A 120125-nucleotide genomic window follows, 5' to 3' on the forward strand; every position below is an offset into this window, starting at 1 on the left:
TGTGTTCTGCTCAGGCTGCCTCAGGTCTAAGAAGACTTCAAAGTCTAAGCAGGCATCAGCATACCTAGGCTGGCTCTGTAGCAAGACAGACAGAGCATGCTCTGGGGGACCTTTGTCTGGCCCAAGCATCCTTAGGCCTCAGATCTGAAGCTTTGAACCAAACAGGTTAAAGCAGGCCTCAGGCCTGACTGGGACCCAGCAGGCCTACACAAGCCTCCTGCCTGCTCAGAAGCCTCTACTGTAGGTGGATGGAAGCTGGGCAGCACCCTCCCTCCCTGGGCTCTCTGGCTCAGGGGGCTCCTGTGGAACACTGCAGCTGCCACATCCTGGCCTGTTCCCTGGAAAGCCAGGGGGAAGGGAGTCCTCAAAACCCCTCATGACAGGTACAGATGGGGTGGGAAACCACAGGGGTGAGGGGTGGGAGGCAGGAAGTGGTAGCCTGCCCTGATAGACTCAGAGGTGCTTGACCTCCCTAGGCCTCAGTATCCCCAGCTGTACCAGGACAAGATGTTCCAGGCCCAGGCCCTGTGATGCCTGAAAGCTCTTAGGGAGGCTCTATTCCTCCCTCTCCCACCCCCTCCCACAATGGCCCAGCCCAGCCCAGCCCAGCTTGATAGCCTGCCAGGAACAGACGCTATTGTTTGACTGGAAAAGCTGCTTCCTCAGCAGAAGGGAGGGCCTTTCCCAGGGACACCCTGTCCTTACCCTCACCAGTCATCAGGTCGTGACCATAGTGCCTGCCTGGGCCCTCAATGGCATTGCCAGGTCACCAGGCACGCTGCTCAGGAGAGGTAACTGAGGGACTCTAGGTGCAAATCAATCAGCTTCATCTTTCCCACTCAGGTCCCCTGTTTGCTCATCTGTAAAATGGGGATAATAAGAGAGCCTACCTGATCAGCAGGTGATATAACCAGCCCAGCCTGGCACATGCTGAGCACCAGGAAATGACAGGCAGCCTTTTATCAAAGACCCAAACTTCTCCCCTCACCCCTCTACCTAAAGTGGAGGTCTGGACTTAGCATGTAAGGGCATTCATGGTCCCCCACCCCTGGCTCCAGCACTCAACCTAAATGAACACTCAGACCCTTACTGGGATCTGAAGTGGTATCCAGGTCAGGCCTTGGTGGAGGAAGGCCCTGAAAAGACCTTCTTAAGGAGCCCCTCCCCCTCAGAGGTGGGTAGATATCAAGGCCTGGGAAGTAGGCCCCTGCTCTGCTCCAGCACTGGACTCTAGCTCCGGTGACCCTCATCTATGGCAGCTGGTGGACATGGGGAAGAGTGGATAGGGTGAGAGAAAGTGGGGGCCAGCAACAGGACTGGCCTTGGACTTGGCATCCCCTATGGCAAAATCATTTCTAGAGAGGCCCTGGTGCTGGGCTGGGGCAAGGATGGGGGGCTCTATAGGGCACAGAGGAGATGCTGAGCACAGAGGTAGCTCTCCTTCCCAGTCCCTAGTTGCACAGCAACTCTCTACACAAGCCTGTTTATTTCTGTACAAAATCATTTTTCTATTTTACACAAAGAGCACCCCACCCTTTACCCCACCCTCTCTCCTCACAACAGCACCCTAGCCCTGGGGAGCATCCCCCCAGGAGGAGGGGGCTGAGTGAGGCACCACCCATGGGTCCTCACTTCTGCCTGTCCCAGCTGGGCTGGCCCAAGCTCCACTCTGGAGAAAATAAATAAGGAGGCTCAGGCAGAATCTGTGCTGGGCCAGCCAGACTCTCTGCCACCCAGTGGCCAGGCAGCTGGGCCCTCAGTACGTGGGCTGGCCCTTGAATGTCAGTTCATGAACCGTGTAGGTATGTGGAGACCCCACGCCACAGGCCTGAGCTGCCAGGGTTACAAGTAGGTGTCCTCACTCTCCTGGGACGTCAGGCTCTCCTGGGAATGGTGGTGGGCTGAATCCTGGGAGTGGTGGTGGGCTGAATCCTGGGGAGCTGAGTCCTGCGGGGCTGAGTCCTGGTGGGCTGGATCCTTTGGGGGTACATCCTGTGGGGGACATGCATCTCCTGCAGCAGCTGCCACCTTGGCTTGACTTGGGACTGGGGGCTTGTCCAGCTGCCCACTTGCCTTTGCCTGCTTCCACTGCTCCTTCTCCTTCTGGCTCTGTTTGGGTGGCTTGGGCTTGCCTTTGGAGCCAGGGAGGGGGGCATCCGGGGGCAGGCGGATGGATGGTGAGGGTTGCAGTGTGGGCCGGGGGCCTGGCTCCGCCTCCAGGATGGCCTTGGCACCATGCAGCCTGGGCGGGGAGCAGCACTGCAGCTCACCCCGGGTCTCTTGCCAGCGCCGCAGCTGAATGAGGTGCTCACGTTCAATCTGGCGCTCTGTCACTGGCAACTCTACCACCTGTGTGGGTGGTGACAGGCAGATAAGACCAGGAAGAAACTTCCCCTCTGTCTCCCAGCCTGGTGTCTGTTCTCTCTCAGTGTCCTCCAGTCTTGGTCACTAATGGTTGACCTTAGGAATAATGGGGGTCTGGTTCCTGTGGTGATCACAAGTCCCAGAGCTGAGTGCCAGGTGAGCCAGGCACTTAAGGCCCACTGCCTCAATGGAGAAAGCTGCCCACAACTCATGAGTCCACTTGCTCAACTATACGTCACCAAAGTATAGCCCCTGAGAGACAAAATTGCACAAAAGAAAGAAAAAAGGGAAAATAAAGCCAAGGCCATGGATGTGGTACCAGGGAAAAAGAGAGGTGATGAGTTGCAGCTTCTCTCATTCCAAAGTGGTTCAGAACTTGGGAGGCCCTGCAAACCTAGGCCTCTCTGTGACCCTGTCTTCTCATTGAGACAAGAGGATAAGGTCTACCCATACTATCCTAAGCTGCTGAGCACCAGGCCTGACACCAGTGACTCACCTTCAAGGGCAGAGCTACAAGGCCCCTTCCAAAGGACCCCCATATCTCCTGCTCCCACCCAGGGGTAAGGGAAGGGTGTGGGTCATACCTCCTGGACCAGGAAGGCCTCCTGCATGATTTTGGGGCTAAGGCTCCGCAGCTGCTCAATAGTCTCATACTGGCCCTGGCAGGCTTTGAGCTTTTCAGGGGAGCCCAATGCATGTTTCAGCAGCACCAGTCCCACACGGAAGATGATCTTGACTCCTGCATGAGGGGGTGGTAAGGGGGCCTGTAAGGAATTTCTCTGGAAATAGAGGCCCCCTTGGGCTGGGTTAGAAGCAGGGGTGCTCCCCTGAGCCCAACCCAGTACCTTCGCAAAAGAACATATCCCAGACGCGCAACACAGAGCTCCAGGGCAGGGTGCGGGCAAAGGCACACATGAACCACTCTGTCATGTACAGCAGTGGGTCGATCTTCTGCCTGCTGAGGTGCTTGTGGGCCACGGGTGACACCTTCTGCAGCAGTGAGAAGAGGATCTCCCCATCCAGTTGGATCGCCTCCTGGGGACACAGCAAGGCCATGGGACCAGGAATGTAGGCTCACAGCAGGCAGGACAGAGACTATGCCCTGGCTCCCAGTACCAGGCAGGCATTCATTCATCTCTCAGGCAGCTACTGCCTGTAGGCAGCCAACCTTGTGTTGGGTGCTGGGATACAATGAAGAGCAAACAAGACATAGCTGGTCCCCCTCATGGAGCATGTAGTAAAAAGGGGCAGACAGATGAATTATAGGAGCAAAGAGACTAGGAGCAGGGCATAGGGGGTGGCTAAGTGCCCAGAATATGGCAGGACCAGGAATGCCATATGCCAGATTAGCATGTGCCAGAGATCCCACCTGTCAGGGTCACAGAAAGCTCCCTAAGGGCTGAAAACTGAAGGAAAGCAGGGGTTATTAAAAGAAGGAAGGGGGTAGAGATTTAAGCCTATGCCAAGGCTGAGGCAGGGAAGAACTTGGTGCACTGGTGGAACTGAGATCCTGACAACAGCCAGACGGCTTGAAGCAGGGATGGATGGCAGGGTGGAACCGATGAGTCTGGAGCCTAGAAGACCTGATCGTGTCAGGCCTTGGGTCTTCAGCCTGAAAGCAACAGAAGTCTGGGAAGGTTTTAAGCTGGGGCAAGAGTGGCTGCGGAGAGAAAGGCCTGGAGAGGCTACAAACAGCAGGTCCCAGGCCAGGTCTCCAACCACAAACACTCACCAGTTTCTCACTGTAGTAGCCAGGCAGGTACTTCTCACAGATCTGCACCAGGCACCAGAAGGCTTGCTGAGGGCAAGAGAGACATGAGGTCTTGCTGCTGGGTATTCCCTGCCCACCTACTCACCCGCCCAGGGCCTGGTGGTACCTCAGCAGGCATGTGCATGAGCAGAACAGCAGCAATGGGCGCCTGGGCCTGGCAGTATCCCTCCTCAGGTCGGTATAGGGTGTAGGCCTTCAGCACACGGAATAGGTCCTGCTGGCTGTGGAAGGGCCAAGTGGGGCAGGGAAGATAGGTGTGACTCTGCCATCCGCTGTCCTTACCTATGCCCTACCAGACCAGACCTGTCTTAGAATTTGCTCTTCTCTGGTGACCTGACTATGGTCAGCAAGGGGTCACACAGACTCTCACAATACCAGAGAAAGGAGGCAGGAGGGCACCCCCTCCCCCAGTTTGAAAGGTGAGGGCAGAGGCTCAAAGAGAAAGCAGAGGCAGAGCCAGGCAGGATACCAGATACAAGGTAAGGGTGTGTCAGGGCTGGAAGTCTGGGGCTCTTACTCAGCAGTTGTGTCCCCTTGGCCAAGTCAGCTTTGTCCTAGGTGTCTGTCTTGGTCCCTTGGCCTGGCCTGCCTATCCTTCCCTTCGTACATACCCTCTGTGCACCCAATTATCTCTAAACTCTTTCTTACCACCAAAACTTATTTCTAGAAGAGGACCAGGCAAGCTCTAGCACTCTGGGGAGTAAATGAAAGTTGCCCCAGAGGTAAGAGGAGAAGCTAAGAAGACCCATCAGATTCAAACCAAAGGGAAACTCTAACAGTGGAGTTTGGGGCTGCCAGCTTCTGGACCCCTGAGATAAATCCAAACTCATTTTATCCCCTCTGCACTCTGAGGGACAGGGCTCAGAGCCACCTCCAGTGTGCAAGGCCCAGCCTACTCACCCATGGCCTCCCCGGGACACAAACATCTCATGGAAAGGGAACTGCCGGTGCAGGTCACGCTCAATCACATCTAGCCACTTGGGGTCCCCAGGGGACATGTCCAGCTCCTAGAAACAAGGTCAAGAGCATGTATTAGGAGTTAGGAATAGCTGCTGGAATATACAATTGTCCTGGGTACTGGAGGAGCCCCCTGCCAGGAGTAATGCCCACCCAATCCTATCATGAACTGGGCCCTCTTGAAGACAAGTCAGGAAGCTCAGGTAAGGAAGCCTGGGCAGAGGCAAAAAGGCAAGGAGGGAGGGCCCTAGAAACTCTGAGGGGTGATCCAGGAAGACCCATGTGGTCAAGTGTCTGTCATAGCTGTGGCTAGAAATAACCCCTAGACACTTTATTCAGGACTCACTCAAATACCTTATGTCACATCCTTAAGATGGAAGGCTACTATCAAAGCAATAGCTACCACCTGTTGCCACTGCTCTGAGCCACCCATGGGCGTCACTGACTCTTTTCCTTAATCCCAAAAGTCCTACCATTATACTGTTCAACAGATAAGGAAACTGAAGGTCAAAGAAAAGTCACTTGCCCAAATCCTCATGGTTAGAAAAATGGTAGAGCTGGGCCTGGAAGCCAGGTTGACTCAGAGCCGTTGATCCCAACTCCTCTGCTCTCTGTCTCCCTGTGCAAGTGGTGTCACCTATTCAGGGAAGGGTGTTTGTGTGTGGGTGTGGGTGTGAGAAAGAGACAGTGAGAGAGGGAAAGAGAGGGAGAGATCTGCATAGAGTGTTACGTGGAAGGATATGACATTTGTCAAACCATTAAACTCAGCCAAATTTGGGTGCTGGGGTTTCAACTAAGTTTTACTGTTTTCTTTGAACTTCTGTGAACGTTTTGTCATGAGTACCATTTTAAAAAACAAAGTATTACACAAACAAAAATCATTTCCTCATCATTTGAAATGTCCTATATTGTGATTTGCTAGTTAGTTACATGGATATGTATTATTTGTCAAAACTCACTGAACTGCACACTTAAGATCTGTGCATTTTACCCTCTGTAAATTCATGCCCCAACTTTAAAAAAAGAAAGAATATATCAATAAAAAGGAAACCCAGAGGGCTGAGCAGGGAAACAGATTAAGTACATGTTGCCTGCGGGGCTCGTGCAGCATTAGGGAAGGCCCCTGGGATGAGGGCCAGGTTCTCAGCAAACACACCAGTGGGCACAGACCCAGGCTTTGGCCTTGACTGGCAGGTGTCTTCCTACAAGCTCCTTTCTCTCTTGTGCCCTCTCAGTGGAGGTGTCCCAATATTAAGCTAAAAACCCTAGGGTGCCAGGTAACTTGACATGAGAGAGTGAGTCTGAGAGAAAAAACTGATGGAATGTTCAAGGCTGGAAGGTGGAAGGAAGGGCGAGGTGCCTCCACAGAGGGCCCTTGAGCAGGCACAGAGTGAAGAAGTGGGTATACAACCTCTAGAGTCCCACATATTCTAAAGATGGGGGTCTGTGCATGTCCTATGAACTTCCCAAGTCAAGCCCAGGGCTGGATACTGTCTGAGCACAATGCAGGATTGCTTTTGTCAGAAAGTGGAGGAGGATCCTACAAATTCTCCCGAGGGCTCTGGTAAGGTAGGGACCCGAGACTCCAAAAAGTCAGTTCCTAGGATGTACTTGCCTGACACCTCAGCAGCCCAAAGCACTTGACCACACATGGGTGGGTGAGAAAGAAAAAGGTATAGCTGAAGGACCTATGGGGAGAAAGGGCTCTGGGAATCAAAGGCAGGTGTGAGCCACTGGCAACTCATGCCACTATTGCAGCCTCCAAGAGAGCCTGAAGGCACTGGCACCATCATGAGGTGAAGCCAGAGAAGAAAACCGGGTAAGAAAAGGACTTGCCTGCCCAATGAAGGAGGAAGAAGAGCAAGTGTGGGAGAAGACAGAACCACAAGAAGCTGCAGAACCTTCCCTGACAGCTGAGGTTGGGGTCAACTACCTGGATCTTCAGGGGAACACAGGAATAGGTGCTGTTATGTGCTGCCACCAATAGCCTGTCACTGTACCCTTGCCTTTGGCTGTCTTGTCCACAGCAGCCAGAGGGAGCTTCTCAACCTTGCTCACTTCCTCCATGTCATCCACAGGCAAAGTCCTTCTAGGTGTGCTCGAAAACTACTGTTCCAGCCCCCAGGACTGCCTTGGGGACCCACTACTCAGCTTCAGAGTATCTAGAAGGCCTTCCTGGGAAAAATCTACCTTTTCCCACAAGCAACTCTCAAGACTCCACAGAGGTGGCTGATTCCTCTCCAGACACACTATTCCCCACACACAAAATGCACACACATGCTCCATACTCTGCTATTCACACAACACGTGCTCACATTTGCTAACTATGGAACCAGGAGTCTGGCCAGGCCAACTAAGCTCTTGGCTCCTATGCCTGTGCTCTGGCAGCCAGAGGTAACCTTGGGGTGAGGTTCCCACCACTGAGTTTTTCCCTCCATCCAGGATGCAGCCTCCTGAAATGTAAGGGATGGGAGGAAGACACTGGGAGGTAGACTCTGGAGTCAAGAGGCTGCTCTAGTAGGACCTGGTATTGATGTTTGGTAGGACAGTCCAATCTGATTCAGAGCTGCCCTCAGCCAGACACTCCACCAAATCCCCCAGCCCCAGGGCCAAGTACTGTTAGTAAAAGGCTCTAACCCTCTTCAGGTCAACAGCAGAAACTCTAGGCTCCCCTGCCCCACCTACTCTTCTTAGGGAACAGGTTTGGCAAAACAGGAGTGTTTGCTGAAGCATGAAGTATGTCAACAAAAAGCTGGTAGCTGGCAGCTCTTTCTCACTGCCTGTCACCAGTCCCAAGAGGTTGGAAGAAACCCTGATGCCTACAGCCAGGTCTAGGAGGTAAGCAGGGGCAACCCCAGGGGAGCCAACTCCTGGAGAAGCTGCCCAGCCCAGGTAGGCCCTAAGAAGCCCATGAAAGAAGGAGTGTTCTTACTCTGGCAGTGATGGGGTAGGGAGCAGCAGGTGGGGAGGGGAAGGCATGCCTGCAGAGGACACCCTCTCTCGCCACTGACTGGTTTCTAACCCTTAAGGATACTGGTTTGGCTATGCCACCCCTAAGGCTGACAACTAGCAGCACAGGTGAACTGTGTCTGGCCAGCTTGGATGAGGCAGGAGAAAAGAGTTGAGGATGGGAGGCTAAGATTACTGAAGGTCCTGTGGTCCTGAGGGCAGGCCTCCAAAAGCCCAGAGCACGGAGCCCAAGGAAGTCAGGGAAGTGGTCTGAGTATCCCCTCCTGACAACCAAGAGCTGGGAGGTGGCCTGCTAACCCCAAGAAAACAAAACTGGGTGGTTGACAAAATAAAGAGCTGGAATGGAGGATGCAAAATCTGTCCATCCCACTGAAGCCTGCACAGTTGGAGCTTCAGATGGACAGACCCCCAGGAGTCACAGGTTGAATAGGCCTGGCCAATGGGGCATTTTATGGGTGGTCCTATTAACCAGCTCATATTGCTGAGGTCCAAGTGAGTACATGGAGGACTGCTGCCATGGGTAGGGCATCAAGAGACATGGAAGGGAGGGTAGGGTGAAGGAAGGGCCACTCACGTCAAACTTTCCAGGGTTCTGCTGTAGCTTCACCTTGCCTCCTGACAAGTACTGCCAAGCACGGCCCCGCAGAGAAGGTGGGATACCCTTCTGGCACCGCAGACGGATCTGAAAGTCAAAAGGACTGTGCTTATACATCCACCCAGGCAGCTCCTCCAGAGGCTGTGTGCCAGCCCAGCTCCTCTATTGGTGTTTGGCGGGCTTTTAGTTAGCACACTGGACAAGCCGTAAAGTGGAGAAAATAGGACTCCCCTCCTGCTGCTACTGTTGCTACAATGCATAGCCTAGGATGCTGGTGGGGGCAGGGGGGGTGGTGACAAGTAATGACTGTAATTAGATATGCTGCCACCAGGTGATGGCAGTCTCCATGTCCCCTGGTCCAGTGATAAAACAGGTTATTTCTGAGATCTACCACATAATTCTGAATCCCCATGACCATTTTCTGGACCAAAAATGGAACCATTCAAGTTGGAGGAGCCCCATGGGATATCACTAGGGAGGAATCTGCATGGTGCGGGGCACAGCTGCAGCTCAGGAAAGGGTAGCTTATGAGATGACCCAGACTGTGCCCAGAGACATGGCCTGGGCACTTTCACAGGGGTGTTTGTTTAAGTAGCCATGTGGCCACCTAGAGTGGAAAGTCAGCAGAACTCAAGGGAGATGGGAACTGAGCAGAATGCCTCCATACTTGTTTTAGTCATGAATCCTCTCTCTTCTGCGCTCCTTGACCCTAAGCTCCCACAATTACCAGCCCAGCCCAAGTCAGAGGCAGCTTTCCTGGCTGCGAATCCTGATTCCAACCCTTGCTACAATGGCATGGGTCTTTCCTACTCATAGGAAAAGTCCCATAGACTGGGAGAGGTGAGGGAGAAAGTATCTGGGATAACTCATGACCCAGAGCTATGCTCAATTCTTATGCTTGCTGTCTTTAAAAGAAAAAGACTTCTGTGTCAAAATCCAGTTTGAAAAATCATCTTTTACGAATGGGAAAACTGAAGACAGAGTGGGAAAATATTAAGGTCACACCATGAGGAACCCACTACTTCCTATACCACACAGGCTAGGGGGATCCAGCCCCATAAGCTTTCCACTTCACTGGCCTCACAGAACTAGTTGGGAGATGAGCTCCACCTGGACTTTGGGACAGAATGAGACTGAGGGCAGCTGCTCTGATCATCCTCTTTGACCTCAAGGCCAATGGTCAAGGATGGTAAGACCAAAAGCAGAGGTACCAATCCTATAGAATGGAGGTGGGGGTACTGACCAATGACACTCCCCTCAACCCCTGCACTAAGCAGCCTGGCCTGGGACGGAGATGGGAGCTCAGGGCACTGGGAAGAGCAACTGGATATGAGTTTGAATCCAGCGCTGGATTCAACCAATCAAGTCTCATCAATAGTTAAAAACAGAATGGTAATACCCAGGATTCTATTAGAAGGTTGGGAAAATGCCTAGAATGGGGCTTGACACACAGTCTGTGTTTAATAAATGCCTTCCTTTCCACCCCTCCATCCCAGGAAGATGCCTGACATGGAAATCCCAGGGGCTCCTGCTCACACCTAACTTTCCCTTACCTGGAAACCCCCTCAAATAGTCCCGTTGGAATCTCTCAGAGAAGCACAGAAGGCCTAGCCTTCCTGATGATGAGCACAAACAAGAGAAAACTTTCCAAGGGTCAGAGAGTATCAAGAACCAGGAAGGAGACAGGCAGACAGGCAGGAGGCAATGGGGGAAGAACAGAGTAGCTGGTCATGAGAGCTAAGCTGGAGCTTCTGGAACTGCTTGCAAAGGGGGGCAAGGAAGGGAGTGGAAGGGAACTGCCCCAGACTCTTGGAATAATAGTTTCCTGCTGTGTGGGACGAGAGTCTCCTTAAGGAGTCCGCTTGGTCTGAGAAGGTTTTGGCAAAGGGATATAGTATGGCCTAGAGCCACAGGTCCTTTGGGCTCTCCCCAGGGCCAAGCTTAGCTGACCTAAGCCAGCTCCCACATCATCACAGCCCCCTGTCATAGTTGGCCTGCCACAGGGGAGCCCAGGAATACCTTCAGTTCATTAAGGCTCTCAAAAAGGCCCTGCCCTCATTCAGGCCAGAGCTGGGGAGGTGGGGATGGAGAACCAAGAGTATAGCCATCTTTTCCCACCCTGGCCTCTGGAATCCTCCTCAGCACAGAGGTGTTAGAGATGGCAATTTCTACCTGCCAGCCTTAGAGAGGAGGCAATGGTGGGGATCAGAAAAGAAAAAGCAAGAGAAAATGCTCAGCAAACAGAAAGCACAAGGGTTATTATTCTCTGACGACAGCTGAGTGAGGCCACACCCTGCCTGCTGAACTCTGGGAGAGCTAGGCCACAGTTTGAGCAGAGCCCGACAGGGGAAGACAGCATTCCAGCCACAGCCTTGCCTCCCTACAGGGCCTGGACCCCCTCCTGGGGACTCAGATTCTAAGTCCAGGAGAGGTGTTGGGTCTGGACCCACTTCCTGAAGCAGGTATTGTCCTTCCTGTGCCATGACTTCCTGACCAAGGGGAGAGCCCAAGCCTGTGCAGCCAGACAGGATGAGATCCTAGGGCCAGTGTGACCACAGCTGAGGTGGCAGGAGCAGAGAGCAGTGGGCTAGGGCTTCTGGGTAGGATAGGGTATAGCCTCTTGTGGTGGCCCCTGCTGGACAAGGGGAGCTCTTGGCTTCCTAACCACAGTGCCAGGGAAGCAAAGGGAAAGAGGAAGTGGTACTGCCTGCTCTGCTGAAAGGATCTCCCCAAGGCTCCCTTCTGGAATCCCCCATTTGCAAGGGATACTGGGGCAAGAAGGATCCACCATCCCTGCTAGTCACTAATCACGAGATTGGAGAGGGATCTGAAGCTCAGGGTAAGAGCCTGAGGGGTAAGGAGGGAGGAAAATAGACTCCAGAGTCATGCGTCACAGTTGAGAAGAGCTGTCTTTAAAAAAAAATTTTTTTAAGAGAAATGTTAATAAGCAAAAAATGAATGCTCCAAAGCCTACAAAGAATAGCAAGAAAGAGCCTGGGCTAGGTGTGCCTCTTCTCCATAGGCACAAGGCTTTGCAGTCACCAACTGATGGGAGCCTCCCAACATGACTGTCATTTCCATTCAACCAGGGAAACTAAGGGTGAAGTGGCTCACACAAAGTTGCACAGCTAGCCACAGGCATGAAGAGGGGAAGGTAGTGGGGCTGGGCCCAAGCCCATATATGACTTTCAGGCCTGAGATTTCTGCTTGACCCTGCAGCCAGCTATGCCAGCCTAGACCAGACCAGCATGTCAGGTGATAAGAGCAGGACAGCAGGTTCACTCTGTGCAGTGGGAACTTATGCAGAGACACCCTGGCTATGAAGTTCTGGACAGGTCTCCACTAGGCCAAGGAGTAACTAGATCCTGCCCAGGTATCCAAGGGCACCAACACACACATTGTGCTAGGCTACGATGTTCCTATGGGGCAATAGAGCTAGTGTCTAAAGAAAGACCAATTAGAAGAGGGCCAGAGGGTACTTTCATTTTAATAAGACCATTAAACTGCGAGGTTACTTTTCTTTGGCCAGGAGGCAAGAGGGAACTCATCAAATTCATCTAGAGGGTGGTGATGAAGAATGAAGGTACTAAATGTAGATTGCCTGGGTGCAAATTTTGATTTTGTGTGTCATCCATAAAGTAGGGGTACTACTGCTACCAACCTCACTGAAGTGTTATAAGGACTACTCAAGTCAAGCGTCCAGCACACTGCAAATGTTCAACACATGTTAGCTATTATTAGTATTATAAAGTCCTCCCTGATAGGTAGTAAACGGCAGTAAGAACTTCTCCCAAAAGAGGGCTGGAGGAAAGCCACCTATAAGGGCTTTTGGCTAAGCCCTTTGAAGTGGCTTTGAAGTTTGACTCCAGGACAAAGTTCTAGGTGAGTCTGAAGCCATCTTGGAAGATCAAGTAAAGACTGGTCCCTGCCCTCCAGCCAGCTTCTGTTTCCTTTTCAGAGCTGGCAGACAGAGACACTTAAGGCTACTGGCAGATGGAGAAGGCTACTGGCAGTTGGCTACTGCTCCTCTAAGCTGATACAGTTCCTCCTTCTTCCTTTTCTTCTCCAGGCTGCCAACTCCCAGCCCAAGGCCCAAGGCCAGGCCCCTCACCTTTTTGTGCTTCTTGGCCATCCATTTGTCCCAGTTGTTGAGCATGTCCAGCCACTTGGACTCCCTCTGCCTCAGCACCTCCAGGGGGACTTCCTCTAGTCTGTGGAGCAAAGGGTAGGACCTGTCAGAAGTGCCAAAGGAAGCAAAGGCCCTGGCTTAAGCCCCAGCCACCAGCCTTGTCAGGCCTTCATTCCTACCCATCTTCCATCCCTGCTATTCCCTTCAGGGCTGCTAACTCTTGAACACACTTACACAGATGAGAGGGAACGCTGCCTCCTCCCTAGAAGGCACAGACCAGAGAGACACCAGGTTAAGTGCCCACTCCCCCAATGTGTCAAGGGGCCAGGGGTCACTGTGCCTCTCTGGGGATAGAGGTCTGAGTGCGTGCATCTGTGCACCAAAGCAAAGCATTCCTGTCCTGGGTCTGTCTAGATAAATAAGCCTCTTAGGGGGCCTGCATGCAAGGTGTAGAGCTGGATCAAAACAAAACAAAACAGTCAAACAAGTACATAAATAACATGCTCACCTCTTCATTCTAGCAAAACTAGTTATTCATAGTTTCCACAATTATGCCCTGGCCCTTTCCCACCTCTCAACCTTGCTCATGCCAGTGCCTTTGCTGGAAGGGACTCCAAGTTGTCTCTACCTATCAAAATCCTACACATGCTTCAAATCCTCATCAAATATCACTTGTATTTGTACATCTACTAACTGAGCAGCTATCACAGCTGTGCTAGCATTGTTCTAGGGCCAGGGCTTCTGGGCAGGCTGTGAGGAAACACTCCTTTGACTAGAACAAAGTCCTGGCCTTCATGGCATTGACATTCTACTGGACTCTGAATGCCCACTAGAGTCAGTGGCAGAAACACTGGGCATGGAGACCCACCCCAGGCAAGAAGATCAGCACCGGAGCAGCTGAGGCAGGTTGGGGCAGAATCCCTGGCTTAGCCAGAGGGTGCTTCACGTGAGTAGGCTTCCTCTAAAAAGTGACTTCCTGAGAATTCCTGAGTTCAAATAACTGAGGGGCAAAGAGGAGTGATTTACAGAGTGATTATTCTACATATGCTTTCTTATTTAGACTACAGAGCAATATTGATAAGAAAAAAATGAAAAAATGTATGTGTACACCTCTGTACACACACATACATGCTCTCTTCTTTTTTTATTTTATTCTTTAAGTTTACTTATTTTGAGAGAGAGGGGCATGATGGGGGAGGGGCAGAGAGCAGGAGAGACAGAATCCCAAGCAGGCTCCCCACCATCAGTACAGAGCCTGATGCGGGGCTTGAACTCACAAACACGGACATCATGACCTGAGCCAAGATCAAGAGTTGGACGCTTGACTGACTATGCCACCCAGGTGCCCTTACATACATGCTGTCTTTTTTTTTTTTTTTTTAAGTTTATTTATTTCTGACAGAGAGAGAGGGAGACACAGAATCTGAAGCAGGCTCCAGACTCTGAGCTGTTAGCACAGAGCCCGATGCGGGGCTCAAACTCATGAACTGTGAGATCATGACCTGAGCCGAAGTCGGAGGCTTAACCGACTGAACCACTCAGGTGTCCCAAGCTCTCTTCTTAAAATCATTTTTAAAGTGGTAGATTTTGACTTTCTTATTTTTAACATTTTTTTTTCAATTAAAAAAAGTGCTTGATGTTATTTAGAGGTAAGATACCCAGGGAGGGTATCTTGCTCAGAATCAAACAGCAAATCAGTGGAAAATCCCAGAATCCAAGTTAGATCCTAGCCAAGAGCCTGCACTCAGTCCTGCCTGACCTCCCAGAAAAGAGTGCAGGGTCAGAAGCACTCAGGCAGCTGGGAGGAGGCCCTTAGGAACAGGACATAATGGGGTTAGGGCTTGGCCCAGGCCTTGATTCTCTAACGGAAGGAAATGCGCTGCTGTGACTTTTACTGGTTGGAAGAGCAGAGGGAGGGGCCTTGGCAGAGCAGAGGCCTCCCAGACACAAAAGGGCAGGTCTTCTTTATGCACTTTATTCTGGGGAACTGCACAGGCCTGAGAGCAGCTTTGGGGCTGAAGAGCTGAGGAGGAATGGCAGTCTAGGGCAAACTTAGCCCCCTCAACACACTGACAAAAGTCATTCTCCTCTTGAACTGCTGACTCTCTCCTCACCACCCAGAGGCAGAACCAGGGTGTGAGGACACTTCTTTCCTTTCCTTCCTCATGGGAGAAAACCAGAGACCACACCTTTAGATCAAATAAACTGACAGATGCATGTCTCCAGGCAACCCCTATACACCCAGGAAACGGAAACCAAAGGCCCAGACACCACAGGGCATGCTGCCTCCCACCACCTACAAAGCACTAGCTTATACAAGTCAGGGGACGAGGCTTCTGGTTAGCTAAATGAAAGGGGATGCCCACACTGTGTTAACAGGAAGTTTTGGCAGTTGTGGATGTGGATAATATTTGATCCAACCCCTCCACTGAGCAGATGAGAAAACTGAGGCTCAAAGAGGGCAAGGCTTTTGCCTGAGACTATGTTTCCAGTGAATTCCCATGTGATTAAATACATGCCCATTTGATACTTCAACCCTCCAGGTCTTTGTTGATAAGATCTGATTGCAGGGCCTCAGAGATACCCATTCTCCCAATTGCAGATACACAGGGGAACACATTCAAGTTCAGTGTTCCTTTAAATGATGTCAGATAACAGCTTTGGCAGTTTCAAAGCCCCAACATCAAACCTCAAACCGGAATTTCAATTGGTTACAAAACAAACGACCATATTTCCTGGATTCTACGATGCTACTGACTTTAAGCTATACCATTGATTTGGCAAGATCTTCTCAGAAACAAAAAACCCACCACTACTTGAAATGTACATGTCAACTGAAAGATCTGCTTTGACTTTTAAAACCTTAAACTGGGAAAACTTTGAGGAAATAGGGTCATTTGAGTAGCTTCTCCTCCAATAGTAGAGGAGTTTAAGCCACCTGGAGATGGTGAAAAGGAAGACCACTAGAGGTCTGGTTGTACCCAGAACTCACTACACCACATGCTCTCTAACTGCAGGTAGATTTCTCTCTATGCACAGGATGTGCTCCTGAAAAGTTGCAGGCTATCCTTTTTTTAAAACCAGAAAGTTCACATATCCTTTGGTCTAGTCAGTCAGGATCTTAAAAGGTATATGATCAAGACTGCTGTCTGGTATAGGAATCCCTTCTACAACAGGTAAGCTGCTTGCCCTCTTCAGACCTCAATTTCCCTACATGATTAGAATGATCTGCATTGTGAATTGATCCTCAAAGGAAGCCCAGAAATGAGCCATGAGATGAAGATAGAGTCAGGTGTGTCCCTGCAAATGGCATGATGGTGTAGAGGCTATCTGAGGTGGTTTCCTCCTGACAGTGGAGGGAGAGCATGAGCCAGTTTCTAGTGACAAGGAAGTTGACCAAATGGCCAGTTTAAGGGATCAAACGGCCCACTGGGGATGTTTCAGGTCTCAGAGCTTCACTCTCCCTTCAGAAAACCCCTCTTTCTTTCAGGTGGCTTGAGGGACTCTCTGCAATCAAAAGAGCCTAATGAGGAACAGTCTCTAGTGGCCCAATCTATGCTGGAATTCTGCCAGGGATGGGTCTCATTATCACCAGGTGAAGCCACCCTATTGTTGAAATTTCTAGTGCTAAAACTTTCCTCCCCCGTAATGCCAAAACTTTCCTGGCACCATCTATCTATAATCTCAACACCCCCTTTTAAGGCTACACACATCTCAGCCAGATCAGTCTCATACCAGGCACACACATACTTATCCCTTGTCACCGACCCATCCTTACCTAGAATGCCCCTTCTTCTCCCCTCTCCAAGTCACAGCAACCCTTTCAGGGCCCAATATAACAATAAAAATCACAACTGCAACAATACCAGCAGCAATAGTAGTTACCATTTATACATCATTTTCTACTTACCGATTTCTTCCTAAAAGTGTTATATACATTTTTATCATGTACCTTTCATAATAACCCTACCATAATATCATTCTTTTAATTTTCCAGAAGTAGAATCCAAGACTTAGTAAAGTTAAGTGACTTACTTAAGGCCAAATAGCTGGAAGAGACAAAGCTGGGACTCAAATCCAGGCCTGCCTGACTCCATAGTCCATGCTCTTGACCCTTGTACTATAGCCCTCTGCTCCTATAGGTCAAGCCCTCAGCCTCCATCCACATGGCCTCCACACTTGCTCAGATCTCATTAACTGTCCTCCAATCTGAAGACTTTTATCTTGACTTAGAATACCATTTCTCACAAGTTTTAAAACTGAGACCCACAATAAGAAACACATTATATATTGAGATTTTATACACACACACACACACACACACACACACACAGCTGAAATACATTTTATGAAATAATTTACTTTTTTTAAGTTTATTTTTTTTATTTTGAGAGAGAGTGTGTGCATGTGCACACACATGTGGGAGAGGTGCAGAGAGAGTGAAAAAGAGAATCAATCCTAAGCAGTCTCTTTGCTCCCTCATTGGGCTTGGCACTCAGTCTCTAGAACCGTGAGATCAAGACCTGAGCCAAAAACAAGAGTTGGATGCTTAACTGACTGAGCCATCCAGGCATCCCATAATAATTTATTCTTACATGCACTCCAAAATTTTCAGTTTAGTTTTATATTATTCTATTTCTTCCTTTTTTTTTTTTTTCTTTTTTGAGAGAGAGAGAGGGCACAAGTGAGCAAGAGCAGAGTGAGAGAATCCCACAAGGGGCAGAGAGAGAGAGAAGTAGGGCTCACCTGAAGTGGGGCTTGTGTTCACCTGAAGTGGGGCTCGAGCTCACCCAATGTGGGGCTCAAGCTCACGAACCGTGACGTGAGATCATGACTTGAGCCTAAGTCAGATGCTTAATGACTGAGCCACCTAGGCGATACCCCCCCTATTTTTCTTTTAATGCTGTCCCAATCCCCTAAAATTAATTTCAGCAGTAATTCACTAATAAATCAAGACATGAAATTAACACTTCATTACACCTTGCTCATATTGCTTAGCACTGTCCCTCCCCAACTAGACTGGGTCTTGAACTTCTGTAACCCCCACCAAGCACCTCACAGGTATTCAACAGTGCCTGCCTGCTTTTCTCCATGACATCATTACTTTCATATGAATTGCCTTCAGGTCTACAAGCCACTGCTGCCTACAGCAATTTTATTTGTGCCCCTAATAGCTCAGTGAGGTGGAGCCCTCCTTAATTAATAGATGATTTACTATTTCCACTTGGTCCATGAGAGATTTGACCCAATCAGAGACGTTACATGACTTGGGCAACGTCACAAAGGTAATAAGTTAAGTGGCAGAACTAGGGCTTCCCCTCTGCCACAGTGACTCGTGTGCTGTTTTGGACTCCCCTGGGAAGACTATGAGGAAATCAGGCTATTCTCCAGATGCCACTGTGGGGATCTATCTCTAGTCCCCAAGCCCCTGAAGCCAGTCTATCCCCGTCAGTGTTCTGACTGCCCCAGTGAGCATCCTGCCCACTCCTAGTAATGCTCAGGGAAGCCAATATGCTGGATGGGCACAGATTCCAAGCACAACCTTAGTTGGAGATGGCAAGCCTGGGCAATGTACAGTTTGCCAGCCACCCCTCCTGAGGGAGAGAGGCACAGAGGAGACAAAAGTGGGCAGCCAGGGGGGTGACTGAGCCCAGATTCTGTTGGGCTCTCAGGCTGAGCTAGGCTTAGCAGTGTTATGCCAGGCCATGGACCAAGGCAGTAGTAACACTCTGCTGACCCTGTGCTCTGAAGGCTCCCAGTTACCTACTCTTTTCTCCAAACTCAGAACTGGAAGTTTCCAAGAACTCAGAGGAACAAGACCAGTTCCCAAGGCTATCAAGACCAAAGACTGGGGCTCTCTTTGCACTTGTCCTTCTAGCCGTCTGCCTTCTGCCCAAGCACACCTCAGCCCTTCTGGCTGGCAGTCAGCCAGGTATGGTGCCCATGCCCATGCCCCCTTTATCCGATGGTGGAAGATAAATCTTGGTCCCAAAGACCCAGTGCAACCTCCTCCTTCAAGCTTCACTCTTCAAAGAAGCCCAAATGAAGAGAAACACAGCCTAAGCAGAAAGCCCAAGGCCACAGATCACAGGATTGTTCCTCATCTTAAGCACTGGAGGCCAGCTAGGTTATGGAGCGAGTGAACAGAGTGGAGATCTTGAGGCCAATCAACTTCCAGCTCCTCCACCTGGGAAACCATGGACAAAATACTTGTCCTCCCTAAGTCTTGACTTCTTCATCTTTAAGTGGGACTATAATACACACCTCAGATTTTACAGGGCTGAAACAAGCCTGATGAGTGGACAGAAAATGGTAGCTATTAGGTGACTGATATTTGCAGCTAACCTAGCACTTTCATATCCCGTTTGTCATCTGACTGGTCCACATATACAGCCACATACACATGCAGCAGGGCAGGATTATGCCCATTTAACCATGAAGCAATTAAGGTCCAGAGAGATTAAGTAATTTACTTAATGACACAAAGACTGTAACTCCTGGTTTCTGATCCCAGCTCTATCATTTTATAGCTGCCTGAAACAGGGCAGGCTGCTCCACTCCAAGCAGGTTCCCCACCTGTAATATGGGGGCACTGCCACCTCCTTAGAGGGCAGCGGTAAAGATCACACGAGGCAATAAGAGCTGACACATTTCCAGCACTGGCCATGTAGTAGCTCTGCCAAGTACTACATATGCACACAATTCCCCAAGGAAGTAGCTTTTATTATCTCCATTTAATAGACAAGAAAACTAAAGCTCAGTATGGTTGAGTAATATGCCCAAGGTTACACAGCTTGGAAGTGGAGGCTGCCACTTAAGCACTAAATTATCCAATAAATATGAAATGTCTCACCACCTGGCCTCAATACAATCTAAAGCCCTCAGTGCCTGTCACATTCTCTTTCCTCTTCTTTACTACCAATAGAGAACAACTACCCTCTGTGCTGAGAACGGCAGAAGTGAGCAACAAGGAAGTGTGGAAAATTGGGAAGTAGATGTCCAGAAAGAACATAGCCAATGACAGATCCAGTGACAACGGGGGGGGTTCCCTTCTCCCAGAGCTGGAAAAAGTGAGGATAAACAAAAGGCTGACCTACTTTGCACACTGGGTAACAACCTCTGGAGTTCATTAACCTAAGAGTTGGTAAGGACTGCAAGTATAAATAGCTTTTATGCCAGCTCCATAATAACTGATGATAAGAAACTGGAATACAAGAGAGGGTGGGTTGGGAGGGTACAAATGGCTGACAGTCCAGGCTGGAAGGCCTGTGAAATCACCCAGGGGGTCTACTCCTCCTCAGAGAGCCAGCAAGGCCTATAGCCCAAAGGGTAAGTGATTTGCCCAAGGCCATGCTGTGAGTCAGTGTGGAAAAGCAAGACGGTCTGCAGAAGCCTGGCACTCCCTCCTGCAGCCTGGCAGCCACTGGTTTAAGGGTAGGGCAATGTCCAGGCTCTCTGTCTGGGTGAGAGTCTGGCTTGCTTCACTCTCCCCAATTCCCAGTGCAAGCTAGCTCTGGGTCTGCTTTCCTTTCCCATAAGGAATTCCCTGGCTTTGCTCCTTCTAGCCCTGGGTCAGTGCACAATGGTAAACAGGTTCTCTCCACCCTTCACTGGCCTTGGGCCTCTGCCCAGCTCTCCACTCTGTTCAGCTCCACCCCTCTTGATGTCAGATGGAAGAAATGGTTCCTTTAGGCACCAACCTTGCTGGTTCCAAAAAGCAAGGAATCCCCACTCCCTCACCCAGCTAGGGAAAGGCACAGACCACAGCAGAAACCTCCAGGGCAGCTCTGACAACTGCAGAAAGGTATGGAGACTATTCTCAATAGAAGACTTCCCTTCCCCAAGCCTTCACCCTTAGCAGGCTGAGTAGTGCTTGAAATTTCCCACTGGCAACTGGGTTTTCAGATCACAATCTCACTGTGGGCACCCAGGGGCCATCCTGACTCATGTATGGGCTCCTTAGCCATCCTTACCAAATTGCTAGATCTTACTGATAGATTTTACCAAATTAGTTTTGACTCACTGTTTATATAAGGACTTTCCTCTGCTCACATTCCTTCAAGGCTCCCTACTGCCCTCCTTGTCCAACAGAAACTTCAGGTCCTCCTATTTCCTCTAAACATCCCTCTTCTTTCCCCAGCCCTATCTCTAGGTGGCCCTCTCTCTGAACTGGCCTCCCTCACCCCTACCCCCACTCTAGTTCAGTCCCACTCATCTTCCAAGGCCTCATTCAGAACTCCCTCTCATGTCTACAAAGCCTTTCCTAACTACTCCAGGGACAAAACACAATCAGCCCCTCATTATATTCCATACACATTTCTCTAGAGCTTGTGTTCCAGGCCCTGAATCTACAAAGATGAATAAAATGCAGTCCTTGCCCTTGAAGAGGTCAATCTGGCAGAGGAGACAGATGGGTGAGTAGAAAACTAGCACACATAGAAGTGCTATCACAGAAGCATGTAGAAGGTGCTAAGAAACTGCAAGAAGCCCCCAGGGTGGTGCTAGTGGTTGGTGGGGGGTGGGGGTGGTGTTCAGAGAAAGCTTTTAAGAGGGGGCTGATTTTTGAGATGGTCTTTGAAGGGTGACAGGAAGTAGCCAGGGTGAGAAAGGGGAAAGGGCACACCAGCCAGAAGACCCAGTATGAGCAAGCACAAGTTAACAGAAAAGACCACGGCTTGTTTGGGGAATGTGAGCAGTCTAGTGGAGCAGGTACAGCTTCTCCACCCGAATATCCTATCTGCTCTGCTGAGGCAGCATTCCGTGAGAAGGTACACTCCTGGAGGGCTCTGCCCGTCTCATTCTCCACAGTGTGTTCTGGGCCTAGAACAGAGCTTGGTTTTGTTGGTGCCCAATAAATGTGTGTTGACAGAATCATTAGCTTTGTGACCTCGGGAACTCTGTGTTTCAGTTTTCTCCACATTGAGATGGGAATACTGTCCTCAACCTTGAGATCAGGTGGGTAAAACACAGAAAGTGCTTCATAAAGAACATTCCCTCTCTGGCCTGATACCAGCTCTGGATCTTCCTTGAAGCCCAGCACAGGGCTGAACAGATGTGCTTAAGCAGCCTTTTACAACATTATAATTCGAATATTCAATTAATGCAACTGAATGTCTGTTAGAGCACTTACCAGGCACTTGCTATGCAACAGACATGGTGCTCAGCACTTAACTTACATTCTTTCTTTTTTTTTTTTTTAATTTTTTTTTTTTAATTTTTTTTTCAACGTTTTTTATTTATTTTTGGGACAGAGAGAGATAGAGCATGAACGGGGGAGGGGCAGAGAGAGGGAGACACAGAATCGGAAACAGGCTCCAGGCTCCAAGCCATCAGCCCAGAGCCCGACGCGGGGCTCGAACTCACGGACCGCGAGATCGTGACCTGGCTGAAGTTGGACGCTTAACCGACTGCGCCACCCAGGCGCCCCTTAACTTACATTATTTCATTTAATCTTGACAACAGGCCCATGAAATAGGTCCTCTAATTATCACCACCTCCCCTTCCACAGATGAAGAAACAGGTTTTCAGTAAGCCAGTAACTATCTAAGGTCTAGGGTGAGCAGAAGACAGCCCTGGGAGATGAATCCAGACCCTGTTCTTCTGCTCTGTCACTCAACTCCAGCACAGAGTGCTAACCACTAGGCAGGGTTCATACCAGCCTTGATCCCAGGGAACTTGGAGCTTTGTGGACTCAGAGCCATAAAATGTGTGGTGTTTGGCAAGTCACTTTACCTCTCTGAAATTTGGTATCTGCTTCTGTGAAATGGAGATTATGATGAACTGTATCTCACAGAATTAAATGGGGGCAGTGTCAGTAAAAGCCTGGTCCACCATTCAGGCTCCTCTGTGAACCAGCATTACCATGTGACTATGCTGGGAGGGTGGAGGAGGTCACCCTGAAGCAGGACAGGAAGCTCAGGATCAAAGTCTACAAGAAGCACAGAAGGAGGGTGGTAGTAATTATGAAGCAAATTCTGATTTCTTCCCCAAGTAACTGCCACTACCCAGGAAGGCTGAGGTCCCAGGCAGCACTATGGTTACATGCTTTGAGGTGAATCTTTCAGGAGACCCACCTTTACTCTCACTTCTGCTTGATCTTCACAGTCCAAAGAGAAGGAAAATGAGGCCCTCTGAGTCAGGGTCACCTGAGGACTCTGTTCCAAATGACTCAAAGAGGAACTGATGGGGGGATTCCCAGTCTGCCCTTGCATGCCAGAATGCTCCAGACCACAAGCTGAGTGGGACTGGCTCCTCTGCCCACCACTCCCAAGAGTGGTGGGCAGAGCACATAAAGAAATCTGGATCTTCACACCCATATTGCCTTGCTGTCTCACCATTATGCCAAAGGCTTGAAGTAAACCTCAGAGGATAATTCACACTCGAATTATAAGAGCCACCCTGTACCTTTATTTTGTGACAGACACTGTGCTGGGTGTTTTACCAACATTAGCTCTCTTAATCCTCATAACACCCCTCTCTCCCAGTGTCAACACGGCCTATTTACCTTAGAGAGGTCACATGACCAGAAAGTGACAAGAGCCAGGACTTGAAGTCAGGTCTGCCTGTGTCTTAAACCCATGGGTCAAATTTAGGTTCTCCCTTTTTGTGAAACCAATACAGAGAGGTAAGGGAAAAGAAGCAGCATCCTCCAAAAGTGGATGGTTGGAAAGGATCGTTTCTGGACATACAGAGTCTAGGGCCCAGAGTGCACTCAGAAGGAACAAGAGCTCTCCACACTATGTTTCTGGACCCCCTCACTAGCCAGCTGTTCCTGCCTTGTCTTGGGGTACATATGAGGGGCTGTGTGTGGAGATCTGGGACAAGAAGTGCTCCATTCATCACAACAATTCAAACAACTTGAGAGGGCTACTAGGAGAAGCACAAACACTTGGGGCTGAACTGAAGTTCTAAAGCTGAGACAGGGAGGGGCCAGAGAGGCCACACAGTGGCCACCAGCTTTGGTAAGATAGAAAACTGGAAAAAAGCAGTCCTGAGTCCCAGACCCAATTCCATTACTTGCTCAGTTTTGGTTTCCTTGGCTGTAAACGGGAAAATAAAACTTAGCCTACCGATTTCCCATTGCTCCTATAAGGACTACTGTAAGGCAATGGGAATGAAAGCACTTTGCAGACTAAAGAGCTAAACAAATCAAAGCATCCTTTGATTTGATTATACTCCCTAAGACATGAGGGCCACTGGTCCTACACACAAAGAGAGGTCCTCCCACAAGAAGAACAGAGCATGCTGAAAGAACTGGCTTCTGTGGGCTGTGCCATAACGACCCCTTGCACTTGCGTGATACCTCATAAAAAACTTCTCAAAGCACTTTTCATATACTCCAAGGTCAGTCTCAGAATATTAGAAGTGAAAGAGCTTTTCAATATCATCCCATTAAAACTGCCTTAGTTTAGGGGTACCTGGGGGGGCTCAGCTAGTTAAACGTCCGACTTCAGCTCAGGCCACGGTCTCACGGTTTCGTGACTTCAAGCCCAGCATCAGGCTCTCTGCTGTCATCCCACACCCACTTCAGATCCTCTGTCTCCCTCTCTTTCTGCCCCTCCCCAGCTAATGTGCGTGCATGCATGTGCTCTCTCTCAAAAATAAACATTAAAAAAAAAAAACTACCTTAGTTTATATGTAGGGAAAACTGAGGCTTAGAAAGATTAAGCAAATTTCTCAAGGTCACACAGCTAGTTAGGGATCCACGAGGCCCAGGACTCAGGTCTCCTGACCCCTGTACAGTAGTCTTTGTTTATACTATGCTCATAATCCACTTATCTCATTTGATCCTCACAATCCTTTTGTACACAGGCCATGCCTTTAACTACCTACTGAACGTCTCACTTCCCTGCTAGGCTGTAAGCCCCGGGAGGGCAGGACCAGATCTGCATCCCCTGAGCCTAGCACGCAGCTGTACACATAGTAAGTGCTGGGTGAGAAACAGGGAGCATCAGTCCCATGATCAAGTGAGGGGATGTGCCTAAGTCATATACCATAACGGTCTGAGATAGAGCCAGCATTAGTGCCTTGACTCCTGTGCCTCATTCAGAGCCTTTTCCGCCTACTAGCCTAAACCTATATTTCCAGCCAGAATCTTTAATCTCTGAGAAATGGCTGGTGATGTCCCTAAGTGCTAAGGGGTTCACCTTCTCATAGGTACTGGACTTATTTCCACCTGTCCCATCTGAGGAACCACCTCCAGGAACAGAATAAAGACATGATGTTGAGGTCAAGCCAGCCCTGGCTGCCATCTGCCTCCCCTTGATCAGTTTATCTATGCCCAAACCCCCAAACCTACCTTCTCCAGCTGCGCACTACCCTAAGGCTGGTTTTCTATGCCCTTAGGCCTTACTCCTCTCTCCTTAGAGAGGAGTCTGGCTCTCCTTGCCATCCAGTATGTTTACCAGGCAGAGAACACAAAGCTCAGTACCACTCACCCCACCCCCTTCCAACCAGGCCAGCTAACCCGCTCTCCCACTGGAGAGAGACAAAGAACCCCTTGATGTGTCCTGGGCATGCCAGCCATGCCAGGCACCTTGGGGAGCCCAGGGCTGTGACAAAGCAGAGTTAGCAGCAGCCCACTGTCCACTTCACAGGAAGGCCACAGATGGCCTTCCCTCCCTGTGGCCAGAAGGCCCCAGGATGGGTTCTGTGAGAGACTAGGGCCTCTTCAGCTTATCCTGAGACTTCCCAATTCCCCATCAGTCCACACAGCCTGCCAGGCACCAAGCCCTACTGATTTGCTGGCCTCTTCATCCTCACAGCTCCAGACATCTTCCAGGCCTCTCCATAGCCCTTTTGGGCTGTCCTGAGCTCTCTCAACTGGTCTCGCTGCCTGTGGTCCAGTTCTTCCCTATGCCATCTTCCACACCAGCACCAGACTGACTTTGATGAAACACAGGAGGCCTCAGTCTGACATTCAAGGCTAGGCATGGTCTGCCCAACCTACTTTCCTAGCCTCCCCTTGCTTCACATCCACCTCCTGCCTTCTGCTCTTCTTGTCACCTCTCTTCTTGGTATACCACGTTTCTTAAACAGCTGGATTTTGGTGGGGGGGGAGGGGGTCTTGTACATAGGTCCCCTCCCACCCAGTGAAATGCCCTTCCTTGCTACTTCTGAGGCCTGGATCAAAAGTCACTTCTTCCTGGGCTCCTATAGATGGAGCTGGCTATCTCTTCCTATATATTCCAGAGCGACCACACACCTCAATTATGGCCTTTATTGCTCAACATTGTAATGATTTATTTGTGGTTCTATTTTCCAACAAGTCTATGAACCTCTTGAGGGCAATAAGACAAAGATGCCTTGTTCAGTTCTGAATCCTTTGTTCCAATCACAGGGGCTGACAGAGTAGGTGCTCAATAAATGTTTGGTAAATAAGCTCACTACTAAGGTGGATAAGCTGGCAAAAGTAAGCCTTGGCTTTTCTCCCAGACTCCTGAGTCTGCTGCTTACTTCCCTACCTGAGGAGCAGTAAAGAGCTAAGCTGTGACAGCCTCTTAGGAGCTATACAGGGCATGAAACAGAGTAGGTGGGATGAAGAAGGGAAAAAGAAAGGTGAGATATATAAAGCCAAAGTTGGCAGCTACCCTGAAATCCTGGATAGGAGGCTTCTAAGCAGGTGAAGCATCAGGAGCTTTGGTTTGCCAGTGGGGAGGACAGGACAGCTTTCCCTCTGCCAGAGAGGTTCCTTGGGCCCTGGATAGCAGATTTGTCAGGGGAAGACAAAGCAGCTAAAGGAGGCCTCCTCCCCCTCAGCTGTGCTGCCTGCAGGTTAAAGTGATCAACTAGGGCACTGACAATGAGTGGATGATGGCTGGGTTCTGCTCTGGTGGGCAATGTCTCCTGGCCTGGAGGCTCAATTGGCTTGGAGTCAGGAAGAGAATGGGCACTGACATATAGGGTAGCAGTGGGCTGAGTATCAGAAGATCTGGGATTCCTCCTTAATTTGGCTCCATTGTTAACTAACTGCAAGGCTGCTCCAAGCCTCAGATTCCTCACCTGTATGGGGAGCATAATCCCTGCCTAATCTACAAAGAAACAAAGGCACAGACTGGATATCAAAGTCAGATGACCATTAAGCAGTATTTTGGGGTCAAGAGCAATGCAGTGTGGACTCTGGCCTATGGGAGGACTAGACCAGGCCAGTCTGGTCATGCTTTCAGGGCCTCCCCAAGGATCTTTCTCACTGGGTCTTTCTGTGATTTGGCTGGCTATGGACTTAAGCTGTACTGAGACTCACACTGCCCTCCACACCAGGTTGGAAAGGTAGCCAAGTTCCTGCTAACTCCTGCTCTGGGTGTGGGGGCCTCTGGGACTAGTGAGCACCTGTCATCTGCCTACTGCCACATTAGCAAGGCTTAGTCACTGGATTTAGCATTGAGAAACAGGTTCTAGTCCTAGTTCTGCCATTTACCAGCTGGCAAACCTTGGGCACTTTCTTCTCAGATCTTTGGTGTGTTCATCTATAGAATGGGGATAACTATCTCTCTCCGGGGAAAGTGAGGGTGCACCACTGGTTAGAGTTCACTCCTCCCCGCAGGAGAATGGACCTCACTGACACTCATCATCATATCTAGAGATACAAGTAGAAAATGAAAAGACAGGACCACTAGCCACTCCAGTCTTAAAAAGAAGCAAGAACAGGGGTACCTGGCTGGTTCAGTCACAAGCGCATGCAACTCTCTTGCATGACCACAAGAGCATGATCTCGGGGTCATGAGTTCAAGCCCCATGTTAGGTGTAGAGATTACTAAAAATAAATAAATAAATAAACACTTAATAAAAGGAGCAAGAACATTCATTGAGCACCTACTGTACTGTGTGCCAGGCTCTTTTCAAACATCAGCTCATTTAAACCTCACCAACATCCTGAAAAATCAGTATTATCACAACCATTTCACAGTGAGAAACTAAGACTTAGTAAAGTGAAGCAACATGTCCAAAGTCACACAGACAGCCAGACTCCAGAGTTTGTGTGAAGAGGGAACACAGAGCATCTTCTTTCCCCCACCTCAGTGTAAACAGATTGGGTGGCTGGAGCAGAGCCAGGCCTCACTGGTCCTCTGGAGGTCCTGTTTCAAACCCAGATGCTAGGAGGACAAAACATCAAGCAGGTCCCACTGCTTTATCTCTTTCCCACAGCTTAGGATTTCCTAGCAGGCGGACATGCAGGCACCTTCCCAGGGCAGCAGCTGGTGCGCTGGCCTTCCCCTTCACCAAGTCAAGTCTTGTCTGAGGCCCTAGAACACCCACAGGGCCACCAAACCGGATTTTCCTTTGAAGCTGGAAAGAGAAGGAGGAGAGAAAATGGAGGGCCTGTGGTCTAGTCCACATGTACAGCCGCCTCCTTCCAGATGGACCACCCAGGGACCACTCCATTGCCAGTTCCATGCTCTCCTGGGAACCATAATAGCTCAAGAAAAGAGGATGCTCTGAGCTTACAAGCTGGAGAAGGTGGTGGGAAGGCAGGGAGACAGGCTCTGGCCTGCCAGGAGGGCCCTGGCCCTACCCCAACAAAAACTGGCACAAACCAAACTATAGGGATGCCAATTAAGCCAGTTCTATGATTTCCAAAGCCACAGGGCTGCCATAGTTGGCTAGGAGTAGTGGAGAACCCAGGGGACAGGAGAACTGAATCAGCCGAAGACAATACTACTGTTCCAGATGTTTCTCTCTGGACCCAGCTCAGATCCCTCTCTCCCCTAGCAGGAAGCCAACACCCACGGGATCCCAGAAAGCATAGCTCCTCACCTCATCTGGCCTGCAGCACTGAGCAGACTGAAGCTGGGTGGGAAGCTCCAGCCTAAGGAAGCCAGTCCTGGCAATTACATGGGAAAAGTAGAAGGAGGTTGGGAACCCATCTCTCTCAGGCCATCTCCCTTGGGCCAGGAGACCTAGTATCCAACTGGTATCCTTCTTTTCCTTCATGACTCCCCTCCCCTATGCTGCAGAAGGGACTTCCCCGTAGAGATCTGCTCTTCCTACCCCAAGGTGATAGGAACGGTAACATCACTCTTCCTACCCCTCCCCTCTAAGGACACTTCTTTTTCCTCCTCTGGTCCTTCCTGGGCTTCAACAACCAGCTCAACTCCCAACCAAGCCAAAAGAACTAATGCTATCAGCTCCTCTGTCTGTGTCCATGCCTCCCACAGGGCTCTTTGCTGGTTTGGTTGCTTTCTTGTCTTTCCTCACTGGCTTCTGCTCACGTGTAGGCGAGGACTATCACAGGCTCACCAAAGGTGCCCCATAGAGTAGGCTCAAAAGACAGATGAGGTGAAGAAGTAGAAAAGGCTCAGGGCTGGGAATCAGGAGTTCTGGGTTCAATTTCTGGCTTTGATCTTAACAGACCGAAGAGGTGAGGCTAATCAGTTCTCTCAGATCTCAGTTTACCTATCTGTATGATGATTGCCATCTCTAAGGTCACTTTCAGCTCTCTGACTTGAAATGTCTGTCAGTTAATGTCATTCAGTAAGTAAATACTAGTTGACCATTTACTTCTTTGCAGGCCTGAATAGAAAAAGGTGAATAAGCCTGGCCCCAGCCCTAAAGTTGATAGTCTAATGAACTGGTAATGACAACACACTCTTACCCTTGCTGGGCAGGACTTGTTAGCCTCCTACACTACTGAGCTAAGCCAGGGAAAGTGAGGGCAGGCAGGTTCCTGCTTAGAACCTTCTGTTCTACCTACCTGGCACCTGGTTTCCTGCTGGGACCACAGGCTGTATTAATGGATGGTGAAAGCAGTGGAAACTATCCTGACCTAGGAGTCAGAAACCCTGGGTTCAAGTCCTGGTTCTGCCAACTAATATGCTGTGTGTTCTTAAGTAAGTGATTCTCCTCTCTGGGCTTTGGTTTCCTTATCTGTAAAAGCAAGGGCTAATAAGCTCAGTCAATCTCTTAAGATCCCTTCCAGTTCCAACAGTCTATGATTTTATGATCTACTCATGCCAAGCACCTAACAGTCACCTAAGCAGGGTAGCCTCTGATCTGCTTTCTTCCCTACCCCCAAGCCCCTGGTAACTGCCAAACTGACCATCTTGAGACAACCTTTGGTCCAGGGTGGCTGAAATGGACCTTTAATCTAGAGCCAGAGTTCCTGCCCTCTCCACTGCAGCCATCAGTGCTAATGTTTCACTCTCTGGGATAACACATGGACTCCTAGCCCTTAACCACGAGATTAGCTTTAGGGCAATCACCCTGATACTTTCCATAACTTCCCCTCTTATGGCTTTGGGCAGGGACTTACTTTTGGCTTCCTTGGAACCACATTATAAACTCAGCAGGGAACAGTCAAAACTTTCAGACACCAGAGATTTTAGGTTGACCAAGAGGGTCAAGAAAGTGAGGCAGGGAGAGAGAAAGGAGCCTGGGACCCCACCTCAGTCCCAGTTCTATAAACACCAGTGAGGTAGAGGGCATCTGCAAAGTCTGGGTTTGTGGTTGGAGTGTGGGGAAGACAGATGTCTGGCTGTCTGGTGGGGGAATACAGCCAAAGGGAGGTGCTCCCACTGAGGCGTCTCTCTGTTAAAAAATACCAGAGGTACGCCCTCATTTTTCTCATCAATTCTCAGACCCTTAGAAGGAAAAGAAAGGAAACTAACATATTCTGGGCCACTACTTGGGTCAGGCACAGTGCTAGGCACCTTCATATACCTGATTTCATTTAATCCCCATAGTAATCTTGGGAGTACATGTGACTGCTGCCCTTTATGGTGAGCAAACAGGCTCAGAGATTCAGGATCTTGCCCAAGGTCACACAGCTAGCAAGTGTGATTTTTTTCCTAAGTCTGTTCTTTTCCCACTATATCACTGCTGTGTACCCCGATATCTGGTTAACTGTCTGGTAAGAATGTAGCAGGAATTCTTATCTCTTAGAACTCACAGGCAAATTTGAGGTCCTTCTTCCAAGAACCCACAAATGCAACTGGGAACTCCATTCCCACTTCTCAAGATCCCATCCCTCTCAGGGCCCTGATCCCTAGTGATTCAAAAATTGATCCCTCAATTCAAAAAATATACTCACAGGCTAATCCCTGGGGAGCTGTGACAAAGCATCATAGCAAGATGAAGCATCAGAATAAAGGGTGATCTCTGGGGTCCTGCACTGGACAAGGTTTAGCCTGCTGTGAGCAAGTGGGGGAGAGGCTGGAGGACACAGTCCAGTGGGTAAGAGAGAGCTCTCCTTAGAGGAGGGGGCTATATTTCTCCAAAGGAGAAGGAGGCCTGGTGAATTTGAAACTGGGAGAAATCCGGAAGTGGCCTTTATGGGGCCGCTTGTATGGGGTGGGGTTCTTAACAGATGGTCAAGGCACTTTCATTAGTCATAAGAGAGGCTGGAAGAGGCTTGGACAGTCACAACTGGTCAGAGAAGGGGAGAAAGGACCATGTGGAATAGGATCTTGGCTGAGTCTTGTGGGGCCCCCACAGGTAATTGTGTGAGGCCCTCTGTTGAAGGGGAGGCACACCAGGAGGAAGGCTTGTCAATTCTGTGCAGAACACTGGTCTCATGTGACAGGACAGCTGGAATGGGAGTGGGGTCTGGAGTCTGTCCTTCTCAGAGGGTTCTGTGGGGCAGTGCGGCTGCCCAGTTACCCAGCTTGGAGGGAAGGTGCTGCTTCACTGCCTTGCATATCCAGCTGGGTCCTGGAGGCTCTGGGGGTGGGGGATCAGAGTGTGCTACCAGCAGGGACCCTGCTGTCTCCATGACTGCCCCCTCAAGAGTTTGGGAGGAGGTGTGTGTTTCCACAGCATACACAAAGACAGCCAACAGTCTGTCCTGGAGGTGAGGCACTGTCACCCTGTGGGTACCAAGAAGGGGGAGTGTCTGCCCACCTGTTGCCAGTGAGGAGAAATTGGCCTCTGAAGGGCGGGGAGAGCACTCTCTGACCCTTCCCTGAAGGGAAGGGACTATCTGCCCCAGGGTGGGACTGTCTGGGAGGGAGATGACCAATGTCAGTCCAGTCCACCCAGGAGCCTGTGTGTCTTGAGGTAAGGGGTCAGTCTGTCCTGGAGTGGAATGAGGGCAGGGCAGTCTGTCCCTTTGAAGTCCCTCTCCCTAAAGTATCCCCTTGGTGCGGGGTAGTAGGGTGGAGACAGGGCATCTGTGGGTCTTGGGGGATGGGGGTAGAGAAGATATGTGTCGGGGGAGGGGCAGCCATCTGTGAGCCTGTCAGGGGTGGCACAATCAGGCCTAAGGCCGCGGTGGCAGCAGTGGGGTTGGGCCAGGTGTCTGTCGTTCTGTCCCGCAGTTGGGAGGAGGGCACTGTGGGCCCTTCTTGGGGGCGGGTCAATGTGTCTGGAGGGCGGGGGCTGGGGGGAGGTAGGGCTGGCCTGTCTGTCCTTAGGTCGGAAGCAGGCTCGCGAATGAGGGGCGGGTCAGTCGGCCCTGGTTGGGGGAGTGGGGGGGGGGGCAGGGAGAGAAGGGGTCAGTTGTCCCCGGTTGGGAGGGGAGCTTGTCGGTCTGTCCTGAGGGCAGCTCCGTCAGCGTCGAGACCCCCCGCGAAGGTCCCGCGCCGGCCCCGGCCCCCGGCCCCGAGCCCCGGCGCTACTCACGCGCCCTCGGCGCCTTGCGAGCCCACGATGAAGCCGAACTTGTCGATGCGGCGTTCGGCGAAGCCGTTGGCCTCCGAGTCGGAGCCGAGAGAGCTGAGCTCGTCCGCGGCTGCGGCGTCGGGGCCCGGGGCCAGGCTCTCCCGGGTCCCGGACAGACTTCCTTCGGCCGCGGGCGCGCGCGGCCCGTTCTCTCCGCGGCTCTTCGCCATCCTGGCCGCGCCCGCCGCCTCAGCCCCAGCGGCCACCTCAGCCACCTCAGCCGCCTCAGCCTCAGGGCCGCCGCCGACGCCGCCGACGCCCCGCCCACGCGCCGCGTCCATTGGCCGCCGCAAGGCCAGGGGCGGGGCCCTAGGCCCTCCCGGGAGCTTCCCCCCACGCCCAATGGGCGCAGCGGACCCCAGGGCCCGCCCACCTGCCCTAGACTGGCGCCAACCGACCCGACGTGAGGGGGCGGGGCAGCCGTCACTGGGAGCCCTCCCCCCCAGGCTGTCAATCAAGAGAGCTTACCTGAAAAAGCTCCCCGGGCCTTTCTCGGTTGGCTCCCGCCCGCCCGTCACCTGCAAGCGCCGCTCAGTCACAGGCTGAGGGAGTGCGCTGGGGATCCTGCATTGCCTCCTGAGCCCCTGGCTCCTCGCGAGACCCCAGGGATGTAGGTAGGGATGGTTTCAACCGTTTATGAGGACCTCTGAGGAGACCTAGGAAGGGTCCAGGGATTCGCCCAGGGACACTCAACGTCTTAAAGACACAGGCTGAGCTAGAAGTTCAGCAACCCCTGCTCACTGCCTCTAGGGCTTTAAATGAGCCCTTGGGAGATCCAGTTAATAGGAGTAATGACCAACGTTTATTGAGACACTCATTGCCCCAAGTTCTACCTTCCTCTTGTAATCTTTTTCTCAGCAGCTTTATTGAGACATAACTAACCTACCATAAAAATCACCAGTTTAAAGTGTATAGTTCAATCGTTTTAAGCATATTTGTGGAGTTGTGCAACTATCACCACAACCTAATTTTAGAACATTTTCATCACCCCCCAAATTCCTATCCATTAGCAGTCACTCACCATCCTTCCTCCCCTAGTCTCTGGCAACCACAAATCTGCTTTCTGTTTCTAAAGATTTGCCCTTTCTGGACATTTCATAGAAATGGAATCATACAACGTGGCCTTTGTGTCTGGCTTCTTTCATTCAGCATGTTTTCAAGGTTCATCCATGTTGTAGCATGTTATCAGTACTTCATTCCTTTCTGTGCCTGAATAATATTGCACCAAATGCAATACTACATTTGTTTATCCATTTGCCAGTGATGGTCAGGTACAAGCTTTTGTATGGACATACATTTTTGTTTTTCTTGGGTAAATACCTAGGAGTGGGAATTGCTAGGTTATATGGTAACCTGTTAATCTTCTGAGGGAGGAACTGGCAAACTGTTTTCCAAATTGGTCACACCATCTCTTGGAACCTTCGTGCAATGAGGTAGATACAATTTTGTCCCATTTTTACAGTTAAAAAAAAACAACAACTGAGGTTCAGGGAAGTTAAATCAGCTCCCTAAAGTCCCAGCAATAGCTGTGGCAGAGGCAGGATTTGAAAATAGCTCTTACCAACAGTTTATGGGGAGGCATGGACCAATTGTATCTATATAGACTTAGCTCCCAGAAGCCTATTTCTCACCCCAGGATTGTCAACACTTAGAGTCACTATAATAGCTCCTCAGTTAAGCCCAGTACTTTATAGTTTACAAGTTACAACCACGTTGTCATCTGATATTCCCCATAGATCTGTGAGGCAGACAGACCCAGAAAAAAGAAAGCACTGTGAGAGCCAGGCCTGAGCTGCAGAGCCTGGGGCAGGCTAAGGGGCCCATGGCATGGTCCCAAGAAGGGGGTCTTAAGACTTGAGTGATTTCACCGGGTGTTTCCTTGATGCCACATGGCCCAGACATTCTTGAAGACTTCACTGTGCAATCTTCACATTCCATAGGCTTCTGGTTTTCCATAAACAGGGCAACAGCAGACATGGGACTGGGCGCAGGCTATTTTGGTCTTAAACTCTCAAGTCTAGGAGGACATTCCTCCTCTCCAATGGCTCTAGACAGTTGTGGGCTCTTACTCCCAGCTCCTAGGAGGGGCAGAGTGGGCCTTACATGGGGATGTGGGCCTATCCCAGGGAAGGGAGAGAGGAGCCACACACGGAGAGCATATGTGAGACCTGAAGTTGGGCAAAGTATTGACAACCCTTTGACTTCATAATTCTGGTCTTAGGATGATCATATTCCAAATATGTTCAGCTCTGTAAGGGCATAGGCACAGTGATGTTTAGCTCAGAGGTATTTGCAATGGGGTTGAGGGATATTAGAAGCAGCTGGGTGTCCATCTTTGGAAGAGTGTTTCTCAAGTTAAGGCCTTGAGGCCCCAGCTTTTAATTTTCTTACACAAGACCACCCAGAATTCAAATCTCAGCTGTCACTGTGTACCTTAGACAAACCACTTCTCTCTGAGCCCATTTCCTCATCTGCAAAGTGGAAATACTGGAAAATATACCTCCTTGGGGCAGTTGTTCTGAGACTTTGGTGTGATAATATGCGCTAAGCATCTGACACATGGAGGTACTCAGTAGATGGAAGCCAGGAGTGCTGACGTTTGTAGTTTGCAAAGCACTTTGCAAATCCATTATTGTCTTGAATATTTCCCACCACAGCCTGTGGCTGTAGCAGGGGTGTTTACCTAATCTAACCAATAGAACATGGCTTGGGAGACTTCATTTCATGGCTGTGCCCCTCAATAACTGGGCGTTTCTTATGCAAAATCACTTCACTTCTCAGAACCTCAGCTTCCTCTTCTGAAAAATGTCAATAATTACTTGGTGATGGGGCATCTGGCTGGCTCAGTCAGTAGAGCATGCAACTCTTCATCTCAGGGTCATGATTTCAAACTCCACATTGGATGTAGAGCTTACTTAAAAAAAAAAAAAAAAAAGACATGGTAAACTCCATGAACTGTTTCTGAAGCCTCCAGCACATAGTAGACACTCAATTGTTACATTTCTTTTTTTTTTTTTTTTTAACGTTTATTTATTTTTGAGACAGAGAGAGACAGAGCATGAACAGGGGAGGGGTAGAGAGAGAGGGAGACACAGAATCTGAAGCTGGCTCCAGGCTCTGAGCTGTCAGCACAGGGCCCGACGCGGGGCTCGAACTCACGGACGGCGAAATCGTGACCTGAGCCGAAGTCGGCCGCTTAACCGACTGAGCCACCCAGGCGCCCCGCAATTGTTACATTTCTTTACTTCAAATTCCAGAACTCTTTATCTGATATTTAGTGAGCAAGAGAGATGAAGACCAGGAACAACAGTTTATATTGCAGTAGAGGAAGAACATGTGTGTGAAGAAGAAAATAAAGCAGGGTAAGGTAGGAAGAATGCTAGGGGAAAGGGTGCTGGTGGGGGTGAGTAGATGGAAATAAGGAAGCTTCTCTGTGGGGATCTAGGAAAAGTGGGCAGGAAGCAGGGCAGCAAGTTGCAAAGCTCACGAAGGAGAAGCAGGCTCAGAGATTGGGGTGATCAGACTGAAGTAACAAAGCAAGAGTGAATGAATGAATGATCCACAGGAATGCCCTGCAGAGTCATGTGGCTCCCTGAAATACTAAGAGGCCTTCGGCAATGGCGTGAGACATCCAGGTAGACTGGCAGCTGTAGGTGTTCTTTTGAGGATTAGATGCTTAGCCAGGGCTACAGGAATGTATGGATAACCTAGAGTCTCATCATCTACTGGGGTCATTCCTGCAAGTTTTGCTCTAGGAGCTTACACAGGCCCCAGGGAAGTCCCCTCTCCTGGATCCTGGAATGAGAAACTTGCATGAGCTTAGAAAATCTGGCAGCATTGGCCATGAGCCGATGTCCAGATGTCATAGCCTGGATTTGTAATGAGAATGGAGCTGAGGTTTAAAACGTAGACAGTTTTAAGCGCCCAGAAGCCAATGAAGAGTAGGCAAACTATAAAACTTCCTTATCCCTACACTGAGAATAACAGTTAAGATTCTTTTGGTCCAAGTGGCAGCGGTCCAAATGGGCTTACCCCCAAACTGCATTTAGTGGGTCCTATAAGTTAAAAGAAATTCATAGGCAAATGAGCTTCAGGAGCAGTTTGATCCAGAAATTGACAAGGGAGAGCAGCCTCATTTTCCTCTTTTCCCTTTTCTTTTCGTCCTTCCTGTGGTTACCTTCATCTGAAGCTAGAGCCCCTCATGGCAGCAGCTCCAGGCTCACATCCTTCCTCCACACATCAATACAACAGAATCTTCTGGTAGCTTCTGCTCAATAGTGAGGTGGAGGCATTCCTTCATGTATCATGTTCACACTAGGATACGCACCTAACCCTAATCTAATCACCATATCTCAGGGATAACACTGACTGGACTCAGTTAAAGGCAACAGTAGTACCTGCTCTGTAACGATACAAGGAATAGGAGTATCTCTTGTCTTGCTTCATGGATTATATGGCTCAGGAGTTAATTATTCACTTACTTTTTAACAAATATAACAATATAGAATAGTTGAGAGCAAATTCCCAAACTAGAGTTAATAACGTTAATTTCAAGATGGTACATTTTAGGGGTGCCTGGATGGCTCAGTCAGTTGAATGTCCGACTTCAGCTCAGGTCATGATCTCATGGTTTGTGGGTTGAGCCCCACATCGGGCTCTGTGCTAACAGCTCGGAGCCTGGAGCCTGCTTCAGGTTCTGTGTTGCCCTCTCTGCCCCTCCCCTGCTTGCTGTCTTTCTCACTCTCAAAAATAAACATTAAAAAAAATTTTTTTAAACGGTACATTTTACTTGTATTAAAAAAAATAAACTAAAAATCTTATATACTAGTATGTGTACCCTTAAACACGTTGCTTAAGCCATATTGTATTTTGCCTTTAATTGTGAATTATTACATATGAGAACTGCTATCGAGTATGCCATATATTTCCATTTAAGTATATACCCTAATGTAACCTAATATAACCTTTATATATATTCCCTAATACAATATTTAATTTAAAAAAAATGAAATGGGTATAATCATAGGTGGCTTCCTCTGGGATACATGACAATTCAAGCAGCTGGTAGAGTTGAAAGTGAAATTCCTAATGTCTATAATTCCCAATGTCTTCTTTGCCTAAGTCTAAAATGACAACCACTCTGACAGCATTAAGTCCTGCCCATTTTCCCAGCAGTCCCACAACAGGAACATCTCTCCCCTCCCCTGGTGAGACAGTAGGACAGCGTGGTCTCCAGGAATATAAGAGCTATTTTGGCCTTCCAGAGCCCTCACTGGCTACATGACCTTGGGTATCCACCTAATCTTAAAAATGGGGCAGATAATTCTCAGAGAATTGCAGCGAGATTCAGAAAAGCTGTGTGAGCAAGGCATTGCCTTCATGTTGCATACCCTAACCCAGAAGTACAGAGTGCTGTGCCCAAGGCCAATGATGGTCACAAGGCTACCCTGGTCAATGGCCCTTCTTCAACAGGAGTAAGCCAGGACAGATGTCCACTCAAGAGCTCTGGGAAATTGGGTTTGGGCCCCAGAGGGTGGCTCAAAGGACCCATTCACTCACATTCTACCCAAATACATTCCTAGCCTCCAGTCACAGCCTCCGTGATCCAGAGCTCTTGGGATCTGCCATCTGTGGGGGACAGTGCCCAACACCACACCCTACTCCCCATCCCCAGAGCCAATCCGTGGAAGAAAGGAGAGCTTGGAGCACAGGACTCCCCCAGGTCTCCTGACCCCCTTCCCAAATGGTGTTTAGTGTTTTTGGTGTTGACTACAGAGAAGCAACCAGCAGTGCCTTCATTTTAGGCACCCAAACCACGGAACCCGCTCTGCCCCTGGGGGGGAACTTCCAGTAAATGTCAAACAAGGTGAGAAAGAACATCCCTCTGACCAAGTTAAAAATGTGAGGGATCCAGCAGTGTGTAATGGAGCCATGCAAGTGGCACTGCAGAGGGGCCATCTGTGCCCCAGGTCTAGAGTAAGAAGCTTTAGCTTGCAAGTGTGTATTAGGCACAAAGGGGTGTGTGCAGAGTAGAGCAGGGTGGTGACTAGAATACTGGTTCTATGACCTTGGGAATGGCCTCACCCCCTGAGCCTTGGAGAGGACCTCATGGAGCAGCTAGGAAGATCGAATGGAGGGACTGCAAAGAAAAGGCATTACAAACTCTCAAAAGATAAACACACGTGAAATCTTCAGAATAAAATGGGATTTAGCTTTCAAACCAGGAAACAGTTTTCAACAGGCTCTCACCTTCCTTCCTCTAAACACCCACAGCGGCGCCTATGTCCCTGTGATAGCATAATTCCAAAAATAATAGCCGGCGTCTGGCTCTTACTAGGGAGCAAGGCCTGTGACAAGCATTTTGTACACATTCTTTTCATCTTCTTACTGTGTGGCTGTGGGCATATGATCCACCTTCTCTGTGCCTCAGTATAAAACAGGAATACTCAAGATTATGTAGGTTAAAACTGATGAAACACTTAAAACAATAAACAGTAAACTGGTTAAATTTTATAAAATCCTTGGAATGGTTCAAGGCTGTGGCACAATTTAGCATTTTGTAAATAAATAAGTTTAAAAAACGTCACATCCCTGTGCTCACTCAGGGTAAGCCACCTGCCTCTAAGGTCATAGAGCCAATCAGGTGATGGGTGATTCCAGGTCTGCAGGAAACTATACTGCCCCCCCACCCCCACCCCAAGTCTCATCTACATGTATCTCTCTGCTGCCCACTGGCCCAGGAAGTGCATCACACTTGTCCTTGTTCTTCTGTGGTCCTGGCATGTTAAAGGCATTTTGTAGCAATCTGTTAAATACTCAGGGTATGCCTTTGAAAGGTCCAAATGTTTTAAATGAGCCATAAAAAGAAATCTAAGACGGATTCATGAAAGACTTGGTGGCAACAAGAATTTAGTTAAAAGTCCAGCACTCCTCAGGGCAGAAGAGGAGCCAAGTCTCAGGACACTGATTTCACAAGAAGGACACAAGAGGTTTATTAGACAACCCATGGCAAAATACAAAATGATTAATAATGAGAACAACCATATTCTATCAGCCAAGTGCCACTTGGCACTATGATACTATCCCACAGGACATCTCTGGGTTCATATCTCCTAATATGCTACCTAAAGAAATGAATCCCCTCAAATCAAGACTCAAACACAAAGGGATTCCAGAGACCAGTGGGAAGGAGAGTGGCTTAGAAAGCTCAGGACCATTTGAATTTCCAAACTTAGTAAGAAAGAAAGAAATGTGCAAGGCAGGGTCTCCTGGGTCTGGGGCAGAGGGTGGGGCAGTAGGGGATAGTAGAGGCAAAAACGGCAGTGGCTGAGATCTGACAGCAGGTTTCCCTCTACTTCTTCCTCCCGCCTCTCTCCTTGAGGGCCAGGTGGATGACAGCGCCATTGGCCATGTTGTAGTAAGCCAGCGAGTTGGAATCCTTGATGAAAATGCCCTGGAAAACAGATGGTGTGCTTTAGCACAGGGCAATCTGGCCTTGAATAGTATATAGCCTCACAACTCCCAACATCCATTCACTCTGAACTCAGAGAATACAGGGGCCTGACAGAAGGTAGGACAATGGCGGGGGGGTGGGGGGTTGGGAGGGTGAAAGGGTGGGACTGAAGGTCTCTGGTTCCCTCCCAGAATGCTCTGCTTTTCCCTCCTTCCTAGTAAGTCACACTCTTCCTCTTTGTCAACTCCCCAAGAAGTTGGCCCCCCCATGAAATTCTGACTCTCAAATCAGAAGATCTTTAGAGATCAACTAGTCCAAGTCTCATTTGACACAGAAGGAAACTGAGGCTCAGAGTAGGGATTTGTCAAAGTACTGAGACGGAGAATGAAGCATGCCAGGCGGACACCAGGTTGAGGTGGACTATGACCTCTGTGTCCCTGCACAAAGCCAGGCTACCCCAGACCACACTGGCTGGGATGGCTCTACCTCCCGTTCGTACTTCTACCTCTGGGCCAGAAACCGACCAAATGTCCACCCTAGTCATTCAGGCAAAAAGTTTTTTGGGCCTCACACAAGACTATACTGTGACCCCAGCAGAGTTTCATTCTGTCAGGCTAACCTGCCCTGGCACTCCTAGCCAGCATCATCACTTCTAGGATAGACTCACGTGGCCACCCCACATGTCTCCCCACTCCTTTAGATTCCACAGGTCATTAAGCTTCTGCGATGGCAGAGCTGTTGAACCCAAGGGGCAGGAGCACTGATATGTGACCCACCTCATACTGCAGCTTCTGTTTCCCTGCGGGCATACCCGTGGCTTCGTGAATCTTCACCTTGATGACAGAGACCTGTGGGACAGAGAGAGGTCATTCACCTCTTTGCTAAGGTCAGCTAAAGAAAGCTGCCCCCTGAATCCTGGGATCCAGTGCACCTGATGCCAGTTAGCAACACCAACTCATACCTGATCTGTCAGCGGGAGGGTGAAGACCAGAACTTGTCCATTCAGTTTCCATTCAGTCTTATCCTGCATGTTGGGCACTTGGACTTTGATGGACACTGGACCCTGCAAAATAGGACATGGCCATTATGGCCAGGGAAACCTGAGCCCATCAGCAACTATGCTCTCCTATTCCTGGGCCAGTCTGAACAATGTCTCCTGTCCATGTGAACTCCTGGACTCTGCTCCAATTCACTATTAAGGCCATTAGTATGATGTCACAACTCATCCCCCCCATTTTCAAGATTTGGGATTAAAGGTCTCTGGTTCCCCCCAGCATGCTCTGCTTTTCCTTCCTTCCTAGTAAGTCATATTCTTCCTCTTTGTCAACTCCCTAAGAAGTTGGCCCAGACCAACCCCATGAAATTCTGACTCTCAAATCATAAGATCTTTAGAGATCAACTAATCCAAGTCTCATTTTACAGAGCAGGAAATATCTTTCCTTACCTTACCTTTACAGAGCAAAGAAATCTTTAAAACGATCTCTACCCTGCCTTTTGGTGAGTCTGGAACCGAAAAAGTAGTAAGAAAATGCCCTGCAAACCCCAAAAGCACCACAGAGAGAATATAAACTGCCAGGTCCGAGACCTAGGCTCCCAACTCAGTTTCCCTGCTAACTAGGTCTCTCTGAGCCTCAACGCCAAGTTTATAAAACAAGTGATCACAACGACTGCATGGTACTGTTGTAAGCACTGAAGAAACAAGTGCCCATAAAACGTGTAGCTCTTGGCACTTCAGCTGGTACTCAGAAAATGGGAACTGCTATCAGAAAGAAAAAAAAAAATCTGGTCAAATGCACTGGGGGAGTGTGGCTAGGACTGTTTCTGCCTCCTCACTAGAGGTGGACAGCTTCCTTAGGCACTGGAAGTGTCAAAGTTCTCCTTATTTCTAGCACCCCAACAGGATCCCCACAACAGGGAGAACTTCAAAGGACTGGAGCCACAGAAGAAGGTTGCAAAGAAATTAAGAACTACACCCGGGATTTCTTCCAGTATTCAAGGTCCCTTCACACTCAAGTCCTGCTGCCTACCAGCTAGTTTTCCTACTGGTCTCCATGATAGTTCACAACAGAGGGACTGTCTATTTGGTCCGGTCCTTCAACTGTTGACTATGCATCTACTGTGTACCCAGAAGCCCTTACAGGCTTCCAATAACTGACCCAGGCTCCAGAAGCCAAAACGGTGGGAGAAGAGGGTGCGCCAAGGGAGTGTGTAACTGGGGCAAGACTGGGTCCCCCCACTAGTCACTCCAGGCCACAGGTGGCACTCTGGTATCACATACCTTATTTCTGCGTAGGAATTCCTCCTCAGGCACAAGGCTGTCCTCTGTCTTCAGTTTCTTGGAGGCAGGCTCATCCTCCATGGGAGGTGGGGGGTGGACAGGGGGCATGGGGGCTGGAGCTGGGACAGGTGCCACAGGAGGAGCAGGCACAAATGCTGCCAAGACAGGAATAAGCAGCCGCATGAGTGGGAGGAAGGGCCCTGGGACTCAGGGATGGTGATAAATGAGGAAAGACTGCAAAGGTGTCCCACTTCTCACAGTCAGGGGTGTGAAGAGTCACTCCTGGCTCAGTCTGAGAGCCAGTAAGTTCCCTGGCAGGGAGACCTAAGAGACTGCCCACACTGGGCAACAGAAGCCTAGAAGAGGGGCAGGACTGATGGATGGAGTAGGTGCCAGCTGACAGCAAGTCTCACTAGGCCTCTGCACCTGTCTGGGGCCTGACCACTCTAGGTGCACAGACCCCAGCTCTGCCACATCAGCCTATCTCCCCTAGGACCACCAGTTCCCCAGCTCCTAGCTCAGGGATTGTTCACATGGGGAAACCAACGCTCTTCTCTGAGCTGGACGCCCAACGGGAAAAGCTGGGCACTACCATCAGCCACTGCTGATGTGCTTGGTCCATAGTCCTGACCCAATGGCTTGGAAAGCGACATGAGAGACACTGACCTGTTGGCACAATCATGGGGGGTGGGCGGGGTGCCATGATAGGAGGGGCTGAGGGAGGCATGGGCACCACATTGATCCTGGGTGCATGGATGATTGGCGGCATGGGGGCAATCACTGAGCCTGGGGGTAGTCGGACCACTGATGCCATCGGGGGGCGGGGCATGACAGGTACTGCAGACACAACCGTGGTACGAACAGGAGGTGGCATCTGTGGGGAAGAAGGGACACACAGATCACAGAAAACCAAAGGTGGACCTCAACGGCACATATGGCTGGTGATTAGCCACCAGCAACCTTTGAGGATGGGGACTGGAAAGCTCCGACTCAATCCCCTGGGACTGACAAACTGCAGCCCATGACTAAACTCTGACAGGAACTACGCCAAGAGAGGCCCAGGGTGACATTCTTTCCTCCTGAGACTCAACCAGCTGCTTGTGGCAGACACTGAAAAAGCCACTAAAGAGGGTGACCTCAACTTAGCTTCCTGGAGACAGGCCAACAGTCCTCGAAGACCTGTTAAGCCCTGCAGCCCTTCTCTGCCCCAAGCCTGCTTCTCACTTTTGCCTCCTGCTTCCCTCCCTGTTCCAATCCTCCCACACAGACTAGAGGTTCCCACTTACTATTAAAGAGTTCTTTGTCTCTCAACTTAACCCAAGCAGCCCTTGAGCCCCACTGCAAGGAAGCTGTCCTTCTCAGCCAATAGTGTCCAACCCCAAAAAGCAAACGTTAAAAGATTAGTCCCAAAGTGGCTACTGGCTTACTGCGGGTGGCCGAGGCACAGAGGTAATGGGAGGGGCAGAGCTAGGAATGTTGGTGGCTGAAGACGGAGGTGGTGGCTGCTGAGGAAGTTCATTGGGTTTGCTGGGACCAATCTTCTCCTTGGTATCATCCTCTGGCACTAGGCCCTTGGCCTTGTGGATGGCCTCAATCTGCTCCTGAAGGGTGATATTGGCCTGGGCAGCCTGCTGGGTCCGCGCCATGCTGCCTGAGTGACCGTCCCAGGTCACCTACAAAGGAAAGCAAAGCTGCAGCTTGTCAGGGCTTCTGAAACTGAGCCCAAGTATAGGAGTGTGAGGGTGGGGAAAGTACTAGGATCCACAAGAATGTCACCTTTTCCTCTGGCTTCTGGATCTCCTCCTCACCAATCTTCTTACCAATGGCTGTTTCCTCTACACCGAAGATGTCAGTACGCCGCTCAGCCAACTGTTTCAAGCTGCTTTCGATATCCAGACCTGGATAGTCACAAAATGGACGCAGGGAGCAGAAAGGAAACTAAAACCAGGTGTCCTTCCAACATACCAGCAACTCTCATGGTGCAGGGTAGAGGCTGGTCCCATGGAGCAGGCCTGAATCTGGGTCCCAACACAGCAGGCCTATCCTCTGAGCCTGGGGAAGGCTGCCCAACCAGCAAAAAGCCCGTACACTAGAGGCTATCCAATTGCTTAACTTACAAAAAGCAACTGGGAGGACAGGGTCACAAAAGCGACAAGTAGCAGTCAGGACTAAAAGCTTAGTCTCCTGCTTCCGGGACAGTTTTCTCCCTATTGTGTCTCATTTCAAATTGCTCAAGGTGCTCCAGCCACCAGAGCCCTCATTCTAAGACAACTCCAAGACAAGCACCCTTCCAACTCTGGGATGTCTGGGATGTCATCCATGTCAGGTGTCTGCCTCTGGAGGAGTCTTACGAAGAGTCCTTCTGGAAAACGGGCAGTTCTTCTGTAGCATCACAGACTATACCTATCCTCCAAAGTTTTTGTTGACCTCAATTCTTGCTTTTCGTTTCTTTAAAGTCTAGACGTGCCCATGGGTCAAAGGGAGTCAGGGCTGAGTCAGAGAAGGGGTGTGGACTGGGTGGGAGAACCCCCACCTCACCTGGTGCATACACCTCATCATCGCTCTGCTTCTCACGGATGGAGCGGTCTCGCTGCTCCAGCCAGCGGGGATCGAGAAGCCCGATGCGCATGTGTTCCTGCATTTTGCTGGCAGGGATCTTCTCCCCCGTGATGGGAGACACGAGATATTCATCTGGTGCAGGGGCTGGAGGCAGGGGCTTGGAAGCTAAAAAAAAAACCCCAAAAAACAGAGATGCTTGAATGAGAATACTGGGAAGCAACAGACGTTAAGAAATTATTGTTTTATTCACGTGTTACTCATCCAAGACCCATCCATTTAGTGCCATGCTGTACCTAGCACTGTGCAAGGCACCTGGGCACCAAAGAGGACTAAGCTCTGTTCCCTATCACCAGGCCTGCAAAGGAAAGACTATCAATGCCTTCGCGACCAGCAACCTCGAGCCCTCTTAGAAACAGAAGGTCTGAGGAATATGTGAAGGCAGGAAAGCAGGCAGGCCCTACCTTTAGGGTCATAATCCTTCCGAACAATGACTTGGTCTGGAGTCGGGGGCAGAGGAGGAGGCATGGGTGTCTCTGGGGGTGGGGGCACTTTCTGCCCTTCTTCTTCATCATCTGAACCCTGAAAAGCAAAGCAATGGCAGGACTTAGAGAAGGGCCGACAGGCCATCCCCCTGCAGCTGAGCCCTGGCGGCTCTCAGAGTGGCAAGGAACCTAGGTCCCTGCCAGCCAGCGTCCATGTGCTAAGCCTCTGGGGGCAGCCGAGGCCAGCCGGCAGCCAGCCAAGCTGCTTCCTCACAACATGAATGAGAGTGCTGGGGGCTGTGGTGCTAACACTCCGCCCAGGCATTTCCAGCAGCTGGCACCAGGCAGTCCCAGGAGGCCAAGGGCACTTAAACATGCTGGGGAGGGGTGCGGGGGGCAAGCTGGCACTCAATGGTAGCTGCTCATGGAGCAATGCTGGGAGGGAGAGAAAAAGTCAATTCCCACAGACACAGGAGCCTTTCTTCTCACACACAAATTCTTTCCAAGGGGAGGAGGCAGCTTGGCTCTAGAGGCTCTATGCCTGCTCAGAGGGCCTGCCTCGGAGGGGGTAGAGGCGGTTGAAGGGAAGCAACAGGCTACACTTAGAAAAGGTCTGGGAACTGCTGATCATTTGGGCCCAAGCTCAAATGTATCAAAGCATGTGGTGCAAAGCGTTCCTTAACTGAGAGCTGGCACAGGAGCAGTGGGGAGCAGGGCCTCTGGGCAAAGGGGGAAGGTCACAGAACAGAGCCAGCACAGCTTTCAGATCCTTGCCTGTGAATGAATCTTTGTTGCCTGAGCTGGAAAGAGGTTCTATGCTGCCTGAGTTTGGGCAGCTGCTCAACCAGGATGCCTTATTCAGGACCTGTGCCTCCTTCCAAGGTTCACAAGGGAGGTGGATCTCTGACTCTGGTGGAGAGCACCCCCATCTCCTTAAGCTCCAGAAGGAAAGGCCAGCCCCACAGGCCCTCCCAGAAGCACACCTCATCCATGTCTTGCACTTGGGTGTCCTGGTCCAACTGGGAAGGAGGCTCCTCTGTTTTTTCTTGTTTCTCATCCTCCTCATCAGACTCAACCTCCATCTCAACCTCTTCACTTTCCCCAAACTTCTCATAGCGCTCCTGAATAAGGATTCGGGCCCCCAGCTCCTCCGGGGTGGTAGGGGGAGGGAAGTTTCCTGGCAGAAAGCAATCCAGAGTCAAAGGGAGACCTCCACAGATGCTCCTTATCAAAGGCCCATCCGTCTGCCCTTCCTGCACTGTGAGCTCTCCAAGGGCCAAGGCTGTCTGACTTCTCTTCCAGCTCCAGACACCCACCCAAGGTCTGGCACTAAGTTTGCTCAATTGGGTTTAAGTGGGGGCAATGTGGTAAATCTAAAGTCTTCTGAGAACAGAGATGAAACACACTGATAAAACCCTCGGGGGCACTGTGCTGCTCCCTGGGAAGAGATGTGCATCTGAAATATCCCAGGATGGTTCTAAGCTCCTGGCTCCCCATCTGGAGTCACACACCTCCCTTCCTCACAGACCTACCTTGCTCATTGGGTTGGAAGTCTACTGTTTCTACCACAACAAAATCATGCCAGTCGATCTGTGCATATGCCACCCGCTCCTTCTCCTTTTCCTCTTCTTCCTTCTTCCTCTCTCGCTCCTGGAACTTGGCCCACTCCACCCGGTAACACACCTGAAGAAACAGAAAACAGCATGATGCTATGCTGAATCAGGGTCAGCTCCTGATGGAGCAGCCACCTTCAATACCTTTACCAAAGCCAGCATCTCCCTTGGAAGAGGAGACTGTTCTGCCTACAAGAGGAAATTCCTGGTATGTGCATCTGGTCTCAGTCAGGCCCAAAGCTTGGACAGAATAAAAATTCTAAATGTCGGGGCACCTGAGTGGCTCAGTCGGTTAAGCGTCCGACTTCGGCTCAGGTCATGATCTCACAGTTTGTGAGGTCGAGCCCCATGTCAGGCTCTGTGCGGACAGCTCAGAGCCTGGAGCCTGCTTCGGATTCTGTGTCTCCCTCTCTCTCTCTGCCTCTCCCCCACTTGTGCTCTGTCTCTCTCTCAAAAATAAATAAAATGTAAAAAAAAAAAAAAAAAAAATTCTAAATGTCACAGAAACCTTGTGTCTGGGCCCCAAGGGCAGCCATTTGTTATAACCTCAGAGTTTTCTGCTTGATTTGGCAAGAGGCTCTGTGCTCACAGAACATCAAACTCCGTCCCAGGAAGTCTGTGTGACAACCAAGTACCCACAAAAGCAGCAGCTATCTGAGAGTCTGAGAACAAAACCTTCATGCAGCTACCCAAAACAGGCAGCACCAATATGCCTTCTCTCCTTGACTCTTGAGAACTTGGGGCCTCAAAAGGCATCTGTCACCAGAAAACCTGCTCAGGAGTTGGCTTCTAGTGAGGGCAAAGAAGAGGAAGATCCAGTAAAGCTGAGAGAAAAACAGAAAGTTAGCAAGCAGACAATCTAGGTTTCTTTGGCTTTTTGTGGCCACAAGGCCTTTCTTCTCACCACTCCTGTGCCTGGAACACAGCAAGGTACCACCTCAGAGCCTATTTCCAAACATGAAACAACCCAAAGTAACTTGCACCATCAGTAACTGGTTATAATTCAGTTTACCTGGTCCAAAACTTCTCTGGGATTCTCAGCCTCTTTCTTGAGCTTTGTAAATAACCCTTTAGGCGGAATCAAGATCTGAAACACAAAAGAGTTAAAGCAACTGTCAGTGCACAACACAGGACAAAGAGGTTGCCTTCTGGAGCCTGTGGAAAGGCATAAGAAAAGTGAGAGCATAGGGTTCCAGGTCCCAATCCCAGCTCCGCTTGGCTATGCAACAACTTTGGGCAAGTTACTTAACCTCTGTAACTTGGCTTCCTTCTACAAATGGTGACACCAACACTTAAAGTCAGCACAGTCAACATTAAAAGGTTGCTGCAAGAATCAGCAGGAAAATACACAAATGCACTGCCTATATCACCCAGTGTACAGTCAGCATGTGCTGGCTGCTCTCAGGGCACAGAAATGTTCCTACCTTTTTGCACATGCTCCCCTGATGACCCTACCCAAGACTGCCACCCACAGGCCCTATCTCCTAGATCTCTGTCCCCCGCTTTCTATTTCTCCACAGGATTTATTACCAGCTAACATCCACTGACATTGCACTTGCCTGTTGCCCCCTCACTAGACCAGAAACTCCACAGATAGAAATTTCTCTGTTTTCTGTTCACTATTGTTAATTCCAGCATTTGAAATGAATTCTGACAATGAACATACGTTTGACAACAAATGAGGGCTTTGTTCAAAACAGCCAGTCATTCTACCTGCCCCAATATTTTTTTTTTTAATTTTTTAAAAAATATTTATTTTTGAGAGGGAGACAGAGAACGTGAGCAGGGGAGGGGCAGAGAGAGAGGGAGACACAGAATCTGAAGCAGGCTCCAAGTCGTCAGCAAGAAGCCCAATGCAGGGCTTGAATTCACAAACCGCAAGATCACGACCTGAGCCGAAGTCGGATGCTTAACCACCTGAGCCACCCGGGCACCCCTCTCCCCCCACAAATAGTATTTATTGTTACTGGTAAACTGGCTCAGCCCACCCCTCCCCCGCCCCCACCCCCATCCTCTCTATACTTCTATCCCAGGAATAAATCTGCTCCTGGAATCTCCCATGGCTAAAGACAGACACCAGTGCCCTCAGGTTAGAGTACTAAATGTCTATACCCAAGTTCTGAGGGAGAAGAAACAGGAAAGTAACAGAGTAAAAAGGTATCTGGGGACCTTTAACCCTGGAAGTAGTCCACTAGGGAAAATTAACACAGGGCTCACTTAAAATTGATACTGTGTAATTACACTAACCCTTTGGCCTTCAAATGATTATTTTAGCTACTCTACCATTTTTGGATTTGATCATTTTCTAAACACATACATCTTTGTAATTCTTTCTAGTTACATACTCAGATCAAAATTAGAGGAAATCATTATGAGTCCTTTTAAGTCAGATCTTTAATGTACTGTTTCTAAATAACAAGAAAAGATGTACAAATTCATGCCACTAATCAGGAAAACAACCTCCACTACATGTATAACAAGAAAAACAAGCCACTGGCAAATCTGTTATCAGTGTTCTTTGCAATAAATTAATGATCTTTTTTTTTAATTTATTTTGAGAGAGAGAGAGAGAAAGAAAGAGAGAGAGAAAATGGGGAAGGGAATCCCAAGCAGGCTCCACAGTGTAGAGCCTGATGTGGGCTCAAACTCACAACTCTTATGTGAGATCATAACCTGAGCTGAAGTCACACATTTAACCGACTGAGCTGCCCAGGGACCCCAGATCCAATTATTTTTCAATACCAATACTGACTTGTCCAGATTCTTGATTACAACAATGTAGTATAATAATTAAGATATTTTTAGCAGGATAATTAAGATCCAGGTCTTAGGGTCTGGAGCAAAAATGCCAGAGGTCATGTCCCAGCTCAGCAAGCCCTGGCTGTGTAACTCTACCCAAATTAACTTTGCTGTGCCCATTTCCTCTTCTATAAAATAAGGAGACCAGTGGCTACCTTAGAGTTTATTAGGAATTAAATGAAAACATGCTACATATACAAGTATCCCATCAATACTGGCTATGCTTACGATGAATTGTTTCTCAATACCTAAACTATATTCTAATTCAAGGTACTTTTTAGAGTGAAAAACAACATAGGTGTTAAGAGTCAGTGCAGCCACTTACTAGCTGAGACCATGAGTAAGTGACTTCAACTCTCTGAGCCTGTTTCTACTTCTGAAAAAGGGGAGAGGGGAACACATCCTAGGTTCTTGTGAAGATTAAACTGGGCAAAAAGGAGGCAATTATTAACGGCTTGCTTCTTCTCAGGTACTGTGCAAGGCAACTGAAGATTTAAATGTACTTAAGAGCAGCTAGTACCACTTGGCCTTGTCACATAGTAGGCACTAACCTAATGACAGTTATCAATCACACGTTTCACTTCTCTTTAAAACCAGCAATCTGTTACATTTAAAAAGAAAAACTCAATAGAAATCAAGACTTTACACTGAACTGGAATTTTTACATCTGCCCAGGGACCCACAGTGGAGTACTGTCCTTGTAGACATGAATAGATTCAGTGCTTCCGCAAGATGCCTTCCTTCCCTAGGCCCAGCACCCTGGCCCCTGCCCTGCCCAGGCACCTTGGTGTACTGCTCCACCAGCTTCGTGAAGTAGTTGAAAAGGCTGTGCTGAGGGCGGAGGAAGTCAAACTGGTAGTTGCGCTGTTCTTTCTGCATCAGCTGCGTCAGAAACTGGCGGCCATTCCTGGCCACAAACTGAGCCGTCAGCTTCACCACATCCAGGTCGAAGGCTGAGATGGAGGGGGGGTCTGCGATGAACTCAAACTCAGGAGGGGGCTCTTTGGGCACGATGGTCTCTTGGATTACCTGGGCTTGGACCTACGATGCAGATAGAGGAAATGTGAGGCTCGAGGTGGGTGGGAAGACACCTCTGGTAGGATGGCATGGACCTCTACGCTTCTGTTAACCATGTGCACATCACTGGCCCATGGTGTGAGAGAATACTAACTCACAAGAGCACCAATTAGTTGGCCAACTGTGGCCTCAACTCCCTGCATGGCTTTGAGCAAGAACCATGCCCCTCTGTATTTCTGCTGTTGCCCTGAAATTGAGGGCCAAAACTTGGTGGCAGAAGATTCTACAGGAACATGCCATATTAAATCCCATCCGAGGGATATGGAGGCCACAGTAAGCCCTACATGTGTGCAGAGGACCCACTGGAGAGGACTCCACGGTTGTTACCTCATCTGGCCTCCACACAAACCACGAGGTGGACAGAGCAGGTACTGTGAATCCTTTTTACAGATGAGGAAACTCAGGTAGCCTGAGGCCCTAGGAGTAGTAAATTGTAATGCAAGGTAACAGAATCTACTTGAACCTTTATTTCCCACTGTAAAACAAGAGGTAGCCTTTGCCACCATGGTTCAGGAAAATAGCAAAGAGAAAGGACCAGTCTAGGTCTATACAGGAGGCAAATTGTGCCAGCCCTTCTTGTCCACACCGACAACCCTTAATCGTCCCTATTTGTGGACCTAGTGAGGATTAGGGTATTAGGGCAGGCCAGATGGAGGGGCCCTGGGAAGGTGAGATGGAAGGGAGGGATGGCTCAAGAAGGGGATCACAAGCCACTGTCCTCACTCCACGGTCAAGGCAAAGAGCAGGGGCCAAGAATTTGAACTCTGGACTCCTGACTGTGGCCTGGGTAAATTGTATTTCCCCAAGCCTTAGGTTCCTCAGCTGTAAAATGGTCACTTTGCTGTCTTCCTTAAGCAGCTGCTGTGAGGTGACAAGGAGACTCCTAAAGCACTGAGCAAAGAGCTGGACAAGCAGTGCTCAGAAAATGCCAACTGTCAGCAGTACTTTGCTATCTGAGCCTCAGTAGATAAAAACCTCGTGTCTCTCCCTGGCTGGTAGAGAGGTTTGGAGAGCAGAGTTCATTATCCTCCCCTCTCTGTCCAGGCTTCCCTCTTAGCCCTGGGGATATGAAGGGAGGGGTGAGCTCCAACCTTCTGGGGCAGCTGCTGCTGGGTGGCCTGCTGCTGCTGCTGCATGACCTTGGGGATGGCAGCCGAGGGCTCCTGAGCCTTCCCCTCCTTGAACTCGCTGACCTTGTGGCGGTAGTAGGCATGGTAAGGGTCATTGGGGTTCAAGAAGTTAAACTTGGGATTGTTGATCTCATTCTGTCGTATCCTAGCTTCAAATTCAGGTCCGTTTCTACAAGGAAGGAAAGATAATTAACACTACAACCCTTACAGTTGCCTAGACTCAGAACATTACCCATTCAAGCCCCCTTCTTGTCACCACTCATCAAACTAGCCCATCCCTAAGCACTGTAGAGGTCCTCCTGAACTCTTGGTGTCACCAGCCAGAGTTGTTTACCTCCTTCAAGCCTGGGCCAGAACGCCTCTACCACAGGGTGTCCCAGACCTCTGTCATTCCTGCAGCCCTTCTGCTAGTCTTGCCATTCCCAAAATTATCTAAGCTACTGTGTCCTTTTAATGAAGTTTATTCATTTTAAGAATTACTTAAAAAGGAAAGCATATACTACTACTTCAAGTAAAAATCAGTATGGCTTTACGAACAAAAGGAAGCATAAAATTAAACATAATGAAAACAAAGTAGTATCGTAATGATAGACTAAACTAGACTAGACTTTAATAGTCTAGTTCAAGGTTTCCTGAGACTGAGGCCAGATCTTAGTTAAAAAGAGAGAGGAGAAAGAAAGAAAAGAAAAGAAAAGAAAAGAAAAGAAAAGAAAAGAGAAAAGAAAAGAAAGAAAGAAAGAAAAAGAAAGGAAGGAAGGAAGGAAGGAAGGAAGGAAGGAAGGAAGGAAGGAAGGAAGAAAGAAAGAAAGAAAGAAAGAAAGAAAGAAAGAAAGAAAGAAAGAAAGAAAGAAAGAGGGCTGGAGTACTGTTAAAGATACACTAGCACCAAACTGACACTTTGTCCTTTGGGTAACCGCAAGGATTGAAAAAAACATCAAAACATAGACCATTTGATGTAATGCTTTGTCCAAGTACTATCTTGTCCAAACTAGTACTTTGTCCAAGTACTACCAAATCACCCCATTTACTACTAAGTGAGGCCCATACTGGAAAAACTGCTCCCCAAGGACGTGATCTGTGCTGCTGTTGAAGGCACATTCAGATAACAAGGGGAGCGGTAAGAATAGAAGGGAGGTCTCTACCTCTCTCGGTAGCTGAGACAGTTTTCCACATAAACCCCAGGTCCCCAGTTTGCATTCCTTTAAAACTTCAGGATAAAAAAAAAAAAAAAATCCGTCGTGAAATTTAGGAAACCCTGATTTTTAGAGAGCCCAATGGCAATACTTCAAGGTGTCAGACATATACACCATCTGTGTCAGTCAGAAAGCACGTTAACCCTAAAGACATAAGATACGGACAATATTCATATTTTGGGTTCACTAACGATTCTTCAAGTTATCAACCCTCCCTGCTCTTTTTTTTTTAATTTCCTAGATTACCAGTTTATTAAAAAAAAAAAGATATTTTAAAGGGTAAAAATGAACAGCCAGATAAAAAGACACATAGGGATAGGTCTGGTAGTGCCCTGAGCACAGGAGATTCTGTCCCTGTAGAGTGTGGGGTGCACCACCCTGCCAGCACCCCCTCAGATGTGTTCTTACTTACCGACGTGGAAGCTCTCTGAATCCCATCAGTTAGGGTTTTTTATGGAGACTTAATTACATAGGCATGATTGATTAAATCACTGGCCACTGATGAGTGAACTCAATCTCCGGCCCCTCTACCCTCCCCACCCCCAAAGTTGGGAACCCAACCTTCTCTTTGACTCAATTTCCCATGTGTAAGATGCAACTAATACTACCTTCTCTCTCTATCCTGGTGAACTGAGAAGATCAAATCAGCTGAGGAGATGCCAAAGTCTTTCTGAATCATAGGGTGGCCTGAAATCCAAAGGCTGTCACTCCTATGAAACTTAGAAAGGGCTGTTCCACAAACATTAGAGATGATCTGGGTATTAGATGTCTGTGGGGGTTCCCTCACTACTCCAGACACAGCCCAACACTCAGAAGATGCTCCAAAATCATCAAGGGATGGTTCTAGGGGCTGCTGGTAGCAGGTCGCTCCCTTTCTTCAGACTTTCACACCCTGGCCCTATTAGTTGCAGAGAGGGCAGGAGACAGGGTACATAAAGGCAATGCTGTGCCCCAGATTAGCAACCATAACAAACTGCCATGGCGGTGGTAAACACCCAGGCTAGCTACTTTGCAAGCTCTGGCCACACCCTGTAGCATGAATAACACCATGAGGTCTCAATTTGACAGTGCATTAGTCCAACTGGAACGTCCTACTTGGGGAAGAAGCATCTTCCCCTCTCTTATAATGCAAACCATATACGAAGAGGAAGGTAAGTGCACACTTAGATATTGCTAAACTAGACAATAATACCCAGCAAATGCCCAGGGCAGACAAAGGGCTGCTAAGAAAAGGGGGCTCTGGTTGCTTCTTCTATCACTGCCTCCTAAGCCATAACCTTACCACATCTGGGAATAATCTGAAAGAAAAAAAGAAGGTAAGAATGTTTGTTCCAAGAGATTCTGTTCTTTTAAATTAACTTAATGTTAATTTTAGAATTATGTTCTCTAACACAAGGAATAGATTTCAGCAGAAAAAGACATGATTCTGAGTCAACCCAGCTGGTGGGACTTTTTAAGGGTAATTTCCACTTCAGTTTCTTGACAGGAAAATTCAGGAAAGACCAAACCAAAAGAGAAAAAACTTCTTTCGGAAAAACATACTCAGTGATTTTTACTGTATGCTCCATCAATCAATATATGTGACCCAACAGAAGTGAAGTAGAGGGTCCTGCATGCTTCCTTTATCCCCGAGTGGGATGGTGCTCGTCTGTTCCTTCATTGCAATGTACATGAAAGCAAGTCCAGATTTTAAAAATGCCTACAAAGCAATCACCTTAGCCAAAAATAAATCTAGAAATATGGAAGCATACATTTTTATTTTTAAGAAAACTTGGAAACTCTTACTTCTGTGGCAGCAGAGGCTGGCACAAAATTATTGGAAAGCTACTTGGCAAAATGTTTAAGAAAATCTTTAAAAAACCCTCTTTCAGCCAGTTATGTGCCACATAGAATTCTCTTCTAAGGAAACAATCTAGAAGGGAAAGAAAATGCTCAGATTTCCCCACAGCTTCATTTGCCAAATTGAAATGTTGGAAACAACCATGAAGGAAAATATAGAGGAGACAGCCAAGTCCAGGAAGGAACATCACCTCAGCATGGTGTATCAAGGACAGCGCAGCATCAGGGGACCACGGAGCTACATGGGAAAAGGCTTATAACACAACACAAAAGGGAAAAGCAGGATGTGAAAGTATCTACTAGTATTAAAGGATCTAAAAAAGGATGCCACGGCCCAGAAGGAAACAGGAAAGTGAAAACAGCTGGTAGAAACTATTCTGGTAGTGAGACTGTGGTGATTCTTCCTCTAACACTCTATTTATTCTGTTTTTAAATTATCAGGGGGAAGAGAGAAGTATGAGCGTTGCTATGAGATACTAAACATTTATCATAAACACAACACTTACTGCCCTAAATCTGACTGTTCAATCAAGCACAGAACAGATTTAACGCAATACCCAAGTTAATCAAAGCCTTTGAAATGTAATAATATGAATCTGCATGGAGCCTGACAAATGAAAGACATCAAGCAGAATAACTTCTACCTTTCATTACATTAGGAGGTTGGGAAAGGAAGGAGTCCTGTATTACATGATGTACTGTGATGGGGATGCTGCCTTGGGGTCAAGGAATGGCCCTTTGGAGTATATGCCCTGACTGAAGGCAGGAGTCTATTCTAGGCCAGCTACTTCTTCCATGCAATGAGCTGTCTGGTCGCCCACAGAAGCCAGAAATCTAGATTTATTGTGCAATCTCCACATTTTTCAACAGTGGCAACTAATTCTAGTTTTAAAAAAATATACTGTGAAGAAAAACAAGAGCTCTTGTAGGTTGCATGAGGCCTGCTGGCTGCCAAAGAGTATTTTAAACTAGGGGATGTGTTGACCTTTGGAGCCAAGTGGCCATCAAGAAGATTCCATCTGAGGAAGTGGGAGCGTATATAAGATGCGGAAGAGTGAGAGGAACTCAGACTGACTTCCATGCCATCCACGAAGACTGCTGACACGTGCAGCTCAGTCCCACTCCTCCTCTCCTGCCTTACAACAACTCTGAGGTGGTATTTTATTCCATTTTACAGATGGGTCAGTTGAAGCTCTGAGCATAATGAGTTCTTACATAATGAGAACAATTAACTCCTTTCTTCGTCTTCCTCAGGTCAGCAGCTCAGACTATCATACTATCATACAGCAGTACAGACACACATACTATCCATGACAAAGCAGCTTTCCAGGCACTTCCTCAGGCCCATTTTGGAAGCACAGGTTCCTGGTGACTCTGGGACTGGGTGTGATTCACATTCTGCCCCTACCATGCTGTGCTGTAGACACCAATCTTGCCCACTGCCTACCTCACCGCCAGCTGGTGGTGTCAGATGGGCTAACAGGCCTAGGCTGACAACGCAGAAGCAGCTACATTACCTGGCCACAAAGCTGGCAGTCTTGTCAACGATATTCCTGACCTCTGGAGGAGGATAAATAATTCCCACCACTGGTTTGGAGGGAGTAGAATCCTCCTTTGAAGAAGCTTCTTCTTCTGTAGGCTGTGAAAACAAGAAAAGGAAAATGATGTCTTAAAGTTCCTGATTTGGGACTGGATCCCCACTGTCAAACTCCTCTAAGATATTATTGAGAATGTAGACTCTCTTCCGTGGACATTCCTCTAGTTAGGATCCTCTGTTCCAGAAAAGTGGTTATCTTAACTGCACTATACTTGAGTGGGACTCTCCTGGGGAAACCAGTGAAAAAAGCAGCCTCCTTGGCTCCCTCACAGGCAAGTGGTCTCAGTGACACTGGGAATCTACATTTTTACCAAGTGCCCCGGTGATTAAGATGCGGGATGGGGGTGAGAATCTGACCACATTCTAAGAAACCATATCCCAGATTTCGGAAGGCCATGTCTGCACCTAGGGATGTGCCTGGCATGGAATATTTAATGATTGTTTGCTGAATAAAGAAACAGGAAACTCTTTGCTGACAACTCCCTATGCCCCTTTCTTCTGCATCTATTCCAGTCTTAACCACCACTCAATGCACAAATGTTCTGTGAAACCCCACTGGAATACCCAACATCAACTGTCCCATAAACTCCAATATTCTTTCTTTACCAGCTTCTTCTCCTTAGTAAACAAAGGGTCCATCTCTCGTCTTACAAAAAAATAGCAGCACCCCTGCCCTCACATTCTTTTCTGCTGTTGTCCTCTCTCCCTCTTCCTCTGGTAAATATCCTGAGTTCTCTGTCTTGCCATTCCTACCTCCTCACCTCCCATCCATTTCAAGTGCTCTTGCCAAAGTAAAAAATGCCAAATACAGCAGCCATCTGATCATGTGACCAGTGACCATGCCTTCACAAAACTCTCTACTCCTCAACTCCCAGGTCCCATTGTCACCTGTCTTTCCTTCTTGCTCACCATTCCATCCAAGTTTCCTTCCTAGCTCCTGTTTCATCTTCTGCCCTAGGGCTCCCCCAAATTCTACTCTCCAAGGTATTCACACTGTACTCAGGCACTCACAACCATGTCCTCTACTTCCCCTACCACCTCTAGGTTGAACAATCCAGCCCAAACTGATGTCCCAGATCACTCTTATGTGCCAGAGAACTCTAGATCCAGCTGACTCCCGGGCACTTTCATCTCTAACCACTTTCCTTATGAATGGTCAACAATGCACTCAGTCATTCAGGCCAGAAACATGGGCCTCCTCTCCCTTCCTCAGCCTCCACATTCGATGATAACTTTTACCAAGCACGTAGTGGGTTCCATATACTTTTCTAAAAACTTTAAATAGATTAACTCTTATAAGAGCCTTATGACGTGAATACTCCATTTACAGATGACAAAATTGAGGAATGTAACGCTTAACTGGACCAAAGAGCAGAACCAGGATTCCAACACATCACTTTAGCTGCAGAGTATGCACCACCAGCCATTTTGTGACTTGAGCTTGCCCATCCCGTCTGTCTCACCCCCCTGCCACAATCTAAGTCAGGCCCTCAGCATCTTTTGAATAACTGTGCTCCTAGCATTTCTCATCACAACCTGCCTACCTGAATTTCTGAAACACAAACATGTCATTATCCAGCTTAAAACTCTTCCCTTTCTCCCCACTGTGTACTAGAAAAAGTTCAAATCCCCCCAAATGCATCTTTTGCCACCCCTTTCCAACCCTACACTTCAATCACACTTTTTAATTTACTCTTGATCTGAGACACCACCTGATGCCTACCCTGGTGTTTTTGCAATTATCTGGTATTACCTTGTTTACTTTTCCCCAAATGACTGGGAAAATACCAGGGATACTGACATACTTAAATATTTGTGCTAAGGGTATGGACTTCTTCTCTCACGTACTCTGCTGTATACTGAACCCAAAGCAGTAATCAGCACACCTGTATGTACTCAATAAAGGTTTGCTGAATGAATAAAGGATGCTATTTCCCCTTTCCAATCACCTATCTGACAAACCAATTCATCTTTCTAAAAACAATTTACTTTGCATTCATGTGGGCTTCACCTACAGGGCATATCACACCACACTGCAATGATTTACACACCTCTTTCCCTCTCGGTTGATTTAAGAGCTGGCTGGTATCAATTATGGTGATTAAAGCAATAAACATTTGTTGAGAATTCACTTATATCTGTCTCCCCACTAGAACCGTGAACTTCATAAACTAGCTGTGCTCCATTCATTCTGGTTCAGTCGGAGCCTCACACGGTGGTTGGCTTAAGGGTACGCAAAGAGTAGATACTGAGAACTACCACAAATGTACCCTACAGGCTGGGAAATTAGGGATTACTGGGCAAAAGCCAGAGGGCAGGGTGAGGAGAGGCAGTACCACAGAAAACCTGCAAGTGAGCTGGATCGGTGTTTCTCAACCTTTAACCAATCACCTTGAGATCTTGCTAAAATGCATTAGTATTTAGTTCTGGCATTTCTAATGAACTCCCAGGTGATGCTGATGCTGCTGGTCCGCGAACCACACTTTGAAAGACCGCTTGTTTCGCTACCCGAAGGCAGCGTAGGGCGGGAAGCGCGCTGCCTCCTGGGACTTGCAGTCCCTCCAAGCCCTCGTAAGCAGCCGCTTCTTCCTCTACACGAGTGAAGAGCGCCCGCGCCGGAGAGGGCCCAGGCCGAGGCTTAGGCTGCCGATTAAGGTGCGGGGGTCGCGGTACCTGTTTGGGCTCGGTGGCCGCCGGCGGCGGCGGGGGCACCGCCTGCACGGGTCCGGCCGGCATGACTGCGACGCTCAGGGCTGCCAGTCCGCCTTGTTGAAGGTGAGCGGTGCTGCGTCAAAGCAGCTCCCCGCACGGACGATACGACAAGCTCGCAAGATGGCGGCGGCCGAGAAAAATCGTCGCCGGGGAGGAGAGGCTGACGCACTTCCGGGACCGCCCCTTCTTCGTGATGCAACTTCCTGCCCCTTTCCTAGGGCTGCCGGCGCGAGACGCCGTTGCCATGGCAGCGGTCGGGGCACCAGGCTAGGATTTGTAGGCGATCACAGGAGCAGCAGGCGCGCAGGGGACAGTTCATGAGCCGACCAGACACTGGGGCTGAGGCTGCAACGCAGGAGACTGGGGAGACGTCCTATATCACTCTCCGGACACTCTCCACCCGCACCTCACGACCTTGGCCCCCCTCTCCTTTACTCCTAAGGTGGGTTCCTCGCTCCCTCACATTGGCCTGTCCCTTTGGAGAGCCCCTTCCCCTCGAGGCTGCCTTCTGAAGACCCCGCCTTCCTTCTCCCTTAAACTCCTCTTTTGCTTCAGGTCCACCTCCTCTATACCCCCTTCCCAAGTCCCAAGTCCCAAGTCCTAATTCCCACTGGTCCCTTTTCCCGTGGGACTGCCTTTCTTAGGTTCCACCCTCTACCTCCCATAGTCCCGCCCTCAAGCCCCACAGACCATCTCAAATCAAGACCTTTTCAGGTGCGTTCCTGCTGACCCTAGCTTCCCCAAGGCTCACCTCAAATCCCACCCATTCCACTTCCTCTCCTGAGATACTGTCTTCTTTGTCCCGTCACCCCTCCCTCCCAGCTCCTGAATCCGGGCCGGCTTTTGCCCTGTCTGGATAGTTTAACAGTTTCTTCACCTGTGAAATGGAGCCCGGGTAGGAAGAGATGCCCTCCCAAGTGTCTTACCCCAGCCCTCTTTCTCACACGCACACACTCCATAGCTGGTTTATGTCATTGTTGTTATTATTAATGTAGAACGATGATAGCTAAGATTTATTGACCCTGTGCCAAACACTACATGCTTTACATCACTTATTTCTTATAGCAACTTATTTACAGATGAGAACAGTGAAGTTTTGAGTTGGTGGAGTGGAAATCCAAACCCATTCTTGTTCCTTTACTAGTGCAGCTACTTATTCCTTTGTTTTCATTCAGGTCCTTTATTATCCCCAGGGATCCAGGCAATTAGCAATCCTGAGTCAGAGGCTGACAACTCCTTTTAGAATTTCCAAAGTGTTTGATGACCTTGAATCTCAGCAGGGGCACTGGCCAGGAAGTAGGCAAGATCTTTTTTTTTTTTTTTTTAAATGTTTATTTATTTTTGAGAGACAAAGACAGAATGCGAGCTGGGGAGGGGCAGAAAGATAGGGAGACTCAGAATCTTATGCAGGCTCTAGACTCTGAGCTGTTAGCACAGAGCCTGACGCAGGGCTCAGACCCAAGAACCTCGAGATGATGACCTGAAATGATGACCTAAGCTGAAGTCGGACGGTTAACAGACTGGGCCACCCAGGCACCCCAGAGGTGGGCATAATCTTTTACCAGAGGGGTAGGGTCCTATGGCTCAGAGAAGGAAAGAGCTTTCATGTTGAATGGGAGTGGAAGAAAGGCCCCTTCCCTTCTCTGCAAGTCAAAAGTCCACCTTAAGCATGAGGGAACTCAGAGGCAGGGTTAGCTGCTGCTCCTTCCTCAGGGCAATGTTAGCACAATTAGTGCCATCACCTATATGATCTCTCTCAGTCAGTACAGGGCTGGCAGCTTCAGGCTGAGGGTTCCACTCAAGACCCAGGAATTACAGAGAAAGCCCATGTCAAATGCTTCTTCACTTAACACAAAACTAAGTGGTTCTCAAAACACGTTTGTAACTGCAAATCTCTAGTGTTCAGAAGAAAACGACGGGTGGTGACCTTGGATATTTTTCAGTGTTGTTTTCCTTTCACATATTACTGATGCTTTGGCATTTGTTCTACTTAACAGAACCAGAGTTCAGGAGTTGGTATCTCAAATGGTCCCAGATGGCAGCTATAGTTATTTGAGGGTGAACAGGTCAGTGTTTCTTGATGTCTTCACAAGCAAGCTCCTGAGTTCCAGGTGCTTTGCCACCTGCATATGCCTCCTGCCAGGATGGGATTGCTTGCTTTATTTATTTCCTGCCTCCCATTCCAGGAAGGAAACCCAGAATCTTTCAGTCTGTTTTTTCTGTTTGTTTCTGCCTCATTCCTTGGGGATATAAATAAAATCTCACAGGTGGCAATATCTCACGAGAGGCGGTCATGTGGCAACATGAGTTTGCGGGATGTGGGCCAGTGTGTGTTTATGAGTGTTGTAGGGTGGATACTCATTGCCCCGTGGGTGGAACTGACAGAACTGACACACCAAAGACCTGCCCCCCGTAGGGGTCCTCAGAGGTGGTCCCTGGGGACAGGGCTCTGTGTGTCCTTCTCTGTCTGTATTCTTGACACAGTGCCCAGCATTCATAGGTGCTCAGTCACCATTTGCTTCACGAACACACAGGATGTGACCCTCTATACCTGCACTGTCCAGTACAGTAGCCACCAGTCCATGTGGTGGTGCATTTGAAGATGGTGGCTGGTCCAAATTGAAATGTGCTGTGCCACATAGACACTGGATTTTGAGACCGAATGTGGAAAAGACTGTAAAATAATCTCCTTAATAATGTTATTTTGATTTCATGTTGGAGTGAGAGTATTTGGGGTTTATTAGGTTAAATAAAATATATAGTTAAAATTAACTTACCTGTTTCTTTTTACTTTTTTATGGCTAGTAGAAAATTTAAAATCCCATAAAAGGCTAGCATTATAATTCTTTTGGACAGTGCTGCTCTAGAAGCAGCATGGCCTGAAGACAGAGCAGAAATGTTGGACTCAAGAATCCTAGCTCCCTGAGTGACCTTGGGTTAATCCCCTAACTTTCCAGAGCCTCAGGTTCCTCACCTGTGTAAAGGAGGCAGATTCAGGAAGTAACACACACTAGGTCCTTGTGGTCAGGGCCTAACACCATTAAAGTACAACCTCTGTGCTCAGGCTCAAGGTAGGTGACCCCACATGTGCTTTCTCTCACTCCATTCCTCTAGCCTGGGACACCCTCTTCTTCTTCTGGGACAGGCTCCTCCCTGCCCCCCACCCCCACCCCAGGAAGTCTCCCTGAGTGCCCACTCACTCACTCTTGCCTTCATTCATTCCCAGACACTGAAGAGCTACTCGGGGCCAGCCCTGCACTGGATATAGGAAGCCAGGGACCTGGATGAGCCTCTGACCCTGAACCCCAGAGCCCACAGGCTAGTCTGACAGCCAGACATACTCAGGCATTCAGCTTCACCGGCAGGCACCTGTGCAGAGGTGAGGACGGGGCCCAAGTCCTCTGGGAAGCCAGAGAGGCCAGCTCAGCCCTCAGGAATCACCTCTGGGTGCCTTTGAGCATCCCAGGAGCTGTGGGCACAAGCAGTCCCTCAGGTCTCTCAGCCCAGGTGGCCAGGTCATACCACAGTGAACTTAAAAGACAGTCCATGCACTTGTAGAGAAACAGACTACCAACTACAAATATTCAAATAATAATTCAGTGCCAGTGTGGCGTATGCTGGGAGGGAAAAGAACAGAGTGCTCTGAGAATGTGTAACAGGTGAACTCACCTGGCCTCAGGACCTGAAGGAAGGTGTCTTATCTAGAGAAAGTGTGGGAAGGTGAGGGCACATTCTGGATGGTAAAATGCTGAAGTGGGAACAGACCACACAGGGGCAGAGCCCGAGGAAGTGTTCCAGTGTTTATGCTGTAGAAAGCCATTCAAGAGTTCTAGGCTGGGGGGTGAGTTGCCTTTTATTTATTTATTTATTTATTTATTTATTTATTTATTTATTTATTTTTAACGTTTATTTATTTTTGAGACAGAGAGAGACAGAGCATGAACAGGGGAGGGTCAGAGAGAGAGAGAGACACAGAATCCGAAACAGGCTCCAGGCTCTGAGCCGTCAGCACAGAGCCCGACGCGGGGCTCGAACCCACAGACCACGAGATCATGACCTGAGCCGAAGTCGGCCGCTCAACCGACTGAGCCACCCAGGCGCCCCTGAGTTGCCTTTTAAATGATCACTCTGGCCATATACAGAATGAATGGACGAGGTGGTGCTGGGCAGAGGGACGAGGGTGACTCCTAAGGGAAGCGGTGGCGGTGGTCTAGGGAGAAGATGGAGTGTGGAGCAGCACTAACGAACACGGTGGTGGGTTCTCAGTGTGGTCTGGACACAGGATTGGCAGCACTAGGCGCTTGGATGTGAGGGTAAAGGAAGGGAGTACAAGGAAGTGTCCAGTTGCACATAGCGGGGGTGCCATTTTCTGAGATGAGTGAGGTTGGGGTAGAAATAGGTTGGAGGAAGAGAAACTTCTGTACCAGGCCTGGACTTGCTGGGAATCAGGGAAACCAACCATGACCTAAATACTGCCCAAGCAGCCCATGCAGGGCAGGGAAGAGCTATGGTACAAGGAAGTGCTTTCTGCTGCTAAGAAACCCACAAAGGACAAGAGACCCTGCTTCAGGGTGGGGAAGAACCAGGGCTGCCCAGCTCTGAACAGAGGGAAAGAGGGTGAAACTGGCAGGGCATGCGATGAGCCACTGGAGGGGCAGGACAGTGTCATGCTTCTCCACCTTCTGAGTCAAGGACCAGGGACCATTTGTCCCTTTCTTCAGATGTCCACAGATTCCAGAGATGGACAAGAAGCATTCTGTATGGGCTGCAGGGGGAAAGGGGACATATAGAAGGCAGGCAGTGGCTCCAGACAAGGATGGTCTTTGTTGTTGCTACTGCTAATAATAGTAATCACAAGAATAATGTTTATTATTGCTTGAGCACTTTTACTGGTGTCTTGCCCTAGAGGGTGGTCAGGGAAGGCTTCCTGAAGGAGGTGATATCCAGGAAGCCCAAAGGATGAGAGGAATTAGCGGGGTGATGGGAATTGAATGGGGAAAGCATGATATAGACCAGAGAGACAGATTGGGCCCAGGTTTAGAAATGAGTGCTGGCACTTGAACTGCTGTTTGGAGCTGATGGTGGTTGGGACGCAGAGTATGGCAGTGGGGGAGATGTGGCCAGAGGTGGCCTTTCTCCCAAGGGAGTCCTGAGGGGTGTTGGCCAGTGTGACATGCTCGGGTCGGGTTTGGCCCAGATCTCTAGAGCTGAAGTGCGTCACTTGGAGGGATCAGACCTGCGGCCCTGCTGGAAGATGCTGCAGCTGTCCAGGCAGGAGCTGACAATGGCCCAGCATGATCCAGCCCTTCCTGTTACCCTGTAACTACCACTCTCTTTTAGGTGTCAGTTGCCTGTTCAGTGGTTTGCTCAGGGAGAGAAGGACTATAGGTACTTGTTCATAGCTGTATCTGCCCAGCCTTTAGCAGGGGTCTGGCACACCTGGGCCCTTGGAGGGACTCCTGGAGCTATGGAATTGGCAGTGTGGGCATCGCGTTGGGGGGATGAGAGGGACTTTGGTAAAGTCTACCCACCAGCAGGTACCAAAGGGCCCATGACCCAGGCCTGGGAAAGACTTTTTCCCAGGGTCTAGGTTGGACTTTTGGCCTAAGAACGGGGCAGATCGGGGTTTTAGGAAGTTTCCTCCAGCAGCAGCCACATGGCTCTGGCTAACGGGGATCCTCTCTGCTCAGCAGGAGCCACGAGGATGGCACACTTGCTGGGCAGCCAGTCCTGCATGGACAGCCTGCGCAAGGACCTCACCGACTTACAGGGTGCCATTGTGGATGTGTTCTCTCGTGCTGGGCCTGTGCGCTTCCCCTCCTGGAAGTTCCCTGACCGTGTGGCTTGCGACCTGGACATGGTGGCCCTGCTAGAGCACTATGACCATGTGCCAGGTGACCCCGAGTTCACGCAGCTGTCCCATGCTGTTCTGCTGGAGCTGGTCATTGACAGGTGAGGGCCTCCACCAAACCTGGTGATCTCAGGATGCTGGCATCTGCCCCTTAAACCAGTAGACCAGCCTTGGGATCCCCCTCAGCAGGGATAATGTTGGTGACAATAATCACCTTTAACTGAGTACCTGTCAGGAGGCTGGTCAGTTCAAGGCCCTCATAGTGATCTCTTCTGTCATGTGCTGTACTTTCCTATCATGCCTGCCCTCAGGGGGTTGCCAGCAACCGCCGCCCCCCGCCCCCCGACCCCACCACAACAGCTGCCTCTCCAGCTGCCGTCGCTGCCTCCTCAGGGTTTCTGTGCCTTGGGGACACCACGGCTGCTGCTCAGAGTTTCCATCCCAGGCTCTTTTTCCTGGTGTCTTGTGGGCTATGCTATTCTCTGTGTCACAAGGTCAGACATGGAATATGTTTTTCCAGATTCTGGCCCTGCTGGGAAGAGGCCAGCAGATTGCCCTGAAGCCCCTCCACTTCCACACTATCATTAAATGTAACATGGTCATCAGGCTTCCACTTCCTGGGGCCCGAAACCCAGGCTCCCTGTGCTCCAAACACGTACCGAAGTCATGGGGGCCTGACAGCCAAGGACACCAGCGGTCTGGGGATGACCTGCCTGGGGACAGAGAAGCCAGGGTAACCACTTAGAAGAACCCCCAGTATGAAAGCATTATTTGGAGCCTGTGAAAAGCTAAACACGGATAAGCACAGAACACACCTTCCTTCCTCTGTGCCTTTACATACACTGTGCCCTCTGCTCGAGTACCCCTGCCCAACCCTTCCTGGTCTGGCCAAGCCCCACTCATCCATCAAGGCCCAATCTACCTATGCCCCTGGGGAAGCTGTTGCTGACATGTCTTCTCCACTCCCTCCGTCAAGGCCATGCTGTGTCTTCTTTCCAGGCTCTGCCCCCTGCCCCCCCCCCCCCACCACCAGTGCTGCCCAGCACTGCAGCAGACACAGTTGTCCCCATTCACAGAGGAAGACACCTTGGCCCAGAAAGGGGTGGACCCTGGAGGCATTTGGTGCATCCTCCCCAGGCCTTCTCTGCCCAAGGCTCCGATGGGTTTAGGATGACCCTTCTGCACTCGGAACAATACAAGGTGGCTTACCTGCCCAGTATGCTCTGTAAACACAATTCCTCTTCCTTTAAAATAGCTTGGTTCCCATGCAGATCCAAGCTCATCCTTCTAATGCCTCTCTTCCTTAAAAGTAGCCTGACTCTAATTTTGAACACTGAGGTTAACATAGACACCCAGCTGTCTTCATGTGTCCCATGTCACAGGAGCAGCTCGCCCTGCAGGAGACCCTGACTAGAATCAGGAAACTCCAGGGCATGCCTGCCCTGCATGCTCGCCCTGAAGCTGTGGGCAGGCCCTTTCCCTTCTTAGAGTCTCCGCTCTGTCCTCTGTAAGGTGAAGGCTCTGAGCCATGTGTGTAATGCAGCCACCCACCCAGCACCTTCCGAGCACTCACAGCACAACTGAAGCAAGACTCTGTCTCCCAGAGCATCCCAGTGTAGTGGGGAACAGCCAGATAGCAGTGCTGTTACCCAGGAAGCCTGGAAGAGGCCCCCAAGCGCAGCCCTCAGGGAGGTCTTCCTAGAGAAAGTGGCTCTTGGATTGGGTTTGAAGCTGGTCCAGTAGAGCACATGTTAAGGCCCTCTAAGTCCTCAGAGCCAGAGGCTGCTAGTTGCATGGTGTGTAGGCATGCCTGCACCAGGCTCTACCCTAGCTAACCCTCCCGTCTCTGCCCACAGGCTCCTGCTGCTGCTTCAGAGCTGTGCCAGCTACTTGGAGAACCTTGGTTCAGAGCAAACAGTGCCCTCTGCCCAGGCCGTGGGGCGCTGCATGTCTGTGGGGCTCACAGCGCGGTGCTTTTGGAACAGCCTACTGAGGCTGGGCATGCTCTACAAGCAGGCAGCCCCACAGGTGGGTTGGCTCCCCCCCACTCCCCAACCATGGCCACCCTCATACCTGCCACAGTCCCAGCTTCCTTGCACACCATATGTGTACCACATCCTTTGCTGGCCCCGTGCTTCCTGAAGGAGATAGTATCAACTCTGGAGCCTTCCTATCAATGCCAAATACAGTACACAGTTAGCAATGCAGGCCACAGGGGTCATGTCTGGGCTATCTGGCTCTGTTCTTTATGCATGGGACTTTGGGGAAAATCCCTACCTACTCTGAACCTCAGTTTGTTCATCTGTACAGTGGGAATAATAGCAATTCCTACCTCTCGGGGCGTTGTTGGGTAATTCTGTTAATGTTAGCCCCATTTGTTATGGCTTAGCTCGTAATCTTCACAAATCCCCAGTGAGAAGGACCACCATCACCATAACAGGGAGGAAAGGAAAACTGCGAGCAGCTACGGTGACCTGACAGCAAGCAAGTCCACTAGGCAAGACCCCAGTAACTGGCAGCTGCAGCTTCACTGTTAGACACCTACACTGTTAGACACCTAATGCCATGCATGTAACTGCACGGAGCCTAGGGCAGGGGGCAGCAGAGAGGGAGCCTGGGCTTGGTAAATTGAGGCAGTAGAAAGGAGAAGGTTCTCTCTCATTCACATTGGTGTCAGATAATGAGGGTCTGAATATCAGGAGAGGCTGTCACAATATCCCCAGGAAACTGGTCACCTTCCAGGCCTGTCTCCCTCATCTGCTTTCCCTTTCTTTTCCTGACCACAGAAAAGGGTAAACCAAGGGGAGACCCTCACCTCCAAGCCCACAGCCGAGGGTGAGCCAGCCAGGAGCCCTGAATTTGTGACTGCCAAGTTCATCAAGCCCCCCTCCCCAATGCCGGCCTCGCCCCAGACCTGCCAGGAGCCAGACAGCCTCCCTGCCAGAGTATCCCTGCAATATCCAGCCAGGACTGTCAAGAACAGTAGGAGCGTCCACTCCCAGACTGTGGAGACGGCCCTGGTGCCCTGTGATGCATGCATCAGTGTCCAGGGAAGCCTGCGGGAGGTGGGCAACACGGTCATCAGCCTATGTCAGAGCCAGAACTTGCCCTCGTCCTTAGGCCAGTTCCAGCAGCTGGTGCAGGACAACATGGGGCTCAGGCCGCTGCCGGCCGCCACCATGGGCCACTGGGCGGCAGAGCAGAGCAAAGACCTGACACGCCTCAGTAAGCATGTGGGGGCCCTCACTCAGCTTGTTGGGCCCCTTAGGGCCCAGCTGGAGGAGGCTGAGGGCCAGAAGGATGGACTGAGGAAGCAGGTGGGCGAGCTGGAGCAGGCACTGCAGCAGGAGCAGGGGGAACGGCAGCGACAGGCAGATGAAGCTGCGCAGCACCTGGTGGAGTGGGAGCACAACAAGCAGCAACTGCTCACAGGTCTGTGCCCCAGAACCTGGACCTTTAGTGCCCAAGGCTCTGCTATGGCCTAGCGCGGGCTCTCCCAGAAGCGGCCCCCACAACAGGGCTGCAGGTATCAGTAGTTGGTGTAAAGAAACCCGGGCTAAGGAGTGGGCAAGAGACACAGAGGGAAGGCAACTCATCAAGCTGGTGACACTGCAGGCAACTGGAGCTTGATCCCAACGGGGAACACTGGAGCTGGTGGTATAGAACACGCACCTCAGAGCTGTCCCATAGGAGGGTGAGGGAGCCAGGGAATTAATCCACTCACTCCGGTGTCGCTGAAGTAGCTCCTGGCAGAGCTACTCCCCTGGCACCTCCAGCCAGCAGAGCAGCCTCTTTGGTTTCAGTGGAAGCCGTCAGGCAAAGGTACAGCTATGGCACCAGAAATGGGCCAGCACCCACTGATGTGGTGTGGCCTGACGGATTTGGGCAAACCACTGCCTTTTCTCAGCCTGTTGCCTCTGTGGAGGACACTAAGGCCCAGAGAGGTATAGAGGCATGGCAGTCAGCCAGTAGATAGGGTAAATGGGGGCCCAGGCCTCCTGGCATCTCCCTACAGCTTCTACAAGCCCAGGGAGCCCCTCTGCACGGCAACAGCTGCCACTGCTTTGCAGGGTACACCGGGTGTGAAGGCACTGGCTGGGGCCAAGGGAGCCTCTGAAAGACCCCTCTCTCTCGGCTGCCATAGAAACAAGTGACCTCAGGATGAAGGTGGCCACCCTGGAGAGGGAGCTGAAGCAGCAACAGGAGTCCATGCAGGCTGTGGGTGAGGAGTCCCATCGTATGGCCCTGAACCCCGTGCCATGTGCTCGGTGGTGCAGCAGGATGAGCACCCTCCATCTCTGTCCCCTGGGCTTCTGGGGCAGAGAAAGGGAACCACAAGGAGAGTGGGCCTGACTGGCCATGCTGTTGGGTGATGGCCAGAGTTGGGGTGCCACCTCCCACCCAAAGAGCACCTTCTATTTTCACAACCCACTTCAGGCAGTGTTCAGGGCCCCATTTTGTGGCTGAGGACACTGAGACCCAGAGATGAGACCTCTCCACACCCCACCTCAGGTCCCATCCGGGTCAGAGGCAGCACAGGGACTTGCATCCAGGCTTCCCTGCACTACCCTTTCCCATGCCTACCCAATCCTGCAGAGACCAAGGCCCGGCAGCTTCAAGAGGAGGCCGAGCGCAGGGCAGAGGCCGAGAGGCAGGTGCACCGGCTGGAGGAGCAGGTGCAGGTGCTGGCAGGGCGGCTGGATGGGGCCAGCCAGCAGATCCGCTGGGCCAGCACAGAGCTGGACAAGGAGAAAGCCCGAGTTGACAGCATGGTCCGCCACCAGGAGGTGAGGCCCCCAGCACCTGAGGGTATCTGCAACGTGGGCTGCAGGAAGAGAGAGCTCCATTGGTGGGGTGTGGGGGGTTATCCGTGTAGGGTACCTACTCCCCAGCATGCACCCAGGTTGTTTGATTTTTACCAAGAGTCTGAGCCTTTCCTTGAGCCCTGGGCCCTGGGGAAACAGTGATCCAGGAACAGATATAGCCAAAGGAGGCCTTGTTCTGGAGGAGCTCCCCACCCAGTGAGGACAAGCAGTTGGGCCACCGTAGTTCTGCTGCCAGATGGCTAACAGGGGCAGGAAAAGTACTGCAGGAGTCTACAGAGGGACAGGCACATCTGCCTGTGGGAGTCCAGGATGGCTTCTGGGAGGAAGTGGCCTTTAAACTGGATGCCAAGGGCTGGTGATTAGTCCATCAGTCAGAGGAAGGATAGGGAGGGCAAGTGTGAGCCGAAGCCCAGAATACAGCTGTGCCCTCAGCATTGGGGCCTTGCAGGAACCCTCAAGAGTATGGCTGAGGGAGCAAGTAACCTGCCACCTAGAGAAGGGGATAGGTCTGGGGACTGTCCTGACTGTTCTTAGTCTCACAGGCTCATTTGGGAAGCCAAGACCCCAGGTGGAAGTCCCCAGCATCAGGCATGGCCCAGTATGGGAAAGCCGGTCAACTGCAAGCAGGTGCTTTTCTCAGTGCCCTGCAAACAGTCATGGTCACCGTGCATCAGGTGTGTGTAGTGATCCAGATGGTAGGCTTCAGCCTCTGGAGCCCTCTTGTTTTATTCCTCATCACAACAGAAGGAGGCAGATACTCTTGTCATATCCCTATTTTATGGATAAGGAAACAGGCTCAGTGAGATTAAGGAAATTGCCAAAGCTGCACAGCTAGCCAGAGGTAGAGCCAGGACTCAGAACGGACCAGCTTTCGTTCTTCCTGCTTTGCACTCAGTGGATGTCAGGAAATGTGGGTCCCAAGTGACATGGGCTGATGGGACACTGAAGACCTAAGGAGAAGAAGAAAAGCATATTGCCCAGAATGCCTCTCCGAGTGGAGACTGTGACTGTAAAGAAGGGGGCGAGACTGATAATTAATTGGCCAACTGCTCTACAAAAGGGCAGCGGTCTGCAGGTTGGGGGGCTTGGCCCTGACTGGCCTGGGGGTATACATTAGGGTATACAGCTGTGTTCCCTGTGCCCCTTCTTCTGCATGCTTGTGCACAGCCTCCCCTCTACACAGGCAGGGCACAAGGGAGAGGGCTTGGAGGGTCAAAGATACCATAGCCTCCTTTGTACCAGCCAGCTGGGCCTCACCCGCCTGCCCACCCTGGCTCAGTCCCTGCAGTCCAAACAGCGAGCCCTGCTGCAGCAGCTGGACAGCCTGGACCAGGAACGTGAGGAGTTGCGGGGCAGCCTGGACGAGGCCGAGGCCCAGCGGGCCCACGTGGAGGAGCAGCTGCAGAATGTACGGAGCGAGAGGGAGCAGGGGCAGAGCCAGCTCCTGGCCCAGCAGGTGGGAGCGGGCAAGGCAAGGGTGTGGGATGGCTCTTCCCTTTCACCAGAGGGGTATCCAGCCAGCTGAGTGCCTGTGGGCCAGTCCCCTGTCTGGAAGGGAAGGGGGTGTCCCCAGGGGAGTCAGGAGCCATTCCTCAGACAAGACGAGCCTCTCCCTGCCCCAGGAGCTACTGCAGAGCCTGCAGCGGGAGAAGCAAAGCCTGGAGCAGACCACGACAGATCTGCAGCTGACCATATCGGAGATGGAACGGGAGCTCGTGGAGCTGAGGGAGCGGGAGCGACTGCTGGTGGCCTTCCCAGACCTGCACAGACCCATCGAGGCCCAGATCCCAAGTAGGGACCCAGAGGTGGTGGAAAGGGCATATCAGGGCCTGGACAGGCAGCTGAGGGTTCACCTGGGCAAGACACTGGGTCTGCAACTCTCCAGCCTGCAGCGTGGCCCCTACCGAGCTCCCAGGACACACAGTGCATCATCCACTCTGTGTAGATGGGGACACAGAAGCCCAGAGGTGAGGTGACTGCCCACTGTCACACAGCTGAGTCCAATGTACAGTTCTAACATTGCAGCCTGTGTTACCATGTCACATTCCAGTCCTTGCTCAACTTCCTCGTGTCCCCCATCCTGGTGTCTCCCCAAACCACACCACGGAGCCAGCTCCAGGGGTACAGCCCCAGTTGTCCAGTGTCATGCAGCCCATGGCACAGGAGTGCTAGTTACCCATCTTAGCAGAGGACTGGATGCCAGGCAACCTGGGTTCTCATTCCAGCCCCTCCAGCCCTCACCCAAATGGATGGGGGTGAATCCATTTGCAAGGCTGCCAGGAAGATCCACCACAATTTAGTGGTCCTGAGCACTGTGTTCCAGGCCCTTCCACTGTCCCTTCATCTGCCCCACAAGGCGGGCAAGAGCCCTTTTACAAACCGTGAAACTGAGAACCACAGCAAGCAACAACTTGCTCAGGTTCATAGAGTCAGAGAAGAAACCTCCATCCCCCAAGTGGTGAGAAAGAACGTCTTTGCTGAATTCCTGTAACTCATACCCAAGAAGAGCTGGCTGTGTGACTTTGGACAGCTCACTGTCTCTCTGGCCCTCTGAAAACAGGCGGCTTTGGCAGAGATTCACTCTCTTGCCTAGTTAGAAAGTCTTCAGTGAGCTGGAGGTCCCACGCAGCTGTCAGATTCTACAATGCTGCAGTCACCTCCAGCAAGTAGGGGTGGGAAGCAGAGACAAGGCCTCAGGAGAAGGAAGATGAGGTGGAAGGCTCAGTGCACTGACTGTGCTCAGCTCACCTGTGCTTGCCAGGCCACCAACCCAAGCCATACCTCAGCTGGCATGTGTGCCCTCTGAGGTCCTGTTCCACGGGTTGGGGTGAGGTACCAGAGAGCTTGTCTCCATAGGTTCCGGCAATGTTACAGACGACATGGAGAGGCAGGTGCAGGCCAACGACATCCGCATCCGGGTCCTGCAGGAGGAGAATGGGCGGCTCCGGTCTATGCTGTCCAAAATCCGGGAAGTAGCCCAGCAGGGGGGCCTTAAGGTGGGCATCCTGGCTCCCCAACCTGAGAGGGACGACCCTTGGAGACTTGGAGGAGGTACCTAACTGGCAGGTCTTCAGACCCCACCCTGGGAACCTGTTGAAAGCCTGCCTCATCACGTGGCTTACACAGGTTTCAAGCAGGCATGAGAGTGTTACAGTGCCTGCCAGCTCCGAATTTCCCCCTCCAGTTCTTGGTACCTTTATTTCAAGTGCAACCTGGAACTTGTCAGAAAGCAAAACGTCCCACACTTACTGCAGCTGGGGTAGCCCTGGAAGGCTTCCCAAACCCTGCCCCTCAGAGGAAGGGTGTGGGTACAGGTTTGGGCCCTCCCTCTCCTCCATGGTGATGATACCCTCTCTGAACAATACAGAGAAATTTCCTGAGCCTTTCTGATATTGGCTTTTTTTGCAGCTGATTCCACAGGACCAGCTCTGGGCCCCTCACAACAAGGGCATCCACAGAGCAGCGCCCCTGGCCCAGGCCCAGAACGCATCCCCAGGGTGAGTAAGGCTTTGCCAGAGGTGGGGCAGATAGGTAGGCTGGTCCCCCTCACTCACAGGGGATCTTGCCATCTGGTCCTCCCTCAGGCCCCCGGACAGGCAGCACCTGCCCAGCAGCAGGACAGCCAGTGCGGGCAGGACCCTACCGTGCCAGCTCCGGGCATCCTCACCTCAGCAGCCCTGCAGCCGGCCCAGCAAGCCCTCCTTGGAGGACATGACCCACTCGACCAACTGTGCTCAGAACCCCATCCAGGCCTTGGCCAGGCTGAGGAGGAGACTGTCACCAGGCCAACGCCAGGCCAGCCCTGCACATCAGCCCCAGGAGCGGCCCACGTAGCCTGCTGTGGGGTGGGGCTAGAGGGCAGGTGTCTGGCAACCCACTCAATGTAATAAAGCCCTGGCCATCTGCCCACAGCAACATTGATCTCAAAGCCCTGGCTGAGCCAGGGGAAGAGTCCTTCCTTCCCGTTTCTGGGCAGGGACCACCTAGTCCCCAGTCATGCAGGTCACCTGCCAGGAGAGGCCTGGCACACTGTGGGCCCTCAGTAAATGGGTGCTACCTGCCTCTGTCCTGACAGGGCAATGGGAGAAGAGGGCACACCAAGGACAGAAAGAAGCTCCAGTACCTGGGCCAGGTGAAAGGCCCACAGCAAGGGCAAAAGGGTGATGTGGAGTCGGTGATTCCTACCAATGAAGAGCAAGGTCAGGGTAGGGGGTATGTCAGGGAAGGAGAGCAGCTGCCAAGGTAGGCCCAGTGAGGATGTATGAGGCAGAAGGGTGTCAGAGAACAGGGTCCCGGCTCTGGGCTCACAGAAGCAGGCAGAGGGCAGGGAAGCCTTCCGCATCCCCAGACTGGGCCTGGGACCTCCTGCCCCAGCTCTGAATCTGGGATGAGGACATTAAGGACCCAAGAAAGGCAGCCCTCCTTTTACTGAGGATCTGTTCACCTTCAAGAAATGTAGGCGTTTTCTAAATCCAGGAGGTTGGATTCCTAGAAGGCAGGGCAAGGCCTCATCTAATCAGACACCCAGCAAGCCCTGGCTTCCCAGGCCTGTCTCCTAAGACCTGGGCATAGATGCTACCAGCCACACCAGGCCCATGGTCCAGTTTTCCTCACGAAGCCTCCAGCCTGCCCTAAGTTACCTCATCAGTGAAGGATAAGCTCTAAGGCCTTACTGAGGACTTCTCAGGGTAAGCACTCTCAGCTTCCTGTGACATTTTCCCCTGGTGAGGAGGCCAGCACGTAGTGTGCCTCAATTTACAGAGAAGGGTTGAGAGGGGCCATGTGTGTAGCTCAACTGGCATGGCCACTGTCTGCCCGACTCTCGCTTCTGTGAAACCCGGCGGTCCTGGGATGCCCTGGCCCTGTCCCTTACAGGTGAGAGCCAGCCCTTGGGGTGGGATCCCTGAGGTAGGAGGCATGGGCCCCAGGGGGAGGACCTGTCACAGCTCAGCTCCCCTCTGCTCACAGTTCTGTAGGTCAGAAGTCCAGGCCCTGTGGCTGGGTTCTCCATTCAGGATCTTAGAAGAGACACATCAAAATATCTGCCAGGTTACATTCCTTTTTGACAGCTCTGGGAAAGAACCCATTCCTAGGCTCATTCTGATTGTTGGAGGAATTCTGATTCTTGCAGCTATAGGACTGAGGTCCACTTCTTTGCTGGCCACTGGCAGCAGGGGCCACTCTTAGCTCTTAGAGGCTGTCTGTCTTCCTTGCCAAGTGGCCCCCTCTGTCTTTAAGTCAGCAACAGAGAATTTCTCATGCATTGAATGCCCTTCCTGCTTCAACTTTTGACTTCTTCTTCCATCAACTAGAGAAAATTCTCTGCTTCTAATGGGCTCTCGTGTTAGGTTAGGCCCTCTTGGATACTTTCTCTACCTTAAAGTCAACTGTGCCATATAACGTAACCTAATCATGGGAATTAAATCCATTAGACTCATAGTTGCAGGTTTATAACAGGGGATGTTCAGGAAGGCTGGGAGATCTTGGGGCCCATTTTAAAATCCACCTCCCACACAGTAGAGCCCAAAGTGACTCTTCTGTCTTAAAACATCCACACAAATCTGATAGCTTATGTTAAAATATATCCATGTTTACTTCAATATTAAACCTCCCCCCTACCCCAAATCTAAAAAAACCGGCTGCCCCTAAAAGATGCACCACATTTATCCTGCAGCTTCAAGTATCCTGGTCGGCAACCTATAGCCCGGCCAAGAAACACAGGACTTGATGGCTCTTGAGGCCTCTGATCCCAGCCAGGCCTGGGAAGGGAACCCTGCTGGACAGGCAGTAGCACTCATAGCTCCCAGTGTCCAAGGGCTGAGGGCAGTATCAGTGGAAGGGCCTCTCTGGGTTGACCATCACAGCCTTGACCAAGAGGTGTCCCCAAGGCTGGACAGCTCCTCCCACAACCCAAACCCCAATAAATAAGCATAAAGCCTGGCCAGCCACTGCAGCCTCAGCCCCCAGGGATACCTGGACAGGCAGGTCAGAGAGCTGCCAGAGCCCTGGGAACAGCTGCGCTGCCCCACACCCTGTTTCCAGGGTTCCCACCCAGGGTCATGGGATCTGTCTGTGGGGAGGGCAGACACAGACACGCCAGGATGGCAGAGAAGGGCCCCAAAGTGGCTTTTCCCTCTTGACTGGCAGGTCCAGACCCTGCATCCGTAACTGGGGGCTGTGGTCCCTCCTTCCCAGTACAAATATGATGGGGTGCCTTGCCCCCCAGGAGGGGAGGCCCCTATCCTTCCTCCCACCAGCAGAGCTTCCCGTCCATCTGCTGTTGTGTTCCACAAGCCCAGGCCTAGGGCCAGGGTGCAGGTGGGAGGGTCCCTTGCCCACATGCAGAGATGCAGCTGCGGCAGCTAATCATCTGAGTAGCGGTTCCCTGCAGAAGAGGAGGAAAAAACAGGAAGGAAGGGTCAGGTGGGAAGCAGGTATATAGCCAGCCAAGGGTCCCCACCCTTGGTGCTTACCCAGCACATTGAATTTGCACAGAGGGCAGGTCTGCTGGAGCATCAGCCAGGGGTCCACGCAGTCTCGGTGAAACTCATGCTTACAGGGCAGCACCCGGAGCCACTGCAGGGGGTGAGGCAAGAGTTCAGGCCCCAGAGTCAAGCCTCCAAGTGGGGATGCCTGGCCCCCACCTGAGCTGGGGAAATGATGAAAATCCTGTGGCCTATCCCCCGCCCACCATTCTGCTTTCCTAATTATAGCGGGGGCTGGGAGCATAAGGGCCCGGTCGGAATGGTTCTGGGGTCTCTCAGGAGTGGAGTGAGACATCATGGGTCAGCTGATGGCTGGCCTCTGCCCAGGGCACTAACCTGCTTGTTGCAGAAGTAGTCCAAACACACGGCGCAAGTCTCAGCACCAGGCTCTGGGGGCCCCTGTGCTGCCCTACCCAGACGGCAGCGCCGGGTCTTAAGGGATGCCAGTCTCCGCACCACACGGCGCTTGAACAGATCTACCTGTTGGGGGAGGGCAGACACAGTTAAAGGGTAGGCTGGAGGTCTGGGGGCACCGGGGCTCCCAGGAGCTGGCTCTCACCTGGCCTCCGGGCTCCCGCTGGCTCTGCCTTGACGCCTGCCGCTGGGCCTGAACCACAAGGCCTGTGCACAGGAGCATGGCCACCAGCAGGATGGCGTTCCACAGCTGCTGTAGGGGCTTCTGGAGAGGGGAGTAGAGTGTCAGGGGTCCTGGGGCCACTCCACACTCTTCCCACAGTAAATCCCCTCAAAGGACCAGGCAGGTAAGGTCCGTTGGCACTGTGTCCCTGCAGGCTCCTGGCTTCCTCTTCTGAAGCCTCTGTTCCTCCCATCTGTGTGCTCCCAGGGTCTGCCCCGGCTGTCTACACAACTCCTCGTCCAGCAGCTGAGGGGACCCACATGTGTCCCCAGCCCAGGCCTCTCTTGGGCAACAAACTCAGTATGTTTTGCATACTTGGAAGCTTCTCTCTGGCAGCCTTACAGACTCCCCAGCCCCTCCCCAGCTCACCTTCCCATCCCAATCCCTAACCCACACTTCTCCTGGTCTACTTTCTTGAGCGCCATCACTTACCCACTTCTGTGTGGGCAGAACATTCACATGGTCCCCTGTGGCTTCACGCTTAGGAGTCTCATGTATCCTTTCCCTCCGTCCCACCCCTCCACTCCTTGGGTGACCTGCTCAAGCCTCATTAGCCCATTTCCCACAGCCACAAGGATCTCACCTGCAAACTGATCATGGAGGACCCCTGCTGGACCCCTCTTCCCTGCAATGCCCCCACCCTCAGGAGAAAACCCAAACTCCTCTAGCAGCCCTCTGACAAGGCCCTAGATCTTCCACCCACTCTGTTCCTTGCTTCTTCTCATGTTCCCTGTTCTTCCTCACCCCTTCCCTCGGCTAATGCCTTTGGAAGTCCCTTGCTCCCGAGCTCTCCCTGACTACCAGGGCTAAGCAAATGCTCCCACTTGCCTCCCCCTGCCCAGCCAAGCCCTCCTCACACTCTTTAGTGTGTACTTCCTTGCCGCCGCCCTTGGTGGTCCCGCTGGTGGGAGGGAACCACATCTGACCTGCCTCAGCCTTTGAGAGTCCCCTGAGGGCCTCCGAGTTCTGGGGCACATAGTGACTTTGACTGAACTCCCCCCACAGCAATGTGGCAGCTGGACTTTGACTACAAAACAGCTGGCTCAGGAAATGATGCAGCAGAGTAAGCAAACTCCAGCCAGCTCACCCACACAGGCTCACCTTTTCACAGGGTCTTTGGATATGTTAGGAGGAATGAATGTATTCATTTAAAAGCTTTCTGCATTCCTAGTAGCTTTCTGCCATCATGTTCTTCCTCAGCCAACAATGAAGTTCAACTATCATCATGTTGGGGGAGAGAGGCCGAGAAATTATTTGCTACCAAAAGAGAACACCACTCTGGATAAGGCTGGGTGTCACTAGTGTCACAAGATGTTAATCTTGCTCAGCGGTGGCACCCGAGAGACCATTATCAAGAGATGTCAGTGAGCCCCAGCTTCCCACTCCTCACCCTCTCCCTTGTGGTCTCTGTGTCCCTGTCTCCCTTGTGCACCTGCTCCAGGAAGCTTTCCACAGCGCCTTAGGCTGAGCTCAGATGCATTTGCTGTGTCCCAAGGGCCGATGCCCACCACCAGCCCCATGCTCAACCCAGCAGAGGGACAGCCATGGCCTATCTCCTCCCCAAATGGGGCCCAGGGCTGGAGCCCAGGGCTGGAGCTACCCTGCTGAGCCAGACTGACACGTGGCAGGACTCCATGGCCATTGCAATGTAAGCTCTCCAGGGTGGAACCTGGACTTCCAGGCTTTGGAGCAGCCTGTGGGCACTGGGTGGGTGGAGGGCACGGCCGCCTTAGAGCGCTGCTGCAGGCTGGAGACCAGCCTCCCCAGGCTCAGCCCATCTTAGGGACCCCCAGGTGAGGAGGGAGGGCAGGGTCTGTCCATCCGAGCAGTAAGGGAGTGGTTCATCTGACCTTTCTGATACACGGGTGCTGCAGCTCTGGATTTTGAAGCTGGAAGGATGGTGACTAGGCCCTGGGGTTGGGGCTGAGAGCTGGCTTCAGCCACCCTTAAGATTCCTCAGCTATCATGGCTAGCCAACAATTGTATGGGTCCACTGTGGCCAGCAGCATGGCTGTTCAGCTTTGCCCTCTGTACCAGCCAGACTGACCTGAAGACTGCATACATTCCCAGCTCCAGGCCCCTTGCCCAGCCTGCCCCTTCCCTATCTCCAGTCTTTCTACAGGCACTTCCTCTCATCTGACAGCCCTTCATCAAATGTCTGCCCCACCCACAGGTCTGAGTGGGCTGCCCTCCAGGGGGAAATACGGTGGGGCTCCCTTTTCTTCCAGAAAGCCCTTCCATTCTACCAGTCCTAGTGGCTGCTCCTTCCCTTCACAGAACTGTGGTTCAGTTCCTGCTGCTCAAACAGTAAATACCACAAGCTGGGCTGAACTGCAGAGGCCTTTTTGTGTGAGAGAGCCCTGCTCATCTTTGAGCCCTTCAGGACCGAGCCCAGGTGTCTCAGGTCTTTTGGACCCTCCACAGCCCTTCTCATGGAGCCCTAAGTGTCCTAAGATCTCAAAAGTTATCTGATGACTGCTAACTCATTCAGGAACTTCTAACAGTGAAGATATTCAGGGTAGCAGCACCTGCCCATCTGCTCCATGCCCACCGCAAGCTTTAGGTACACGACTCCCTGACAACCCTGTGGCTGTGTGCTGGCCTTGGTTCACAAGCGAGGGATATGAGACCAGAGAAGTTAAACACACAGCCTGAGATCACTCAGCTAAAATTGCAAGTCTGCCTGACTTGAAGCTGCCCCGCATGGTCCACATCCACCAACATCTACCGGAGGCTGCCCACCAGGAGACCAGGACATGCCTGCCCTGCAAAGAGTAGGGACTCGAGAAATGCTTATGGATGGAATACCTTTGAACCCTCTTGATGCCCAGCATTGAGAAATCCAGAGATAAGTAAGACATAGCCCCAGCCTTCAGGAGACACCCATTCCCCAACACATATACAGGATGGCCTGTCCTAAGAACCCTGTGAAGGGCTTGACAAGGCACTGCTGTGATTTAGAAGAAGGAGAGAGGAACGGTGAGCGGAGGTTGTGAGGGAAACTTTCCAAAGAAAGCAGGCAGACAGAGACATATGGAATCAGAGAAAAAGAGCAGGCATGGGCAAGGCCTAGCAGCAGGAAACCAGGGTATGTGTGAAGGCCAGTAAATGGCACAGGATGCAGAATATAAGGAGAAAGCTAGAAAAGAAAGGATAGGTGAGTAATTAGGAGCGTTGTGAAAGCCAGACTAAGAAGTCTGAGCTTTATTCTGTAGGCAATGGGCAGCCAAAGAGGGCTTCTGAGCGGGAGAATAACATGACAATAGTAGTTGACACTGTGCATGACCCCGGTCAGGCACTGCACGGAGCACCCACCATGTCAATGAACACTCATTTCAGCCCTGGGAGGTGGAAGAAGTGCTCCTGGTCACCAAGGCGAGGAGAGGCCACAGGATCTGAGACAAGGCATGTGTGCGGCCCCACCTGAGTCTCCTCCCCCCAGGCACCCACCTGCTCCTGGGCCCGACTGCCTCCCAGGCACACCAAGTCCTGCCATCCTCCGTAGCCATCCTTGGAGAGGCCACAGGTGGTCCACAGGGTCAGCTTCCACTCGATATTGGCTGACAGGGACTCTCCGCTGGTGATCTCAGCTGTGGCCTGGGTCCTCCTGGAAGGGAAAGCCACAGAGGGGCCAGACGGAAGGACTCTTGGGAGGAGAGGCCCAGACCCATCCACCCCAGCCTTGTAGAAAAAAAAGGATACCCCCAAGTATCCTCCCACAGCCCTTCTGCTTTGGCTTCTAGGTCCTTCCTGGCTATTGGTTTTTCCAGTTCTTGTATCAGCCAGGCCAGGGAGGCCTGCAAGTCCCAGAAAGAACCCGTCAATCAGGAATCCAGCTTCCTCCTTGCTAGAGCCAATTCCCCTCTGTCCCTAGAGCTGTCTCTTTGCTCTAGGCCTTGGTATCTTCTTTCAGTCCCCTCACTCATTTTTCAGACTAAGAGACTATAGCTTTAAGGTTAACAAGAAAATCCCTGGTCCTGAGACCTCTGAACCATGGCAGATTCAGGGACCCCTCAGTACCCAGGCTCCCAGGCCCAGTCCTTTGGAACCCAAACCCCAACTCACTGCAGCAGTGCCTCCAGTAGCTTGGTGACATTGGAGGAATAATGGAGGACAATCACTGGTCTGAGCAGAAGCTGCGATATGTCTAGCTGTTAATGGACAAGAAGGTCAGCTGGCCTTGGTCCCCTCTTCCCTGGCCTGCACACCCCCACTGCCTGAACACGTTTACCTCTCGGACCACGTTGTGGTTCAAGATGAGGAGGAGCAGGGCAGAGGCTCCCAGGAAGAGCGCCCTCCGCATCTGCAAGGGGACAAAGGCAGAAGCTAGCAGGCACCCTGCCCACACACCTGCTTCACCACCCACGACAGGGTTCTTAGTTGCTGGCTCTGCAGCAAGTGTTTCCTCTGGACAGACTGGCTGTACACTCTTTGAGGTCAAGGGCAGAAACTCTTATTCCTCCTGCCATTCCCCCAGATGCTCTGTGGGACTCCAATGATTCTGTGCCTTCCCTGGTCCTAGCAGGAAGGGCCTGCCCCTAGACCCTGGGCAGGAACTCCCCATCTGATACTCTCAGAGCCTGATGAAGTTTCCTGACTTTCTGGCCTCCTCCCACCTCCCTGCTTCCACTGACTCAATTCTACAAACTGGGGGCCCTTGCCTCACCCAGGCCCAGGGTTTCTCTGGAAGCTCCTTAGGGGCCCACATGGTAGTCTGGCTCTAGCAGATGCCTTGAAACCCCTTCCTCCAGCCCCCTTTGCCACCTACACCCTCTGCACCTGCTGAACCAGGGCCTTAGGATAGGCCTGCGGGCCGCTGCCCTGACTCTCCTGGTGGAAGTGGGCCGCCTGCTCCTTGCCCACGTATGCCACTGCAATCCAGCCTTCTACCGGCACCTCCTGCTCAGCATCCACGATGTCCATCTGTGGGGCAAAGGACCATGGGCAGAGGGAGGAGGGGGAAGAAGAGGGGACACACGGAGGATTCAAGGCCAGGGTTTGGAAGCGAGTTTGAAGGGGAGAGCATCTGGATCTCGGGTTTTGGAAGCCGGAATCTGGGGCCTGGGCAGCCTGGGGAGGGGGCGCTGGACTGCTAGGGCTTGGTCCAGGATGTAGGCCAGATCTGGGTGCGGAGCCAGATGGCTCGGCTGCGCTCACCAGCAGCAGGCGACCGCCCAGCGTGGGTGCTGGGTCGGCTTCGGGGCCAATCCTGACGCCCTCCAGGATCAGAGCGTCCTGCCGCGGCAGCTTCACGTCCACCCTCACGGCGCGGGCCCCGCCCCGCCCCGCCCTGGCCGCAGGCTCGCTGCCGTCCGCCGCGGCGCCGGGTCCCGCCAGGCCCAGCCAGAGCGGCAGCAGGGGCAGCAGCAGTAGCAGTGGCGACGGCGGCGGCGGAGGAGGCGGCGGGGGCGACCTCAGAACGGGGCGAGCGGCGGGGCCCATGGCCGGACCCTGCGAGCAGACGAGACGGGAGCCGGGGGTCCGGGGCGCTGTGGGGGGCGAGGGGGTGGGGAACGTAAGGAACGAGGCCGCGGCCGGACGGGGCGGGGCGCCGGGAGGGGCGGGGGCGGGGCCGGACGGGGCGGGGCGGGGCGCCAGGATGGGGGTGGTTCTTTGCGTTTCCAGCGCTCAGACTGGGCCGCGCGCACCCCCTGGTGGCGGCGGAGAATTCAGGCGCCGGCGGCCGCGGAGGCCGGAATGGGGCGGAGCCCGGGTAGAGGTCTGTGCAGAGGTGGGAAGTAAGAGAGCGGTCACCGCCTGTGGCCGTTGTCAGACCTGCCGAGACCAGAGCAGGGGAGACCGAGGGAAAAGGTTGGCCGCAAGGGGAGGCGGAGGCACGATCAGGGCTCCAGAAGGGCAGGAACAAGGGACAGCCCTTGCTGTGCGCCAGCCTTAACGGTTACACGGTCATACGGTGTGGCCTTGGTCAAGTCACAACCCCCTCCTTCCTGGGTTTCTATCTCTCCTCCAGACCAAGCTCCAGGAGACAGAGAACCAGACATTGGCGTGGAAAGAAGATGGGGGAAGGGTCCTGAAAGGGCTGAGAAAGGGGCTCGGGGTGCTTGCCTAGACAAAGCAGGGCAGACACAACTCCTCAGTGGCTCCCACAGGCTGGGTCTTCAGGCAGGTCACTTTCCTGCGTAGTAAAATGAGCGTAATATTAGAGCAGCACTGCCTCATCTCTAACAATTTCTGATGCCTAAAGGAATGTGAGAGGTCCACACGTCCTAAAACTCATCCTTTTCTCCCAAAGGTTGTGGCTGCTGGGAACTACCTCGTCAGAAATCTGAACCTTTTAAAAATTGTATCCTGGGGCGCCTGGGTGGCTCAGTCTGTTGAGCTTCCTACTCTTGATTTTGGCTCAGTGTGGTCTCATGGTTTGTGAGTTCCAGCCCCATGTATGGCTCTGCGCTGGCAGCACAGAGCCTGCTTGGCATTCTCTGTCTCCTCCCTCTCTCTCTCAAATATAAATAATTTTTTAAAAATAAAAACTGGGGGCGCCTGGGTGGCGCAGTCGGTTAAGCGGCCGACTTCAGCCAGGTCACGATCTCGCGGTCCGTGAGTTCGAGCCCCGCGTTGGGCTCTGTGCTGACAGCTCGGAGCCTGGAGCCTGTTTCCGATTCTGTGTCTCCCTCTCTCTGCCCCTCCCCCGTTCATGCTCTGTCTCTCTCTGTCCCAAAAATAAATTAAAAAAAAAAAAAAGTTGAAAAAAAATAAATAAATAAAAAATAAAAATAAAAACTGTATCTTGATAAAAGGGCAAAGGCCAGATAAGCCACAACACTCTTTCCCCAGTATTTTATTTTGAACATTTTCAAATATACAGAAAATTTGAAAGAATTTTATAGTGAACACCCATAAAACCACCGATGATGAACTGTCAAGATGCCCCTGAAGAATAAGATGGAGAGAATAAGACAGTCCGATGTAAGTCCAAAGACAGACAAACAGACATCCAACAGAGAAGCCAGAAACTGGCCTCCATACCTAAAATGTGGCTATGTCAGAGGAAGCGCTGCAGTTGGGGAGTGGGGAGGGCCAGTATGATGCACTGTTTGGCAAATCGTGCTAAGAAAATGAGTTTACCATAAGGAAAAGAAATGAAATTGGACCTCTTCTGCGCATCATACACAAAAAAATCAATTCAGTGTGAATTAAAGATCTAAATATGAAAAGTAATACTTCAAACATTTTTAGAAAGAAATATAAAAGGCTATCGTATTTCCTTCAAGGTCAGGAGAGATTTTTTACAATGTAAAAACAGATTATAAAGGAAAAGATTGAAAAAATGCATCTACAATAAAATGACAAACTTCTAAATTTTATTTTAATGTTTATTTATTTATTTTTAAACATTTATTTATTATGGAGAGACAGAGAGACACAGAGTGTGAGCAGGGGAGGGGGCAGAGAGAGGGGGAGACACAGAATACGAAGCAGGCTCCAGGCTCTGAGCTGTCAGCCCAGAGCCCGACCCGAGGCTCGAACTCACAAACCGTGAGATCATGGCCTGAGCCAAAGTCTGACGCTTAACCAACTGAGCCACCCAGGCACCCTTAAAATGACAAACTTCTGTTAATCAGAACCTTGTAATAGAATGGCAGGGGAAGCCACAAACTGGGAGAAGGTGTTTGCAACCAAAGGATTCCTCTGCAGAATGTACAAGTGGATAGATAGTTAAGGGCCTGGGGTACGCATAGGCAATTGACAAAAGAACAACAAGAATGGTCAATAGATATAACAAGGTGCTCAACGTCATCAGTAATCAGGAAAATACAAGTTAAGATCACACGAGAGATCAACTGGCAAAAATTTTAAATCTGACATGTCATGGGTTGGTAGGGATGTGGAATAATGGAATCTGTACTATTGAGGGTGGTATGGCTTGGTTGTACCATACAGTTGGCAATGATTTTACATCAAATCAAACTGAAAATGTACACCCCCAGGAATCCCACTCCTAGGTATACACTCTAGAGTAGTGGTTCTCAACACAGACTGAACATTAGAATCATCTAAGGATCTTCTTAAAAATGCTGCCCAAACCTTACTCCAAATCAACAGAATCTTGGGAGGTAGGGCCTTGTGGCTGGTAATGACAAAAGACTTGTACTCCAGATGACTCTAATGTGCAGTCCCAGGTGAGAACCATTCCCTGGGTATATGCAGAGCAGCCCTGCTTGAATAGTAAAAGACTAAAATAGCCTGACTCGTCATCACTAGGAGAAGAGATAAACTGTAGTATCTTCTTATGTAAAATACCACGCAACAGAGAAAAACAAATGTATTAGTTGTGCGTATCATCATGGACAATTCTAATAGAATGCTTGCCACAAAAAGCAAGTCTTCAAATAATAATATCATTTAAGCCCCAAAACATCAGGATTTAAGGGCGCCTGGGTGGCTCAGTGGTTAAGCACCCGACTCTTGATTTCGGCTCAGGTTGTGATCTCCCGATTTGTGAGATGGAGCCCCTCACTGGACTCCAGGCTGACAGCATGGAGCCTGCTTGGGATTCTCCCTCTCCCTCTCTCTCTCTGCCCCTCCCCTGCTTGCACATGCTCTCTCTCTCAAAATAAACTTTTAAGAAAAGTCAGAATGTAAAAGATCAACACACAAAAATCAGTTGTGTATCTCCACACCAGCAATGAATGATTTTAAAAGAACATTAAGGTAACAATTCTATTTATGATAGTTTCCATAAAAAATTAAATTACCTGGGAATAAGCTTAGGCAAGGAGTTGAAAAACGTGCATTGAAAACTACAAAACATTCCTGAAATAAATTAAAGAAGACCTAAATAAATGGAGAGACATCCATGTTAATGGGTTGGCAGACTTAATATTGTTAAGATGGCCATACTACCCAAATTAATGTGCAGATTCAATGCAATCCCTACTGAAATCCTAATGACCTTTTTTGAAGACATGGAAAACTCATCCTAAAATTCGTATGGAATTGCAAGGAACCCTGAATACCCCATATTGAAAAAAAGGAACAGGGACATCTGGATGACTTGGGGGTTGGGCATCTGACTCTTGATTTGGGCTTAGGTCATGATCTCACGGTTTGTGAGTTTAAGCCCCATGACAGACTGCACTTACAGCATGGAGCCTGCTTGGGATATTCATTCTCTCTCTCTCTCTCTCTCTCTCTCTCTCTCTCTCTCTCTCCCCACATCCCAAATAAGTAAATAAACATTAAAAATAAAAAGAAGTTGGGGCGCCTGGGTGGCTCAGTAGGTTGGGTGGCCGACTTCGGCTCAGGTCATGATCTCGCGGTCTGTGAGTTTGAGCCCCGCGTCGGGCTCTGTGCTGACAGCTCGGAGCCTGGAGCCTGTTTCAGATTCTGTGTCTCCCTCTCTCTGACCCTCCCCCGTTCATGCTCTGTCTCTCTCTGTCTCAAAAATAAACGTTAAAAAAAATAAAAAAAAAAAAAGAAAAAGAAGAGAACAAATTTAGAGGACTCACACTTCCCAATTTAAAAATATACTACAAAGTACTGTAATCAAAACAGTGTGGTACTGGCATAAAGCGATCCATAGATCAATGGAATACAATTGCCAGTCCAGAAATATACCCAGACATCTATGGCCAACTGATTTTCAATAAGGGTGCCAAGACTATTCAATAAGGGAAAGAATAGTCTCTTTAACAAATGGTGCTGGGACAACTGGACAGCTACATGCAAAAGAATGAAATTGGACTCCTACCTCACGCTATATACAAAAATTAACTCAAAATGGATCAAGAATGGGAATGTAAAATGGTGCAGCTGCTATGGAAAATCCTTAAAAAATTAAACGTAAAATTACTATATTACCCAGCAATTCTACTTGTGGGTATATATCCAAAATAAATGAAGGCAAGGACTCGAACAGAGATTTGTACACCAATGTTCATAGCAGTGTTATTCACAATGATTGAAAGGTGGAAACAACTGAAATGTCCATTGATTGATGGATAAATTTTGATATGTCCATATAATAGAATATTATTTAGCCATAAATAGGAATGAAGTACTGACCCATGCTACCATATGGTTGAAGCTTGAAAACGTTATGCTAAGTGAAATAACCCCCACACAAAAGGCCTAGATATTGTATGATATATCCAGAATAAATTTGTAGAGACAGAAAGCTGATTGGTGACTGGGTCAGGGGGCAGGTAGAGGAAATGGTAAGTAACTGCTTAACGGGTATAAGGTTTCTTTCCGGGGTGATGAAAATGTTTTGGAACTAGATAGAGGTGCTGGCTGCACCACATTGTGAATGTACGAAGTACCACTAGACTTTTTTTAACTCTAAAATTGTTAATTTTATGTTATGTGAATTTCACCTCAATTAAAGAAGAAACACGCAAGACTGACTATATTGTTAAGAGATAAATTCATCTGCAACATAACTATAGAGAAAATCAAGGGAATGAGAAACAAACTTCAGTTCATCTGTGGGATATAATTGGGGAAGGGCACCCAGGAGTATTCTGCTTTTTAAATCACATCAGTGTTCATTATATCATTCTTTATTTCTTTGCGTAGGTTACTAACATTCTTTCATATGTCAAAGAAATCATTCTTGGGGGGCCTGGGTGGCTCAGTCGGTTGAGTGCCCAACTCTTAATTTCAACTCTGGTCATGATCTCACAGTGTGTGAGTTCGAGCCCCACATGGGGCTCTGTGCTGACAGTGCAGAGACTCCTTGGGATTCTCTCTCTCTGCCCCTCCCCAACTTGTGTGCATGCTCTCTCTATCGCTCGCTCTCTCAAAAGTAAATAAATATTTTTTTAAAAAAGCATTCTCCACAATTTGCAAAATGCACTGTGAAGTCTCCTTGGTGTCCACTGACAGTCTTGTTTCTCCAATTCTGTGGATGTCCCAGCCCATCTGTCAGCCCCAATGACAGGGTTGCAAGGACACACCCTGTAATCAGCCAGGCTGCTGGCTCCACTGTCTGCCTATCCCCATTCCCACTACTTGCTCCCTAACCCCCATCCTGCCCACCCAGGCAAGGGGTCCTCACTGCTCCCTTAATACACATACACAAACCAGGCACAGAGCCTTGCCTGTGTCTGTCACCAGCCTGGAACAAGTTTCTGCTTCCCCACGAATATACATATCCTGGCTTTCCCTCAGTGGGAGCCTGAGTGCCCCTGTAAACTTGGTGAGTAATCAGAGTTCCTCTGTGGTCTGTCCTCCCGCTGGGTAACCCTTAGTTACCCTCGAAGAGACAAGTGCTTGTAAACGTGGCAGGGTATAGCCCAGCCCAACTAGGGCCCTTCTGCTGTTGTGTGTGGTGGGTTGGGGTGGGGGGCAGGTAGAGGGGCAGTGAAGATGGGAGCTACTGCTGGAGGGAGTATCAGCCCAGGGACAAGGCAGCAAAGGTCAGGAGACTGACTGCAGGGAATGAATGCCAGGAGAGGTCCTGCTTGGGATCACAACATCTGAGGAGGAGGAGACTAGAGGACCCAACAGGGAAGGAAGGGATCCCAGCTGGGAGAAGAGGCAGGCAGCTAGACCTGGTGCCGTACCTCGGGCTTCCCTGCTCTCAGGGAGGGACAAACAGGATGCTCAGCCCTGTGGGCCGCTCCAGAGGAGCCAAGTTCCTCAGATCCTAGCTTGCTTCACTTCTGGGGCTGGGTGGGGAGCTGGCAGGGGCAGGGCTGTCACTCTTTCTGCCATTTTCTTCTGAGCAAGCCACTTCCCTTTTCTTGGCTCGTGTCTCCAACTGTAAAGTAAAATGGGAGTTGGACCAAACACTTTGGAGCTGGGGGAGGCTTTCACCAGACATGCTGTCATTCCAAATGGCTTGTGTCTTGGGTTACAAGGTTTCCTAGCCCTGGGCTGGGCTGTGAACTGTGTGGAGGAGGCCCCAATGCACCCTGTCTCCTTCACCCCCTTAAGTTGCAGGGACCTAGGAAGAAATGAAGCTGTTAACAAAAGTGTGAGGCATGGCATGTGTTCTCCCAAGTGGAACAGGGTTGGGCCAGTGAAATGTTTTAGAATCAACACCAGTAATAGAATATGTGGTAAGGCCGGTGAATTCCATGGCACAAGCCCATGGCTGCTCTTCCTTTGCTGTGAAATGAATTCTTCAATGTGATGCCAGGCTGTGCATAAAAATGGACAAAGCATTCCGTGAGTGATGCTGGAAGTAGGATGAAGGGCAGGGAAGGCAAGTCCATATCCAGAATGTGTGTCTGCCACCCAGGAGTACCCTCCCGGGATGGAAGAGGGCCAATGTAATCAAGCTGCCACCAGGAGGCAGGCTAGTCCCCGGGGACCATGCTGGGGCCCTGTGCTGCACTCTGCTGTTTTCAAAAAGGGCCTTCAGGAAGGCAATGCCTAGCTGAGGGGAGTGCGCCCCGCCCCTACCCCCATGGGAGGTTTCAGGACCAGTGGCAACAAGAGAGGGCTAGGCTGGGGGGGCTGCATTTTCAGACCTCAGAGATCCTTGAGGTCCTTTCACTTAATAGGCATGAGCTCCGGGATATGTAACAAATTTTCTTAGAAAATTCTTAGACTGTCGGGGCATCTGGGCGGCTCAGTAGGTTCAACATCCGACTTCGGCTCAGGTCATGATCTCACGGGTCATGGGTTCAAGCCCTGCGTCGGGCTGTCAGCACAGAGCCCTCTTCAGATCCTCTGGTGCCTTCTCTCTCTGCCTCTCCCCCACTTGTGCTCTCTCTCTCTCTCTCTCTCTCTCTCTAAAATAAATTAACATTTAAAAAAAAGCAGATTTTAAAAAATTTGTCTAGTTACATTGCCCTCTCCCTCCTCACCCCCCCGGATGCCCAGAAAGGGGTGGTGACTTTCCAAAGATCACACAGGGCAGGGTCAGAGGTACAGAGTAGCAGCATCTTAACTGTGGTGTCAGGGGGAGGAAGGGCTACCAAAGGAGGGGTGGCCAGGGGCCTGCTCCTTCCCTGGGCCCAGCCCTTGGGGGACAGAGTGAGTGCTGGGTCTTGCCCACAAATGGATATGGAGTGCCTGCTGGGTTCTAGGCACTGGACATGGAACAGTGACCAGGACCAGCAATGGCTCCTGCCCTTCCGAATAGATAGGAAACCATCACCACATATACAAGCAGGGTAATTTCAGGCCACGGTTAGTGCCATATGAAGGAGATAAAATAGCATGGGGGGTGGGTTGCTGGGGGCTACTTCAGTTTCTGTACCAAGGGAGGAAAGGCCTCTCTGAGAGGTGGTGTGTGTGTTAAGATCTGAATGGCAAGAATATCATGGGGGGAAGAAATAAGAAGTACAAATAAAAACAGCCAGTACATTTAATATGTTCCAGGCACTGTTCAAGATCCCTTTGCATGAATTAGCTCATTTAATCTCACCAAAGGCATATGAGGTAGTAGATTATCATTGCCATCTAATGGAAGGGAAATTGAGGCATGGAGGTCAAGTAACCTTGGTAGGTGATGGAACCAGAACCTGAACCCAGGTAGTCTGACTCCAGAGTCAGGGGGGGCTTATCCCATGCCATTCTGTTTCTCAAAGGCACTGACCTGCCCTGAGCAAGTCTGACTGTAGAATCTGGATTCTATCTTGGATGCAGGGTACAGGTGTAGAAATGAAAACCCACTCTGCCCAAGGGAAGTCTCCAGGCTCATGCCAGCTAGTCCAGAGCCAGGGCAGGGTCTCCAGTACCCTTCCTACCCTCCTCCACTGTCCCCTCCACTCAGGGGGAGTCCTGAAGTTCCTGCTCCCTGCCCCCAGCTTCTGGGTTCACAGCTAACTGGGCCACCTCATTCTAAAGGGATTTGAATCCCTGGGACAACTGGAGACGGGTGAGAAAAGGCTTAGGGATTAGATAATGATAGCTGGGAAGGTAAGGGACTTAATTAGGGGGGTTCGGTTGTGGGAAGTGGGGCGGGGAGGGGATTTGCGTCTTCACAAAGCCAGGATGGACTGCGGAAGTGAAGAGGAAGTGGGCTCCTTGGGAGGAGCTGGGCAGGCTCAGTTTCTCCAGTCTGTTGTGCCTTCAGAATTAACACATAATAGTACTAATAATCCCCCACATTTGTGCACCCATCACTTTTTCAGCCATTATTTCACTTGGAATTCTCACAGCAGCCCTGGGAAAGAGGCAAGGATTATTTTTCTCCCCAGGAAACAGGCACCTGGAGAAGGCAGGTGACTTTGCCCTCTGAAAAGGTGGGATTTGGCTCCAGGCTTCCTTGCTCTCACTGCATTACTTCAGGGGGAGAGGCAACAGCAGGGGCCAAGGAGCTGCCTCAGGGGAGGAGCCCCGGCTGCCACCTCCTATCCTGAAGTCCTTGAAGACTCCTGCCCTCCTCACTGGGAGCTGGGGAGGAGAGGAAAGAGTAAGGGAATAGAGAGGCTGCCAATCTGTATTGTGGGCAGTTGGGCAGGGCTGGGCTGGGACCTGAGGGGTCTGGCAAGGGGGCTCTTTACCCCACCCCTTCTCCTACACATACACTGCCCTCCCCAAGGGAGATCCATTTGTGGCCCTTCAGTCTTCAAAGGTACTTTCTGCCTGCAGTCTGAATTTACCCTCGCAGACGTCCCAGTATTATTCAACACCAAGGATGTTGAGGCCCCAAAAGGGAGAAGACCTCCCCACCCCCGCCATCCACACAGAGCATCCCCAGCTCAAGGGTCTTAGAATAACCCCTCACCACTGCTCAAAGGTCCTTCCTGACCCCTGCCTCTCCTACATGCATGTACCCCCAAGCCCTGATTCTTTATCTGAGCCCCTACTAGCCCCTCTCACTTCTCCACAGCCCAAGCTCAGTCTGGGCATGGCCCCAACCCCAAGTTCCATGAGGGCAGTTTTTTTACTCCAGGATTACCACAGTGCTCAGTGAACTATGGGAAGGAAGGAAGGAAGGAAGGAAGGAAGAAGGAAGGAAGGATGGAAGGAAGGAAGGAAGGAAGGGAGGAAGAGAGGGAGGAAAGAAGGAAGGGGGGGAGTGAATGGTTTCCAGGACTCCTGCCTCCTCCAATATGGCAGACTCCTGCTCAGTCATTAGGTCTCTTGACTGGATGTAGAACTTCCTGACTGCACCACTGTGGTGGTGCTGGCTGCACTATACTGGAATGACCTGTTGCCTTAGCCATTCTCCCTGTGGACCAGGAACTCCTTGAGGGCAGGAATTGGTTGGCCTCATTCTCTGAGATGTCCCCATGCCTGGTGACATGCCTGTTGCCTAAATACTCATGGAGCCAAGGCACAAAAGGTGCTCTGGCTCCCAGCTCCAGTTAGGAGCTGAAGCCTTGACCACCTGGAGGACAGTGCAGGCAGGAACAGGAGTCAGTCTATCACTGTTGCCTCCTCATTCTGCTGCTGTCACCTCCACTGTCAGGGCCGTGTCATCCCAGGTAGGGTAGATTTCTTCATTCCTTCCCCCACTTTGTTGGAAAAAAACTTAAGGCAGCTGAAACTCTGCATGGCAGGCTTGGGATAAGGACAGGAAGCATGGAGGCTGGAGTCAGGGCCCTTCTGCATGGTCACAAGGACTTTCTAGAAAGTTCTCCTGTCTGGCCCTATGGAAGTAGAGTTTTCCACAAATATTTGTTGAAGGGTTTAAGAGACTGTTCAGGTCTCAGACCACTGTGCCAATCTCAGCACCACCCTTTTCCCGCTGGCACCAGAGAATCAGAGGACAACGCACCTAGGGGCCTCTGATCTGGAGGTCAGTGCCCTTGTTTTAGAGAAGAGTCAACCAAGGCCCAGAGGTCAAGGCAGATAGCCCCGAGGTGCACACCCCCTCTCCCCAGTATTCATTGCTAAATAGTCACTGTAGCACATTCACTCAAGAACACAGTCAAAAGCCCTAGCTCTGGGGAGTCTGGGTGGCTCAGTCAGTTAAGCATCCAACTCTTGATTTCGGCTCAGATCATGATCTCACAGTTCGTGAGATCGAGCCCTGCATGGGGCTCTGCACTGACAGCATGGAGACTGCTTGGCATTCTCTCTCTCTCCCTCTCTCTGCCCTCTTCTGCTCACTCTTTCTCTAGAAAATAAATAAATAAACTTAAAAAGAGAGAGAGAGAGACACCCCAGTCCAGTGCCCCTCTTCTGCTCACTCTTTCTCTAGAAAATAAATAAATAAACTTAAAAAAGAGAGAGAGAGAGAGACCCCAGTTCAGTGCTCCTGGCCACGTCTGTAGCCATGTAACAGAGGAATTTAGCCCCAGGGCACTAACTCCCAAGACTAGAACCATCAGTGACCCCACGTTCCTTCTAGACCTCCTAGGCCCAGCAGCCTTCTTTCAGCTGTTAACATCACCTTGCCTGGCAAGGTATACTCAGCACAGCACCCTCGTCACACAGCTGGCAAGCAGTGGGGCCTGGATCTCACCTGGGACCTGCCTGACTAAGGATGCTGGGCTCTTCCTATTGGGCCAGGCCATTGCCTGATAGTCACCACTGCAATACAGAGTAGTCAGTGTCAAGTTCAAGAGAGAGGGGCTACTGTTTGGCAGGGCTCATGTTGGATTGGTTAAATCAGGGAGAGGTTCCTGGAAATAGCAGGAACAGGGTTCTGATGGCCTGGGAGGATCTGGCAGGAGGATCTGGCAGGAAGAAACAGGAGAGAGAAGCAATTTTGATAGAGGCAGGAGGGCCAAGGTATGTCTGAGGAACAGCACAGAGCTTCTTTGACTAAAATGAAAGTGTGTGGAGGGGAGGAGCGGCAGTGAAGGCCCCAAAGGATGCTGGAACAAGATAGGCCTTGGCCTTGAATGCAAGTCAGTGAGATTGAGCTGATGCCTGAAGGAACTAGGGAGCCACTGCAGATTCTTGAACAGGGGAACAACATACCTAGCAGGGAGAGAGAATTGCTGGACAGGGGTGGGGGAATAGAGAAAGGGTAGGGATGTGGAGGAGGGGTTCTCTCTTAGTAACCAGCTCAGAGGAATTTACCAGATTATTATTCTAGGATTTATATTATCAGATTAACTAGCCCTTCCATAGTGGGCCAGAGATAGGTAAGTTTCAGTGGAGGAAGGAGAAGCAGGTAGCCACAGGACTTGGAAAAAGCAGACTGGAAGAAGGGTACTTCACTTAGGCCTTTATCATAGGTAACTGCAGATTCCTGGGGGGTTGTTGGGGGCTGAGGGTGATTTCCTGCTGTGTAAACGTTTTCCTGGGTAGCCTATGTAGGTAACTCCAAGGCTAGTCCACACCCCAGCCTATGGGTGCCTGAAAGCATAGGGCCCAGAAGCCAGAGACTTGGGTGCAAGTCCTAAATTTGCACATATTCTTACAGGATCACTTCTCTCCCTAGGTTCCTCAAAAAATCACCTGACTCAGAGGGTCACCATAGGCTTAAATGAAAAGCTAGATCTGAAAGTGCCTTCTAAACTGTAAAGTGCTGTAAAGGGGCTATTCTACTATTTTCCTTTAAATGGGCCCTACATCTTGTCCCTGGGAGGATCTTATATAAGGATTTGAGCCACATGTCCAACAAGGAAGGCAGCCTTGTCCTGCCCTAAGCCAGAAGGCAAGGGTTCTTTCTTTAACTAGGGCAGAACAGCTGGGACAACCTGAAAACTCCTCCCAGAGGTGGGAGTTGGGGGCTTCTCAGTCACAGAGCTGAATCTGAGACCCTCAGCTCTGTACCCTGTAGCAGACCCTCATGGTAGGGGGCCTTGTCAGGTGCAGAGCAGAGTCCTCCCAGGTGTCTTTAACAGGCCTGCTGCAGCCGGCCTCTGCCTTCTAACTGGGATCCTCCTGCTTTCTACTCTCTTGGAGACCGGAGCGTAGAGTTGGCGGGAACCAACTCTGAGACGTGGGATGCCCACAAGCTCCTGGGCCTAGCTCTGCAGTCACTAAGTGGTGGTTTTCCATGTGCCAGGCACCGGGCAGAGTTCTCCACATCTGTCACGCCGCTAACGATTTGGGGTCGTGCTTTCTCTGGGCTTCGGTTTCCACAGCTGTCAAGTGAGGTGAGCTGCCTGATCCCTGAATGATCTGTGCTTAGATCTTCTTCCCTGGGCTCCCTCAGCACCGGGCTCCATGCCTATTGGAGCATTTCTCACATTCATTCATTCAGCATACATTTATTGAACAGCCCCTGTGTATAGGATGCTGTGCTGAGGGTAGGGGGCTTGTGGGGGTTCAGAGATAAGTAAGCCAGGACGGTGTGCCCAAGGACCTCACGGTGTAGCAGGGCCGATGCTACTAAGCAGGGCCACACTGTGGTGCTGCCAGTCCCTCCTGCCTATTCTTCCTCTCCCCTCCTCTCTGGCAGGAGCCATGCTTCCCATCAACCACCCGAACTTTGCTTACGCCATTGTGCCAGCATGGAATGAATGGATTTCCTTTCCATTTCCTCCCTACCCCATATTTTAGGGTGCAGCTCCAATGTCTCTCCCTCCACAAAGCCTTCTAGGATTCTTACAACCCAAAGCAAATTCTCCTCCTTAACCTCCCAGGCACTTGTTCTGTTTGGAACATTTATCTTGCTCCTATATTCTAGGTGATGGTGCCTATATCTTATCTTTGGGAGGCAAGATGGTGTCTGATTCATTTCAGAATAGTACCTAGGGCCTGGCACACAGTAGGAGGAAAGAATGGTCCAGGGTATGTGAGCAGCTGCTACCACAGAGGTAGGAAGAGAGTATATAGTGTGTGTGTTATGGGGGGGGGGGGAGGCAGGAGGGGGCAGACAGAGGGAGGAGGCTGTTGAGCACAGAAAGGAGGAAAGGGCTTCATTGTATGAGGAAGGGGCTGTCAGACATGGCAAGACAGTCAGATGGCACTGAAGCATCCATCACACAAGTCAGACTCGCAATTATAGGAACCCAGAGCTCTGGCCCTTGGGCAGAAGCAGGGGAAGCAGATAAGCTGATAGCAGGCCTGCTTTCATTGAGCGGTGGCTTTACTGTGGCTTCCTCCATGTCCACCCTACATCCCCACCCAGAGGCCAAAGCCTGGCCAGGCAGGCGGCAAAGAGAGGTGTGCAGGGCAGACTAGGGAGTGGTCACAGAGGCAACCCCTTTGTTAGGCACTTGAGTGCATAAGGCACAGAGTGACTTATATACGTTAGCTCCCTTGATGCTCTCAAGCTGACTTGAAATCCAGATCATCACCTCCATGTCATGAATGAAGAAGCTTGGGTGCACAGAGGTGAAGTCGCTTGCTGAAGTCTGACAGACAGAAGAGGAGGATTTAGGATTCAAACCCAGGACTTCTGATTCCCAGAGAGGAAGCACTCCTCTCTGCCTGCTGAGGAGCAGCTCTTGGAGAGCTGGGAAGGTCAGAAGCAGAGGTCAGGGCCCTGGGTTGGGAGACCTGGTCTGTGGTTCCTTGTTCCCTAGGCCTGCCTGCCTCACAGGTGGAGGGAAAAGTCTGTCAACACTGAGAGGCCCCAAGCTGGTTGGCAGCAGTGGTCCAAAACCAATGGCAAAGAGAAAGAGGGCAGGGGCTCCAGAGAGAAATGGCCAATACCATGGTTCATCAGAGGGCGATGTCTAGGTTTCAGGACTTGGCCCTCCACAGCGGCACCAGGCAAGCTCTCCACCATCTGGGGCAGTGAGGTTCTGCCCTATGGGGTCTGATTGCAGGAGAGGTCATTAGATAGCACCTAGATGGGGAAACTGAGGCCCAGAGAGTCAGGTGTCTCGTCCAAGGTCACAGGGGAGCTAAGGATAAATTTGAGACCAGAACCCAGATTTCCTGACCCTCTAATGTCCACTGACCTCGGCCCGGGTGGGGCACTCCTGGTCGCCTCCTGCCAGGGTCTCCGACTTCAGGAGGATAGAGGGCAACGCGCCAGAGGCTCCCGCGCCCAGCGCATCCCTCCCTACTCCACCCCTCGGGATCCTTTAAGAGGCGGGGCTTGGCGGCCAGCCCCGAGGCCCGGGCAAAAGGCTGGGACTTTACTCCGGCGGCAGAGAGCGACCCGTGCTCCATCAGCTGCAGCAACCGCCGCGCCCGCGCCCGAGCCACGATGAGCGGCAGAGTCGGCGATCTGAGCCCCAAGCAGAAGGAGGCGCTGGCCAAGGTGAGTCCTCATCCTGGCCCGGCCCCCGCCCCCCCGGCCCGGGGCCTCACCTTCCGGCAGCTGAGAGCTGGGAAGGAACTGGGCGGGGGGCGAGCGACGGTGCGGGACCGGCGGGAGGCTGGCGGAGCTGCGGCCGGCAGCACCTGGCGCCTCGCGCCCCTCTCCCCGAGGCCTGCCCCTCCCTCCCCCCCCCCCCCGCCGAGGAGGCCCCAGGGAAGTTTGGCCACCCCAGCCTCAGCCCCGAGCGAGACCTTGGCGGTGCCACCTGGGAAGAAGTGGTTGCTTGGAAGCCCTCGGAGGTAGCTAAGGGCACAAAGGCAATATTCATTCACAAGACTGGCAGCCGGGCCCTGGGGGCTGGGGCAGGGCCCCAGGTTTCCTTCCATTTCCGGGAGGTTTTCCTCTTACGGGGCAGCGGCACCCTGAACAGGGCCCTGACAGCTCTTGAGGATACTTGGAGAGCCCTTTCTGGGGCACCAAGTCTCTCTGCCGACCTTGGACAAAACCCGTCCTTCTCTGTGTGCTCCTTGATGAAACGAAGTGAGGGAGGGGTTGGACCCGATGATGTTGAAGGGAGCACCCTCATGTGAAGGCTGGAATCCTATCAGCGACTCACTGGGTTGAGGTTAGTTTGAGCTCAGACCAGCCCTCCCTTGTCCTGCAATCCAGGCCCCTCCCTGGGACTGGGGCAGATGTTCTTCAGAAGGCTAGAAGGTAAGCCTGGCTTTGCCTTGGCGCCTGGGCAGAGGAGGGGGCAGCAGTTTGAAAGCTGGACCCCCTCTCTACCAACTGAATCTACTTTTTGTTGCCCTTGAGGAGAGGGGAGGTTGGCTGCTCTGGGAGCAGACCCATTGGGTCTGGTCCGAAGGTTTGGAATCTTCACAGCTGAGCAGTTTTCCATCGCTGGACAGGGGGTGGGGGGCCAGATGTCTCCTGCCATGGCAGTGGGCTGAGGCATCAACCCCATGAAGGCTCTGCCCCAGGCTGGGCCTCCCCCATCCCAGGGAGGCTGGATAGGGAGGTTTCAGGTTTTACTGCTGACCTGCAGGGGAAGTCAGGCAGAGAAGGGATTAGGTGGTGATTAAACTGGAAACCAGGGGCTGGGTAGGGTCCTTGGTGAGGGGTGGCTTCGTGCCTGGGCCCTGGATGAGCAGTTCCCCTGGGAGTCTGGGAGTCTGGGAGATGGGATGGGATGGGATGGTTCAAGTCCCTGGCTGACCTAGGCAAGGGGTGGAGGTGGCAGGTCCTCATTGGTCCCCTCTGGGCTGTCCTGTAAGGTCAGTGAGTAGGGAAAGGTGAGTGGCCAGGAGCAGGAGGCATGGGGAGAGCACGTGGGGGTGTGCTCACCTACTTGGAGGTGGATGTCCACATCCCTTGTTTGGCACTCCCTGCACTTTCCCCCTTCATGGCTTCCTGTTGGAACTGTTCCCTCCACCTGGATTGCCCTCCTCCCTCCTCCTGCTGCCTTTGAAGTCCTTCTAGCCCAATGCAAATTGCCATTTTTTTGAAGTCATATGAGACCACTGTCTTCCTGGGCCGGTCATAATCAAACTTTTCTCTTCCTCTGCTCCCCCAGCACATTGCTCACCAGTCCATTACTAAAGGGCAGAAGACTACAGTGGCAAGAGTGTGCTGTCTGGCCTCGGACAGACCTGGGTTTGCATCCCAGCTCTGCTGATTACTAGCTGTTCAGCCTTGGGAATGTTACTTAGCCTCTCTGAGCTCTAATTTCTTCATCTGTAAAATAGGGACAGTGAAACCTCCAGGGACTCTGAGTGAGGCATGAATAAGATAAATGCCAAGTTCAGTGCTGGGCACACAGGGAACGCTTGGCAAACTGATAGCTTTTACTGTGGCATGTGCCAGAGTGTCTATTATCACAGCTGGGAACACATATGCCCACCTGCCACACTGGAGTGGAAGTGCACACAGCCAGGCAGAGGTAGTGTCTTACTTCCTTCCTGCCTCCTCCTTGCTATCCACTGAGGCAGCAGAGTGTACTATGCAGCCCATGTGCTCAGCCAGTGTCTACAAGTTGACCCGTATTGAAGAGAGGTCTAGCAAAGTCCCTGCGGAGAGCCCCCAGCAGAGGGTGGTTGGGGTGGGACCTGCCACTCACCCTACTGCCTCTCCCTACAGTTTCGGGAGAATGTCCAGGATGTGCTGCCCACTCTGCCAAATCCAGATGACTATTTTCTCCTGCGCTGGCTCCGAGGTGAGGGAATCGGGGCTGTGGGAGGCTGGGGCAGGGGCTTGTCCTGGGTAACAGAATGGTACACTCTGGAAACCCTGCCCCTGGCAATCTGAGAATCCGGAGAATTCAACCTTTAGAACCCAAAGGGCTCTTGGCAATTGTATAACCTTGATCCTCCTATTGGGTAGATAACAACCCTGAGGCTCAGAGAGGTGAAGTAACTTGCTCCAAGTCACACAGTGCTTGAATTACAGGCAGAGAGAAGACTAGAACTGGCGGGCTGACTCCCAGCCCAGTGCCCTTTCCATCCATTTGATAAATGCACTCTCCCGATGGACTTGGGGAAATGGGTTGAAGAAAAGCCTAGGAAGACCAAGCCATGTGAGAAGTCAGAGGCAGAGCCAAGTTTAGAACCAGAGTGCAGGCCCCTGGGAGAGGCCGGCCCCCTCTGTGACCTCTTGGGATGGCAAGCCACCTGCTGCCAGCAGTTTAGGCAGCTTGAAGGAGGGGCAGAGTGCACGGGGAACGTGGGAGCACTCAGCCAAACCTAGGTTGACAAGACTGCCCTCAGGCCACTACTAGGCTCCAGAGCCTCAAGTTCTAGCTCTAACTCTGCCCTGGTCTGGCTGTGGCGTGTGGGCCAGGGGCACACATCTGCTTTAGGCTCCTCTCTGCTAGAACAGGACCAGACAGGGTGCCTTGCCTATTACAGGATGTAACATGACAGAACTCTGTGTGTGGTGATGAAATGTACATGTTTCTACTAGCTTCAGAGTCCAATTCAGCTCCATGCCCCAACTCCTGAAATCTCTCCTTTCTTTTTTCCCTTTTTTTCCTCCTGTGGTTCAATGCATGTGCTACCCTCTCTGGTTCCTGTGACACACTTTTTTTTTCTTTATAGAAATTCTCTTAGCAGACACTGAAATAATAGAGAAAATTCCACTGTGTTAGACTGGCAGAGATTCAATTATGATGTAGAATCATAGCCCCAAATATTAAAGTACAAATCATGCCTGATTATTTATTTATAGATACAGACACACATGTACATACCTTACGGGTCTTGGGACAGGTGAAAAGATGTATTTTCCTTTTCTGTCCAGAAAAGGTACTAGTATGTATCCCATGGTAGGTGCAGCCAGGGAAGCCACACAGGGCCCTGTGTGCCTCTGGAAGTGCCACTTGCCCTTTCCCCCAAAAAGAGCTGTGACCACCCCACCAGCACCACCATCAGCCCACTTGGATTGGGTGAAGGGGCGGCGTGGGGGCTCAATGGCCTCAGTCCAGGGGTGGAGGATGTTTTGCTGAAGGGGCTTAGCTAGAAGTGGGCGGGTAGGCAGTGTGGGAAGAATGTGCTGCCTTAAAGAGCCAGCTGTAAGATGATCAAACACCCCACCGAGCTGCTGTTAGGTAGAGACGTGTGGTTTCAGAGAGATGAACAAAATAACACAGCTCTTTTATCTAAGAGAAGGCCACCTGGGCTCCTGGCACTTGGTTTCCCAGGCATTCCCAACTCCCTAGTCCTTGGATAACCCCTCTCTTTGCAGGCATACAGAAGAGTATAGTCATCCTCATTTGCCAGTTAAGACAACTGAGGCTCAGAGCGGGGAAGGCGCTTACCTGAAGGCACACAGCTAATGAGAAGCAGAATCAGGGCAGAAACCTAGGGCCCCAGACTCCCAGGCCAGCAGTCTCTCTAGGAAGCCACAGCTGCCCTCTGAAGACAGGCTCTGCCTCTTCAGACAGAGGAAGTGTCTCCTCTGCCCTTTGTGCCTCACATTTCCTGGGCAGGAGCTCAGGCTGGGTCAGACTCTGCTATGAATTTCAATTACGGTTTTTGTTGCCTTTTTTTTTTTTTTTTTTTTTTTAAGGAAACATTTTCCCTCTTACCTTTGATTCTAAAGGAAACATTTTCAAGGAGCATGCCAGCAGAATGTCTTTCTCTAACCTAGGTGTGAACTCGGGCTTCTACTCTTGGCCCCTTCCCCTCACATGGGTTGAGTTTTCTGCTGGCCCCAAGCCCTGAGGGCAGGCACACGAATCTGTACTGCTTCAGTACAGGGTCAGGTGGCCAGATGAAAACGAGGAGGTGGTAGAAATATTGTGTGTGTGTGTGTGTGTGTGTGTGTGTGCGCACGCGCGCATGCGGGGTGGGGGCAAAGGATGTCTGAGTCTTCTTCACTAGGACTAGGAAGTGATCAGATAAGAACCCAGGACAGCTACTCCTGGACCAGCTTCTCTGACAGTGCCCTAAGCCATGCTTTGAGCTGCCCCTGACTAGGGCAGCAGGAGCTCTGGAGAGGCCCGACTCAGCAGGCATGGGGAGGCAGTCAGGGCCAAGTGGCAAGTTGGGGAGGGCCCTCAAAGGAGACGCTGGATGTTGGACTCTGGCAGATATTAGGGAGCGCCCTCAAAGAAGACGCTAGATGTTGGATTCTTGCAGATACCGGTTAACTGGAGAGCCACCTGGAGATAAGGGGGCTCACAGTTCACTACCACTCCTTCACAGACCAGCTGGGTTCCCCCATCATGATAGCATGTTGCTTTGCATCTTTCATGTGTTTCCAGATCATTAGATGATTCAGTCAGAGATGTGCAGTATCTTGTGCAAGGTCAAGCTGCGAGAAAGTGGAGGGGCAGAGAGGCAAACCCAGATTATATTCCTCTAAAAGCCGCCCCCTTGCTGCCATGATGGCACGTAAAGGGTGGCCATCAGAAGAAACTTCCTAAGAGCAAAGGCTGTTCACCAGTGTGTGTCCAGCACCAACGAGAGGGGTGGCATTGGTCAAATCTCTTGATATACCCTTTGGGTGCAGGAGCGTGGACTGGATTTCATGATAGCAGAGTCAGGGAATGTGCTCGGCCACTCCCAGAGATCAGTGATTAAGGTGACAGTCCAGAGGGCAGCCTGTCTGGCCCAGCTTCCAGGGCTGTCAGCAGTTCTAGATACCAATCAGATCCACAGAGGACATGCAGCTGGGAGGCAGAGTTCATAGGTCAGTTGGCAAAATTGATAAGAGTCTGGATCTCAAAAACTCTTTAAAGGATCAAGTGAAGCTGATTGTAACAAGAGAAAATCTGATAGGGATGGGTCCAGAAAACCACCTCACAACATATGGGATGGAGGCTTCCCAACAGCACAGCTGAAAAGGATTTGGGGGTTTCTGTTGACTGTAAGCTCCATCTGAGTTAAGAGAAATTTCTTAGGCTTTGTTGGAGAAGGGTAGACAACACCTGGTGCTGTGCTCAGTTATGGACAGCACACTTTACTTTATCATTTAAAAAAATTTTTTTTTAATGTTTATTTATCTTTGAGAGGCAGAGACAGAGACAGAGACAGAGCATGAGCGGAGGAGGGGCAGAGAGAGAGGGAGACACAGACTCCAGGCTCTGAGCTGTCAGCACAGAGCCTGACGCAGGACTCGAACCCACAACCCACTAGATCATGACCTGAGCCGAAGTTAGATGCTCAACCAACTTAGCCACCCAGGTGTGCCTGGACAGCACACTTTAAGAAGGGCACTGGCAAACTGGGAAACATCTAAAGGGAAGTTCTTTTTTTTTTTTTTTTTAATTTTTTTTTTCAACGTTTTTTATTTATTTTTGGGACAGAGAGAGACAGAGCATGAACGGGGGAGGGGCAGAGAGAGAGGGAGACACAGAATCGGAAACAGGCTCCAGGCTCTGAGCCATCAGCCCAGAGCCTGACGCGGGGCTCGAACTCACGGACCGCGAGATCGTGACCTGGCTGAAGTCGGACGCTTAACCGACTGCGCCACCCAGGCGCCCCTAAAGGGAAGTTCTGTAGATGGACTTGAAACTGGGCTGTGAGAAATGGTTAGAGAAAGGATCCATGGATGGGCAACATGATAGCCGAGAGGACTCAGGTGGCAGCACAGAGTTCACTAGTATTGAAGAGGCTGTCACATGACTGAGGAAGCGACCCTATTTTCTGAGTGTCCCGGCTGTGGACCTCAGTGTAACAATGAGGGCTGAGTGCAAATAGCAGTGCAGATTACCTGGAAGGAGGTGGCATTTGGGGTAATGAGGTCTTTGTGTTCAAGTTTGAGCAGAACGACTTGGGGTTGGAACATGAAATGAAGACTTGGCCCAGGTGAACTTGAATTCTGAAGCTTTCCAGGAACCGTGGGAGGAGGGCCCTCTGTGTCTCATTAGGGTATGCATGGATCCTTTGAAGATAGGGCAAGGTTGACTCGAGGCAGGTTGACTCGAGGCTCATCAACTCTATCCTACTGGGATGTTCTGCCAGATCCACCCCAGACTGTGGGGCAACTATGCTCATCTTTGAACTGTGGATCAAGTTCTCAGAACTGGATGTTAGGCCATGAAGATTAACTTTGTGTAACTGGAGAGGCAGAATGATAAAGGGGTCCAGGGTTTACTTTCCATGAGAGAAGATAAGATCTTTCACCTATTGCATCCACTAGGGTAAAATTCTTTTAATCCTGAAGTTGCAAGGCTCTAGCCACCTGCCCTGATCCTTGACCTTCAGGGACTGTGGTGTTCCAGAAGCACCCAGTGAAGGTCTTCATGTTACCTTCTGCTTGTGGGGTGATCTGGGAGTCAGCCCCTGCGTGGGAATAGGGAAATCTCCCTGTCCTTGGATGCCCAGCCTGCTGGTCTAACCCTAATCACGTTTCCCTGTTACAGCTAGAAACTTTGACCTGCAGAAGTCTGAAGCCATGCTCCGGAAGGTGAGATCCATTTGGCTTCATATCCCACTGTTGCCTCCATTCCTGCCTGTCAGAATCACACTGTGCTTCTTTTGCCCACCCTGCCCATCCAATCACAGCTTTTGGCTTGTGTGACATATCTGAGTATTAGCTGACAATTGTTACCTTATACCTCTGTGACAAAGTGCATTCCCTTTCTTGGAAACACAGAACTTTAATAGTTCTGGGCCAGCCAAGAATTATAATCCCTTCTTCCCAGACCTCTAAACCATGCAGTGCCTTCTTTTCCATTCCTGCCAGTTGCCTTCTCATGACGTACCTGAGATGTGATGGTGGCCTCTTCATACTGTCATCTATTGCTAGATACCCCTTAAGGGTTCCCCCCACTCCTGCTCTTTTAAAGCCCTGACTGTGTGTTTGCAGCACGTGGAGTTCCGAAAGCAAAAGGACATTGACAACATCATGAGCTGGCAGCCTCCAGAGGTGAGGACAAATGATCTTGCCCCATCCCTACGTTGGGTCTGTTAGACCCACAATCTGTGCCCGAAATTGGTGGACTGGGACCTTCAGAGGAAAGGTCTGACAATTCTAAGTGAGCCCCAGTGGTTCCCAGGGTGGGTTATCTATTGGCACCCAGGAGAAGGCTATGGAGGGAGAGCTTGATGAACCCCTGGGAAGGCCCTGGGATACAAGGAAGGCACGACTGCCCTGGGCCTGCTGACCAGGTGCCTCCTCTATGTTTTTGCCCAGGTGGTCCAACAGTATCTGTCAGGGGGCATGTGTGGCTATGACCTGGATGGCTGCCCCGTCTGGTACGATGTCATTGGACCTCTGGATGCCAAGGGTCTGCTCCTCTCAGCCTCCAAGCAGGACTTGCTCAAGACCAAGATGCGGGACTGTGAGCGGCTTCTTCAGGAGTGTGTCCGCCAGACCGAAAAGGCAAGTGGGCTTAGCACGGTTGAAAATGAGTTCATCACAGTAGAGGTGTTCAAGCAGAAACAGGCATATCACACAGGGATTTAAGCACAGCTTCAGGACTGGGGCCCAGACGTTTGGATTTCACAGACGAGTGAAATTACAAAGTTTTGGGGACTGACATACATTGCCAAATTTTTATTTTTCCAAGTAAGGACTTAAAAAGAAAGTGTACCAGCTACTATTGCCATAATCAGCCGCCAAAACTATAGGAATGGCATAATCTCAGAATAAAGAGCAGTCCTTTAAATTGAAGAAATTTATTACATTATCATTGTTTTTCTCATTCATCTGGGCACCAGTAAAATCTTTGTCATGGACCAGCCTGTCCTCGGACAAGTGTTTGGGTACCACTGGTGAGATGAGCTCAGAGTCTGTATTCAAAACAAAAAGGTGAGGACAGGTGATTCCCTCTCTAAGAAAAAGACTGAAGGGAGAGCTGGAGCCACACTGACCATCTCTTCTGCCTTCCTCTTCAGCTATCATAAGGATCCAGTGAAATGATGTGATAAATTTGGGAACACTCCAACACCGTCATTCACAAACATGCACTGAGAGCCCAGTGTGTGCAGAGATCCTGCAGGTTGGGGACACAGAGAATCATTAGGTGGGCATGTACCCTTAAGGGCTTAGGTTGGATGGAGAGTCTCCATGCCTGCTCACCAGAAAAGTTGCCCAACGAGGCCCCACGGACTGAACACTACCAGGTGCTGCACACAGAGGAAGGGGGGGCACCAGGTCAAACTGCAGAACAGAAGGGACCTCAGAGAGACTCTAGATCCACCCAGTTGTTTACTGGACAAGAACAGGGACACCGAGGCAGGAAGAGTGACTAGCCTAGGCCACAATTCTGGCCTGGGGGTGATTATTTCAACATGGAAGGCCCTTGGTATGGCCCTGTCCAGATCTGGGCCCATGACCAAATCAGCAAATGCCCTGAACTGGCGTGGGCTTCTGCATTGCAGAAGCCTGATGTGACTCTGCTCCTCTGTCCTCTGCAGATGGGGAAGAAGGTGGAGACAGTCACCCTGATTTATGACTGCGAGGGTCTTGGCCTCAAGCATCTCTGGAAGCCTGCGGTGGAGGCCTATGGAGAGGTGAGGAGCAGGGCTGGGAGGGGGCTGTGAGGAGGAGAAAAAGTAGGAGTGAGCCCCTCTGCTAGGATGCTCTGTGGGTGAGGTGATGGGGGCGGAGTCTAGCCTGAAGGAGGCAGGGCCCGCCTCCCTGGTACAGAGGTCTGGGCCCTCTAGACTCCGTGATTTGTTTCCACAGTTTCTCTGCATGTTTGAGGAAAACTATCCCGAGACACTGAAGCGTCTTTTTGTTGTTAAAGGTAAGTTGAGGGGCGCCTGGGTGGCTCAGTCAGTTAAGTGTCTGACTTCAGCCTGGGTCATGATCTCATGGTTTGTGGGTTCAAGCCCTGTGTCAGTCTCTGTGCTGACAGCTCAGAGCCTGGAGCCTGCTTCAGATTCTGAGTCTCCCTGTCTCTCTGCCCCTCCCCTCCTCATGCTTTGTCTTTCTCTGTCTCTCAAAAATAAATAAATGTTGAAAAAACAATTAAAAAAATATAAAGGTAAGTTGGGAACTATCTGTGATGAAGTCAAATGGGAAAGAGGGGCCCAAAATGTTACTGGGACAGGTCCAGGGGAGTAGAATGGGGTGAGCCAGAGGAGGGGATCTGGGGACCCCTGACATATGCAGACTGGGTTACAATTCACAAAGCTTGTAGGATTTATTACCTCCTTGGAGCCAGCCAGACGGGTGAGATAGGAAGGCAATACCCACTTTCTAGACAGGGAAGCTGGATGTCAAAGAGGTGCCTGTGCCAAGCCTCACACCCTGGGCTGTGTGGGCTCCACAGCACTGGGGAGCCTGTGGCCTGACACAAGGGACTGTGGAGGACACTGTTAGGGACAAAGTGAGCCTTGCTCCCGGTCTCACATTGCCTGGTCTCTGTTCCAGCCCCCAAGCTGTTTCCTGTGGCCTATAACCTCATCAAGCCCTTCCTGAGTGAGGACACTCGCAAGAAGATCATGGTCCTGGGAGGTGAGTAGCCCAGACTCTTCTCAATGCCACTGGATGCTCTGTGGGCCAAACTGGGGACAGCTTTAGATGTATCTAAGGTGAAGGCTTCCTCTGCTGGTTTGGTAGCAGTGAGACCCAGGAGCAAGTAGGGGCCGGGCTAGGGTCTGCCTTTCTGTTTTAATAAGAACGCTTTCTCTCAGACACTCTAGAAGAAAGTACTGATCTCAGCACTGTAGATGCAAAGATGAACAAAATACCAGTCTTGCCCTTAAGGAGCTTACAGGGTAATAGGAGAGAGAAGACCTTTAGAGAGAAAGCGATGATACAAGCTAGAAAAGGTACTAGAAACAGCAGAGAGAAGGTGCATGGAGGAAACAGGAGCAGAGGTTGCTTTCAGTTAGGGGCAACTAGGAGTTGCTTCCTTTGATGAGCACCTACTGTGTGCCAGGCCCCCTGGATTAGGTGACAAAGATGAGTAAGATAGAATCCCTTGAAGAGCTCCAGGCCCTCTTGGGGAAGGGAGATGCAGGCAACACATTACATGTAAAAGAGAGAAAGCAAGTGGGTGGGGACACTGAGCAGGGACACTCACCTTCTTCTGACCCAGGAAGGAGCAGATGCCTACCTCACCTGAGTGCTACAGAATGAGTTAAGAGGCAGCAAGATGATGCCAGGCAGGAACCTGTTGGGCAGAAAGAACAGCACTGAGGAAAGACCTTACACACCGTGGTTTAGGCAATTGTAGAGAGCACGGCAGGGTGTGACAAGAGAGGGGCCACACTGGAGAGGGGCCGAGAGCCAGGGCACAGAGAATCCAGGGCACCATGCTGAGAAGCCTGGACATGACTCTACAGGCCACTGGGAACCACGGAAGATTCTGAGCAGGGAAGGTACTGGCATCAGATTCTTAAATTAATTAATTAATTAATTAACTTTCTAGCCATTTTATTATTTTTTTTAATGTTTATTTATTTTTGAGAGACACATCGACAGAGTGCAAGCAGGGAAGGGGCAGAGAGAGAGGGAGATACAGAATCTGAAGCAGGCTCCAGGCTCACAGAGCCCGACGCAGGGCTCAAACCCACAAACCGTGAGATCATGACCTGAGCTGAAGTCGGACGCTTAACCGACTGAGCCACCCAGGTGCCCCTATTTTATTATTTAAAAAAAAAATGTTTTTAATGTTTTTATTTATTTTTGAGAGAGACACAGAGTGAGTGAGGGAGGGGCAGAGAGAGAGATGGAGACACAGAATCTGAGGCAGGCTCCAGGCTCTGAGCTGTCAGCACAGAGCCCGATGTGGGGCCCGAATTCACGAGCCATGAGATCGTGACCCGGGCTGAAGTTGGACGCCTAACCGACTGAGCCACCCAGGTGCTGCCCCTTATTATTTTTTAAAATTTATGCTCAAGTTAGCTAACATACAGTGGTCTTGGCTTCAGGAGTAGATTCCAGTGATTCATCACTTACACATAACACCCAGTGCTCATCCCAACAAGTGCCCTCCTTAATGCCCCTCACCCATTTTCCCCCACCCCTCCACCCCCATCAACCCTTAGTTTGTTCTCTGTATTTAAGAGTCTCTTATGGTTTGCCTCCCTCTCTGTTTTTATCTTATTTTTCATACCCTTCCCCTATGATCATCTGTTAAGTTTCTCAAATTCCACATATGAGTCAAATAATATATTTCTTTCTCTGACTTATTTCGCTTAGCATAATAGCCTCCAGTTCCATCCACGTTGTTGCAAATGGCAAGATTTCATTCTTTTTCATCATTGAGTAGTATTCAATGTAGTAGTATTCAAAGTAGAATTGTGTATGTGTACCCCATCTTCTTAACCAGGATCAGATTTTTACTTTATATTTTAATTTTTTAAGTTTATTTATTTATTTATTTATTTTTTTTTTAAATTTTTTTTTTTTCAACGTTTTTTATTTATTTTTGGGACAGAGAGAGACATAGCATGAACGGGGGAGGGGCAGAGAGAGAGGGAGACACAGAACCGGAAACAGGCTCCAGGCTCCGAGCCATCAGCCCAGAGCCTGACGCGGGGCTCGAACTCACGGACCGCGAGATCGTGACCTGGCTGAAGTCGGACGCTTAACCGACTGCGCCACCCAGGCGCCCCTAAGTTTATTTATTTTGATAGAGAGTGAGAGAGAGCACAAGCTGGGGAGGGGCAGAGGGAAGGAGAGACAGAATCCCAAGCAGGTTCCGTGCTATCAGCGCAGAGCCCGATGTAGGGCTCAAACTCACATAATGTGAAATCGTGACTGGAGCTGAGATCAAGAGTCAGATGCTTAACCAACTGCACCACCAGGCACCCCAACCAGGATCAGATTTCAAATGGAGACACATTTTACTGGCAAGCTTGCAAAGCACAGGTACCAATTTGCAGTGTGGCCACAGTCCATGCAAGAGGTGTTGCAAACCTGAGCTGGGGAGGTGGCAGTAGGGATGGAGAGAAGAGGATGGACTAGCGACTTACTTAGGAAGTGAAACAGCAGAACTCAGTCGACTGGATAGAGGAAGGAAGAGAAATCTAGAAGTGACTTTCTGGTGTCTGGCATGAATGACTGAATATCACAATCATTCTGGTACAATTCGTTCACCTAGAGAACACAACTGGAAGAATAAGCTTGATGTTGAGTTTGGGGAATCTCTGAGATACACAAATGTTGGGGTTACTTGAGCCTGAAGCTGAGGAGAGAACTCCAGTTTGGAAATTCGGGAGTTATCAAATACAGGCAGCAACTAAAACCTTGTGAGTAGATAAAGGATGCCCACAGAAGAGTGGAGGCTCAGCCCTGGGGACTGTCCAAGCTCAAGGGCAGGCAGAGCCAGAGGAGCCCACCAGGGAGAATGAAGAGTGATTGATGAGGTTGGCAGGACCACACCCGGCAGGGATTAGATGTGCTGGGGAGCTGGGAGAACATCAGGGCACAAGAGGGAAGCTGGAGCAAGAGACACACAGGAATCAAGCCAGCCACAGACAGAGAGGAGCGGAGTTTTACCAGAACATTAGGTGAAGTTGGTGGGAAGAAAAGACCACAGAGGTAGATTGGGACTGGCTCCTGGCAGACTCGATGCCACCCGTGGAGTTGAACTTAGGGGTAGGTAATACAGATTCTGAACGTTTCTGAGTGTTCACCATTAGGCAACACATTGAAAGTGGAAATCTTCCCAATGTGTATTAATGAGCCCCGGGAGCAGCGTGGAGCATTCTAGAAAGTACAGGACTTCTGGGATTTGGTCCTGACTCTGACAGCAACAAGTTCTGCTTCTTGTTGCCTCAGTTACTCTCTCTGTAAGATGGGAAGTTCTTTTTGGCCTTATTCCAACTCTCCAGCTGAGCTGGGGGAAGACATACAAAATCTGAGCAAAAGGCTCTGATGATTCTTGGCTTTTCTGCTGCTACCACCCACCATGAGCATGCGGTGGTTGGGTTTCCTGGCAGCAGAGCTGTAGAGAAGGTGCCGTCTGTTCTCCCACCCACACCTGAAACCCTTTCAACCAAACCCATCTCAGTCTCCGAAGATACAGGATCTTCAGCAGAGGAGGGAAGACATTCATTTTGGGTTGGTCAGTGAGGCTTAGAAGCACAGATTAAATCACTCCCCAAACCACAGACGCTGTGTCATAGGAGTTGCATGGTCCTGGGACCCTAGAAATCAGAGGGTTGGGAGACTCTGGACAGTCTCTGTGGGCTTCCAGCCAGTACCAACAACAGAGGATACTGGGTTGTACCCCATGACTTGGAGCTGCTGCCTATTTATGGTCTATATAGTCAGCATGGAAAGGTTTCCAGCATCAAAATATTGTACTTGGCTGATAATAGGTTAGGAATTTGGTTCTCAGCATTGGTTGCACTAGAATCAAACTCTCCAAGTCAGGAAAGGGCTTGGTTATTTACAAAAAAAAAAGGGGGGGGGCGAGTCACTGGCAGCTTAGACAGCCTGAAAAACAGCAGAAGTAAAGTCGTGGCTGGGGTAAAGCCAAGGGAACCCATTTCAAGGGCCACTCTACAGTGGTGCATTCAGTAACTCACAACTGAGCATGATTCGTATAGATGAAAGTAGGGGATGAGACACAGGGTTGTGCCCTCCTGGAATTCAGTCTACCCAGGACAGATTATGTTGATTCAGGCCCTCCTGCTTGATGCATATGCTGTTCCCTCTACGTGGGATGCCCTTCCCTTTCTTTGTTCCCTCTGCCTGCACTGCAGGTATTTGTATCATCTTCCAAGGAGTGATAATATATTCTGATGTGCGTAGGGCACTTAACAGTTTATGGCATCTTCTCAAGTACTTAGTTCACTTCACCCCCCACTGAAGCCTTGCAAGGTGGGAGGAATCAGGCTCAGAGTGAAGCAATGCCCAAGGTTGTTCAACTGGCCGGAGGCAGGGGAGACACGACTCAAGGTGTTCTGATTCTTAGTTCAGGGCAGGGCAATCCTCTGGGTGATGGTTCCTCCTGAATCCCCTGCAGATCTGTGTGTATACTGTGTACTCCTAATGCCTGTGTTTTGCGTCCTGGGGCAGACAGGGTTTTTCCTGCCTCTTTTGTGTTGACCACCAGGGCCATGAGGAAATCTTGCCTAGTGGTGACCCTTTTTTTCTCCTTCCTTCCCTCTACTGCCCAGCAAACTGGAAGGAGGTGTTACTGAAATATATCAGCCCTGACCAGCTGCCTATGGAGTATGGGGGTACCATGACTGATTCTGATGGAGACCCCAAGTGCAAATCCAAGGTAGGGGACTGCATGCCCCCCGCCGCGTAGCCCATAGGGCTAGGGGATCGCCCGGGAAGCCTGGCTCAAATGCCCATTCCAGTTCATTCTGTATTCTGCTTCTAGATCAACTACGGGGGTGACATTCCGAAGAAGTATTATGTGCGAGATCAAGTGAAACAGCAGTATGAGCACAGTGTGCAGATTTCTCGTGGCTCCTCCCACCAAGTGGAGTATGAGATCCTCTTCCCCGGCTGTGTCCTCAGGTAGTGCTCTGGACCCTAGGAGGCAGCCTGTCCCTTTGAGCCAGTGGGTGGGCCGGGCTGGTAGAAGCCCTGGGGGCAGGACCCCAGAGAGTGCACACGTGGACGGAATCACGTCTCAATGGGTGGATGTCTCTTGCAGGTGGCAGTTCATGTCAGATGGTTCAGACATCGGTTTTGGGATTTTTCTGAAGACCAAAATGGGGGAGCGGCAGCGGGCAGGGGAGATGACGGAGGTGCTTTCCAACCAGAGGTACAATGCCCACCTGGTCCCTGAGGATGGGACCCTCACCTGCAGCGATCCTGGCATCTGTAAGTCTTGGCTTAGAGCCCCTGCCCTAGCTGCCTGCCTGTGAGGTCCCTCTTTCTCCATGGGTTTATGCTCTCAGACTGTTAGAACTAGACATAGGGCTCCATCAGATCAACCCTCTCCTGACATAGATAAGGAAACCTAGGCTTGGACAGGTACAATGACCAGGTGACCCTGCTGGTTAGTAGCAGGGTGGGACTCTGACCAAATACTCCCAGGTAGAGATGAGTCATGGTGCTAGGTGATCACAAGGGTTCAGAATACTTGCTATCTGGTTTAAGACTAACTGGATCTATGACTGTCATCAGACATTTCCTGGGAATGTTCCTCTCCCCAGACATCAGAGAGGCAGAACTTGCCTGGGTGGGTGCAGGGATCCCCGGGTGAGCAATGCTGAAAAGCCCAGTCTTGATCCCTCTGAGCTTCATTTATCTCCACCTTGATCAAAAAAATGGGCACAGACCATGAATAGGAAGTTTGGGCAAGAGGAATAAGAATGGCAAACAGGCATTTGAAAAAGTGTTTGACCTCACTCAACTTTGTAGTATCTATTAAAATTCCCTTTTAGCAATTCTAATTCTGGAAATTTAGTCTACAGGAACGTTTATACAAAGACACAAGGATATAGGTACAGGGATGTTCCTAGCAGTCTGGGAAACTGGCAATAAACTAAATGGCCTTAATAAGATCTCGTTAAATGAATTATGGTCCATGCATATATGGAACACAATATACACATTAGAGGGAATCAATTGACACATAAGATATCTGGTACATGTTTTAAAAAAACAAAGAGGAAGCATAGCATATGGTATACACTCTGCTTTTTTTAAAAACATGTATATTAAAAATAATTCTGGGGAATAGTGGTTATCTCTGAGATGGTAAGAAGCTTATAGAGGGCTTTAATTTTTTTACATGAGTTCTGCAAATAGTTATTTTACAATGACCACGTACTACATTTATAAGTAGAAAAACTACACACACACACACACACACACACACACAGACACACACACACTTCCCTTCCAGTCTCCAGTTTCCTTTCTATTAGAGCCAATGGGCCAGGCATGGAAAGTCAATGAGAGCAAGGGCTTTATCATTAAGCCACTTGGATATGACTATAGACTAGTCCTTAGGCAAGTGACAGCCTCCCTGGGCTTCGGTTTCCTGATTGCTAACTGGGGATCAAACTCTCTACCTCATGGGGATAGGTCTGTGCAGCACTTAGCATAATGCCTGGCGTACAGCAAGCACTTAACACACTGTAGTCACCATTATTATTATTAGGGCAAGACCTGGCAGGGAGAAGGGCCATCCTGGAGATGGTGTTGGAGACGGGAGAAGCCCTGTGCCCCATTTCTAGGGTAGCATCACTAGCAGATCTGAGCTAGCCCCCAGATGCCTCACAACATCATCCCGATCTCAGATTCCGTGTACTTCCCCACATGCCAGGCAATATTCAGTCTCTACAGCCCCTTCTTCAGATGTTCTGTGGTATGGCTCCCCACGGAGGAGGAGTATTCTTGTTAGTGAGCAAGCAGGCAGGTCCTTGGAGGAGAAGGCATATTACTACATGCTTCAGTAAGAACAAGTCCTAGCACACCAGCCCAGATACTATTATCCACAGAGCATAAAGTATTTTGTATATAAGCTTCAATTTTTTAAAAAAAGTTTGTAAAAATGTTTATTTTTGAGAGAGAGAGGGAGAGAGAGAAAACAAGTGGGGGAGGGGCAGAGAAAGAGGGAGACACAGAATACAAAGCAGGCTCCAGGTTCTGAGCTGTCAGTACAGAGCCCGATGTGGGGCTCAAACTCAGGAACCATGAGATCACGACCTGAGCCGAAGTCAGACGCTTAACCGACTGAGCCACCCAGGCGCCCCAAGCTTGAATTTTTTAAAATATTTTTTTAACTTTATTTATTTTGAGAGAGAGAAAGAAAGAGCGAGCAAGCCAGGGAGGGGCAGAGAGAGAGAGAGAGAGAGAGAGAGAGGAGAATCCTAAGTGGACTCCATGCTGTCAGTGCAGAGCCTGATGCAGAGCTCGATCTTACAAACCATGAGATCATGCCCTGAGCCAAAACCAAGAGTTGGACGCTTAACCAACTGAGCCACCCTGGTGCCCCAACTTGAATTTTTTTTAATGACAGGGAAGCTGAGGTATAGAGAAGGGATGTCACCTCTCCCACAAAGTAGCTTGTATGAACACCGAAAGACAGAGGACATGAGGCAATCCTAGAGTCCTGGTCCAGATCTCTAGGCCATAGCCTATCCTAGAGATGATCAGGTCTGCCCTGACGTTACAGAACAGAGAGTGGAGTCCCAGACCAGGGAAGTAATTTACCCAAATTCATGCAGCCAACAGCAGTGCCCCACCCATTTTCCAGCAGTGCTCATTACCAATTATAGTACCAGAAGGACACAGCCTGAGAGAGGACCAGGAACCTTATAACATAACCAGGCTTAGGTTTGCAAATCCCAAATATATTTTAGCTCTTCTTGGATACATTCCCAGATGGAACGTTTATCGGCCTGTGGGGCCTTGACTGCCGTTTCTTGTCCATTCCAAGGAGGATTAGAGGCAGGTCACAGCATCCACCTCCCAGGTGTAAAGACAATGAGGTGGGATCAGCTGTTGTCTGGAGCCATGGCTCAGGTTAGACCTGAGCCCAGAGAGAATGCAGGAGAGCCAGGTGACCCCCTGCAAAGTGGAACATAATCGCTCAGTGGAGAAATTAAAACTCTGTGCCAGCCTCCAGTGGTAAGAACACATTAATTCTCCCCAGGCCACACGGGTCCTTGCCCAAGTGTACTTAATGGCTGAGAAGGAGAAACAAAGTCTGAATTGATTTCACTTATTTTTTTTTCTCAACTAAAATTTCCTGAGGGCCTGAGTGTAGAATACTTGGAAAGAAGATTCAGAAGAAAAGATATGGACTTTGTCTGCCAGGAGTACTTAACATGGTCTAGAAGACCTAAAAGACTAGATGAAGGTTCAACAGTACTTCCAGGCAGTGTTGGGGAGAAGAGAGTCTTGGGGAGAAGAGAGTCTAGCCAGGCTCCAGGAGGCTTGGTTTCTGAGTCCCCCTGTGCCACCAACTCTCCAAGTGTTTTGGGCAGGTGTCTCTAAGTAGTTTTTGCTTTCCTCCCCCTCCCCCTCCCCCTCCTTCTAAGTTTATTTGTTTATTTTGAGAGGATGAGCAGGGGTGGAGCAGAGAGAGGGAGAGAGAGAATCCCAAGCAGGCTCTGCAGTGTCAGCACAGAGCCCTATGTGGGGCTCGATCCCACGAACTGTGAGATCATGACCTGTGCCAAAGTCAAGAGTTGGCTGCTTAACTAAGCCACCCAGGCACCCCAGCTTTTGCTTTCCTTCTTAAAATGAGAGGAGTGGGCTAGAGCAGGAGGTCTTTTTTTTTTTTAATTTTATTTTTTAAGTAGTTTCCATGCCCAACGTGGGGCTTGAACTCACATCCCTGAGATTAAGAGTCACATGCTCTACCAACTGAGCCAGCCAGGCTCCCCTAGAGCAGGAGGTCTTAATCTGGGGTTTGTGGACTCCCCATAGATGTGACTGTGAATCTTAAAAGACCAAACCACCTCCCTTTTATAACATAGAGTGTCTAACATCCCCTTTTCTATTCTCAAATGAAATTCATGGATAATATAACCCATCTAAACACATAATTTAAAAAGCAATATAATCTCCCACTGGGAGAAATAAAAGGAAGTTAATTTAGAATATATATTTGTTTCCATACATAAACGAGAGGGCATGATTACACCCATGTGCTGAGACTCTTCAGAATGGTGCCTTTCCCATTGGGACCCCCTGCCCCCAAGGGTCCATGATGGGGTCCAGGGGATCTGAAGTTGTATGATTTCATCAGATTCTCAAGGGGCCAGTTCCCCAACAAAGGTTGAGGAGCCTTAGCCTGGAAGGATCTCTGAGGGCCCTACAGGCCTGTGAGTACATGATTAGTGTCAAAATGAACCACGTAGTTCATGAACTCCACTTCCCTTGGGCCTGGGCCTTAGAACAGCCTCTTCCTTGTTTCTGAGAGCAAAATATCATACAAGGCAGAGCCATCGTGATCCTGGTGCTTGGTCCAAGGAGCTCAGACCTTTCCTCTAGCATGACTGATTCTAGTTGCTAGGGCTCTGTTGTCCAGGACAGTGAGGCAGTGTCTCTCTTTCCGGAGGGACTACTGGTTCTGAAAAACCTCTGTGCAGAGAGAAAATCAATGAGTAATACTTCCTTCATACCGTGAAAAAAGTGTGGGTGGAGTGTCTACTCAAGGTCTAAACTATGTATTTTATTTAGGGGCAGGAAAGAGGAGAGGTTAATTCTCAGGATTAAATATACTTTTTTTTTGGGGGGGGGGGGCTTGTTCTAAGTTTTTATTTTTGCTGGGAAAAGCGAGAGAAGTCCTGGATAGGGAAACGGCAGAGTGAGTGTTTTTGTTCTCACACTCTGTTCTCTTGAAGGGGTACTTGACTGAAATGGAACAACTTCTCAAAAAAAAAAAAAAAAAAGGGTTAGATTAAAAGCAGTCTGTTCCTCGGCCAAGGCTTCAAAGCCTTCTCTGCCAACTGCATGCCCACTTTGAGTTTTCCTAATCATTTATGATTACAAACAGGGGCGAAATGAGCATCTTTGTCCATTTATTTGGGACAAATTCATTGGGATGAATTCCTGGTTCAAAAATTCTGTGTATTTTTTGCCTTGGCCAGAAACCGAACAGGGCTCGTCTTTTTCCAGGGCCCAAGGCAGGCAACAATGCAGACCAGAGGGAAATTGCAGCTCTATCACCTCACCATGTGACACAGTGACCTCCTTTTTATACCCTATAAAGCAGGATTAATACTGAATTCATAGTTACTTGGAGCAACAGTCTAGTAGTATATATAGATTACCGAGCCAGGGCTGAGACACATAAGTAGGCATTTTCCCATAACTATTATTATTTTGACAACTACTGCTGCTACTAATTCTGCTTTGCCATTTCCAGGCCCAGTTCAAGTTCTAACACCTCTGAAAAGCCTTTTTACATGATTTCAGTCAATAGGGCCCTCTCCTTCCAAGCTGTTAACAGATATGGTTGTCTCTCTCACTCATCTGGCACTCGGCATGTTCCGTCTCATATATTTTTTTCTCTCTGTGAATATCTTGTCAACCCAGCTTGATTTAAGTTTCAGAAGGTGAAGGACCATTGCTTATGCCACCTTCATCCTCATTATGGACCACACTGCCTTGTTCAGTCAACAAAACTCGCTGCCCTTTGTTAGAATTGCCTGAATGTCTGGTTTTCTGCCTCCCCTCAGATGTCCTGCGGTTTGACAATACCTACAGCTTCATTCATGCCAAGAAGGTCAGTTTCACTGTGGAGGTCCTGCTTCCAGACAAAGCCTCAGAAGAGAAGATGAAACAGCTGGGGGCAGTCACCCCAAAGTAATGCCTCCTCCCACAGAAGGCCTGGCTCCCTCAGTGTCTCCCTGTCAGTTTCTGTCCCTTGTAGCAGTCATTTGCCCAGTATCCAGATGCCTCCCAAAAAACTGGGCTACAAGAAAGACCTTGGGCTGGATTTGGGAAACTTTCATTTCGGAATTAGGAAGAGGGAGAGTAGCAGGAGAGGGTCCCCTTGCCGCTCAAATTGCTAAGAAGTCCCAGGGTCTACCATCCTATAAGCTGTGCCAACTTGACCTGTCCAGTGACAGCTGAGACAGGAAGTGAAAGGGGGGGAGATGGGGGTGGCAGCAGGGAAGAAATTAGAAAAGGGGGGAGAGATTGAGACCTAACACTTCAGGGAAGCCAGCTGTAGGGGAGGAACTTGTTCCCAAATGAAAATGTTAAGTCTAGATCATAATGAGGAGTATAGCAAGGTAGCAGGTTGCTAGAGTTATGGTGGGGGTCACAAACTCTTCTAAACTTTCTATCACCAAGGCTGGGATCTTTTGGCTTTGCCTACCAGGTCTCAGAAGATGGTCTGAGTCAGTGTAGATCTTCCCACTCAGGGGTAGACAGGAAGGCCACCTTGAGATTTTTGCAATTCTTGGGACCCACTGGCTGTCTCTTTAATTACTGATTGTCAGTGACTCAGCTTCTCAGGACAGTGAGATTTGGTGCCCAGCCACTGTCCTCCAACGTAAACAAAGCACAGGAAAATTACCTCCAGGGATCCCAGCTCCATGATGGGCCAGGGAGGTTAGGGGTGGGGGTGAGTCCTGAGGCTTCCACCCCCCCTTTTCAGTGCTGCCGGCCTCTCATCAAGTTAACTCTCCATTTGAGCACCCCACACAAAAATGACAAGTGGGCTCAAAACAGATCTCAGGGAGTGCATTTCCCAGTCTGAGTCTCCCATGGTGCCGGCCAGGCCGCTTCCTGACTGACCTCAGCAATGCTTTGGCAGTCCCATCTCTGTGGGAGGCATTCGGCTGGTGCATCGGGTTCCTGGTGTCTGGCGGGGAGGCTGCCCGGGCAGGGGGCCAAAGCCCGGGCCAGCATCTGGGGGCAGCCACAAACGGCCTCACAGGTCCCCAGCCCCTCCATCCACAGTGACGAACAGGGGGCGCTTGGCGACTGGAGGGCACGGACCCTGGGGGCAACCACAGCACTTAACACCACGCCCTGCAAGCGAACACTGGAAAACGAACCCGCCTGGGCCCTCGCAGGGACTGCTTTCCCTCTGAGACCCAGGCCCCGGCCCAGAGTGGGGAGATGGTCTGGTGAAACTGAGTAGGGGCTGGGCTGCGTGGACAGCAGCCAGACCGCTTGGCAGGGGTCACCCCGACCTCGGTTTACAAAGCTCTGTTAGGAAAATTAACCAATGAATAAAGCAACATTCAGTGCACAGGAAGTGGAAATCAATGCCCGCCGCCTCGCTCCTCTCTGCCCCTCCCTCAGAACGGCAAATTTACGCCTCAGCAGCACCTAGCGGGCAATAGGTGGGGCGCATGCGCAGAAGTCACCCGTTACTTCCCTCTGGCGCGCGCTTTCTCTTGGGGCCCAACAGCCAGCTTGCCTCCAGGCTGGCCCAGCCCGTTGCTGTCTTCCGCCATCTTTGTTAAGGGCACCAGGGCGCGCTACTGGCCGCCTTCAAGGTCAGGGCGGAGGCCCCGCCCCACTCGGTCCCTCGTTACGCGCCGGAAGGTTCTGGGGCGCGCTGTTAAGTGCGGGTCTGGGGAGTATGTGCAGCGCCTGCGGTGGGCCCGGGGGGGGGGGGGGGGGGGGAAGCGGACGAACGACGCTCACGTGGTGCTAGGGACCGTCTCCTAATTCCGCGTCAGCATTACCGATGTTTCCGGGGCTGGAGATCCCTTTGGGCCCAAGCCCAGCTTCCTACGAGGTCACCGCCAACCGGCTGACCTACACGACCGAACGATGACAGATACGGCCAGGGCTGAAAATGGGGCTCTTAATATTGAATCAGTAGTCTTCATTTTCTCTGTCTTTATTTGATGACAATAAAAGCTAATTCTTTAATGAGCGCATACTGGGTACCATGCAACAACCCTGTGCTTCGTTAGGGCCCTGGGTTGTTGCAGAAATTCAAGGAAATTACGTGCAAAGCGCTTAGAAGAGAGCCTTAACAAGTGAGTGCTCAGTAAATACTGACTACTCATAAATTTTACTGACGTGGCTAATAGGTGGCACAACTGGGATTGAACCCAGGACTACCTGCCTTTAATGGCTGCATCTTCGCTGGCAAAATCCAAAGGATTCAGAGCTTTAGTGAAGTGCACTCATTGCCCACATGAGTAAACCGAGGTCCAGCTGGGGAAGAGTTTCTTAGTAACCACCACCCCCCCCAAGACCACACATTCTGTTCTGCTCATTTCCCTGAAGTCTTGTTTCCCTTGACTCATTCATTCGTTCATTCATTCATTCATTCATTCATTCAAGGTCCTGCCCCCAGGAAGCTTGGTCTGAGGGTTATATTGATCCAGTTAGAACCCAGAGCTTGATAAATGAACATGGCACCTGCCAGGAAGGCACTCGAGTCCCAATACCCACCTCTCCAGGGCGCTCACCATTCACTCCCCAGA

At 50.6% G+C, this 120125-nt stretch overlaps 5 protein-coding genes, 1 long non-coding RNA gene and 1 other non-coding gene across 21 annotated transcripts; 2 read left to right on the top strand and 5 right to left on the bottom strand.

Moving 5' to 3' along the window:
* Positions 1 to 1456: 1456 nt before the first annotated feature.
* Positions 1457 to 32667, bottom strand: TBC1D10A (TBC1 domain family member 10A). Its single transcript, XM_058690805.1, has 9 exons — positions 32341 to 32667; positions 12769 to 12868; positions 8637 to 8744; positions 5036 to 5142; positions 4242 to 4356; positions 4097 to 4162; positions 3210 to 3399; positions 2949 to 3103; positions 1457 to 2349 (listed from the first exon to the last, which is right to left on the bottom strand). Exons 1-9 carry the CDS (start codon positions 32658 to 32660, stop codon positions 1843 to 1845), a joined length of 1668 nt encoding a protein of 555 aa, XP_058546788.1. The 5' UTR covers positions 32661 to 32667; the 3' UTR covers positions 1457 to 1842.
* Positions 32668 to 39346: 6679 nt separating this feature from the next.
* SF3A1 (splicing factor 3a subunit 1) lies at positions 39347 to 59262 on the bottom strand. The gene is made up of 16 exons (XM_058690791.1): positions 59073 to 59262; positions 56320 to 56441; positions 51732 to 51939; positions 50347 to 50604; positions 47777 to 47851; positions 46684 to 46834; positions 46135 to 46328; positions 45131 to 45248; positions 44649 to 44834; positions 43887 to 44008; positions 43538 to 43783; positions 42777 to 42984; positions 42111 to 42265; positions 40794 to 40895; positions 40609 to 40680; positions 39347 to 39832 (listed from the first exon to the last, which is right to left on the bottom strand). The coding sequence occupies exons 1-16, from the start codon at positions 59133 to 59135 to the stop codon at positions 39731 to 39733; spliced, it is 2382 nt and encodes a 793-aa protein (XP_058546774.1). The 5' UTR covers positions 59136 to 59262; the 3' UTR covers positions 39347 to 39730.
* A 75-nt stretch (positions 59263 to 59337) lies between these two features.
* On the top strand, positions 59338 to 73703 carry CCDC157 (coiled-coil domain containing 157). Of its 13 annotated transcripts, XM_058690795.1 has the most exons (15): positions 59342 to 59553; positions 60305 to 60407; positions 61109 to 61177; positions 62069 to 62182; positions 62338 to 62490; positions 64805 to 65063; positions 66819 to 66990; positions 67749 to 68394; positions 69107 to 69184; positions 69559 to 69749; positions 71068 to 71244; positions 71411 to 71579; positions 72645 to 72784; positions 73197 to 73285; positions 73373 to 73703. In XM_058690795.1, the coding sequence occupies exons 6-15, from the start codon at positions 64816 to 64818 to the stop codon at positions 73620 to 73622; spliced, it is 2160 nt and encodes a 719-aa protein (XP_058546778.1). In that variant the 5' UTR covers positions 59342 to 59553; positions 60305 to 60407; positions 61109 to 61177; positions 62069 to 62182; positions 62338 to 62490; positions 64805 to 64815; the 3' UTR covers positions 73623 to 73703. The 13 variants fall into 13 exon arrangements, with proteins under 13 accessions (XP_058546787.1, XP_058546786.1, XP_058546777.1 ...); XM_058690804.1 differs by lacking the exon at positions 62069 to 62182 and having other exon boundaries at positions 59338 to 59553; positions 71068 to 71196; XM_058690803.1 differs by lacking the exon at positions 62069 to 62182 and having other exon boundaries at positions 59339 to 59553; positions 71077 to 71244.
* Positions 69944 to 72647, bottom strand: LOC131489069 (uncharacterized). Its single transcript, XR_009250389.1, has 2 exons — positions 72537 to 72647; positions 69944 to 70738 (listed from the first exon to the last, which is right to left on the bottom strand). It is a non-coding gene; the product is annotated as an uncharacterized LOC131489069 (long non-coding RNA).
* Positions 73704 to 75357: 1654 nt separating the features above from the next.
* Positions 75358 to 82434, bottom strand: RNF215 (ring finger protein 215). Its single transcript, XM_058690806.1, has 9 exons — positions 82068 to 82434; positions 81690 to 81833; positions 81142 to 81213; positions 80976 to 81061; positions 80361 to 80517; positions 76833 to 76952; positions 76610 to 76753; positions 76262 to 76364; positions 75358 to 76173 (listed from the first exon to the last, which is right to left on the bottom strand). Exons 1-9 carry the CDS (start codon positions 82350 to 82352, stop codon positions 76151 to 76153), a joined length of 1134 nt encoding a protein of 377 aa, XP_058546789.1. The 5' UTR covers positions 82353 to 82434; the 3' UTR covers positions 75358 to 76150.
* Positions 82435 to 96732: 14298 nt separating this feature from the next.
* On the top strand, positions 96733 to 118930 carry SEC14L2 (SEC14 like lipid binding 2). Of its 3 annotated transcripts, none has more exons than XM_058690815.1 (12): positions 96733 to 96891; positions 99031 to 99106; positions 103757 to 103800; positions 104203 to 104262; positions 104530 to 104718; positions 105756 to 105851; positions 106027 to 106087; positions 106717 to 106800; positions 111423 to 111529; positions 111635 to 111774; positions 111914 to 112083; positions 117405 to 118930. In XM_058690815.1, exons 1-12 carry the CDS (start codon positions 96838 to 96840, stop codon positions 117533 to 117535), a joined length of 1212 nt encoding a protein of 403 aa, XP_058546798.1. In that variant the 5' UTR covers positions 96733 to 96837; the 3' UTR covers positions 117536 to 118930. The 3 variants fall into 3 exon arrangements, with proteins under 3 accessions (XP_058546798.1, XP_058546800.1, XP_058546799.1); XM_058690816.1 differs by lacking the exon at positions 96733 to 96891 and adding an exon at positions 97105 to 97190; XM_058690817.1 differs by lacking the exon at positions 99031 to 99106 and having other exon boundaries at positions 96739 to 96891.
* Positions 115527 to 115599, bottom strand: TRNAK-CUU (transfer RNA lysine (anticodon CUU)). The gene has a single exon. It is a non-coding gene; the product is annotated as a tRNA-Lys (tRNA).
* Positions 118931 to 120125: the final 1195 nt, after the last annotated feature.

Source organism: Neofelis nebulosa, chromosome 11 (assembly GCF_028018385.1).
Source record: "Neofelis nebulosa isolate mNeoNeb1 chromosome 11, mNeoNeb1.pri, whole genome shotgun sequence".
Taxonomy (NCBI): domain Eukaryota; kingdom Metazoa; phylum Chordata; class Mammalia; order Carnivora; family Felidae; genus Neofelis; species Neofelis nebulosa.

Bases quoted from the DNA above. Each gene is read 5' to 3' on its own strand.
- TBC1D10A (XM_058690805.1), bottom strand. From the start codon at position 32,660: ATGGACGCGGCGCGTGGGCGGGGCGTCGGCGGCGTCGGCGGCGGCCCT. The intron at 12,869-32,340 runs GTGAGTAGCGCC...TTTGCTCCACAG, and splicing joins TCGCAAGGCGCCGAGGGCGC to ACTAGAGGAAGTCCCCCTGG. The intron at 3,400-4,096 runs GTGAGTGTTTGT...CTGTGTCCCCAG, and splicing joins GCTACTACAGTGAGAAACTG to GAGGCGATCCAACTGGATGG.
- SF3A1 (XM_058690791.1), bottom strand. From the start codon at position 59,135: ATGCCGGCCGGACCCGTGCAGGCGGTGCCCCCGCCGCCGCCGGCGGCC. The intron at 47,852-50,346 runs GTGCCTGGGCAG...TTTGTGTTTCAG, and splicing joins TGGTGGAGCAGTACACCAAG to ATCTTGATTCCGCCTAAAGG. The intron at 46,329-46,683 runs GTAGGTCTGTGA...GCTTTCTGCCAG, and splicing joins CTTCCAACCCAATGAGCAAG to GAAACTTCCCTCCCCCTACC.
- CCDC157 (XM_058690794.1), top strand. From the start codon at position 64,816: ATGGCACACTTGCTGGGCAGCCAGTCCTGCATGGACAGCCTGCGCAAG. The intron at 65,064-66,818 runs GTGAGGGCCTCC...CTCTGCCCACAG, and splicing joins CTGGAGCTGGTCATTGACAG to GCTCCTGCTGCTGCTTCAGA. The intron at 71,245-71,410 runs GTGGGAGCGGGC...TCCCTGCCCCAG, and splicing joins GCCAGCTCCTGGCCCAGCAG to GAGCTACTGCAGAGCCTGCA.
- RNF215 (XM_058690806.1), bottom strand. From the start codon at position 82,352: ATGGGCCCCGCCGCTCGCCCCGTTCTGAGGTCGCCCCCGCCGCCTCCT. The intron at 76,754-76,832 runs GTGAGAGCCAGC...CTCCCCCAACAG, and splicing joins AGCGGGAGCCCGGAGGCCAG to GTAGATCTGTTCAAGCGCCG. The intron at 76,365-76,609 runs GTTAGTGCCCTG...CACCCCCTGCAG, and splicing joins ACTACTTCTGCAACAAGCAG to TGGCTCCGGGTGCTGCCCTG.
- SEC14L2 (XM_058690815.1), top strand. From the start codon at position 96,838: ATGAGCGGCAGAGTCGGCGATCTGAGCCCCAAGCAGAAGGAGGCGCTG. The intron at 106,088-106,716 runs GTAAGTTGAGGG...TCTCTGTTCCAG, and splicing joins GCGTCTTTTTGTTGTTAAAG to CCCCCAAGCTGTTTCCTGTG. The intron at 111,775-111,913 runs GTAGTGCTCTGG...TGTCTCTTGCAG, and splicing joins TTCCCCGGCTGTGTCCTCAG to GTGGCAGTTCATGTCAGATG.